This window comes from Microcaecilia unicolor, chromosome 4, assembly GCF_901765095.1.
Source record: "Microcaecilia unicolor chromosome 4, aMicUni1.1, whole genome shotgun sequence".
Classification (NCBI taxonomy): Eukaryota; Metazoa; Chordata; class Amphibia; order Gymnophiona; family Siphonopidae; genus Microcaecilia; species Microcaecilia unicolor.
In genome coordinates this window covers 53085503-53229681 of record NC_044034.1, presented here as the reverse complement: position 1 = coordinate 53229681, position 144179 = coordinate 53085503, and the positions used below count along the sequence as shown (strand labels likewise).

Below are 144179 nucleotides of genomic sequence, written 5' to 3'. Positions count from 1 at the left end.
AGCAGATGTAAATTTGGCACTGAAAAGCTAGGTGCAGGATCTGTGCGCAATGTTATTCTGTATAAGGCACTTGTCCTTTATAGAATAGTAGTAGCACTGAATTTTTTTAGTGGCCACTTTTATAGAATTCCCTCCACAGCGTGTAGTTTGAAGGTGGGCATACCTATAAGCGGAGCCTGGGTGGGATATGGGCAGGGTGCAAAGTTTCACAGGTAACATAGAATACCGTAAACTATGTGCATACCTCCAACAAACTTCCCTCTAAGGAGTGGCCTGGTGCGTGCACATTTTTTTTTGTGTGAGCAACAAGTTTTAAAAAACAACATTTTTTGAGCGCCAGTGTTAGCAATGTATTTCATGAGACAGGAAGTGACAAAGAAACAATGGCATAGACTTTCATATAATGCAGTTTGGCTTGAAACTCGTTTAAATTGGGTCAGTAATTGATTTAGTTTTATTAATTTTTATAGTTAAATGTTGTTTGAAAGTTGGGTTGGCATTTTTGTGAGCGACTACGTAAAATCTGTGAGCGATGCTCCTAAAATGTATGAGCAATCGCTCACCCACTCCGCTTAGAGGGAACATTGATCTCCAGTACACAGATGCCTACACTTACACCAGTCCTATGGCTAGTGTAAATGCTCGTACCTAAGTCATATGTGCATTTCTCACCTGTTACGTTAGTATTCACAGCAATTCACTTTGATACTAGAAGATTCTCAGTCAACAAGTCCAATATAGTCAGCAGAGCACTGTGTTTTTATCCAATAAGATTTATTTACCCTTGATGCAGGCGGATGCTGAATCCTAGCTGCTTTGGGTTAATGTGCTAATACATTTTATCCTGGTTGCCAAACTGCTATTGGTTGGTGTTTTTTTACTGCTGGACCTACTAAAGTTGTCACTTCAGGAGATATTTCTTTTGACTGTTTCTTTTGCTGCCTCTTCGACATCTCTTCTATTTAGGAGTCTGGGACAAACTCCAAAAGCCATAGGGCATGTCTAGGACTGAGAAAAATTGACATTTGGGGTTCAATTTGGAAATCATTTCAGGTTACAAAACTACTATGGGTACCGCCATGTTTCCAAGTTTATTCAAACCTTCCTATCCCGTCCTTTGGAGGACCATCAGGGCGGCTTACAATCTAGCACCATATAGGAGAGAGAGAGAAAAAGAAAAATGAGGACAGCATTAGAAAATGACAAATGAGAAAATACAGTGGGGTAGGAGGGAGGAACCGTAATAATTTCAATAGAAAAGGAGGTGGGGTAAGACAAGGGGGAAAGGACGGCTCACTCAGGAACCGCAGCATCAATTTCCAAAGGCATTTGCAAAAAGATATGTTTTAAGCTCAGTTTTAAAGGTTACAAGGGAGGATTGGGAGCGAAGAGAATTGTGCAGGGCAATCCAAAGGCACAGACCTTATACAGAGAAGATGGAATGTCTTGTATGTTCGTGAATGATCAGACGATAAGACGGGATGGCAAGCAAATTTTGGGAAGAGGATCTAAGAGTACAGGCTGGACTATAAGGGGTCAGAAGACAGGAGAGAAGGGGGGTTCACTGGATGAGAGCGTTTTAAAGACACCACTTTTGAAACTCGATTTAGGGAGCAAAAATGAATAGTGAGTCTCCACAAGACATCTGGTTTAACTATGGGTCAGACTGGCAATTTGCATGTTGAAGATATAGGTTTAATCAGACCGTACCCTTCAAGTCTCTTTACCATTGTAGTTACTGGAGCCACTGTCTGATGAGGTACTGGGTACTGTTTCAGTGGTGGAGGAGCTTCTTCATTCAACAGTATTTAACTTGTCTTATGCTGGAATATCAGAGACTTCTGACGAATTACACTCAGACCATACTCCTGATCTGTTGTTCAACCCTGAGCATCCAATTGCATGGGAATGACTTCATGCACTAAAATTTAGAAATGCCTGCACACTGCCACAGTTTAAGATTAATCATATCCACCACCAGATTTAATTGGTTGAGGATATCAATTCCAATTGTTTATTTTCTTACTATAAAGTAGTGTTATAGTGGGGATCATGGTTTCCAAAATTACATTGTCATGTTCACTGGGATAACCACACATTTGGAACCTGTGTCATTAATACCCTGATTTTCACACATTTTACTGGTGTGCAGTGGGAAGAGCTATTTGTAAAACTAATTCCAGCCCCTGTGTTAATTAAAGCTCATTTAGACTGACTCCCTATTTTGCTGTTAATGTTGGGGTGGCCACAAGTGTCCAATATTAATGGTGTCACAAACCCTACTCTGTAATCCAAAACTGTATTCTTCCCTTCATCCTGAAGCACTTGAACTAAATCCTCTAGTGAAAGAATAGAGCCAAGCTGAGCTGTGAAGGCTTGCATAGATGCCCCGCATAAGAAGCTTGCATCTCTGATATCTTGTATTTCCAGTTTCTGTTTTTCTAGTATTGTAACTGGGATGTGTAGTATTGCTGTACGTGCAGAGTCTGACTTCTTGAGGCTTCTATTTCAGCTTTTTGCCTTCATACCTCTATTAGTGATCTGTGGCCCCTTGACCGTATTTTTGTATGTGTGATCAAGGTATGGTATTTTGCTAGAATGTATGCTAGTTTCAATGTAGAGATCTTGTTGCAGATTTATTTGTTCTGTTTTCTAAGTCTGCTGTGTTCAAAAGAGCCCCCACTGTCCATTCACTAATGACATAAATGTTCACCCTAAGTTGTAGTTCTGCCCCAATCCCTCATCTCTTTCTCCCCTCTGTGATTCATCTCCAGCTAACACGAGAGTGGTACTACGAGCTGCCACTTCTAACTTTCACCCAAACCTCCTGCTCCTGGGCTCTGTATGAGTCAAATATTCAAAAAGATTGAACTAAATGGGCAAGTGGGAGGTGAGAGAAAGAGAGAGGTAGACTGACTGCAGGTTTCTATGAAGGTATGTGTCATCTATGAACTTTTTTCAATCTGCTTTAATTCAGTTGTCTCATTTCACTGCAGTGTTTCTGTCCTTTTCCCAAATATCCCTTTTTTTAAGCTCATCTCACTGAGTTTTCAAGTCAAGAAACAGAACACATCCTAAGAAATTTCTAAAACTACCTTTTGCCTTGATCTCTCCATCGTCCATGTCTTCTGTTTGTTTTCTCAGTGTTTTTTGTGTGTTGGAGTGATCCCTCAACTTGTCACTTCCCTGCTTCTGGCACTGTTAATATCTTTGATGGCTGAGTCTTCCCAACAGACCCAATATGAAGCTTTAAAGTGTCAAAAGGAGGATTATTGTGGCAGAGAAAGGGGGACAAGAACAAAATGTTGTGGAGGAAGGGATTCAGATTGGACTTAAGGAAGGAAAAATGGCTATGGGGGTGGGGTGAGAGCACAGGACTGAACAGCTGTGAAAAAGAGCAATCAGTTGAACTACGCAGTAAATAATAAAGATTTTGACAGGTGGAAATGAGAAATAAGAAAAGCAGAGACGGAACAGTCAGACAGAGTGCAAAGACACACACAAAGATGCAAAAGGAAAAAGAACGGAATAAGAGATACTACGCAGTTATTCATGCTGCACTAAAAAAGAGCCGAGAAAAGTGTGGACAGGAAGGGGGGGCTGTGGGCTGAGTGGTTAGAGAGAAAGCATAGTTCAGAAGACTGAAGGAACTGATTAGATAAGAGGAAAACAGCAGTTGGACGACGGTAAGCAGCTACAAAGCTGAACACCGTAATTACTGTTTCCAATAGGAAAAAAATGAGGAGGAATAATAAAAGGGACAGTCCCGAGACGTAAAAAGAATCTCGTGGATAACTGTCGCACACACAGAGTGAAGGCAATAGCAGATGTGAAAAGGTGGGGGCTGTCAGTTTTGAGGAGTGGTTATAAGAACAGAGAATTCAAAAGGATTTTAAGGGAGAGAGCAATTTGAAAGCGTGCTGTTCTCCTAGAGTAAAGGAAATTCCCTCGATACGGGAACATACAGAAGAGAAAAGAGCAGGATTAGACCCAGGGGACTAATAGGAGAGGTAGGTAGAAGAAGTTAGGATGAAGGAGAACAGGAAAAGGGATTGGGGAGGAAAATAAGGTCGACAGAAGAAGAAAGAACAGGATACATGATAAGAACAGGGGAACAGGGATTTGAAAAGGAGGGATTAAGACAGAACACAGGGTGGGATTGGAAGCAGAAAATGCGCAATCTCTAAGGATTGTTAAGCGAGAATTGCTAGCATAAAGACCAATCCAAAGATTTTGAACATTGAAATAAGCTTACAGCAAAACCCAAATCGCAGTCGCCTGGATTCGTTGTTATGCTTCATTCACACAACAAGCACACTCTTGCGCACATCACGCAAATCAAAGAGATGGACAGGATAGGAGAAAGAAAAGGGGGTGAGAAAGAACAGAACAGAATATTGAAAGACAGAAACGAAGGTTCGAACGCAGATAGAGATCAGCATAGACAAGGGCAGAGAAGAGTATGTAAGATAGGGGTCAAAAAAAGTGTGCAAGTTTAGTGCTAAAGAAGGGAACCTGCAAAGAACAAAGGGAGAAGACAGAAAAAATAGAAAGACAGGGGTAAGAACAAGAAAATTGGACAGAACAATAGTGCCCAATACCCCTAAAGTGGGCAGTGTCCGTGATAGGGAGAAGGAGAAAAAGGAAGAGGAACAAAATGAAGGAATAACAGCAGGGAAAGATAAGAGAAAGAAAACATAGAACCTTTGAACGCACAAAATTAAGTATCCCCTCTTGCGTTCAAAAGAAGATAAAGAAGGATAGCGAGTACTGTCAGCGTTCGGGGCTCACCACTGTTTTAATTCCCCCCCCTTATAGACCTCTTTCTGACTCCTTCCCACAGGGGACTAAAGGTACTTATTTCATATATTAGGTTCTGTATAGTTTCTCTAACCTCCATTGTCACCCAATCATAAGGGAGTGGCATTAGGAGCCGTAATTGAAAACTAATTCCCATAGCTACTGCTTTCTGTCCAAAACTGAGTGTCACTTGTATGTGATCTACCTTGTAGGCTAAATGTTAGGTAAAGAGAAGATAGAATCAATAAAAATAGAGACAGAGATAGGTTTAGATAGATAGGTACATTTTATTTCTTACCCAAACACAAGTCTTCAAGTTGATACAAATACAGACATCAGATTCTGGTTTCAGCCGCACAGGGCTTCGCCGTCTGACAGAAGCTTTGGAGAGGACTCTCAAACTGAGCCAAAATCTCTCCTCTTTTATACCCTATCTTCTCCATAGAAGTGAATGGTGAGATACCTTGCTCCTAATCTTTCTCACTTTCTGAGATCATACTTTCCCATGCGATCTGCTATCTGATGTGCCCACCTCCTTCCGTTCTCAGCTACTGCTAATTATCAACATGTTTTGGGAAGCGTTGAGATAACAGTTTCTCATCTTCCGGCTGCAATACTTTTCATACCTTTCTCATGAACTCTGTATTACCTCTGTATCATTGTATACCAAAACTAATAAGCTCCATTTTATTCATCTGATCTTTCATTACAGATGCTATATTTGATTTAAAAATTGTACCAATTTGTGTCAGAAGTCATTATTCAGACCTGCTCTTTGCAGATTCTCAAATATTAAATCATTTACTTGTTGTTTGGCCTAATCAGTACTTTTTCAGTTGTTTTCGGCTGCATAGCTTTGGCCATCACTATTCCAGTGGTAGCCTTAAAGCTAGGCCATATATTAACATTCCCCTCTTCACCCTATCCCATAGGGTGACACCAGGGTTAACGTACCTTGGCACCATCCATTCCAGAAGGTATTCTATGAGGCCATAAAATTATCTGAGTCTTAAGATCAACTGGTACAATTTGTTTAGTTTTCGGTTGAGACTTACTCAAACCTGTAGCGAGAAATGTTTTTATGAATGGGACTAATCCATGAGCTCATTTACAAAATCCCATGAAATATAGGTATGCGGGTAATAGCAATTTCAGGTGGATCATACTAATAGGCTGTTTAAGGTTGTAGGTATTCAGAATCCTTAAACAGGTCGGGATTCCTGGATCTTACTAGTACTCATCATTGGCATCCAATCATGAGCACTAATAAGTGGATAGCAAGTATGAGGTTGCCTCATACAGCAAAAATGGTCAATCCTAGGAAAATTTATATTAACCAAGGTCATGCATGGATCTTGACATATGCATAATGACCTGGAAGTATGGGAAGCATTGTATATATCCGTTACCCCTCTTGGAGCTTAGTCAAACCTACAGAAAGACATGCAGCTCAAGTAAGCCTGCACCAAAGTCAAACAATTGCATAACAGGTTGATACTAACAGAGTTTACATCTACATTATGATATCTTAGCCAGTATTAGGGTTTGATGTTACCCTTGTATCCGAGCAATATCGACTTCAATTTAAATTACATAAACAGAAATAACGGGGAAACTCGTGGAAAAACATTTAGAACAATAAAGGAAATAAAACCTTTTCAATATCTAGACAGGATTATTGCTAAACTGAAAATAAAACATAATATGAATCTATAATGTCCATAAACAGCAACAGTAGTTCTCAAATTAAGTATCAGTTCAAAAGTTTCTTTCATCGAACATGGTCGAGACGGTGGAAGCGTTGAAGAATCTGGACGGAGTTCTGGAAGATCCAACAGGGCTGGGTTTTCAGGCTGGCTTGCTGAAGGAAGTTGCCGGTCTTGAGATGGTTAGGCTCGTAACATCTGGTTCTGCGGCGGAGTAAACACGTATATCTTTCACATGGACCCAAGACTTGTGGTCCAGTAGTTTGCAAGGTGTAAAGGTCATTGCCACAACCTTGGGGGATCTAACATCATTTGGGCCAGGATAGATTTTGAAGACGTACTTGTGGTGTACAAAGTGGGATCTTTTCATGTCTTTATTCTAGGCATACACCATCATAATCAGTCCATCAAGAGCCAGAGGCTGGCAAAGGAATAAGCAAAATAACTGTATGCCTGAATGATACATTGCTATATTTTAGTGGGCATAATCAGTGTGAATTGAATAGACATGAAAGACAATGTCAACATGGAGAAAACAGTGCTAATTAAGTGCAAAAGCAAAAGGGAAACCAGAAGGGTTCAATAATGAAAACCCAATTTACATAAATAGCAATAGTATATATGAAATTATATCTCCTGATTGGTAGGGATCAGAGCTTCAACTGCAACCCTCTTAATACTAGGAATTGGGATTTGCATAATATATCCCCACTTCTGGCTTGCATAATGTGCAAGACAGATTGGTAATTATTACAAAGACATGATCAAATAACAATGGTAAAGTATATGGAACAAAAGAGAAGATTAAAAAAACAATTAGAATTTAGAGATGATGGTAAATGTTCAACTATTGATGTATGGAGGGCAATGCATCGCAATCTATCGCCAATAGATATGGAATCTTCACCTACGATGACTACCATTCACCAAGGGTTGGGCCCTCAGCTGCAGGAGGCCAGCAGGACTTATAAGTTAGATGATTCAAAAAGAAAGGTAGAGGCCAAATTTTCTTGCAACTCCAGTAAGTGGAGAGCCTGTCTCTTTTGTTCATGGACCAATTGATGCATCTGTTGAAACTCACGCTCAATAATGTCTCGTTTCTGAAACCAGGTAATGTTGGGGTCTGTGCATCTGTCTTTTAATTTAGCGATTCTTTGCTGCAACATAGCCTTCAGATCAGATACATTATCGGGTAGCTCTTCTGTGCTAGCAGTCGTCTCCTCGGTGAGGGACGTCAACGGAATTCCTGTATCCATCTGGGGAAAGGTAAACGTTAAACAGACCAGTAGTACAATTTATGTGGTAAACTTATTGAAAGAAATCAGAATGCTAAGAGGTGGGTTGTGGGTATAAATGGGGTCCAGGAAGGAGGCATGGAAAAAAACAAAGCATCGAGAATGGAAAAAAATTAAAAAAAAAAATTAAAAAAAGCACCCTGAAGGGTGTAAGATAAAAATAGGCTTAATAATAAAAAAACAAAATATGATACATCTGAATTGCAGCAAGGCATATTCAGAAGGCAATGCCAGAAAAAGGTTCCTTGAAAAAGACAAATGGAAAAAAACATTCAAAAGTGCAGACACCAGTGATTGACCTTCACATAGAGTTTAAGTAACCCTTTTCAATCAGACAAAGAAGTAGGAAGAAGCATATCGCTTCAAGACAAATCCACCACGCGGCAAGAGTTAGTTGAAGCAAGGTGTTAGTTAAATACACAAAGCATAAATTCCAGGACCGCTGCACACAAATAAAAAGAGTAATAGTTGCCATATTGTGATAACCTGTTTTAAATAGAAAGGAATCAGAAAGTGGAGTGTATAATTTTCCCAATTTATGTCTGAAGGCTTCACCAATTCTCTGTTCAAGAATACTACAAATTGTATGATCAGCGCAAAATGCTCCCCCAAATGGCCAGTTCAAGGGAATATTTCTCGCATTCATTCCATATAACAGATAATGGTTATTAAATATTTCTTCTTTCTTAGACAAGGAAATAATGAAAAGCTTTCAGATGTCACACATATCATAGAGAGATTTCAAAAATGAAGACTTATATTCATGGAAAAAACTAAAGAAGTAACGGTCAAATCAATTTAGACAGCGCAACAGTTAAAGCAGAAAACATTTTTAACAATGAGCAATACATAGCTTTTATTTAAAAGGGAACCCTTATAAAGTAAAATGGCATAAATAAGTCAGTTAAGGTTTATATAAAAAACATAAAATGAAAATCCTCTGGGGATCGCACACCCCTGCAGTTGATAAGAACTCCCCCCAGGGAAAGTATGCATAGAAACAAATAAATAACTTGCTGACTTAGTTAGGTCATTTGTATGGTACCATAAATATACACTTGCAATGAAATCTCGAAAAATATAAGATAAAGACATGTCACCTGCAATATAAACAGAAACATCACACCAATACATATACAGAGAAATGTTTTTATGGATACTAAATGAGGAGCTGAGTAGTATAAGTAACTGAGAGCAACAAAATCAAATCAGGTTCGGGGTAACGCCTAGTCATTATGGGGTGGGTAATATAGATTCTTAGGTCTGTGGTCACTGTAGACGGCGTTGATCCGGGTTCCACAAAGGGAAAGATTGCCGTTCTGGGGGATTTAGGCGGAGCTGTCTTGCAACTCTATGGGACGGCGGCTGAGAACACTGAGCTGCATAATGACCAAATTGTTGGCAACGATAACACTGAACATCTATATAACGATCAGGTCGTATATTAGTGATGGGTGGGCCTTTTTCAGGTTGAGACCGGCGGCCACGATTATCAGGGTAATCATTTCTACAGTCTTGGCGGCGTGGGTTATCTATCGAGGGGAGGTCACTCGGTCGCCTGCGGTCTCTCTGTGGCTGTCGTATCTGTAGCCGCGAGACATGTAGCGATGGGGAGTCTGAAGGAGGTTGACGGTTTTGTCTATGAGCAAAGTGCCAGCATGGACATTCCATGGCGCAATGTCCCAATTGGAAACAAAGGTTGCACTGTACTTCAGCTCGGTGGCTGGGAGTAGGCTGAGAGCGACAATCCCGGCACTGATTGTTAGCACTAGGACCATTGAATTTATGTGGAATGGGTGAATCGGCTCTTGCAGGGGGCCGTCTACTAGGTCGTGGATTAAGATTGACCTCACCAGGTATCAATAACGATGTCAGATCGACAGTGTCTGGGATCACGTAATCAGTGATAGTCGATACCCATCTACTGAGAATCTGATAGTGGAAATGACGGGTGGAATCGGGTGTGTATATGTAAATAAAATTTAATAACCTTTGCAAAGTTTTGGTATTAAAAGTGCCCTTACGGGGCCACGAGAGTCCAGGCTGAAACTTATTCCAGGAATGCCATATTTGGCAAAACTTTATAAGATTTATGTGGTCTCCTGGGAAGTGATTTATCACTCTCTCAAGAGGCAGCATAATGAATTGGGTACCAGAACTCTGGTATGGTAGAACACCGATATCTGTGTCAAATAATATTGGCAAATTTAGTCTTATAAAACACTTATATCACTACTATCTGTTACTATTATCTAAGCAACTGATCGACACCAGCTATAAGTATATCCAAGGGGGCCAGATATACCAGTTACGCGAAATCAAACACTTCATTAGAGGACACCTTAAAACAGGTGTATATTCCAAAATCTATATTTTTAGTTACTATCACCCCAACCACGGTTAACCTGCTTATGGCAGATATTAGTCCCAATATGGGGTGTTTTACCGAAATCCCAGCCAGTACCAGTAATTGTCAATTGTTCTAACGTATTGCAAGATAAAGATATAGAAATATAAAAGGTATAGAGTATAGGGAATTGGAGTAAAAATTTCCCAATTTTAAATTACAAAATGTAAACAAGGACCTGGCAATAATCTCCAGCCTGGAACAGCAGAGCTTGGCATCAAGTCTGTATATTTACGTATATGAGGGACGAACTGTAGGGCACCTTAAGGGCGGCAGCCGATTCTGACGACTTTAAAGATCCAGCTGCGAAATAAAAATAAAGTGTAAAGTGTACATATTATATGGTAAAAACTGGGCCTACCTAATTGGTAATGTAAGGCAGAAAATAAACTGTAAAGTTATGTTGGGAGTTGTGTATGGAAACAAAATGTAGATATTAAACAAGACAGGAAACTACAACATACTATAATAAGAGTAACAGGGGATAACCATATATGTTACTGACCTGTAACATGCTATAGAAAAATGAACTAGATTAATAATATATATATATTGATCAGACCTAGACCCTGGTACAAGGTTTGTGGTTCAAAAGGCAGCTTCAGGGATAACAGGGAGACCTAGAAATGATAATGTGCTAACAGTTTATAAAAACATGCGATGAATATCCTGATAGTAGAACATGCAGAGACATAACACACGCATCTGGTAATGTTCTCCAACATAGGGACCCAAAAATAAAAATTACTAATGGGCGGAAAGCTCAATGCTTTTGCCGCAGATTAAATTAACAGACAAATGACAGTCACAAAGAGGAAAGAAGAGTTTAAGAAAAATGTACAAAAAGTAAATGGTGTTATGTATCTATACTACTCTAATAAAAGAAAACTGTTCCCCAGGGTAGGCTTCTACAATTAGGATTCTGCTCTACTAGCTGCCAAGATGCAGCTCCATTGGCCATGATTCGCTCCAATGGTAGAACCCTCAAAGGAGGGGAGACTACTACCCCTGAAAGTGTTCAGGAAGCTGCGAAACTAGTTCCCTGAACTCGGAGAACAGACACCCTATGGATTTTCGCTGGTTAGGAAGATTCTGCTCTATTCAAATGAAGATTCTGCTCAATTCAACTACCCTCCATAGGATATTTTAATATACACCTAACAATTTTGAATGAAGAGTCTGCTCAATTCAACTGAAGATTCCGCTCTATTCATCAAACCGAAATACACGTAATAATTTAGAATTGCCCGAGTCAACCTGTATACAATCTCAACTAATGTCTTAGGCGTCCCTGTATTGCCACAGCGATCATCTATACAGGTAACCCATAGGTGGGCAATAATTCCGAAACCGCAGGCCACTCCGAAAATGGAATGGAAGTCTGCTCCTACAAATTGAGATACCGTCATCCATTGAAGGGTCACCTTCGATGGATGTAAGCCCCCAGGCATCGGTATCAAACCCAATAGTTATAACGTGACACTGGTATATAAGAAAACAATAAAAGTATAGTATGTCCCAGGAAAAAGCCCCTGAAAATTACTATAGAAGTGGTAGAAAAATAGAGAGAAAAACGAAATATTCCAAGGCAAAACAAAACAAATGTAAGCTCTTCGGGGAAGGCACAGTCATAAACAAGTCATTAGTTGGAACACATTACCAGACCTAAAAATGCCAAAGACATCACTTGTCATGCAGCAATGGAAAATAGAATTTTCTAGCCAACAAGCCAGTGAAAGGAAACACCGATTTCAACAAAAGGCAAGAAAATGTATATTAACAAAGACATTATAACATGTGTAGTCGGGAGTTATAGCCCTAGAATAAATGAAATAAAGTTAAATACATATTAAATGCTTTTGGGGCGGGTACCGGATAGGTTGGAAGTAGCATCTAAACGGGAAAACATAAGAGAAGCATGTAATTCAATAAATTGTCAAACAGGACGCCAAAATCGTGGTGCAAAGATGACAAGTTAATACCTATAAATATGACAAATTACACTCAGAAAAGGAACATAGTAAATAAAATAAACCCAAATGCAATGGCAGGAGGCTGTTGTGCTTAAACAGGTGAAAGGGAAAAGAAACAAATTAAAACATGTGATTCTTACACCAAGAACTTCTAATGATTCGGCATAAAACATACATACTAGTCAGTGACTGAAATGGTATGTCTAAATGATGACAAACAGAACAGCTGCAGCATTAGAAGGAAAGATAAGGCAGGGTTATAAAGAACCAACAGGAAATAACTGAAGAAGTGAAGTAACGCTGTATTATCATGGCACGCAGCCATCATCTTCTCAACCAAAAAGGTAAAACTTATTTTATATGCATATCTATTAAGGTAAAGTAAAGGAATGCTTCTATATAGTACATAATACTTCTACTATCATATAAGTTATACAAGGGATTATCTAGCTCTTAATGTAACAATAAACCACTGTAATTTTATGTGACTTTCTGTGTTGGATCCCGGTTTACAATGCTGTCGAGTAAAAACAGAAAATTTGTTATAAAGACTTACACAATTTAATTCATTATAGAACCATATTATTTAAAAATGATTGTCATTCTCAGGACGTGGAAATATTCATCAGGAAATGTTATAACATAGCTCATTATTACAAGTGTTTAAAATAAGCCAGGACGAAAATCACAATGCAAGCGAGGAAGTGTAGTATTTCTTGTAGATAACGTTATAATATAGTCCTTAAAATATCAGATCAAACGTATTGCAGTCCTTAGGAACTATTGTGTAAGGAACCAGGGAGTTAATGTTTGAGAAAGTATGACAATTCTAACTGCGTTATGTGTTCATATGAAAGCTGAAACTGTCAATTCTACACTTAATACGACAGCTCCTTTAAGGCAAAAATTTCTAATGTCTTCTACTGTGTTTTTTTAAAATAACGGCAATCTAAATTTCATTACTACCAGCATATCGCTTGATTCTGTTAAGTAAGGGTTAATTTTTAGTTTCCGGACTAAGGCTTCCTAGAAGCATTGTAATGTGATCACAGGAAACCACACTAGGACAAAGAAGGAGAAAGCTGGTTTTTTTAAAGGGGAAAGTCAAGTAATGTATGTTTGAAGGTGTGGCACGATAAGGTCTATCAAACTGTCACTTGCAGCACAAAAAGAAAGAAAAACCTGTCTCGGGGTTAAAATCACGGCTCAGAGACAGAATGAGAAAGCATTAGAGTCTCAGACGGTCTATTGTTTAAGGGAAATGAGATAAAAGAGAAAGAAACGCTCAAAAGTCAAAGCAATATGAGCAGAAAATTTTGGAAAGTGGGGGACAACGTCCTAATAAAATGACACAAAGAGGAGAAAAAAGTATGCCCTGATAAAAGGAGAATGCAGAGTAAGACTAAAATGCAGTGCCATAATTTTAAAAGTGAAAGCAAAAAATACATCCGTACAATCTTACATGCTCAGAGGTGCACGTATAACGGACTTGGCAGCATGAGGCATGAAAAGATAAGTCATTTTACAATTATGAGGGGAAACCGGAGTTGAAAGACATGAGAGAGAGTTAGTTAGACGGATTTTAGGAACAATACAGTTGACAGAGGGTTAAAAAGAATACCTGTGTAAATGACTGTTTAACTTGTACCACTTCAGCGTAGAACAGGGACAAAAAACGAACGGAAAAGGGGGAGAGGGAAAAAAAAAATCACTTTCTTAGCTTTTAAAAGTGAACTGTAGAGCCTCCTCTGCCAAAGCAGTGCTGGACTGATAAGGCAGCTAAAGTGGGCAAGCTTCCCAGATTCTCATGTCCTTGAGATAGTGAACTACAGCACTTGTTAGAGAAAACCTTTAAAAGCTACAGAAAGAAATGGCAGTTTCGGAAGCCTGGATAAGGATATTAAAAAATGTGAGAAAAAGGGGTTTAGAACTTACAATTCTTCGGGCAAGGTGAAATAGATTTACAAAGGCAGATTCGAAGCCCAAGAGGGAGTATATATTTAATAGTAATGTAATAAGCTTTGTTCCGGAAAGAGAATCAACCCTCACAGCACATGGGACTGAGAAAGAAAAAGAAAAGTTTTCTAGGGAATCAAAACAAAATATGATTTCTGGTTTGCACAAGAAGCCAAAAAGGTGTATGTAAGGTATTAAGTTACCCCAATTGGTACCTTATAAATTTTACACGGACCACAGACATATAGTGTAGGAGTCGGTAGAGCATCAGAGAGGAGGGCAGGGAGGATTATTGTGGCAGAGAAAGGGGGACAAGAACAAAATGTTGTGGAGGAAGGGATTCAGATTGGACTTAAGGAAGGAAAAATGGCTATGGGGGTGGGGTGAGAGCACAGGACTGAACAGCTGTGAAAAAGAGCAATCAGTTGAACTACGCAGTAAATAATAAAGATTTTGACAGGTGGAAATGAGAAATAAGAAAAGCAGAGACGGAACAGTCAGACAGAGTGCAAAGACACACACAAAGATGCAAAAGGAAAAAGAACGGAATAAGAGATACTACGCAGTTATTCATGCTGCACTAAAAAAGAGCCGAGAAAAGTGTGGACAGGAAGGGGGGGCTGTGGGCTGAGTGGTTAGAGAGAAAGCATAGTTCAGAAGACTGAAGGAACTGATTAGATAAGAGGAAAACAGCAGTTGGACGACGGTAAGCAGCTACAAAGCTGAACACCGTAATTACTGTTTCCAATAGGAAAAAATGAGGAGGAATAATAAAAGGGACAGTCCCGAGATGTAAAAAGAATCTCGTGGATAACTGTCGCACACACAGAGTGAAGGCAATAGCAGATGTGAAAAGGTGGGGGCTGTCAGTTTTGAGGAGTGGTTATAAGAACAGAGAATTCAAAAGGATTTTAAGGGAGAGAGCAATTTGAAAGCGTGCTGTTCTCCTAGAGTAAGGAAATTCCCTCGATACGGGAACATACAGAAGAGAAAAGAGCAGGATTAGACCCAGGGGACTAATAGGAGAGGTAGGTAGAAGAAGTTAGGATGAAGGAGAACAGGAAAAGGGATTGGGGAGGAAAATAAGGTCGACAGAAGAAGAAAGAACAGGATACATGATAAGAACAGGGGAACAGGGATTTGAAAAGGAGGGATTAAGACAGAACACAGGGTGGGATTGGAAGCAGAAAATGCGCAATCTCTAAGGATTGTTAAGCGAGAATTGCTAGCATAAAGACCAATCAAAGATTTTGAACATTGAAATAAGCTTACAGCAAAACCCAAATCGCAGTCGCCTGGATTCGTTGTTATGCTTCATTCACACAACAAGCACACTCTTGCGCACATCACGCAAATCAAAAGAGATGGACAGGATAGGAGAAAGAAAAGGGGGTGAGAAAGAACAGAACAGAATATTGAAAGACAGAAACGAAGGTTCGAACGCAGATAGAGATCAGCATAGACAAGGGCAGAGAAGAGTATGTAAGATAGGGGTCAAAAAAGTGTGCAAGTTTAGTGCTAAAGAAGGGAACCTGCAAAGAACAAAGGGAGAAGACAGAAAAAATAGAAAGACAGGGGTAAGAACAAGAAAATTGGACAGAACAATAGTGCCCAATACCCCTAAAGTGGGCAGTGTCCGTGATAGGGAGAAGGAGAAAAAGGAAGAGGAACAAAATGAAGGAATAACAGCAGGGAAAGATAAGAGAAAGAAAACATAGAACCTTTGAACGCACAAAATTAAGTATCCCCTCTTGCGTTCAAAAGAAGATAAAGAAGGATAGCGAGTACTGTCAGCGTTCGGGGCTCACCACTGTTTTAATTCCCCCCCCTTATAGACCTCTTTCTGACCCTTCCCACAGGGGACTAAAGGTACTTATTCATATATTAGGTTCTGTATAGTTTCTCTAACCTCCATTGTCACCCAATCATAAGGGAGTGGCATTAGGAGCCGTAATTGAAAACTAATTCCCATAGCTACTGCTTTCTGTCCAAAACTGAGTGTCACTTGTATGTGATCTACCTTGTAGGCTAAATGTTAGGTAAAGAGAAGATAGAATCAATAAAAATAGAGACAGAGATAGGTTTAGATAGATAGGTACATTTATTTCTTACCCAAACACAAGTCTTCAAGTTGATACAATACAGACATCAGATTCTGGTTTCAGCCGCACAGGGCTTCGCCGTCTGACAGAAGCTTTAGAGAGGACTCTCAAACTGAGCCAAAATCTCTCCTCTTTTATACCCTATCTTCTCCATAGAAGTGAATGGTGAGATACCTTGCTCCTAATCTTTCTCACTTTCTGAGATCATACTTTCCCATGCGATCTGCTATCTGATGTGCCCACCTCCTTCCGTTCTCAGCTACTGCTAATTATCAACATGTTTTGGGAAGCGTTGAGATAACAGTTTCTCATCTTCCGGCTGCAATACTTTTCATACCTTTCTCATGAACTCTGTATTACCTCTGTATCATTGTATACCAAAACTAATAAGCTCCATTTTATTCATCTGATCTTTCATTACAGATGCTATATTTGATTTAAAAATTGTACCAATTGTGTCAGAAGTCATTATTCAGACCTGCTCTTGCAGATTCTCAAATATTAAATCATTACTTGTTGTTTGGCCTAATCAGTACTTTTTCAGTTGTTTTCGGCTGCATAGCTTTGGCCATCACTATTCCAGTGGTAGCCTTAAAGCTAGGCCATATATTAACAAGGGTTTTCTAAAAAATAGCAGAAAGTGTTCAGTTATACCAAGGAGCAGCAACTCTAACAGAAGTGCGTTATGCTATCTCAGAGCATAATCATCTGTTTGGGGCCAGTACTCCTGCTCTTTAAGAACAGCCTTCAGCACCCACACTGCATACAAATTGTCCCAGTTAATCATTTGGCAGAGACAAATGGTTATAAATACTTGGTTTAGATCACAGTGAAATACTTGCTCTATATCTCTTTTTACCAATTGATATTGGTTACCGAGATAACCAAACTTATAATTGTCATCTCAGAACCAGGGAACTTACATGTCAAAGTCTGTATGTTTCCTCTTATATCTTCCTAGACCCTAGTGAATTAGTACATCAGTGGCCCATTTGCACCATTTATTTAAGATAAAAGATATAGGGCCAGCTAGATGGCAAATGAAACCAGGTTTTTCAGTTTTGGCTGAAATCAAATCTGTGGCCAAAATTCCCTGCATAGTTTCATCCACAATTGAAGCTGAATCCAAAACCCAAGTGGCATGGCACCCCTAACAGAAAGCGGGCCGCACGCCCCCCCAACAGAAAGTGGACCCCTCGGCCCCTGCTCCCCATGATAGAAAGCCACCCATTGTTCTCCCACCAGCCATAGACCCTTCCTGAGCCTACCTTAGAAGAACCTAGTGGCAGCCATTTTGAATGCGGAGCTGGCATGAGCAAGAGCGACTGGAGATCGATCCAGCTCCAAGTAGGCTACTGGACCAGTAGGACTTCTAAGGTAGGCTTGCAGAAGGCTTATGGTTGGTAGGAGGGGGCAGGTGGATTTATGGGGGGGGGGGGGGAGCCTGCTTTCTGTTGGTTGGTAGGAGGGTTGTGCTTTTGGTCAGGTTGGGGAGTTTTAGTTTCAGCCGAAAATGGATCAGTTTTTTTTGGCTGAAATCGAAACATAGCTGAATCCAGATTTCGGGCCTGTTTTGGTGCCAAAGCTGAAATGAAAACTGAAATTTCTTTGGCCTCTAGAGCCATCCTTCTCTATTATTTTTCCAATATCACTTTCTTTTAATGAGTCATGCAAAACTGCCTCTACTTCTGCTCTGGGTTCATCTCTGAATTCAGCCCTGAATCTAGTCAGAGCTCTGTACTTGCTGTTGAATTTTATTGAAAGAGCTTTCTTCCTATGTACCTGCCTATTTTCTCCTGATTCCCTTTGGTCTTTGTATTTCCTAGTCAGGATCTACATAGCTCTCCATATTTCTATTTCTCAATAAATTGCATGCATGACTTATAGGGTGTGTCAAACCCAGGAGGTGCTGAAGGGAAAATGGTAGCTGCTGGCCAGGGCACAGTTATTCTGTTTCTGTGAGGCCAATTAAAAGTGTCACAACTTCCTTAAGTGCTGCTAATTGCTCACGAACAGTAGAAAGTAGGTTGTGTAGCCTTTATCACTTGAGTTCTATGCAGTGTTAGGGGAATTTGAGCTTCTTCTAAATTTTAGCTAAACTGTGTACATTGGAGAGTTCATCATTTTCATTTATCATAAGAATAAGCCCTCTACAAATGTTCTATATAAAAAGGAATATCAGTTTATTTGTTTTCTTTTTGAATTCTTGGTTACGATTTACCATCTGCTTTTGAATGGCATACCATGAGACATCTGAAAACTGACCATTATATGGGCCACCCTGTTCCTTGATATTAGCACAAGCAATATCTTAAAAAAAATTTTAATAAAATATTTCCGTCTTTGAGGCTGCCAAGAGAACTGTAATTAGTACAGGGAGTTTTTATCATTTTTTTCTTTAGAGGTGTAACCTTGGATTTAGAAGTACTCTTTTTTATGAAGAAGAGAGATTGGAGGGATAGGAGAAAGTAAGAATACCTTTCTATAACGGAAGGAAGTTTACATTAGATTAGGTTCAGTTTCAAAGCAGGTAACAATATGAACAACTAGACAGTAACTAGGAAGTACATCAAAATAAAAATCATTATAAAATCAGTACTATGACAATTAAAAGACGTCAACTAGAACAATATCAGATATTCTAAGATCATTATAGGCCTAATACATATTTTCTAAACAAAAAAGCTTTCAATAGTTTTCTAAAGCAAAGATAATCTGTAGTTCCCCCAATAGATAAAGGAAGAACATTCCAGATTAGTGCTGCCTGGTAGCGTAATGAATTGATTGCCTAACAACTTTATCAGGTGTTATGAATTTTGGAGATGGAAATCAAACAGTAGTTTCTCTCTCATAATCCTTGAAGATAAACCTGACACCAGTTGGAAATGATGTATTTTTGAAGTGCCAGATTTGACACACGCTAGGAGTGGGTACTACCCCTGGGCTGCTGCGGTACCCCAGCGGTACTTCCCTAAGTGTCTCCTAGTCTTTGTACTTTTTGAAACAGTGACAAACCGATTCACTTCTACTTGTTCTACACCACTCAGGATTTTGTAGACCTTAATCATATCTCCACTCAGCCATCTCTTTTCCAAGCTGAAGAGCCCTAACCTCTTTAGCCTTTCCTCATATGAGAAGCATTCCATCCCCTTTATCATTTTGGTCACTTTCTTTGAATTCTTTTCTAATTCCGCTATATCTTTAGATATGGTGACCAGAATGGAACGCAGTACTCAAGGTGAGGTCGCACCATGGAAAAATACAGAGACATTATAATATTCTTGGTCTTATTTTGCAACCCTTTCCTAATAATTTCTAGCATCCTGCTTGCTTTTTTGGCCACCACCACACATTGGTCAAGAAGATTTCAACGTATTGTCTACAACACCTAGATCTTTTTCTTAGGTGCTGGCCTCCAAGGTGGACCCTAGCATCAGGAAACTATGATTTGGATTATTCTTCCCAATATGTATCACATTAAATTGCATCTGCCATTTGGATGCCCAATCTTCTAATTTCCTAATGTCTTCCTGCAATTTTTCACCGTCCGCATGTGTTTTAACAACCTTGAATAGTTTTGTGTCATCTGCAAATTTAATCACCTCACTCATCATTCCGATTTCCAGATCATTTATAAATATGCTAAATAGCACCAGTCCAGTGGTGTTGCTAAAGAAGGCCTTGGGGGCCTGGGCTCCCAAATTGGATTCGGGGCCCCTGGTTTGGCTGGTGGGGGTCCCCAACTCGAGCCAGCTGAAGACTTTCCCCAGCACTGTTCTCTGCGCTTTGCCTGCCCTGCTTCCTCTCACATCGCTTGCATGCTCGGTTTTAGTGAAACCAAGCATGCTCGCGACATGAGGGGAAGCAGGGCAGGCAATGTGCAGAGAACAGCGCTGGAGAAAGGCTTCAGCTGGGGAGGACTGGGGACCCCCGCCAACCAGGGGTTGCGGCAGGGAGGCAGGCCAAAACTGTGCCCCTCAACCTTGGGCTCCAGACCCCCCAAACGACGAGGTCCGGCTATGCCCCTGCACCAGTCCCAATATGGATCCCTGTGACACTCCACTATTCACCCTCTTCCTTTGAGAGAAATGGCCATTTACCGCTTTTCTGCTTTCTGTCTAATAACCAATTCTTATCCACAACAGAACATTACCTCCTATCCCATGACTCTTTAATTTCTCAGGAGTCTCTCATGGGGAACTTTGTGAAAAGATTTCTGAAAATCTAGATACACTACATCAACCGGCACACCTTTTCCACATGTTTATTCATGTCTTCAAAGACAGGAAGCAAATTGGCGAGGCAAGATTTTCCTTGGCTGAAACCATTCTGACTCTGCCCCATTAAACCATGTTTATGTGTACTGTAATTTTATTCTTTATAATAGTTTCCACTATTTTACCCGGCACTAATGTCAGGCTTACTGGTCTGTAATTTCCTGGATCACCCTGGAACCCTTTTTAAAAAATCGATATGGAAAGCCTAAACAAAATGAATATTTTGGCTTTCCACACTTTTACTCGCCAACTTTAGATGATACTGAATAAGTTTTAAACTTAGAAACAAATACCTATGTTGGCACTCCTTACTGTTCCTGTTTTTGTGGTTTAAGATGTTGCAGGGGAAGGGGAGACTAGGGCTGAAGGGAAGGGGCGATAGGTATAAAGAGTGGGAGAGCGCGATCTATTAGGGGAAATGGGGGTTGTGAGTGCGGGGGAGTTAGTGGTAGGGGGAAGGGATGTATTGGTTAAGGATTGTATGGATGGGAGTGTATGTTGGGAAGTTGGAATGCAATGGTTGGTGAGGGAAGGGAGGGTGGGAAGGGGGGGGAGTAAAGGGGAGGATAGCGACAGGGATGGGGGAGAAGGGAAGGTTCTGGCTATTAATTCCACACGTAACAGCATATTAGGGGACTGGAAGGCCATGACTGACAGGGGTGGAGGCTCCATAACTTTACAAATAGATGTTAAACAACAAGTCTGGACTGGAGGCCTAGCTGGGGGGGCCTCCGGACAGAGATATACAGAGTATTGGTGAGTTTAGATATTATCAACAGGTGGGCTGAATGCTATTTAAAAGTCGTGTCATTAAATGTAGATGGGGTGCACTCACCAATAAAGAGGGCAAAAGTACTGCAGGCACTCAAGAGGCAAAAGACCGATGTGGCACTGATACAGGAAACACACTTAAGTAAAGTGGAGCATCTTAAGATGAAGAGAGATTGGGTGGGAGACATATTTTTTGCATCATACAATGGTAGGCAAAGGGGAGTAGCCATACTAATACGGAAAACAATTGCATTTAGTATGCATAAGCTGTATCAAGACCCGGAAGGGCGCTTTGTAATAGTGACAGGATCCTTGCAAGGTATCAAAGTGGGACTGTGTAGTGTTTACGCACCAAATGTTTATTCTCATAAGTTTTTCACCGCTTTGATAGCTAAATTGGTAGCCTCTGATGAATATCACCTTATTGTAGGAGGGGACTTTAACGTCACAAGTGACCCCTCCTATAGACTGTAAACCCCAAAGAAGGTGGGGCGGGGGCATGAAGAAAGAGGGGTGAATTTACTTATGAATGAGCTGGGGATGGTGGATATTTGGGCGCCTCCAACACTTAGAAGATCATGATTATACTTTTTTTCACACCCGCATGGAGTCCACTCGCGTCTTGACTACCTGCTTGTGTCCCACTCAGTCAGCTCGATAGTAGAACAGACTGGAATTGGAGAGCCCGATGTTTCTGACCACGCCCCAGTGTGGGCTGAAATGCGGTGGGGGGAGAGGAAGAGACCGGCAAGATGGCGCATGAATCCAGCTCTGTACCAGAGTAGAGAATTTAAAACTTACCTGAGGCAGAGCTGGATGGATTACGTCGCTGAGAATGATGCCCAGTCGGTAAACCCGAGAATTTACTGGGAGGCTGCGAAGGCTGTACTCCGAGGCAAAATTATTTCTTATGTTGCCTCGCAGAATAAGCGGCGGAGCTCTCAAATTACAGAAGTGTCCGGGAGGTTGCGGGACGCCCGCAGAGCTCTTATCGTCTCTCCCACAGAACATAATAGACAGACATATGCAGAGTGTAGGAAGGCAATGCAAGATATATTGGATGCAGGAGTGTTATACAATATTAAGCTATACAAGTATAAGCTGCACCAATGGGGGAATAAAACAGGCAAGCTCCTAGCGGCTTTGGTGAGGCAGAGATCAGGGAAGCAATATATAGGTAAGATTCGAGGAATGGGGGGAAAGGTAACAACAGACCAAATGGCAGCAGAAAGGGAATTTGTGTGCTATTACACAGCACTTTATAAAGCGGGCCCTTTTTCAGAGGAAAAGTGTACAGAGTTCCTTAGGAATGTGAACCTGCCCTCACTAACTGAAAGTCAGAAAGAGATGCTGGACGCACCACTACAAGGGAAAGAGATGCAACGCGTAATTAAGCGCTTGCAGCTGACCAAAGCCCCAGGGCCAGATGGCCTAGGGACAAAATTTTATAAGATTCTGCAGGATCTGCTTATCGAACCCCTTATTCAAATGTGTAACGAGGTGAAGCAAACGGGCGATATGGGACCTGTACTGAACCATGCCCATATCACCTTTATCCCTAAGCCAGGGAAAGATAGGGAGCAGGTTGGGTCTTATAGACCCATTTCGCTACTTAACCAAGATCTCAAGTTGCTGGCGGCGGTGCTGGCGGATCGACTGAGTCAAGTGGTTCCCTGTCTAGTTCACCCCGACCAGGTGGGTTTTGTTAAGGGAAGATACGCGTCGGCCAATATCTTGAAAGTAAGTAGAGTGTTACTTGAAGGTAGGGGGAGAGCAGGAGATGCTATACTGGCCAGCCTGGATGCTGAGAAAGCATTCGACAAAGTAGTGTGGGAGTATTTATTTTGGGTCCTGAGGCGCTTTGGTATTCAGGGAGAGCTCTTACAATGGATCAGAGCTTTATATAGCAATCCAACCACGGAAATTATCATAAATGACTCCCTTACGGATGCTTTCCCCTTACAGGGTGGTACCCGGCAGGGGTGCCCGTTGTCGCCGTTACTTTTTATCCTGACACTGGAACCCCTGGCGGCTAGAATAGGGCAAGAACCTAGATTAACAGGATTACAAGTAGGGGGTGCAGAACATAGAATAAATTTGTTTGCCGACGACATGCTTTTGATGTTGGATAAGGCGTCTCAGACGCTACCTCTGGTGATGGATATTATTAAGGAATACGGGGAATTTTCAGGGCTTAGTATTAATTTTGGGAAATCAGAAGCGTAGCCCATCAGCGATCCCTGTACATGTAGGACACACGTGGCGTTCCCTCTGATGTGGGCCCAAAAGGGCATTAAATATTTAGGAGTGTTCTTAAGCGCGGATCAGAGATGGATATATAAGAAGAATGTGACGGATCGAGTGGAGGAAGTAAAACTACTTTGCGGCAAGTGGAAAGACTTGCCTATAAATTTTATGGGCCGGATTGCTTTGGTTAAGATGATAATGCTGCCTAAATTAATATACCCCTTACAAATGCTTCCTCTATGGGTACGGAGGAAGGAGGATAGTCTGTATAGGAGTGTGATAAGTACCTTTATTTGGCGGGCGAAACATCCACGGATCTCCTTTGTGAAACTCACTCATACTCGCAAACAGGGAGGTCTAAAGTTACCAGATTTAAGGACATATAATGTGGCTGCGCTACTGCGGTGGATTCATGAACTGCAGTCGGGAGAGGGTTTCTATGCCACTATGGGTTTCTGGGAGAGTTGGTGTGGTCAGAATGATCCGTTCACAGTATTAGAGTCGTGGGCAGTGAAAGGAGCCAAAAAGATAGTGAACAACCCATACGTGGCAGCGCTGCAGCTGGCCTGGAGATGGTGGAGAGGGCATGGTGGTACAGTGCGAGGAGCTAGCCCATTCCTGCCACTAAGGGGCAACATGGCCTTCCCGGCGGGTCAAGGAGTATCAGTATTTAGTGAATGGCGCGAAAAGGGCTGTAGATTCATAGGGCAATTTAGGAAATCGGGAGAGGAGGCTTTCCCAATGTTTGCCGAAGTTAGGGATGAATTACAACTACCTGGCTTGCAATTTTTTGCATACCTTCAAATTAGAGATTATGTGCTGAGTGTGGAACGCAGGAGTCGGGAACGGGTGTATTTCACGCAGTTAGACAAAACGTTTTTGCAAATTCCGCCAAAACTCAATAGACTGTCACAATGGTGCCAATTAATCCAGGAATCCCAGGATGCGCAACATATCCTGCAGTTAGCAGAGATTTGGAGTAGGGACACAGGCGAGGAGATATCCATGAAACGACTGGGCGCAGTCTTTGGGGGATTAGGCAAGATTACCCCAAATGCAGCCCTACAGGACATATAATATAGGATTTTATATAGGGTACACATCACTAAAGAGAGAGGCAAGATCATGGGGATGTGGGAGGATGATGCTTGCAATAAATGTGGGAAGAGTGTGGGAGCCTTTTTGCACTCATTTATGGAGTGCCCGAGCCTGCATAAGCTATGGGTTGGTGCGCTGGAAGTAATTGAAAAGACGTTGCAGCGCGAAATGAAGTATTCAGCTATTCTGATGGGCTGTGGGGAATCTCTTAGACAGCAAGGACTGGGTGCAGCTCAATGTAAGTTTGTTCTGTTGGCTGCATTATTAGTGAAGAAATGCATTTTACAAGCTTGGGTTGATACTTCGCCCCCATCTTTGGATCTGTGGAAGGCTTATATGAAGGAAATGGCCCAATGGGTGCATATGACACTAAAATTTACAACAGTGCTCAGCAATCGCCAGTATAAAGATATATGGGGGAGAGCGCGGGACCTGCTCTTGGCACCAGACCCTGATTTGCAAAGTAATGGATAGCCAGATAGGGGAGGAGGAGGGAGGGTAAACGGGGTAGGGGGATAGAGGGAGGGGGGAGTTTCATTTATAAGGGGAGGGGTTAATAAGGGGGGGAAAAACACATGAGGACCAAAGCATACATTTGTGGGTGCATAATCTATAATGTTTTTGTTGTAATGTACAGAGTGACGTTGAGCTGCAGGTGGCAGCAGATGTGTGTATATGTCTTCATGTTGCAATAAAGAAATTTTCAAAAAAAAAAAAAAAAGAAAGAAACAAATACCTAGCAAGATTCCAAAAGAGTAAAACGGATTTTATGTTGCTTATCGCAGGAATAAGCAGTGAATTTTCTTAAGTTCATCTTAATAATGCCTAATGGACTTTTCTATTAGGAACTTGTCTAAACCTTTTTTGAAACCTGCTAAGCTAAGTGCTTTTACCACAGTCTCTGGCAACGAATTCCACTTTCAATCAGCATCTTGCATCTGTCCAGTCATAGTCTACCTGCCTACTACTGAGGTTAAATTAGAGGCACTAGGAATTCAAGCAGGCATCTCTTACGGCTGAGTTGTCAAGGGCCCAACATATGTATTAAAGAGATGCTCCTGGGGAGAGCGATTGGAACAGACGGCACTCTTGCATGTATGCTTTTGTATTTCCAAATGTATGCATTTAAGTTTTCATGTGAAAAGTACCTGCATAAATATTAGGTACAGACTTGTACAAATATTTTCCTAGGTCAATTTTTGAAAGGAAATGTTTCCCTTTGAAAATTGATGTAAAGTGTTCAAATAAAAATTACCTGCAATCTTTACAGATATGAGCTTTGTTTGAAAGATGCCCCTATTAGGCCAATATAAAGGCATCATAGCCTACCTAAGAGTCTAGTTTTCTATGGAACCCATATGCTCCACGTGCGTGTTGCATGTTTTTCTCAATATTTGTGATTACAATGAATGTAGACTAAGAAAATTGTGTTTCTTTCCTTAGGCCACTGATGCGAATGGGAATTTTCCTCCATGAGTAATTATTATATCATGAACGATGATAATTAAAACAGAGGAAGATATTTCAGATCTCACGAAGACAGGGTCTTAAGATTTCAAAGGATACTGACTCAACAGTGACTATCTGCCTGTAATATATTTTCAACCAATAGATGTATGAATGCATAAATCTTGTGCAGAGAAGTAAAGCACCCCACCCCAGTTTACCATTGCTTATGACTTGCCTCCTAGCATAAAGCGTACATATTTCTTACTAATTAGTTATTCATTTCATTTTCAGATAACACACCCTAATGTAATCAAGTGAATCATCTCTCTAATAACCAATCTCTTTTCCAGCAGTAAATGCTGATTCATTTCAGTTTAACTCATGGCCTGGATCCACAAACAATAACTGTGCTACTGACACAGATTTCTTGAGGGTTTACTATCTTTACAGATTTATTGTCAATATAATTTTTTTTAATTAAAAAAAAAACTTTTTCAAATTTTTAAAAAAACATTTCCTCCACATTGTGGAACTCTCCTAAAACTAGCTTCCAAAACACTAATATTTAATAGTTACTTTTTCTACATTATGGGATAATTTACAAATGGGATTAATGCACACAGGAGTCAAAAGGGCCCTACAGCAGACATTAATCCTGAGTTTGACTACTAACATTGCCACTAAACAGTAATTAAAATTCTTTCCTCTCAGGCACTGTAAACACTGCCTCTGTTTGGCATGTAAAGCAGATTTCTGGCCTGAGATCCGAATCCAGGTCCTCCACATGGCAGGAAGGGAAATGAAAGGAACCTCAAATACAAGTAGGAAGGGGTACAGCACAGCAACCAAGTACATCAGTAGAGAAGACCCAGAAGTGTTGAGTGAGCTAGGTCCACAGAAGGTTCCCTACAGGATGTAGAACTCCAGATCCACAGGGAAGATAGAACAAAGTAGAGGCAAAATCCAACACACAAACTGCAGATAGAATGTAGCGTTGGATATCAACCACAGGAAACAGCAGTATGATAACGGTCTCTTTATTTGAGTGGAGCTTACTTACTTGATGTACAAAAAGCCCACTCATGGAGCTTACCTACATGATGTACAAAAAGCCCACTCAAATAAAGAGACCACTACCATACTGCTATTTCCTGTGGTTGATATCCAACTTTATGCTCTACCAGAGGAAGATAGGGTGGAATCTTTTGCCTGTAGTGACCACCTTCCCATAGGGATGCTGGTTGCCACGAAGTCTTTGCTGCCTGAACACAAAACCCAAGGAGAAGTGGAAAGCAGAGGAACTGCAAACAGAGACACAAACACAAGACATACAGATGAGAAGCAAAGTAGGAGTAAGGCTGAGGTCCAGCAGGGACTGGAGCAAGATCAAGAAGAATTTAAAAAGAGGAAAATGATTCAGTGAGAAGAAGATAGCCACAGCACAAGACAATACCAAGTAGTGAAAACCAAGCTCTGGCAAGGAAACCAAATGATAATTAGGTTTATATAGGAGTCCAGACAGATGGCTTTTGGCAGGAAACACAGCCATGGCATGGACAGACATGGCCAGCCTGCCTGGTGAGAAACACTGACACCAAATGGTAGGAGATTAGACTTCACCTAGTGAAACTCTCACAGGAAGCTGCATCCCCTGCAGGCTGGTGGTAGAACCTCACACTGCCACTGAGTCAAGAATTTCAGCACCTGGAGGACAGTAGTAAGCCTGTTGAACCTTTCTACTTTGGTCAAGGCTTGCTCAAATGAGAAAATTAAGCCACATGGTTCAGAGGCATCATTGTGTTTAAATATTGCTGCTTTCTTTCTGTCCTCTCACTAGGACATCAGGCTACTGTTAGTGATATGCAATTTATCCTTAAAATCGAGTGTGGTACCGGAAGATCGGAGGGTGGCCAATGTAACGCCGATTTTTAAAAAAGGTTCCAGGGGAGATCTGAGAAATTATAGACCGGTGAGTCTCACGTCTGTGCCAGGGAAAATGGTAGAGGCTATTATTAAAAACAAAATTACAGAGCACATACAAGGACATGGATTACTGAGACCAAGTCAGCACGGCTTTAGTGTGGGGAAATCTTGTCTGACCAATTTACTTCAATTCTTTGAAGGCGTAAACAAACATGTGGACAAAGGGGAGCCAGTTGACATTGTGTATCTGGAGTTTCAAAAGGCGTTTGACAAGGTACCTCATGAAAGGCTACAGAGGAAATTGGAGGGTCATGGGATAGAAGGAAATGTCCTATTGTGGATTAAAAACTGGTTGAAGGATAGGAAACAGAGAGTAGGGTTAAATGGGCAGTATTCACAATGGAGAAGGGTAGTTAGTGGGGTTCCTCAGGGGTCAGTGCTAAGACTGCTGCTTTTTAACATATTTATAAATGATTTAGAGATGGGAGTAACCAGCGAGGTAATTAAATTTGCTGATGACACAAAGTTATTCAAAGTCATTAACTCGAGACAGGATTGTGAAAAATTACAGAAGGACCTTACGAGACTGGGAGACTGGGCGGCTAAATGGCAGATGACGTTTAATGTGAACAAGTGCAAAGTGATGCATGTGGGAAAAAAGAACCTGAATTATAGCTACGTCATGCAAGGTTCCACATTGGGAGTTACGGACCAAGAAAGGGATCTGGGTGTCGTTGTCGATAATACACTGAAACCTTCTGCTCACTGTGCTACTGCGGCTAGGAAAGCGAATAGAATGTTGGGTATTATTAGGAAAGGTATGGAGAACAGGTGTGAGGATGTTATAATGCAGTTGTATCGCTCCATGGTGCAACCGCACCTTGAGTATTGTGTTCAATTCTGGTCACCGCATCTCAAGAAAGATATAGTAGATTGGAAAAGGTGTAGCGAAGGGCAACGAAAATGATAGCGGGGATGGGACAACTTCCCTATGAAGAAAGACTAAGGAGGCTAGGGCTTTTCAGCTTGGAGAAAAGGCGGCTGAGGGGAGAAATGATAGAGGTAAATAAAATAATGAGTGGAGTGGAACAGGTGGATGTGAAGCGTCTGTTCACGCTTTCCAAAAATACTAGGACTAGGGGGCATGTGATGAAACTACAGTGTAGTAAATTTAAAACAAATAGGAGAAAATCTTTCTTCACCCAATGCGTAATTAAACTCTGGAATTCGTTGCCAGAGAACGTAGTGAAAGCGGTTAGCTTGGCAGAGTTTAAAAAGGGGTTGGACGGTTTCCTAAAGGACGTCCATAGACCGCTATTAAATGGACTTGGGAAAAATCCACAATTTCGGGAATAACATGTATAAAATGTTTGTACATTTGGGTAGTTTGCGTGGTGCCCTTGACCTGGATTGACCGCTGTCGGGGACAGGATGCTGGGCTCGATGGACCTTTGGTCTTTTCCCAGTATGGCATTACTTATGTACTTATGAGGGATGGGGTATTGGGTCATTTGGAAAGAAAGATGGAGGAACACTCTACAAAAAGAAATGAGGAGATTGGGTTACATCAGGCTAGAGTCAGAGAACAACTTTGGAGGAAAGAAAGAGAGAAGGGGCAATACAGGAACCTAGGGTGTAGGATGGGGGAATAGAGAATTAGAGGAAGAAGGAACAAAAATCTGTAGAAGGTGGTGAGTAAACTAATGAAAACGCTTCTAAAGTGGAGAATTGTGAGGATTCTCGAATTGAATAAAATGCAGGACCCGAGGCAGCACGGCTTCATTTGAGGCAGGTCATGTCAGGCGAATCTGATTGATATTTTTCGACTGGGTGACCAAACTGTTGGACATGGAGGGTGTATTTGGATTTCAGCAAGGCCTTTGACACTGTTCCGCACAGGCGACTCATAAATAAACTGAGTTCTCTTGGTATGGCACCTAGAGTAACTGACTGGGTTAAAAATTGGTTGAATGGAAGGAGACAGAGAGTAGTGGTAAGTGGAGCTTGCTCTGAAAATAAGGATGTTATCAGTGGAGTACCACAGGGATCAGTCCTTGGGCTGGCTCTTTTTAACATCTTTGTGAGTGATATTGCGGAAAGGCTGTCTGTTAAGGTTTGTCTGTTTGTGGATGATACCAAACTGTGCAATAGGGTGGACACCCCAGAGAGTGTGAATGACATGAGGAAAGACATAGCGAAGCTTGAGGAATGGTCTGATATTTGGCCATGAAGATTTAATGCTAAAAAATGCAGGGTCATGCACTTGGGTCACAAGAATCCGAGGGAACGGTACAATATAGGGGGTGAAGTGCTTCTGTGTACAGAGGAAGAGTGGGAATTGGGGGTGATTGTGTCTGATGACCTTAAAGCGGCCAAACAGGTAGAAAATGCAACAGTCAAAGCCAGAAGGATGCTTGGGTGCATAAGGAGAGGGATGACCAGCAGGAAGAAAGAGGTGATGGTGCCCTTGTATAACTCACTGGTGAGGCCCCATTTAGAGTACTGTGTGCAGTTCTGGAGAACGCACCTACGGAAAGATATAAACAGGATGGAATTGGTCCAGAAGGTGGCTACAAAATTGGTAAGCAAGCAGTCTACATATAAGGACAGACTTATGAACCTCAACATCTATACGCTGGAAGAGTAGAGGGAAAGAGGAGATATGATAGAGACGCTTAAATATCTCAGAGGCATTAATGTACAGGAACAGAGCCTTTTTCAAATGAAGGAAAACTCTGGAATGAGGGGGCATATGATGAAGTTAAGAGGAAACAGGCTTAATCTAAGGAAATATTCATTTACGAAAAAGGTGGTGGAAGCGTGGAATGAGGTTGTGGAGACGAGGACTATGTCAGAGTTTAAGAAAGCATGGGACAAGCATGTTGGATCCCTTAGGAAAAGGAGGAGTTAAGGGTTATGGAGGATGGGCAGACTGGATGGGCCATTTGGCCTTTTATCTGCCGTCATATTTCTATGTTTCTATGAACTGACCTCTGCAGGGAAAATAGCATGTATAATTAACTTGGGGCCTGTGTTGCCAAGATTTTATCTCCATAGACTCAGAATGAGAGAACAGCATTAATAAATCAAGCCATTAATAAATTTTGCATGGAAAACAGATAAAATAGGAAGCATCTTGGAGTGGCCTAGTGGTTAGGGTGGTGGACTTTGGTCTTGAAAAGCTGAGTTCAAGTCCCAGCACATGCAGCTCCTCTTGACCTGGGCAAGTCACTTAATCCTCCATTGCCTGCTATGAGTGGAAAAGTGTGGGGTACTATAAATGTAACAAAAATAAAATCTTACTTATATTACACACACTGCAATTTTTTTTTCATGATGTCAATTCTTATAATGTCCATCAGAGGGCACTATTATCCTAAAAAATTAAGAACATAATAGAGATCTTGAGAAACAGAAGTGCTCAGGCAGTAGACCAGCTCTTTTGCACATGTAATATTTGGTTCTATGAACTAGACATGCCCTACAATTAGCAAACATATTAAGGTGATTAAACAGTCATAACAGGCATGTATAAAGACCATAACAGCGCAAAAATAATAATTTTTAACATAATGGTAGATGTAATAAAATGCAGTGTTCCTAATTTTGCTAAGTGGCTGATATTCAGTCAGTCTAATTTCTTTTTTATTAAAATCTGTCCAGGCTAGTGGCCATCACAAGTTAAAACTGTCATTGTAAAAGCTAGTTTTGAATTGTGCCTTAGCTGTTTCATAGCTATGTTAAGAAACACACTAGCAGCAGGCAGTGTGAATCAGAGGCAGAGGAATCTGGAACCTCAATTTCTTATTGCAGCTTCCCTTCCTCTTTGGTCACCATACGTGTTACTTATTGTTATAGGGACATGAGGTGGAGAACGTGCAGACATAACCAACAGCTTCTCTCTGCTTAAGGAAGTGCAGAATTGTGGACTGTCTGTCATGAAAGAGCAGAGGCACTGGCAGTCACAGCACCAGATAGGTGGTGAATGATGTGAGAAAATAGGGGAAGAGCGCAGTACTGAAAATCAGGGCCGGCCCTGCCACTGGGTAGATTAAGCATTTGCCAAGGGAGGCAGGATGGCAGTGCTGTTCTGATGCAGAAGAAGAGCAGCACATTAAAGGTGCTGTCAGCACGCAGCAGGTCCTTTAAACACAGGACCACACCCAAAGCATTTCAGGGTTCTGTCTTCTTTGGCAAGAAGTCCAGCAGGGCTTGAGTGTGGACTTGCACAATGCTGACTTTCATTGCAAGGCAAAGGCGTAGCCAGACTCGGTATTTTGGATGGGCCCAGAGGTAAATTGGATGGGCCCTTCCACACACACATGCCCCCTCCTCCCCAACCACACACCACAAATGTTTTCCTGGAGATATTTTTTAAGAATATAAGAGGGGTTTTTTTCACCTACCCCACCTCTTCTCCCTCTCCTCTGCGGCGTCCCGGCATCTGTGCTTCTGTCTCTGAACTCCATCCCTCCCCGATGTCGGTAAAGGCATCCTTGGCACCTGCAGCGATTCAGTCTCGCTGCTTGTGCCGGCCCCGCAGGCCTCCATCTGCCATGTCCCACCCTTGCTGACGTCATTGCCTGTTTTCTGTCTGGTGGAAAGTGGCAGATGGAAGCCTGCGGGGCTGGTGCAAGCAGCAAGAATGAATTGCTGCAGGCACCTAGGACACCTGTACCAACACTAGGGAGGGAAGGGGTTCAGAGACTGGAGTGCAGATGCTGGGATGCCGCAGAGGAGAGAGGGGAAGAGTGCAGTGTGATGCTGCAGCTGGGTGGGCCTGAGCCAAGATTGGGCGGGCCTGTGCCCACCCAGGCCCACCTGTAGCTACGCCACTGCCTGACTTACTGGCACATACATATGGCGACCTCTCAGCACACAGTGCCAGCGAATCACAGACAAGTCTTACATGTGCACACCACAGGGTTCCAATTTCCAACTTCTCTTCCTTCCTTTCCTGCAGTGCTGCGGTTCGAACCCAGAGAGAGACTGAGAGAGCTGACAAGAATTTTATTTTTAGGTACCATTAAATTCTTGTGGGAATGGGTGGGGATGGGTTAAATTCTTGTGGGGATGGGTGGGGACGAGTAAGATTCCAGTGGGGACAGGTTAGATTTCTATCCCTGTGCAACTCTCTAGTGCTGAATACCACTGGTGCATGCACAACATCTAGGTCCAACCCAAATCTATCCCTTGACCAATTTGCCTCTACCTGGATTGTGCCAGGGCTGCCAGAGTTAGTATTCATAGAGGGGCATAATCGAACGGTGCCGGCCAAATCGATGGGCGGCCATCTTCGGGGCCGGCTCCGCGAATGGGCAGAGCCAAGTGTATTTTTGAAATATGCTTGGCGCCGGCCAAATCGTTCGCTGGGGTTAGATGAGATGGCCGACTCTGATTTTCAGCCATAATGGAAACCGGAGCCGGCCATCTCAAATCTGGCGAAATGTAAGGCATTTGGGCACGGGAGGAGCCAGCATTTCTAGTGCACTGGCCCCCCTGACATGCCAGGACACCAACCGGGCACCCTAGGAGGCACTTTAAAAAATTAATAAAAAAAAAATTAGCTTCCAAGTGCATAGCACCCATCCCTTGTGTGCTGAGCAGTGGTGTAGCCAAGGGTGTGCTTGGGTGGGCCCATGCCCACTCACTTTGGGTTCAGGCCCACCCAGTAACAGCATACCTATGATGTGGCTGGCAGGGATCCCCAAGCCCCACCAGCCGAAAACTCCCAACAAGTGACCCTCCTGCATACCTTGTAAACAGCAGATCTTTGCCTGCAGTGAGCAGTGACATACATACTGTTCGCACCGGCCCCACAGCCTTCCCTCTGATGTATTTCTGCCTAGGTGGAAACAGGAAGTTGCATCAGAGGGAAGGGTGTGGGGCCAACATGAGCAGTGTGTATTAGCTGCTGCTCACTGTTGGTGAAAATATGCTATTTAAAAGGTATACGGGAGAGGGGGGATGTTTGAGAGATCATATGGCATGCAGGCAAGAGAAGGAGAGACCAAATCACCTGTGTGACGGGGCGAGGTTCTTCTGCCCACCCATCTTGGGCCGAGGCCCACCCAAAATTGGGTGCCTGGCTACGCCCCTGAAGTCAGGTGACCTCTGATGTTCATGCCTGTGTCAGAGCTGAGGCCTGCGTATGAGCCTGGAGCAGAGAAGATTAATGGAAGATGTTTCTCCTCTGCAATGTTAAAGCAAGGAGGAGGAGGAGAAGGAGGAGGCACTCAAAGAACTTTAGTAAGTGTGAGGCTGGTGCAGGTGCAGCTTACACTTCCATGGGAACCCTGTAAGAACTGCTTCAGTCCCCACGGGAACCCCACAAGAACTGCTTCCATCCCTGCAGGGACCTCACAGCCCCAGAGGGGATTCTCGTGAACCCCCACTCCCATGCAGGTCTCTATTCAGCACCGGTGCCTGCATAGGACCTGGATATCGCCTGGCATTGGATATCTGGATCTAATTCAGTCCTCAGTTGTCAGTGGCTTTAAAACTGTTGACTGCTGGCAGGTGAATAACCAAAAAGAAAAAGTAGGGATGGATGAATGGCCTGCCAATAAGGTTCAGAGGCTGTACTTGAAAGTAGATGTATAAACTTTGATTCGTAGCAACAACTGTATCTAGACTCCACTTGCATCAAAGAAAAACTAACGGACTCGATATGGACCTGTGTTTTCGCACACAGCACCTGTATCAGGAGTCATGCAATCTGACAGGAGTTCTGTTGCGTCAGTGTTCATGAGAACGTCACCTTACAGCAAAGGAAAATGTAAATACATATGGTGAGAGCCTCCAAGCATGGATTGAAATCTTGGCCTCTCATCCTAGACATTTAGGTATCACGAAATGTTCTTCTCCGCACACCGGTTCCTCACTCCAAGCTACCACTGCTAGTTAAGCAATTCAAAATGAATAACACCTGGACTAGTTAGTGATAATAAAGTGAGAAAGGAGGGTAAAATATTTGGTGAAAGTAGGATTCTAGAGAAATGCTTTGGGATAATACTTTATTCTCCTCTCTATTAATGAATTTGCATTGCTTGCTGTAAGGGCAAAAATATATATTTTCTCTCATGTGCTGCCTGTTCTGTCGCCAGCCTAAAACCAGGAGTTGGTGTCACTTGATTCTACATTGAAAAGCACAATTATTTAGATTCTGATTTTGGGGTGCTCATTTTATTCTTTTATAGATACAGTTAAGAGAGTTCAGATTGATATGCTAGAAAGCAACCTTTTTCAAACAGACATCTCATCTGCTTTTAGTTCCCATTATGCCTGGTTAAGGCACCGTATCACAGATAAAAATTTTACTCCACATGGACTGTTTATTTATTTATTGCATTTGTATCCCACATTTTCCCACCTCTTTGCAGGCTCAATGTGGCTTACAATACATCATGAATGGTGGAATTATATTAGAAAATAGACATTTGGTATTACAAAAGGATCTTGGGTTACATGATAATGAGAAAACATGATAGTAATATAACAAGCAGATATTGTAAGACAGTTCTGAATATATGTGGAGGAGTTGTGTGTGTTCACATTTGTTGATCTTTGTGGTATGCTTTATTGAAGAGGTATGTCTTCAGTAGTTTGCGGAAGTTAGTTAGTTCGTAGATTGTTTTTAAGTTGCGCGGCAATGCATTCCATAACTGTGTGCTCAAGTAGGTGAAGTTTGACGCGTGCATTAGTTTGTATTTTAGACCTTTTCAGTTGGGGAAGTGTAGATTAAGGAATGTGCGGGATGATCTTTTAGCATTTCTGGGTGGTAAGTCTATCAGGTCTGACATGTAGGCTGGGGCATCTCCTTGAATGATTTTGTGAATTAGGGAGCATATTTTGAACGTGATGCGTTCCTTAAGTAGGAGCCAGTGTAGTTTTTCTCGTAGGGGTTTGGCACTTTCATATTTTGTTTTACCGAATATGAGTCTGGCTGCAGTGTTCCGGGCTGTCTGAAGTTTCTTGATTATTTGCTCTTTACAGCCGGCGTAGAGTGCGTTGCAGTAGTCTAGATGACTGAGCACAATTGATTGTACCAGGTTACGGTAAACAGTCCTTGGGAAGAAAGGTCTTACTCTTTTTAATTTCCACATTGAGTGGAACATCTTCTTTGTAGTGTTTTTCGCGTGACTTTCAAGTGTTAGGTGTCGATCGATGTTAACTCCAAGAATTTTTAGGGTGTCCGAGATTGGAAGGTTTAGATTTGGTGTGTTGATGGTGGTAAATTTGTTCTTATTATGTTGAGAGGTGAGTATTAGGCATTGGGTTTTTTCTGCATTAAGTTTCAGCCGAAATGCATCCGCCCATGAATGCATGATATACAAACTTTTGTTGATGTCATTGGAAATTTCCTTTAGATCTTGTTTACTTAAAATAAGCCATATTTTTCTTTCACCCTAGGAAGGCATTTAAAAGTAAGGAGCTCTTTGTGTTTGGTGTGTTTACCTCTAATATATAACTTCTCTACTGCCTCTGGATTTTGACTTTAGGGGACAGGACTGTAATGACCCCTTTGGTAACCAGCACTTCTTCATAATACACAGTTAGGATGTTAAGAATAGCGTGATGCTGAAGAGCTCTGTATACTGAAAATTATAGCATGAACTACTGTAGGAAGCTTTGGGAGCATCCCTTACTATATCTTCTGCACAGCTAGAGTGTCTTCTGACCATTTCAGTGCAGGGGTAGAACTATTCTTCTTTCCCTCATAGACAGAGGTGATTTTCAGAAAGAAAATCTGATCGCCTGTAATCCTGGAGTTCTGGGATCCTCAAATTTTTATTCTTGATACAGGTTAATAGTAAAAAGATCTCTCCTGTACTTCTTGCAGTATTTTAGCCTTAAAGTAATTCTGTGCAAGTTAGGTCTGACCTGCATCACTATATGAGTAGTGTGGGGACAACAATACAGATGAGGATCCATGTCGGTACTTAAAAACATAGACATTGGTATTTACAGCTTCCCCTCCCCAAAGCAATGTTTTAATACCCTGCTATAAGGGGCAGCTGTAAATCCTGATGCCTGAGACACTCCCTGATCATCCACTCCTGACATTTGCTCTCTCACGATCATCCCTCTGACATCCAATCCCCCCCCCCTGCACCCTAAGGTAGCCACCCCCTGACTGCAGATTACCCTCAATGGCATCCGCCCTCTATAGCAGCCTCCTGATGCTGGGCTCTCCACAGACAGAAGTACCCCACGTATGAACAACTACCCAACATGTGGTAACCTCCCCACAGGTCCAACCCCCCCCCCCCCCAGGAGTTGAAAGTAGGAAGATGGTGCCCCCCTCAGCAGACCACCCGACCACAGCCTACTCCCTGGGCTGAACGGGGGTCCCTGAGGGTCCAGTTGGATGGAAGCAATGTTCACTCATTCCCACTTTGATGATCAGGCTATCTAAAATGGCTGCCAAGACTTTAGTGGTAATATCACAGTATTACTACTAGGAGTCAGGCTTCTACATATGGCACAGTAGGCTGCAATAGGGGGGAGGGTGGATGGCATTGGGGGGGCTGGCATCCAAGGATGGCACAGATGCTGGGATCAAGGCACCTGTGCCGCACCTAAAGTTAGGCACGATTAATGGGCATAAGCGCTATTCTATAAACTGTGCCTAATTTTAAGCACAGTTTATAGAATAATGCTTTTTTTTTCATCGATTTTAGGTGTCATATATAGAATCTAGCCCTATATGCTTTTTGAGATGGGGCAATCAGAACTGCACAGTACACACAACACTCAAAAAGTGATCACACCTTGGGCCTACACAGAGTCATAAGGATATTCCCAGTTTTGTTTTGCATTCTTTTTCTAATAATCCTTGTGATAATGTGGTCAAGAGTGTGGCTTGGAGGGGAAATATTTTCTTGTTTCACTCAACATGTGCGCCCCTGTTACTTCACAGGTTTTAGTCCAGCACAATTACAGTCTCTGATTTCTTTCTGGTTTCTCCGATATCACTGTCAGCACTCCCTCTTTGGGGCTGGCTCCCAGCCTAGCCTAACACAGTATCCATTAACCCTTTCCTGAGTTCCCTCTGGACATGCATCAAAACAAGTAGTTTCTACCTAGAATTCAAGGTTCTCTCCTAACTTGATAGTCTTCCCACATACACTCTGGAGGGTTAAGCTTGAGCCACACTGCTTCCCTGATCCTCTCCTATGGTACTGCAGCTTAATTTAAAGTGGAGTCCTCTCCTGGAAACCTCTGTATCAAGGCCTTCCTAAACTGTGCAGCCTCAGGGTTTTTACCTTCTTGGCCTGAGCCCTATTCCTGTGACTCAGGCTCAGCCTAGCACCACCTGCCAAAAGTTGGCTGAACTAGCGCCATCTGCTGAATGGGGGCTGAACTGCACCAGTGAGGGAGTCTTTCCTGCCCTTACGTCACTCACTCCCTCACAATCCTTAACATTATATTGGCTTTTTTGGCAGCTGTAGCACACTGGACTTCAATCTATTGCTCATAATGTCTCTGATATCTTTTTCTACAGCGGTGATTCCTAACTCAAAACCCAGCATTTAGTATCTGCAGCTGGGATTATTTTCCCCTTTGTGCATCACTTTGTACTTGTCCATATTAAATGTTAACTGCCAGTTAGATAGCCAGTCTCCTAGTCTCACTAGCTCCGTTCAGAATTCTTCACATCCTCTGCTGTTTTTAACAGCTTTGAATAAATTTGTGTCACATGCACCTAAAATATTTTGTGTAATTTTGGTCACCACATCTCAAAAAAGATGTGTGGTGAAATTAGAAAAAGGTACAGAGAATGATGATGAAATACTTCTTCAAGGAAAGGCTGGTGAATTCATGAAAAGCCCTCTCAGTGGAGGTGGTGGAGATGAAAACTGTATCTGAATTCAAGAAATCTTGGTACAAGTACATAGGATCTGTAAGGGAGAGGAAGGGGTAGTAGATGACATTGATGGGCAGACTCACTGGATAGGCCATATTTTCTTTATCTGCCTTCATTTTTCTAGGTTTTTATGTTGATAAAGGGGATAGGACAATTTCCCTAAGAGGAAAGGCTAAAGAGGCTAGGGCTCTTCATCTTGAAAAAGAGATGGCTGAAGGGAGATATATAATAGAGGTCTATAAAATACCGTGGAGTGGAATGGTAGACTTCAATCATTTGTTTACTCTTTCCAAAAATTCAAGGTTAAGGGGGCATACAATGAAACTACAAAGTAGTACATTTAAAACAAATCAGAGAAAATATTTCTTCACTCAATATATAATTAAACTCAAATTTGTTGCCAGAGAATGTGGTAAAAAGCAGTCAACTTAGCAGGGTTTAGAAAAGGTTGGATAAGTTCCTAACAGAAAAATCCATAAGCCTGAATATTGACTTAACTAACTAGTGCCGAAGCCCAGACATGGCCTGGCACTAAATATCTGGGAATAATGCCAGTCGCAGTCAGGAAAACGCTCACCGTTACAAGCTGAATATTTACCCCGTTTATAAATGTGGTCCGACATGCCCAGACTGCATATCGCCGGTGCTTGGATAACTTCAGAGACCGCTCTGACTTTTGCCAATAGGCCATTCTGGCACTAGCCTGAAAGTGGCAGTTTGTGCCGATTTTCAGCAGCATTACTTGGTTAAGTGCTGCTGAATATCAGTGGCAGAGCTCTCACAGGGATTTAACCAGGTAGGAGACTTCCCAGTTGGTTAACCCCTGCTAAATTTTGACCCAACAGTGAAGGCCAAGATCCTTGGGGTCCTCTACCAGTGAGCTTTTTCTGTTTGAAAAACTGACAATTTAGGCCACCTCTTTGTAGGCCACACAGGTCTGGTGTGGAGGAGTAGCCTTGTGGTTAGAGCACCAGCCTTACTATCCAGCAGTAACCAGTTCAAATCCCACTGCTGCTCCTTGTGTTCTTAGGCAAGTCACTTAACCCTCCATTGCCTCAAGTACAAATTTAGATAATGAGCCCTCCAGGGACAGGAAAATACCCAGTGTAACTCACCTTGTACTACTACTGAAAAGCATGTGAGCAAATAAATTTTAGCCAGTTTCCAATCTATAATATGGCATTGTTGCCTATGTAATAACTTTTTAGTTTTCCCAAGGAATCTTGCCAAATTCTTTTGGAAAATCCAAATATACTACATCAACTGGCTTACCCTTATCCACATTTGTTCACACCTTCAAAAAAAAAAAAAAAAAGAAATCTAGCAAATTAGTAAAACATGACCTATTTTTGCTAACCCTGGCTGACTTAATCCTGTTAATCTATGTTTATTTATATGGTCTATCTATGTGACCTTACACAGGTTTTTCCCACAAACAAAAGCCATTTTTACCACAGCCATTTAATAGCCAATTTTCAATTTTTTGTAATAATGGTCATATGCTAATGTTTCCATTAGGAAGCAGCCATTAAAAAAAAAACTACCATGTGAGCCTTTACTGCCATCCATTTTGTAGGCAGTAAGGACTCGTGGTATTCCTGTGTGCTAACCAGGTAGTACGCACTAATTTGGGTGACTTAACTTTTTACTACAACTACTACTACTTATCATTACTAAAGCGCTACTAGACATACACAGCGCTGTACACTTGAACATGAAGAGACAGTCCCTGCTCGACAGAGCTTACAATCTAATTAGGACAGACAAACAGGACAAACAAGAGATAAGGGAATATTAAATTGAGGATGATAAAATAAGGGTTCTGAACAAGTAAATAAGGGTTAGGAGTTAAAAGCAGCATCAAAAAGGTGGGCTTTTAGCTTAGATTTGAAGATGGCCAGAGATGGAGCTTGACCTATCGGCTCAGGAAGTCTATTCCAGGTATATGGTGCAGCAAGATAAAAGGAACGGAGTCTGGAGTTAGCGGTGGAGGAGAAGGGTGCAGATAAGAGAGATTTACCCAGTGAACAGAGTTCCCAGGGAGGAATGTAGGGAGAGTGGAGAGGTACTGAGGAGCTGCAAGAATGTCCACTCTCTGCCCCTTGACATGCCCCCTCCCAAAATAATGCAAATATTTTTTAAGTGTGCAGGTTAGCGTGCTCTAATTTGGTAGTTACCTGAGAAGAGTGTGTCCTACAGTTTGCCATTTTAAGCTGCATTAGGTGTACATTAGCTCCTAACACAGCTTGGTAAAAGGGATCCTAAGTTGTTTAAAAAAAAAAAACTAGCTTCTATCGTGTGCAGCAGGCACAAATCTAGCACCTAATTTATAGTCAAACAAAAAAGGTTGCTCATGTGTTGCCAGATTTAACCTACTCTTGTTAACTCTGTCTCTATATGTTCTATCTTTGCTTACAGCCTATGCTGTTTATTAAAATGTTTTATTATTTATTGTGTTGACATTGTAATGTAGCATACCACGTCATACTTTGTATTGTTGTTTGAATCGGAGAAAATGTTTCTTCACTCAACGCGTAATTAAACTCTGGAATTCGTTGCCAGAGAATGTTGTAAAGGCGGTTAGCTTAGCGGAGTTTTAAAAAGGTTTGGATGGCTTCCTAAAGAAAAAGTCCATAGACCATTATTAAATGGACTTGTGGAGAATCCACTATTTCTGGGATAAGCAGTATAAAATGTTTTGTACTTTTTTGGGACCTTGCCAGGTATTTGTGACCTGGATTGGCCACTGTTGGAAACAGGATGCTGGGCTTGATGGACCTTTGGTCTTTCCCAGTGTGGCAATACTTATGTACTTATATGTACTTTTGAATATTTTTACTGCTGTAATTCCCTATTGCTTATGTTTGAATTATTCTTGCTGTACACCACCTTGAGTGAATTGCTTCAAAAAGGTGGTAAATAAATAAATACATACATACATACAAAAGGCTCTAATCTCATTTTTGTTCTTGTTTTGATTCTGATTGTAAAGGTTTCTGCTTTAAAATCAAAACAAGAATAAAAAATGAGATTGGAGCCTTTTGTATGTATTTAGGTTAAACCTGATAACACATGAGCAACCTTTTTTGTTAGTACTTCATACTGGTGTAAGCGCATGTGTGTAGTTGCACATTGGCTTTGGTGGTTGACCTAATTTACTGTATAGTGTCAAGTTACAGAACTGCCCCCTGGGTGTTGCATGTTAGCATGTGGTAGCCATTAGTACAAACCAGCACTAACAGTTACGGCATACTAAAATGAGCCAGCATGGTCAAAATCCCACACTAGCTGATTAGTGTGGGTAGAAATGGGATCTAAGTGGGGAATGGGTGGAGATGGAGTGTGCTAAATAATACTATTAGAAGGACAGATACCCAAACGCCATAGTCTGCACAATATAAAGTATAGAGGGTTCTATTTTACAACGTTTGTAAGCACTGGGAGTGTTCCAGGAGGAAAAGCCTAGAGAAGCTCCTAGACTTACTATACAGTCTTACAGGAGCAGGGCTTCATCATCATCGGCAAAAACCTCCTAAATTGCCATCGCAGCACACAAATCAAATTATAGAACTTAGCTTTGGCTGCCGGGTCTCATTTCTTTCCTTCCTAGGATCTTTTCAAACCAACCGTGAGCTAAGTTCAATGATTTGATCTGTGGGCTGTTTTGAAAAGAGACCCGGCAGCCAAAGCTAAGTTCTATAATTTGTCTTATCTAGGAGTATCCCTGGCCATCTATGGATGGGGCAGGAGCAGTCTCCCTTTGCTCCTAATCCTTTGCTGTATGAGTTGAAAGTGGTGGCTATCCAGCTTATTTTCGAAAGAGAAAAACGCCTATAGTGCGACCTAAATCGGGAGATAGACGTTTGTCTCGCAAAGGCGCCTAAATCGGTATAATCGAAAGCCGATTTTGGGCGTTTCCAACTGCACTCCGTCGCAGAAACTAATAAAGTTGATGGGGGCGTGTTGGAGGCGGAACTGGGGCGTGGTTATCAGCCGAGGAGAGATGGGCGTCTTTAGCTGATAATCGAAAAAAAAGGCGTTTTTACCGCGATTTTGGGTCACTTTTTTGGACCCTTTTTTTTCACGAACAAGTCACAAAAAAGTGCTCCAACTGCCCAGATGACCACTGGAGGGAATTGGGGATGACCTCCCCGGACTCCCCCAGTGGTCACTAACCCCCTCCCACCAAAAAAACCCCACTTTAAAAACTTTTTTTCCAGCCTCTATGCCAGCCTCAAATGCCGTACCCACCTCCATGACAGCAGAATGTGTTCTATCCTGTGACAGTCTTTCCCTGGATCAGATGTGGCTCTCGGGTGCAGTACAGGGTCACATCAGCATTGCATTGTGGTGGGTGTAGGGTATTGGGCTCCGTGATTTCATTAGCTTGTGTTACAGTCTCACTATGTTGGTAGTTGGTAGGCTCTTCTCCCATGGTGCTTTTCCCCCTGCCTACTGGGTCAGAGTGTGCCCTGTTGTGTTTCCTGTTGTAGTCCATGCGGTAGTGGCCATTTCTGTAAGCCAGTTTTAGTTCCCTTTCCTGTGTTAGCCACGTTAGACAACTTAGTTCTTTCCTTGAATGTGGCTAAAAGAGGGCATTGTACAGCATTCTGCCAGCACTGACCTACTGCTCATCTCAGTACCAGGGAGACTCATTGCCAGTGGGGCACAACCTCTGATCTGCAGTTAACTGTGAATAAAGGCGATTATTCCAATAAAGGACGTTTTCGGAGAGATTAGTCTTCAGGTGTCAACTGGTGTGCCAATGTTATATAGCAGCAACCAGTCCTAGAGGCCTGCATGTATGCAGGTCTCTGGAGCACTTTTAGTGGGTACCGCAGTGCACTTCAGCCAGGTGGACCCAGGCCCATCCCCCCCCCCACCTGCAACACTTGTGCTGGTAAATGGGAGGCCTCCAAAACCCACTATACCCACATGTAGGTGCCCCCTTCACCCCTAAGAGCTATGGTAGTGTTGTACATTTGTGGGTAGTGGGTTTTGGGGGAGGGAGGTTGGGAGCTCAGCACCCTTGGTAAGGGAGCTATGCATGTGGGAGCTTTTTCTGAAGTCCACCGCACTGACCTAGGGTGCCCAGTTGGTGTCCTGGCATATCAGGGGGGCCAGTGTACTACGAATCGTGGCATCTCCCACGACCAAATGGCTCGGATTAGGACATTTTTGAGCTGGGCGTTTTTAGTTTCCATTATCGCTAAAAAAAACAAACGCCCAGCTCAAAAACGTCCATTTTTTCGAAAATACGGTTCGGCCTGCCCCTTCACGGACCCGTTCTTGGAGATAAACGCCCATGGAGATAGGCGTTTCCGTTCGATTATGCCCCTCCATGACTCCTACAGATTGTATCACAGTACTATTGCTAGGAGTTAATCTACCAAATAAGGACAATTGCTCCTCATTTGGCAGATCAACACCTATCAGTTTTGTGAGACTACCACTTGGAGTCATAGCAGCCATTTTGAACCTTGACAGCAAAAGGGCAGGAACATAGGAGACGCGCTCAAGCCCCATCCACTAGATGACCAAGGATACCCTACTACTGCTCGTGCATGCCTTCCCCTCCCCTCCCCCAACTGATCTCTGGACTCTTTCCAGATGGAAGGAGGTTCCTTCACATATCAAACAAGTGGTTGAGAGTGTGGGGATATATATCTGCCTGGAGATGCATGTTTCTGCCATCCTTTCTCCTCACCTCTTTTCTCTTAGATTCAAGCACTCAGCATATTTAGTTTGTGAGATGCATACATGTTTATCATTCCCTCCTTTGTCCACACCTCTTTTCTCTTAAAGAACTTAGCTTAATTTCTTTTACTCCAGTCTTAGGGCCATCCAAAATATTCTCTTACCCTTCTCCAAATACAATTCCATTTGTTACTTTACATTTATTCTTTTTTGTTTGTTTTAGTTTTATTGCATTTGGTATACCAGCCTTCATACTCTGGACACCTTGGCAGTTTACGATATATTTTGTTAAGAATTGCAGGCATAGTGTTCAATCCACAGACATATGAAACAGTGAACATAAAAAATCCATCACACATAAAAGCATAGCAGAGATACAGAAGTTACAATTCTTTAAGCAGAGAATTTCTAACTTCCTTTGTAAAAGGGCCCCTCGGCGAGTCCTATGTAAGATGTCGGAGGTGTTTGGAGGGTGGGTTATTTGGAGCTGTGGCAATGCTGTGACCCTGGGATAAAAGTTTGTTCTGTGTGATAATTGCATGGGCAGATGCTAACCCAGCCCCCAACAGATACTGCTTAAAAGGGCCCCTACAAATCAGGAGCATTTAGGGGGTCTTTTAATAAGCCATAGTAGTGTTTTTAGCTCACATTAGAAATCAGCTGGTGGTAAACGCTGAGATGCCCATTATGGGCATCTCGGCGTTTACCACCAGCGGATTTCTACCGTGAGCTAAGAATGCGATCACGGCTTAGTTAAAGACCCTCGCCCCCTTAGGAAAGCAAATAACAGTCAAATTCTGCCATACCAAATTAGAAATTATATTGTTATATTCTTTTAATAAAGCACAATGCAGCTTTTTAAAAAAACTTAAACAACTATCATACTTTCAATTATCTTAGATTTAATTTTTATTACGTATCCTCTTCATCCACCATAAGTACTTTTGTAAAATTCTGTGCTAATTTTGCAAATGACCATCAATCCCTAGCTCTCCCCCCTCCCCCTGTAAAGAGTAAACTGTTGCCTGGTGATAAAATCATTGGATGCATATATGAAAAAAAAATAATTTATAACATCATTATCAACGTAACGGTTTGTTCCATTCAAGCAGAATGTTAGTTCAGCTTCAAGAGAAGAGTTTACTATGACCTCAGTATAAGGTCAACTAGAAGAAAAGGTACAGGCTATGGACAAGATAACACAGAGGCTTTAAAAACTGGTTGAGGATCCTTGGGACATGGTGCATGACTGGACTTGAGTTAGGATAACAAACATCTCAAGTTGTAATTACATAATCCGAAATGATCTGGTGCAAGAGTTTTACTGCTCCATCTTGTACTTTAAATCCTTATAATCCTAAAACTGCAAATTACGATGGAAATAAAAAAGTAAACATTTGAGTCCTAAAAGACAAAACTAAGCATATACAGATTATAGTGCTGATTTCAGTTATTCATCTTGTGATACCTGTACCTTCATAAGGCCAAAGCCACTACTTTGCTGGCATCTGTGTCTGTAAATAGTAATACAGAACTTCTGCCCTTGCTTTTGAATGGCTGCAACCTGCCATTCCACCTCATTGCCAGGGGCAGGTTACCCTATCAGGTAATCAGGCATCCCTTTGTGAGCAACTGGGTTGCTGAGCAGCAGCCATGCTGGCTAGTGCTATGCTAGAGGCAAGGCAATCTGAGTCTGCATCTTAAAGATGATGGGATTTGAGGACTGGCAGCATTGGAACTGCTGCTGACCAATGCGCCTCTATTGCTTTGGTTACCATATGGCTCCAGAAAAAGGAGGACACGTTGATCCAGTCCGGGTTTTGCTTCCATTGAAAGCAATGGAAGTAAAACCTAGACTGGCTCAATCCGTGTGTTTTGGGCGCACGTCAAAAATGGAATTACCACCTGGGGCTCGCGGTAGCCAGGCGGTAGTGCCAATTTGAGGCACATTGGACGCATAAGTACATAAGTATTGCCATAATGGGAAAGACCAAAGGTCCATCAAGCCAAGCATCCTGTTTCCAACAGTGGCCAATCCAGATCACAAATACCTGGCAAGATCCCAAAAAGTACAAAACATTTTATACTGCTTATCCCAGAAATAGTGGATTTTCCCCAAGTCCATTTAATAACGGTCTATGGACTTTTCCTTTAGGAAGCCGTCCAAACCTTTTTTAAATTCCCCTAAGCTAACCGCCTTTTCCACATTCTCTGGCAACGAATTCCAGAGTTTAATTACACGTTGAGTGAAGAAATATTTTCTCAGATTCGTTTTAAATTTACTACATTGTAGCTTCATCGCATGCCCCCTAGTCCTAGTATTTTTGGAAAGCGCCTCTTAGTGCTGGGGCAGTCCTTGGGAGGAACTTGGGAGAAACTTGGGCGGAGCCAGTACTTAACTGGTTAGCAGTGATATTCAGACTGCTAACCAGTTAGGTAAGTGGATGAAGTTAGGACAGCAAAAAGGCTGCACTGATCTGACTATTGACTGCTTAAAAACCGCTGACCACTGAGGACTGCATATTAACCCCATAATGATTAGTGTCCACACACATTGAGGGGAAAATTCTATATATGTCTCCTAAAAAATCAGCGCGGAAATCAATGCTGACTAAGTGTATTCTATAAGTGACACCTAGATTTAGGCGCAGTATATAGAATACACTTAGGCGATATCTCAACGCCTAAAACTACGCACCTCCATGTACACCAATGAAAATGTGACGTAAATCCTGACATGTAGATTTAGGCGCACTGAGTCATATTCTATAATTGTGCATGTAAATTTCAGAACATCCATGAAATGCCCATTTCCCCACTCATAATCACACCCCATTTTGTCTGTGCGCATTAGAAGTTAAGCACACTGCATTACAGAATGCACTTAGCAAGTTATTGTGTAAATTCTAATTATTGCCAATTAGTGCTCATTATTGCTTGTTAAGAGCTGTTATCAACGCTAATTAGCTTCTTAAGTCAATTGTTACGCACGCTGTTATAGAATACGCTTGGATTTCAGCGTGGACCTCTAGGTGCGCTATATAGAATCTGGAGGTAAATATTTTTGCTTACACATTTAGGAAGTAAAATGCACAAAAATAATCATATCAAAAGCAGCATTAAAATAAATAAACGGATATAAAATCTTAAGATATAAGCTGGGTAATTACAGGCTCTGACATTTCCAGGTAGAGGAGTAGCCCTGACTCCCTGCCAATATGTTTCAAGAATATTCAGACTATTGTAGCATTCTTCTGCAATAATTCTATCAATTTTATGAAAATGGAGAAATGTGTGTTAGTATTTTAATATTTCAGTACAGTTTTTAAAAATCTATGCATCAAAAGTCCTGTATTTCCTCCTCCCCCATTTCTCCCAGTTTTATAGCTTTATATAGAGTAAATGTGAATATATTTTAATGACAACTCACTAGGCAGTTTGTATTCACTTTGGGGCCCTTTCACAAAGCGGTGGTAAGCCCAACGCGGGCTTACCGCACACTAAAAGGGAAGTACCACTGGGCTACCGCAGCAGCCCAGCGGTATTTCCCACCTCCAGCATGTGCCATTTCTGGCACTACAAAAAATTTTTATTTTTGTAGTGCTAGCGTGCACCTGGCGGTAATTCGCGAAACGGGGGCTCCCTGTTGGGTCATGAAGTGAGAAATGTCGCCCGGAGAAGGACACTTTAGCGATAACATTGAGCTAAGTGGTTTTGGGTGACTTCTTCTTGAAAGACTTGTTAGATTTGCATTCAATAGAATGCAACAGGATTTGGGTCGCTTTAAGAGTTTTCACTAAGAGGATACATTGATAGAAGTTATAGTGGACACCCAAAGTAGACAGCAGATCACATAATAGAATTGGTGATTGTCATTTAGTATATGTAGATTTTTTTTGAAGCTATATGATGGCATGCCGAGCTCATGCCTTATAGTCCGCTGCAGGGGCGTAGCCAGACACCCAATTTTGGGTGGGCCTGGGCCCAAGATGGGTGGGCAGAACTCTGCCCTATCCCACAAGTGTTTTGGTCTCTCCCTCTCTCGCCTTTATACCATATGGTCTCTCAGACATCCCCCTAACCTTTTAAATAGACTTTCACCAGCAGTGAGCAGCAACTAATACACACTGCTCATGTTGGTCCCACAGCCTTCCCTCTAATGCAACTTCCTGTTTCCACATAGGTGGGGATACATCGGAAGGAAGGCTGTGGGGCCGGTGTGAGCAGTATGTATCAATTGCTGCTCGCTGCAGGCGAAGATCTGCTATTTGCAAGGTATGCAGGAGGGATAGTTGGGAGTTTTTGGCTGGTGGGGCTTAGGGATCCCTGCCAGCCAGATCATAGGTGTGCTGCTACTGGGTGGGCCTAAGCCCAAAGTGGGTGGGCCTGGGCCCACCCGGGCCCACCCTTGGCTACGCCACTGGTCCGCTGAGGTTGACTGGCTGGGCGGCGACTCTAACGCTTTTTTTCTCCACATTTAAATTATTTGATTAAGCTGCTGACTGGGTGGGAGTTCCACGATACATTCACACAGGGAGTGTGAGCCTGTTTTAGGAATTTCATTTATTGATATAGCTTGAGTGTATTATTTTTCGGTAATTGGTCAATGCCACACGCTGCCTGGTTACCACTGGGGTAACGCAGGAGCCCTTACCATCACCTCAATAGATGGCGGTAAATGCTCCCACCCGAAATGGGCACGCGCCAAGTGCTTCACTTGCCGCACGTCCATTTCTTTTTTTTTTTAAAAACCCTGCCTTTTACCCGTTGCGGTAAAAGGGGGCCTCAGTGCGTCTCAAAAACACGTGCATACACCAGTGCAGGCCCCCTTTTGACGCAGCTTCGTAAAAGGACCCCTCTGTAGCAAGGATACACTGACTAATACTTTGCAACCCCACAGTGTGGAGCTCATGTACATTTGATCCCTACAGTAGCTCTCCTGCTGGATTTCATTTATCTAAACAGTGGGAACTTTCATTTTATAATCTTTGAGGATTACAAAAAAACATGGTTATTGACTAAAGCATAATATTTGAAAATGTGCGTGTGTGTGTGTTGTTTCTTTTCTGCTGGTGTAGTAATTTTACTGGAGCGGTACAGTAAAACTACACTGCCATACCAGGCAAATATTCTGAAATTATAGCATGCAGCATAGACGGCATTATGTCTGCTCTGTAATTGTTTGGGTAGAAGCCTGGAAAATAAACTTTGGTGATAGTGTCTACAGCCCTAATGCTGCGTAGAACAAATTTCTTAGGAAGTTAATGCAGATGATTGTAGAGTTTCCCTCACTGCTTGGGAGCATGGACGGAGACAGGAATTCCTGCTGCAAATCAGTGACCAAAAAAAAAAAATTGTCCCCAAAGCACTCTTATTCACATCAGAAAATAGAAGAAGAAAATAACCAAAGACTCTATGGATTGCATTTATAATGTTCAAACAAAAACTATGAACAATAGCAATTATTTACTGAAATATCCTCAAAATCATATTTATTATTTTAAATGCTTTACTTTTTGTCTATTAGATTGTAAGCTCTTTGAGCAGGGACTGTCTTTCTTCTGTGTTTGTACAGCGCTGCGTACACTTTGTAGCGCTCTAGAAATGTTAAATAGTAGTAGTAGTATTTTGGGCCCCTTTTACCAAGCTACGGCAAAAGGTGGTATGTTTTTGATGTATGTTGAGGCCCCCTTTTTCTGCAGCGAGTAAAATGGTAGGTCTTTATTTTCGGCAGGAAATGGCTATATGGCAAGTAAATCACTTGCCGTGTGGCCATTTCGGGGGGGGGGGCCCTTACCACCACCCATTGAGATGGCGGCAAGGGCTCCCATGCTAGCCAGGTGGTGACCAGGCCGCTCTTGCACTGCCCAATTACAGCTGGGTACACATCGGCACCTCAAAAATAAATATAATTTTGTAGTGCCAGATATGATGGCGCGCTGGGGGGTGGGAGTACCTCCGGGCTGCTGCAGTAAAAGGGGCCCTTTATGTACAGCTATGATTCATTTTTAATATAATAAACCATATTCTAAGACCATAAGTAGATGCACATTGCAGAGAAACTACCTTGCAACAAAAAGCCTCAGGTTATTCTGCTCTGGCCCTTAATGGACCAATATCTCATCATCACCTCCAGTGGCGTAGCCAGAAGGCAAATTTTGGGTGGGCCAACAGGTTGGATGGGTGGGCACTAGAGTTGCCAACTTTTTTGAAAAAGAAAAAAACAGCAAGCCTGATGCACCCATGCTCTGTCCCTACCCCACTCCCCATAACTTCAATGAGGGTTGCAGTGCAGGTTTCAGTGGCTGCAGGCCAATTGAGAGCTAAGGGAAGTACAATAGACTGCACTATTCAGCCCCACTGAGCCATGGTCCTCCAACACATATATGGTATTGAAGCCAAACACATTCTGCATCCAGAGAACCTCCTGGTTGTCCACCAACAATGGATACAGAGCACAGCAAGGACAATTCTCCATAAAACTCATCATATAAAGAAATTTTGTTTTCTAGTGTAATCTCAATTACAGACATATTATAAATTAACTTTAAAAAAATCTAAAAAGCAAAAGTCACTCAGAACCTAGAGCAAATCTACCATGCCAACACTAACTTCCAAAAACAAAGATCCTACCTATGAAAAAGAAGTGCCTTAAATATTATAGTAGGGCCCTAAAATACAAATACATTTATCAGGAAAGCTGAACAAGCCAAATTACTACAGAATGCTACATAGAAACTTCATGCTAACAGAATACCTCAGTCACACATACAAGACACAAATGCCAAATACAGAATAAGTGACCACAAACTCTAGAAATATAAATTAAACGGAAACCCCAAGAAACTAGACCTTGCATGTAGTACACCACCAGAGAAACAAGAAAGAAAGGCATTTGCTCCTGTGCAAAATATAAAGATGGCACATGCCAGGGATGGTGTTAGGGGATGCAACTAGGGCAATTGTGCTTGGTTCCTTGGTCAGAGAAAGCCTGCATGCTGGAAGCTGAAGGCGCAGCCTGGTAATGGACTTTGGGGTCCTTTCCTAGATTTCTGTCCTGGACCCCAGCCATGTTTACCATCAACTCTGGCAAGATGTACATTCCAAATCCAACATATTATATTCACAACATTGAAAATAAAATATTTTTTTTATACCTTTTTGTTGTCTGGTCATTTTTTCTCAAATCATATTGGTCCCAGTCTCTGGTTTCTGCTTCCCTCTGTCTTCTCTTAACTCACTTGCCAGGGTCTCCTATTTGACATTTCTTCTTTCTTCGTGTCCATCATCCATCTCCCATCTCTGTTTTCCTATATTTCCTTGTTCAGTATCTCCCCTGTGTTCATATCCCCTCATCCATCATCATTCCTCTGTGCACCTATGCACCCCATGCCCAGCATATCCCTTCTGCGTTCCTATTCTCTCCCTTGTCTGGTATCTCTCCGCCCCCCCCCCCCCCCGTGTCCATATACCCCCTCTCCAGTGTCCAGCATTTTATCTCTATTCCATATCCCCGTTCCCCCCCCCCCCCCTTGGTCAGGCATTACCCCTCTGTGCCCATGTGCCATCTCCATACAGCATCTCACATTTGTGTCCCTGTCCCCATGCTCCCACTTAATGCCCATCATCTCCCTTCTGTATACTTCCCTATGTCCCCTTTCTCCCTCCTCCACACCAATGTGTCCCTCTCCTCTCTGATCCCACCCCCCAACCAACTTCTCTTCCTCTCTTTCCTTCCCCTTATGCATCTGGCTCTTTCTCCCTGCATCTCTCTCCCTTCCTTCTGCATATCATCATCTGCATATTCAGCACCTCTCCTTCAGCCCTCTCCCCCCACACGTCCAGCATCTGTCTCCCTTTCATCCAGCCCCCCCTACAAGTTCAGCACCTCTTTCCCTTTCATCCAGCCCCATACAAGTCCAGGACCTCTCCCCTTCACTTCAACCCTCTGCATATCCAGCACTTCTCCCCTTTCCCTCCACCCCCCCCCCCTGCATATCCAGCACCTCCCGCCTTCCTTCCACCTCCCTATATATCCAAAACCTCTCCCCTTCCTTCCAACCTCTCCCCTTCCAATCCCAAAACCTCTCTCCTTCCTTCCAACCTCCCCTCTGCAAATTCCAAAACCTCTTCCCTTCCTTCCAATCTCCCCTCTGCAAATCCCAAAACCTCTCCCCTTCCTTCCAACCTCCCCTCTGCAAATCCCAAAACCTCTCTCCCTTTCCTCCAACCCTCTGCCCCTGGCAAGTCCAGCACCCTTCTGTTCCCTCCCCTCCCCCACCTCCCCTTACTTCTGAGCCAGCAGGCAGCACCCCACTGACTTCCTCACCCTCTCCCACCCCTGCCGCAGCGCTTCATTTAATGTTGTCGGCACTGCTGTTACAGTTTTCCACCCCGCGGCGGTGCTTTACACTTTACCTGGCAGCAACGCTACAGATGCAGTGCTGACGTCCGACGTCCTGCTCCGGGGCCTTCCGCGTCCCGCCTCCGTAACAGGAAGTTACATCAGCGTGGAAGGCCCCGGAGCAGGACATCGGACGTCAGCGCTGCATCTGTAGCGTGGCTGCCAGGTAAAGTGTAAAGCACCGCCGCGGGGGTGGGAAACTGTAACAGCAGCGCCAACAACATTAAATGAAGCGCTGCGGCAGGGGTGGGAGACGGTCACGGTAAGCATCTGCTTCTGGGCGGTCCTGAGGCTAAACTGGGTGGGCCTGGGCCCATCCAGGACCACCCGTAGCTACGCCCCTGATCACCTCTATCAAAAAGAATTCAGTTTCTGTCGTCTTTTATTTCTATTTATTTATTTTTGTTTTTATTCATCAAAACGTTTCATACAATCATTCAAAATATACACTTGAAAAAAGAAATCAAGTTGTCAGACAAATTTATACATAATACTCTTATTAAAAAATAAAAGAAAATAACCTGAAGTCCTCTATATATAGGGAAGTAACGAGATCAAACCATAAAAGAACATAAAAAGTATAGAGAAAATTTACCTTAAAGGAAGACCATAGAAACTAAGGGCTCCTTTTACAAAGCCACTCTGGCACAGCAAATGTGATGAAGCCCATTCATTTCCCATGGGGTTCATCACATAGTAACATTGTAAGATATTAGATGACGGCAGAAAAAGACCTTCACGGTCCATCCAGTCTGCCTAACAAGATAAACTCATATGTGCTACTTTTTGTGTATACCCTACCTTGATTTGTACCTGTCCTCTTCAGATCACAGACCATATAAGTCTGCCCAGCACTATCCCCGCCTCCCAACCACCAGCCCCGCCTCCCACCACTGGCTCTGGCACAAACCATATAAGTCTGCCCAGCACTATCCCCACCTCCCAACCACCAGTCCCGCCTCCCACCACCGGCTCCATTTGCCATGCTGGAATCGCTAGCACGTCTTTGTAAAAGGAGCCTACTACTACTACTACTACTATTTAGCATTTCTATAGCGCTACAAGGCATACGCAGCGCTGCACAAACATAGAGCCCTAAGTTTTTCGAGTCTAAGCATTATTGGTTTAGCCTAATGGTGTATCTCCCATCCAGGATGAGTCTATACAGGCCTCAGCAACCACTTTACTAACTGCAAAACAGAAATGAGGATGTTATAATGCCTTTGTATTGCTCCATGGTGCGACCGCACCTCTAATATTGTGTTCAATTCTGGTTGCCGAATCTCAAAATAGTGGAATTAGAAAAGGTACAGAGAAGGGTGACGAAAATGATAAAGGGGATGGGAAGATTTCCCTATGAGGAAAGGCTGAAGCACTAGGACTGTTTAGTTTGGAGAAAAGATGGCTGAGGGGAGATATGATAGAGGTCTATAAAATATTAAGTGGAGTGGAATGGGTAGACGTGAATCACTTGTTTACTCTTTCCAAAAATACTAGGACTAGAGGGTACGCGATAAAGCTACAAAGTAGTAAATTTAAAACAAATCAGACAAAATATTTCTTCACTCGTGTAATTAAACTCTTCATTGTCAGAGAATATAGTAAAAGTAGTTAGCTTAGCGGGGTTTTAAAAAGGTTTGGATGGCTTCCTAAAGGAAAAGTGCATAGACCGTTATTGAAATGGACTTGGGGAAAAATCCACTGCTTATTTCTAGGATAAGCAGCATAACATGTTTTGTACTTTTTTGAGATCTTGTCAGGAACTGGTGACCTGAATTGGCCACTATTGGAAATGGGATGCTGGGCTTGATGGACCTTCGGTCTGTCCCAGTATGGCAATACTTATGTACTTATATTCTTATGTAGATGAATCAAAAAAACCATATGTAGAATTTTCATACTTAATTACACATAATGTGTCCAAAGCTACAACTCTGGGCCACATTAACAAGAACTGCTTGTGCTTCTTCTTAGTTGCTTTAGCACAGGGGTGGGCAATCACAATCCTTGAGGGCCACAACCCAGTCGGGTTTTAAAGATTTCCACAATGAATATGCATGAGATTGATCTGCCTGTGCTGTTTCCATTGTTTGCAATTAGATCTCATCATATTCATTATGGAAATCTTGAAAACCTGACTGGGTTGTGGCCCGCCAGGACTGTGGTTGCCTACCCCTGCTTTAGCAACATCAGGAAAAACACAAACTTTTAAAGAACAAAAAGAAGAATTCCTGTCTGTAAAATAAAATTTCAGTAGCCAGTCTCGGTCATAGTTCGATGCCATTGTCACCAGTAGCCACTGCATTTTTCAAGGATTCCAAAAAAGCTGTAAGATTTAAACTATCCTCCAAAATTGGGGAGAGGTTGTCAAAGCCATCCTCCTCCACTTTCTTTCTAAATGGTGGCAGATTAAAAAAAAACAACTTATCAATAGAAATCAAACAAAATAAAACATGGAAAAGAAAATATGATGATACCTTTTTTATTGGACATAACTTAATACATTTCTTGATTAGCTTTCGAAGGTTGCCCTTCTTCGTCAGATCGGAAATAAGCAAATTTGCTAGCTGACAGTGTATTTGCTTATTTCCGATCTGACGAAGAAGGGCAACCTTCGAAAGCTAATCAAGAAATGTATTAAGTTATGTCCAATAAAAAAGGTATCATCTTATTTTCTTTTCCATGTTTTATTTTGTTTGATTTCTATTGATAACCTTAAGAGTAGACTAACACGGCTACCACACTCCTCTACTTAAAAAAAAACTTGAAACTGTAATGATACACGAAGAATCTCAGTCACCGTATTATCCCCCCCCCCCCCCCTGTTTATAAAGCTGTGCAGCAATGCTGACACAGTCCATTCTAAGTGAGTGGGCTGTGTCAGCATTACCTAACCGGCAGCCGCTAGCACGGCTTTGTAAATGGGGGGAGCGTTATGTTTTCTAGTGGCCTTTTTACTAAGCTGCAGTGGCTGTTTTGCCGCTCTCCAGGGCCCCTTTTACCACAGTGGGTAAAAAGGCTGAAAAGAAAGAAATGGCCATGCAGTAAGTTCGCACTTGCTGTGTGGCCATTTTTTGGGGGAGCTCTTACCACCACCAATGGGGGGGGGGGGGGAATTAGGGGGCTCCTGCCCTACCCTAGTGGCAACCGGGCAGTGCATGATGCTGCCTGATTACCACCAGGTAACCCCCTGCAGAAATATTTTTTAAATATTTCCACTAGCACCAGAAATGGCATGAGCTGGGGGGGGGGGGGGGGTGGGGGTGGGGGTGGGGGTGGAACTACTGCCGACACCTGCATTGGGCCAGCACTAGTTCCAGGTTGCCGCATGGGCATGGCAATCCTTTAGTAAAAGGGCCCTTAAGTTCTTACACTTTAAAACCAAATGTGAATGACCTTTAGCTTTATAATCAGACAGCTTTTCCAGCTTATCAAACACAGTTTTCAGTTTTTCCACACTAGTCTGCAGTACTGCCAATCAGGTCTCTTGTTTAATCAACCTTTGCACCAGATTGGAAAATTTTCCCAAGCTCTGAAACAATTGCATAGACAAATTCTGACCAAGGGCAGCTACCACATTCCATCTCTTCTAAAGTAAAAACCACTGATTTCATCAGATCAAAGATCTCAATTTCTACCGCTGGTGCACCAACTATCTCTGGACCTGCTATCATAGCCCCGCCAGACTCTTTCAAAATTCCTGCTATATTCTCCCCAGCCCCGCACAGGCTGCTCATGTGTCTGAGAACAGCCACAATACTGTCCAAGCCAGTCACAGAGGGAGTGCTGATGTCATCACCCTGTGCTGAATCAAGCTTTGTGCAGTTCACCCAAACATTGGTTGGATTCTCTGGCAGTATTTGTTCCTTGAGAGGTCTGTGATACACTGCTTTCCCTGAGTGCCAAAATGACCACCTCTCCTTCGGTCACTTGAAGTGGAACATCCCCGATTGATGTCTGGCACATTGCAAAGGAATCCATTATTGTGTGGCCTAGTGGTTAGGGTGGTGGACCTTGGTCCTGGGGAGCTGAGGAACTGAGTTTGATTCCCACTTCAGGCACAGGCAGCTCCTTGTGACTCTGGGCAAGTCACTTAACTCTCCATTGCCCCATGTAAGCTGCATTGAGCCTGCCATGAGTGGGAAAGTGCTGGGTACAAATGTAACAAAAATAAAAAATATGCAAATAAAAACTGGAGCCATCATAGTAATCAGCAAAAAATGTTCTTCAGTTCTTCCTGCTGCAACCCACAGTTGGGCAATGTCTTCTTAGTGTCTAGGGCAGGGTGATGGGATCAGTTTTCTCATTCAGCATCTCAGGGTAAATGATATGTAGTGTATCTTGTACCTACAAGCAGAGATGCTCTTATAATTTGGCAAATTTGGTAGGATTGATGGACATCTTACTCACTCTCTTTCCCATCTTCATCCCATGGTTATTGCAGTCAATATTTCTCAAACTTTGCCTACAGGGAAATATGGATCTTCTTGTTAGATAATGAAGACTTTGACTTGGAAATATCAGGGACCTCTGCATAAACATTCAATGGATGCAACGTCATCAGTTACACTGAATAATTTTTTTCAGGGCTTGATACAACTATAAGCTTCAAAAAGAAAGATACCACAGAAAATACCCTCCATTAAAAATGCTGATTCAAAAGTTTAAATTACCCCATAATTTGGTAAATAGTCTCTGTAGAACAACATTTTGACAGTCTACCATTTGGTTGGAATGTGCTATGAGCACTTTTGAAGTTCCATACGCAGAGCACTCTGTAATTGTAAAAAATCTCTCACTGACTTCCAAAATACAGTTCACTATAGTAAAGTAAATTGCACTTAGCATAATTGATAGTGATAGAATTGTATTGCAACCTTTCAGATTCTAGAACGCTGAAGTAAACATGTTGAAGGTTTATGTTATTCCCGATCACAAAGGTACAGCATCTTGTTCTCTACTATATGAGCCCAATGCAGACTTTTAAGACTTTCCTCCAATTACATATATTTGTCTAGTTCAGTACTCTGTGCATTGGGTTGGATTCAGTAAATGGCACACCAAGATAGGTGTTGAAAATATTTGTGATAAATTAGTATTCTGCAAAGCACCTGTTGCAGAACACTAGCTTAGCAAGGATCTCGCGACTAATGTTGGGTGCTAGATTTACACCTGCTGAAACCTGGTGTGATACCAGCACCAACTGAGGCGCAGATATGACTCTACACTATACCATCGTGCCTAACTTCTGGGCACACCCTCTGATCCACTTATACTCCTCCCATAGCTACACCCCTTTCGAGTTTACATATCGACTAGGGCAATCCAAATTGTTGCCAATTAACTTTAATTATTGATTTTTCATGCCGCGTTAACTAATTTGTGTGTGCATCTTTCCTGGGCACCCAAATTTGGGTGACCTATATACAATCTGGGGGATTATGTCTAGGCTTCTAATTCTGTTGGTAAATACATTTTAAATTTAGGTGTTTATTTTGAAGCCCATTAGGGGCTGTCAGAGTATATTAGAATTCTCTGTATATTGGTATTTTCATTCCATTAAATTACATTTTAGGCACATTTTTAGGTCTAGTTCAAATTTTATGCAATTTTATTGTCAATCATACAAATTTAGGGCCCTGTTTACTAAGGTGCACTAGCGTTTTTAGAATGCGCTAAAATTAACATGCTAAATTTTATTTATTTATTTTTTTAGTTGTAGCATTTGTATCCCACATTTTCCCACCAATTTGCAGGCTCAATGTGGCTTACATTTGCCATAATGGCGGTTGCCATTTCCGGGTAGCGGCATTACAAATGGTATTGCGTTAAGATGCATACATGGAACATAACATATATGGAACAGTTCATGTTATATATATGCATCATGTACATACATGCATGTTAAAGAAGAATACATTATGGTTCTGCATGAAGGTTCCTAAGTAATAAATTGGATTATAACATCAATTAGGTCATCGACTACAGAGAAATCCTATTTGGTATTTAAGGTGGTAGTGCTTGATCTTTAATAGCAGAGAGGTTAGTCAGTCATGTGATAACATTTCGTTTTTGTATAGATCGTGTATAGTGTTATTATTAGTGTTTACGATGGATGTTTATGGTATGCCTTCTTGAAAAGGTCTGTTTTCATTAGCCTTCGGAAGATGGTTAGGTCTTGCGTTGTGTTTAAAGCCTTCGGTAGTGCGTTCCATAGCTGCGTGCAGATGTATGAGAAGTTGGTTGCGTATGTGGATTTATATTTTAGCCCTTTACAGTTAGACTAGTGGAGATTGAGGAATGTGCGTGATGATCTTTTTGCGTTCCTAGTAGGCAAGTCTATAAGGTCTGACATGTAGGTCGGGGCTTCCCCATAAATGATTTTGTGGACCAAGGTGCAGACTTTGAACGCAATTCATTATTTTAACGGGAGCCAATGTAGTTTTTCTCTTAGGGGCTTAGCGCTTTCGTATTTCGCTTTCCCAAGTATGAGTCTGGCTGCTGTGTTTTGAGCTGTTTGAAGCTTCTTGATGATTTGCTCTTTGCATCCGGCATAAATGGCATTGCAGTAGTCTAGATGACTTAGCACCATTGATTGTACTAGGTTGCGGAATACTTCCCTTGGGAAGAAAGGTTTGATTCTGTTAAGTTTCCACATTGAGTAGAACATTTTCTTTGCTGTATTTTTCGCATGGTCTTCGAGTGTAAGGTTTCGGTCAATTGTGACTCCCAGAATTTTCAGGCTATCTGAGACCAGAAGGATGTAGTCTGGGGTGTTTATGGTGCCGGGTTTATTTGTGTTGTATTGTGAGGACAGGATGAGACATTTTGTTTTTTCTGCGTTTAATTTAAGTTGGAATGCGTCCGCCCATGAGTTCATTGTTTGGAGGCTGTGTGTGATTTCATTTGTGATTTCGGTTATGTCCTGTTTGAACGGGATGTATATCGTGACGTCGTCTGCATATATGTATGGGTTGAGTCCTTGGTTGGATAGCGATTTGGCTAAAGGTGTCATCATTAAGTTAAAAAGGGTTGGTGAAAGTGGTGATCCTTGTGGTACTCCGCATTCAGGTTTCCATGGTGTTGACATTTTTGCTTTAGAGGTCACTTGATAAGTTCTTGTTGTTAAGAAGCCCTTAACCATCTTAGTACGTTTCCTCCAATCCCGAAGTAGTCTAGGATGTTCAAGAGTATTTGGTGGCTGACCATGTCGAACGCGGTGGACATGTCGAATTGTAGGAGTAACACATTGTTTCCAGTTGCAATTAGTTGCTTAAATTTGGTTATGAGAGTGGTTAGCACTGTTTCGGTGCTATGGTTGGATCGAAATCCTGACTGTGATTCATTTAGTATTGTAAATTTGTTTAGATAGTTGGTGAGTTGTTTGGTTACCATACCCATGGGTGTCTCTAGTATTTAGCAATTGCTAATTTTTAGTGTGCAGTAGAAATGTTAGCGCACCTATAGCATGGCTTAGTAAACAGGCCCTTAGTGTACCCTCTCTCAAATTCCCTTATTGTTCTTAGCAGTCACACTCTCTACTTGACCTCTCTCATTCATTCTACCCTATTATCATCCTCCTACACAATCCCCAGCAGTCTCCCTTTCTCTATCCTTCATATCATGTCTTTCCCTCTCTCATTCGCATTACCCCATCCTTAGAGGTCTCCTTCTGTCTTAAAAATCCATGAAAAAGGCTGTATAACATTTTACATCAAAAAGCTAGAAATTTCCTAGTTAGGGAAAGGGAAATGGGACTTGATATACCGCCTTTCTGAGGTTTTTGCAACTACATTCAAAGCGGTTTACATATATTCAGGTACTTATTTTGTACCAGGGGCAATGGAGGGTTAAGTGACTTGCCCAGAGTCACAAGGAGCTGCAGTGGGAATTGAACTCAGTTCCCCAGGATCATAGTCCACTGCACTAACCACAAGGGATGGGTAATCATGGAGCCTGGCCAGTAAAACTAAATCCAAATCAATTATAAATTCTTTATCCTAACCGGATACAGGTTAAGTACTGGAGAATGTCATTCTATAGCTCTCTGCTCCCCTCCCCCCCCCCGATATTTGTGTGCATAAATATTATTATTATTATTATCTGTTACATTTGTATCCTACATTTTCCCACCTTTTTGCAGGCTCAATGTGGCTTACATAGTACCGTAGAGGCGTTCGCCATCTCCGGCAGAGAAACAAATACAAAGAGTTATTGTGGTCGAAGAAGGTTCACATGTTATAGAAACCTTGTGGATTCGTAGAGAGGAAGAGTTATGCAATGTCTGTTTCAGGCTTTAGTTTTGTTGTGTAGCCCAGTTTAGGCATTTAGGTGGGGTCGAATGGGTATGCCTTTTTGAACAGGTTGGTTTTTAGTGATTTCCAGAAGTTTAGGTGGTCGTACGTTTTTATTTATTGCATTTGTATCCCACATTATCCCACCTCTTTGCAGGCTTTTGGTAGTGTGTTCCACAGTTGTGTGCTGATGTAGGAGAAGCTGGATGTGTAAGTTAATTTGTATTTGAGTCCTTTGCAGCTTGGGTAGTGGAGATTTAGGTATGTTCATGCTGATCTGATTGTATTTCTTGTTGGTAGGTCTATGAGGTCTCTCATGTAGCCCAGGGCTTCTCCGTAGATAATTTTATGGACCAGGGTGCAGATTTTGAAAGCAATACGTTCTTTGATTGGTAGCCAATGTAGTTTTTCTTAGAGGGGTTTGGCGCTTTCGAAGATAGAAAGATAAATAGATAAAGGCCCCTCTTGACAAGAAAGTACAAGAATTGCTCACCCAAGGACTGCATTTCTTGCTCCAACATTAGGAAAGCCTTACACCTATACTAAGTCTATTTAGAGACATCAGGAAATATCCAGCCATGATGACTCAAAAAAAAAAACCCAGTTTGCTGTTGACAAAAAAAGTCTCAAACTTGAGTACTTATCAAACTCAAGCATAAAAGATACAAGTAAAGTTGTTTTCTCCAGAATGTCCACTATTAACTTTTCCAAAAAAGTTGGCAAGTTTAAACTATCCAGGTTGACTCCATCATTTTCATCCCTTAATCCTGATCTTCTACCCTCCATCAATAGGTATAGTGAAACACTTTTTGTAGAGGAGAAACAGCCCTCTACTGGTATCCAAAGATTTTCCTGAAGAAGTTTCTTGAAAGCGCCTTAAGGGATTTGGAGGGAGTCTGTAGGAAATTCAAACCCCTTAAATTCAAACTCCTTGTCTTATTCTCAAAGATCTCCAATCTACTGCATAGCAACAAAGTGTCTTTATTTATCCTCACCTTAATCTATTGGATAAATGTGATCTGTGAATTTAAATCTCTTGGTTAGCTTGCTCTGAAACATTTCCTTCTAGGGTATTACATCAATCTATAAGTCACTCTAGGGCACCCTCTATACTAGAGACTTTGCTATTTACAGTTTTCACCACTGCTACCAAGGTAGATTGAATCACATCCAGTGTATACTGCAGGTTTAGCCATCTCCAATAAACTCTGACCACTGGAGGTTCAAGCAAATTATATGGGAAACTGCAACAGCTTCTAGGATCAGGTGAAGCAAGATTAATCACAGAAACTATTTCCCCCCTTGCTTGTCTTCCTATATAGTGCAGAATATAAAGATTACAGATATAAATTCACAAAAATGGCATATTTCAATCATTAAACTGACAATAAAAACATTTTTCTAACCTTTCTTATGTAGTGATTTTATTTTTCTAATCATGTTCTTCATATTCCTTGGTTCTGCTCCCCTATGCCTGTACTCTGTTTCCAAGGCCTCCTGTCCGTTTCAATTTGCTATTTCTTTTCTCTCCTCTTTTCTTCTTCATATTTTGGCACTGTTTCATGTTAAACTTTCTCCTGTTTTTCTGCCTCCTCGAACACATCTAGTTTTCCATCTCCTTCCTTTCTCTCCATTCATATGCAACATTTTCTCCCTCTCTCTTCCCTTCCCTTCTATCCATATACAACATTTCCTCCATCTCTCTTCTCTTCCAATCCACGTACAGTATTTCCTTCCTTCCTTCCTTCCTTCTTTCTTTCCTTTCCTTCCCCTCCATCCATATGCACTTCCCCTCTCTCGTCCTTCCCCCTCCCCTTCATTAATGTCCAGCATCTCCTGTCTTCTATCCCCTATATATGGCATTTCTTTCTCTCTCTCGTCTCTGCTCCCCCCCCCCCCCCCCAAGGTTCAGCATCTCTCCCTCTCTGTTGGTTCAGCATCTCTCCTTCTTACCCCCCCCCCCCACTCCACTGGTCCAGTCTCTCTCTCTCTCTCTCTCTCTCTCTCTCTCTCTCTCCTTTCTGTTCCCCTTCCTTCCCCCCATGGGTCCAGCACATCTTCCTTCTCCACTCCCTGGTCTTCCAAACTTGCATATCATCACTGAAAGAGGCAGCAATTAAACCAGGCTGACTCTGGCCAGTCTAAGGACCTTTTTTCTGCCATCTCCCACACACATGACAACAGAAATTTGCTACAGAGGGAAGGTCCTCAGGGCCTGCCAGGGTTGAGGAGAAGGCTGCACAAATGTTAATTTTATTTAATGTACTAATATTTTAACACATGAAGGGGCCCTATTACTAAAGCTTAGCATGCATTAACGGAACTGGCACGTGCTAAATGCTAAGAAGCCTGCTTTTGACTCCTAACCACTACTCACTTGCCTTGTCCTTTTATCCTCACCTCTTTATTCCCTTACCCTTAATTGTTCTGTTTGTTTACCTGTCTTATATAGATTGTAAGCTCTTTGAGCAGGGACTGTCTTTTTTGTGTATGATGTACAGCGCTGCGTATGCCTTGTAGTGCTATAGAAACGATAAGTAGTAGTAGTAGGTATAAAATGGGCTACTTAGCATTTAGCACATGCTGATTTCATTAGCGCTCACTAAGCTTTAGTAAAAGAACCCCTATTTGTGTTAATAATGCATGAATATCTATGTTCATTGACTGTTCTAATGCATGCTTATTAGGTGTTTCATTAGTATTATGCTAACATTGTATTATATCTCTGGTATTTGAATTCCAGTGCTGTTAAATGTGCATATTTTTTATACTGTTTCACGGTAGTTCTATTATTAGGTTTCAATTTACTGTTTTCAAGCTTACCACATTTATTGTATTTAGTTTATTCTTGGTTATTTTACTATTGTTATGCAGTTAACAAAGTTGTAAGTTTTATGTTAAACTGTACCTGCTGTACACCGCCTTGGGTGAATCTCCTCATAAAGGTGTTTAATAAATCCCAATAAATAAATGTGCAGCCCTAATTAATGCACATTAATATGTATTAATTTGAGTTAACTAAAATGACAAAAAAAAGGGTGTGGAATAGTACCTTTGTGAGAATAATACAACAAAAAGACATACCAGGCACTGGGAGTTAGACGTGCTGTTAATGCGCAGTAGCCCCGATTACCAGGACCCTGAAGCAGCAAAGTGAAACGCTGGCCATCGACGGCCTGGGGGCGAGTGGAGAATGAGCAGCTCAAGTTCTATAAGTGCCTACTAAGATACGTGTTCGATTGAATAAGTGTATATATTTTTGCTTTCATGATAAGCTGAAAAACACAAAAAAAGTACTAAAAAAGCAATAAGCCAAAAGGGATAATTTTGAGGTGAAGGTTTTTTGTTGCTGCTGAAGAGAAGATCGTTTGATCCTGTCAGCTCTGTAAATCTATAAGAATTGAGCTCTTTGAGGCTTTTTCCTTCACTTTAAGAATATTTGCAAGTAAAAATGTTTGAGTTAATCCATAATTAGTAAGTAGACTTCATAGAGAACAATGGGTTTGTTTTATTTAGGGGTCCTGTTACCAAGCTGCAGTAAAAGGGACCCTGAGCTAGTGGCAGTAGCCCTTTTTGCCGTGCGCCGAGTCCCTTTCTCCAAAAAAAGAAATGGCCATTCGGTAAGTTTGCACTTGCCGTGCAGCCATTTCCTGGGGATCATTTTCTGTCACCCATTGAGGTGGTGGTAATGGCTCCCATACTAACTCGGAGGTAACCAGGCAGTGATTACCAGCAGGATAATCCTGACACTATAAAATCAGACCTGCTTTTCTGTAGCACCGGAAATGGCACACACTGGAGGTGGAACTGGCACCGGTGCCCACCTTAGGCCTACGGTTGACATGCGGCAAGCTCATTGTCGCATGCCAACCCTTTAGTAAAAGGGACCCTTAATATATTAAATTGCATTAATATGCTAACACATTAATGCAAGTTAGTAAATCAGGGCTAAATTTGTACCTGAGGTAGCAGAAGGTACACAAATACACAAGTAATGCCACACTGGGAAAAGACCAAAGGTCAATCGAGCCTAGCATCCTGTCCACGACAGCGGCCAATCCAGGCCAAGGGCACCTGGCGAGCTTCCCAAACGTGCAAACATTCTATACATGTTGTTCCTGGAATTGTGGATTTTTCCCAAGTCCATTTAGTAGTGGTTTATGGACTTGTCCTTTAGGAAACTGACTAACCCCTTTTTAAACTCTGCTAAGCTAACCGCCTTCACCACGTTCTCCAGCAACGAATTCCAGAGTTTAATTATGCGTTGCATGAAGAAATATTTTCTCCGATTTGTTTTAAATTTACTACATTGTAGTTTCATCGCATGCCCCCTAGTCCTAGTATTTTTGGAAAGCGTGAACAGACGCTTCATATCCACCTGTTCCACTCCACTCAATATTTTATATCTCTATCATGTCTCCCCTTAGCCGTCTCTTCTCCAAGCTGAAAAGCCCTAGCCTCCTTAGTCTTTCTTCATAGGGAAGTCGTCCCATCCCCGCTATCATTTTCGTCGCCCTTCGCTGCACCTTTTCCAATTTTGCTATATCTTTCTTGAGATGCGGCGGCCAGAATTGAACACAGTACTCAAGGTGCGGTCGCACCATGAAGTGATACAACGGCATTATAAAATCCTCACACCTGTTTTCCATACCTTTCCTAATAATACCCAACATTCTATTCGCTTTCCTAGCCGCAGCAGCACACTGAGCAAAAGGTTTCAGTGTATTATCAACGACGACACCCAGATCCCTTTCTTGGTCCATAACTCCTAACATGGAACCTTGCATGACGTAGCTATAATTTGGGTTCTTTTTTCCCCACATGCATCACCTTGCACTTGCTCACATTAAACGTCATCTGCCATTTAGCCGCCCAGTCTCCCAGTCTCGTAAGGTCCTCTTGTAATTTTTCACAATCCTGTCGCGAGTTAACGACTTTGAATAACTTTATGTCATCAGCAAATTTAATTACCTCGCTAGTTACTCCCATCTCTAAATCATTTATAAATATGTTAAAAAGCAGCGGTCCTAGCACAGACTCCCGAGGAACCCCACTAACTACCCTTCTCCATTGTGAATACTGCCCATTTAACCCCACTCTCTGTTTCCTATCCTTCAACCAGTTTTTAATCCACAATAGGACATTTCCTCCTATCCCGTGACCCTCCAGTTTCCTCTGTAGCCTTTCATGAGGTACCTTGTCAAACGCCTTTTGAAAATCCAGATATACAATATCAACCAGCTCCCCTTTATCCACATGTTTGTTTACTCCTTCAAAGAATTGAAGTAAATTGGTCAGGCAAGATTTCCCCACACAAAAGCCGTGCTGACTTGGTCTCAGTAATCCATGTCCTCGGATGTGCTCTGTAATTTTGTTTTTGATAATAGTCTCTACCATTTTCTCCGGCACCGACGTCAGACTCACCGGTCTATAATTTCCCGGATCTCCCCTGGAACCTTTTTAAAAAATTGGCGTTACATTAGCCACCCTTCAATCTTCCTGTACCACGCTCGATTTTAAGGATAAATTACATATCACTAACAGTAGCTCCACAAGCTCATTTTTCAGTTCAGAAAGCTGATCAGCAGGATTGGATCCCCGACATCAATTTGAAAATACACTATGATAGATGGCACTTTGTTGGTCCTTTAAAAGGTGTAACAATATACAGGAAACAATGAGTAAAATGAATCTAGAATCAGAAGGAATAATGCATTTCCTTTGTAATTCAGATGTTTCCAAACATAAGCTGAACTTGTTTCTTGCTTCTTGCTGTAAATTCTGAGCAGTTGGCTCGGAGAAGCATTCATGTGAGATTATTTAATTATAGTACACATATATGTTTTCATACTTCTTTCCTGTTTCTCTCTGCATATCAAGGTCAAAATTGGAAGTAGCTTAGAGAGGTCAGAGGAATGTTTAGTTGTATGTAATGGGTGAGGGTAGGGAAGAAAAACAAATCACGGGCAAAGATGTTTGAATTTATATTTAGGAAAATATGTGCATGGGTTCTGAGCTCTGGGAGAACAGTTCTCCCAGAGCCCATGCACCATTGCATGATTTATTATTAATTTAGATTTTGCTCACACCTTTTTCAGTAGTAGCTCTAGGTGAGTTACATTGGATATTTCTCTGTCCCAGGAGGGTTCACAATCTAAGTTTGTACCTGAGGCAATGGAAGTTTAAGTGACTTGCCCAAGATCACAAGCAGTAGTGGTGGGATTTGAACCAGCCACCCCTGGATTGCAAAACAGGTGTTCTAACCACTAGGCCACTCCTCCACTCCATGATGATGTCACCCACTTGTGTGCCTAATGTACTACTACTACTTATCATTTCTATAGCATTACTAGACGTACACAGCTCTGTTCTGTTCTTATAGTTGGAGAGATGGCAACCAATTTAAATAAGAGTATTAGTATCACTGTAATACAAGGACTGTGAAAGCCAAATTTATTTGAGCAAACAAATCATGCCTTGGCTCCTCCATGGTCAAATTGTGAGCTCCTTTAATATACACCTGATAATCCAGACGTTATGTCTGTAGAAACAGTGACCAATTTATCTCAATATTAAAGGGTATAATTATCAAAGGGCTTCTTTTACAAAACCGCACTACCGATTCTCGGTGTGGCAAATGAAAGAATGCCCATTCAATTCCTATGGGTTTCCTCTCATTTGCTGCATGGGAATTGCTAGCACGGCTTGGTAAAAGAAGCTCAAAGTGAGTTACAATTGAGAAAGTATTATTTGACTGTTAACCCCAGTTATCAGTAACCAGGTCTCATTCTATAAAATGGGACCTTTGCTAAAATCGCATTGATTTCTATTAAAAATCTTTGTTTTAGAACAATTTTTGAAAATGGGGAACTCTATGCATTTGTTTATGCACTGTTTGAGGGGTTTATGCATGTTTTCCGTATTATCTGACTTTTCAGTTATCCGACAGTGGGTTGGTCCTGTTTAGGTCAGATAATATTAATTTATATAAATGTATATAAATATTTTTTCTCAAGTGATTTCGATTCAACACAAAGAGATGATGAACAAATTTATCATGAGACTGTTTATTTCACCAAATCAAGTGAGACAAGCTGGGTTTGGGGGGGGGGGGGGAGGAAACTGTCCAAAATATGGGAAAGAACGAGCACGCCTTACATAAGTACATAAGTAATGCCACACTGGGAAAAGACCAAGGGTCCATCGAGCCCAGCATCCTGTCCACGACAGCGGCCAATCCAGGCCAAGGGCACCTGGCAAGCTTCCTAAACGTACAAACATTCCACACATGTTATTCCTGGAATCTTGGATCTTTCCAAGTCCGTTTAGTAGCGGTTTATGGACTTGTCCTTTAGGAAACCGTCCAACCCCTTTTTAAACTCTGCTAAGCTAACCGCCTTCACCACGTTCTCCGGCAACGAATTCCAGAGTTTAATTACACGTTGGGTGAAGAAAAATTTTCTCCGATTTGTTTTAAATTTACTACACTGTAGTTTCATCGCATGCCCCCTAGTCCTAGTATTTTTGGAAAGTGTGAACAGAAGCTTCACATCCACCTGTTCCACTCCACTCATTATTTTATATACCTCTATCATGTCTCCCCTCAGCCGTCTCTTCTCCAAGCTGTATAGCCCTAGCCTCCTTAGTCTTTCTTCATAGGGAAGTCGTCCCATCCCCGCTATCATTTTAGTCGCCCTTCGCTGCACCTTTTCCAATTCTACTATATCTTTCTTGAGATGCGGCGACCAGAATTGAACACAATACTCAAGGTGCGGTCGCTCCATGGAGCGATACAACGGCATTATAACATCCTCACACCTGTTTTCCATACCTTTCCTAATAATACCCAACATTCTATTCGCTTTCTTAGCCGCAGCAGCACACTGAGCAGAAGGTTTCAGTGTGTTATCGACGACGACACCCAGATCCCTGTCTTGGTCCGTAACTCCTAACGTGGAACCTTGCATGACGTAGCTATAATTCGGGTTCTTTTTTCCCACATGCATCACCTTGCACTTGCTCACATTAAACATCATCTGCCATTTAGCCGCCCAGTCTCCCAGTCTCGTAAGGTCCTCTTGTAATTTTTCACAATCCTGTCGTGATTTAACGACTTTGAATAACTTTGTGTCATCAGCAAATTTAATTACCTCGCTAGTTACTCCCATCTCTAAATCATTTATAAATATATTAAAAAGCAGCGGTCCTAGCACGGACCCCTGAGGAACCCCACTAACTACCCTTCTCCATTGTGAATACTGCCCATTTAACCCCACTCTCTGTTTCCTATCCTTCAACCAGTTTTTAATCCACAATAGGACATTTCCTCCTATCCCATGACCCTCCAATTTCCTCTGTAGCCTTTCATGAGGTACCTTGTCAAACGCCTTTTGAAAATCCAGATACACAATATCAACCGACTCCCCTTTGTCCACATGTTTGTTCACTCCTTCAAAGAATTGAAGTAAATTGGTCAGGCAAGATTTCCCCACACAAAAGCCATGCTGACTTGGTCTCAGTAATCCATGTCCTTGGATGTGCTCTGTAATTTTGTTTTTAATAATAGCCTCTACCATTTTCCCAGGCACCGACGTCAGACTCACCGGTCTATAATTTCCCGGATCTCCCCTGGAGCCTGGGCACATGTTTTGGCATTGCAAGTCCGTTTGGATCTTCCGGGACTCCTTAATAAAAATGATATCGAGGTGGTGGAACCAAAAAATGGAGGTCACCTCAGTGTTGCTATTCGGGCACTGGGAGGAGGGGGGGGATCCATTAGTGGAGGATTTTGCTCTTTTCTAAGATATTCAGTGACATTTGGCCTTAAGTCTATACTATGTGTTTGGCTCCAGTCCTCCCCTCCCATCTTGCAGCATTGGAAAATGTACATGATGGAACAGTTGAGGGTGGACAGACTGGGTATCTCTGCTTTAGATAGCAAATAGGTGGGAAATGTGGGGTACAAATGTAAGAAATAAATAAAAGGCCGCAGGCTTATAGCAACATGGGAGCCATTTTGGTTGACATTAACTCACCAGGCACGTAGCCGATTGTTAAATTAAGAATTGTTTATAGTTAATACAAGAAATGTTTTGATATCCCCCTCTCAGTTTTTTTTTTCAGCATAAGGGAAGTTCAGAAGGGAGGGAGGGTTGGTCAGGGTTACTGGTACTCGATCTCCTTGTGAAGTAACTTTAATTACTGCTTTTCTGCAGGGCCGTGCCTAGGGTCTCTGGCGCCCCCCTGCAGACTATCAGTTGGCGGCGGCGGCCCTCCCCCCCCCCCCCCTCCCCGTGAAAATGATCGCTCACCACTTGCCACACTGACAGGAATTGTCAGCAATATTCTTAGAAACAAATTGCTATACATTGCAAAATAAGATAGCAGATGTAAATTCTCAAAGTGGACATATTCCAAACACTAAAATGAAAATAAAATGATTTTTTTCTACCTTTGTTGTCTGATGACTTTCTTTTTCTGATCATGCTGGCCCAGTATCTGATTCTGCTGCTATCTGTCCTCTTAACTCCGTTTCCAGGGCTTCCTTTCCATTTATTTCTTTCCTTTCCTCCTTTCTTCTTCATTTCTGGTCCTCAGCTTCTGCCTATTTTCTTCATCCATGTGCAGTTTTTCTCCTCTCTTCCTTTTCCCTCATTTCATCTCCTTCATCTCTCTTCCCTCCCCTCTATGTCCAGCAATTTCTCCTCTCTCCCTGAGCCCTGCCATCCCAATCCATGCCCATCCATGCTCCTCTGTCCCCTGCCCCCTCCATTCATCCCTATCCAGCAATTCCCCTCTCTCACTGAGCCCTGCCCTCCCAATCCATGCCCACCCATGCTCCTCTGTCCCCTGCCCCCTCCATTCATCCCTTTCCAGCAATTCCCCTCTCTCCCTGAGCCCTGCCCGCCCAATCCATGCCCATCCATGCTCCTCTGACCCCTGCCCCCTCCATTCATCCTTTTCCAGCAATTCCCCTCTCTCCCTGAGCTCTGCCCCCCCATCCATGCTCCTCTGTCACCCTCCATTAATCCCTATCCAGCAATTCCCCTCTCTCCCTTCCATGACCCCCCCTCGCATCCATGCTCCTCTCTCTCCTCTCGCTCCCATGTCCCATCATGTCCCAGTTGGCCTGGCCTGGCCCGCCCTCTTCTCCCCTCCCCCTTCGCATCCATGCTCTAGTCTCTCCCCTGCCCTCCCGCTCCCATTGTTCAACTGCCCGCCCTCTTCTCTCCCCCCAACATCCCTTTTCTTTTTTTTTCTTTTTAAATTTACCTCCGTGGCGGTTCCGGCAGCGCAGCGTCAGTGAAGGAGGTGGTGCTCCCGACGTCGCTAGCCTTCCCTTTGCTGTGTTCCGCCTTCTTCTGACGTCAAGGAAATGACGAGCACTTGGACGACTTTACCTGGTCCTGTTTTTCTTACAACCAAGCCCTCAAAAAACATCTTTAAAAATATTTTGTGCCAGTCTCTATGCCAGCCTCAAATATCATACTCAGGTCCATCACAGCAGTATGCAGGTCCCTGGAGCAGTTTTAGTGGGTGCAGTGCACTTCAGGCAGGCGGACCCAGGCCCATCTCCCCTACCTGTTACACTTGTGGTGGTAAATTTGAGCCCTCCAAAACCCACCAGAAACCCACTGTACCCACATCTAGGTGCTCCCCTTCATCCCTAAGGGCTATGGTAGTGGTGTACAGTTGTGGGTAGTGGGGTTGGGGGGGGTTGGGGGGGCTCAGCACACAAGGTAAGGGAGCTATGTACCTGGGAGCAATTTCTGAAGTCCACTGCAGTGCCCCCTAGGGTGCCCGGTTGGTGACCTGGCATGTCAGGGGGACCAGTGCACTACAAATGTTGGCTCCTCCCATGACCAAAGGGCTTGCGTTTGGTCATTTCTGAGATGGGCGTCCTTGGTTTCCATTATTGCCGAAAATCAGAAACGACCAAGTCTAGGGATGACCATTTCTAAGGATGACCTAAATGTCAAGATTTGGGCATCCCCGATCGTATTATCGAAACACCCCACCCCTCCACCGGGACGTTTTGCGAGGACATCCTCAGCAAAACTTGGGTATCCCTTTCGATTATGCCCCTCTTTGTGAATTTTAAGGCCTTTGGGGCTTTCATAATAGTACATCCTCTACTTTCTGTTCAAATATTGCAGATCCAAGGAAGCATTCCATGAATTATTCCCCCAGCCTTACCCCATTCCAGCTGTGTACCACAGAAATGACATCAACAATGAGATAGTTGAATACAGAATGTAAGTCCATGTCTTTGGTAATAACTCATCACCTGCAAGTGACTACCTACAGACTTAGGAGAACTGCACATGTTATTTTTGGGCAATGCATGGTAGGTGAGAACAACATAATACACATAAATTTGAAATAACATTAATCATGTTTGCATTATTTTGCTGCAAAACAAGTCCCCTTTCTTTGATGTATTAATTACTGAAATAATACATATTATATAATTTGAAAATGCACATTATTTATTTTACATCTTAGTTTATTTATTAACTTTCAATAAACAAACAAGAACAACAACAGTAAAGATACAAGAACAGCTTGAGGATTCCCAGGAATACAAATAACGTCACTAGAAGACAACATAATGATACACAAGGAGATGCCAGGATTTTTCAAAAAATCTAATAGGGGAGGACAATTTTTTTCATGGAATTATCAAGAATCTTTGACCATCTGGAAAGATGTCAAGCAAACTAAATTCCACCATGAATTGCCTTTAGCCTGTTCTAAGGAGTTCCATGAAGCAAAAACCACTGTAAGTGCAACAGCAAGAAGTGAGTTGAGTAATAAACAATCACAATCATCCAGGTAACACCTGGCAGTAAAAATTACAGCTAATTTCCGGGAGCATCGGAAATTGTGTGCACTGGGGGCGTCATTATTGCTGGCACTGGCTTAAGACCAGTAGAGCTGGATTGCTGTGCATCAATGCTTTAGTAAAAGGGCACCTAGGTCTCTAATTTTGCCCAATTTAATCATAACTCTGGCTTTGCCTACTTCATAGGAACCTAAATTTAGGTACCTAAGTTTCATGGTCAAAAAGTGGCCTTGTATTTTGCATCTGCTTTTGGGCTGGTATTTGAGCAGAGATAAAATAGCAAGCATATATTTGAAAATAGAATGCAAGCACACTGTTTTATTCCTCTTGTATGAAGGCCTTATGATTACAGTGCACTCCATTTAAGTACACGTCAGATAAGCGCATGCTCTGTTTAACTGCATGCCGTACTTCGGTCCTGTTTTTGGCGCCATCAATTTCTATGGGGACAAACTTCGGTTTAGCGCACCACTGATAAGTGCAAGATTTGCTTATATGCATGGTTTAAACCCGCTCTTCTGCATAAGCATGCGCACGGAATATGGAAGCCGATTGGCATGTGACAACCAGTGCTTTTTTTGTGCCGGTACGCAACGGTACGGCGTACCGGCACCTTTTTTTTTTTGCTCCCCCCGCCCCGTGAGTCCATGTCCCGCACGCAGTGCCAGCCCCCATTTCCGGCCGCTGCTGCTTCTCCTGTTGAGCAGCAGCGGCCGCTACACAAAGAAAAAGATTTTTTTTTTAAAACTTCAAACCTGGCTGAAACGCGGCACCCCGGCACTGTAGACAGCCATTAGGCATTGGCTGTTGCCCCGCAGCCGCTCCTCCTCTTGCCTCTACATCACTGCGCTCCTCCGGGGTCTTCCTCCAGGGGCAGTGACGTAGAGGCAAGAGGAGGAGCGGCTGCGGGGCAACAGCCAATGCCTAATGGCTGTCTACAGTGCCGGGGTGCCGCATTTCAGCCAGGTTTCAATTTTTTTTTTAATCTTCTTTTTCTTTGTGTAGCGGCTGCTGCTGCTCAACAGGAGAAGCAGCAGCGGCCGGAAATAGGGGCTGGTGCCGCGTGCGTCGCGACTTCGCGCCGTTCGCGGGAAACTTGGCAGGGAGAGGGAATCCAACAGAGGGAAGGATTGGGGAGAGAGAGAAAGAGGGAAAATAACAGAGGGAAGGATTGGGGAGAGAGAGAAAGAGGGAAACCAACACAGGGAAGGATTGGGGAGAGAGAGAGAAAACAACAGAGGGAAGGATTGGGGAGAGAGAGAAAGAGGGAAAACAACAGAGGGAAGGATTGGGGAGAGAGAGGGAAAACAACAGAGGGAAGGATTGGGGGGAGAGAGAAAGAGGGAAAACAACAGAGGGAAGGATTGGGGAGAGAGAGGGAAAACAACAGAGGGAAGGATTGGGGAGAGAGAGAAAGAGGGAAAACAGATGGAAGGATGGGGAGGACAGAGGGAAAAACAGATGGAAGGATTGGGGAGGACAGAGGGAAAAACAGATGGAAGGATTGGGGAGAGAGGGGAAAAACAGATGGAAGGATGGGGAGAGAGAGAAAGAGGGAAAACAACAGAGGGAATGATTGGGGAGAGAGAGAGAAAAACAGATGGAAGGATTGGGGAGAGAGGGGAAAAACAGATGGAAGGATGGGGAGAGAGAGGGAAAAACACAGATGGAAGGATTGGGGAGAGAGGGAAAAACAGATGGAAGGATGGGAAAGAGAGAGAAAACAGATGGAAGGATGGGGAGAGAGAGAGAGGGAAAAACAGATGGAAGGATGGGGAGAGAGAGAGAGGGAAAAACAGATGGAAGGATGGGGAGAGAGAGAGAGGGAAAAACGGAAGGATGGGGAGAGAGAGAGGGAAAACGGAAGGATAGGGAGAGAAAGAGGGAAGACGCTGGATGGAAGAATGCAGAAAGAAATAGGGGAGACACTGGAAGGATGGGGAGAGAAAGCAGAGCTGCTGGATGGAAAAGGGGAATAGAGAAAGACTGGAGAATAAGAGGAAGGGGCATGGGGAGAACAAGGGTGAGGAAAAGATGAAAAGCCACAGGTAGATGAAGGAAATTAAAGAATGGATAGTAAGAATGAATTAAATCTGGACAGAGAGAGAGCCTGAAAAATATTGAAGAAAGCAAAGAAAAAGGAGACAAAAATGACAAATGGCATAGAAGAGTTAAGCGAAAACAAAGGAAAGGAGAATCACAGACTGGGACCAATATGGAAAGAAAAACAGTCACCAGACAACAAAGGTAGAAAAAAATCATTTTATTTTCATTTTAATGTTTGTAATATGTCCAATTTGAGAATTTACATTGGCTGGCTTATTTTGCACTGGGTATACTGGAGCTGTAAGAGCTTACAGAGATTATTTATAATGAAAAAAAATCACGTTATTTTTTTTCTCCTACAGTACTGTAATATTTTCAATGATGTCTGTTTATATGCGCCATGGCTGGTATAGGGGGTGTGGTTAATGTGGGAGTGGCTATCATAGGGGTGGAGCCATATGTGGTGACCCCGCCCATAATGAGTACCGGCACCTTTTTTTCTACAAAAAAAGCACTGGTGACAACCAACGAGATTTCAAATTTACCGCCCCTTTAACTGCCACAGGCAGAATAAGCAAAAGAATGTTGTTAGAGTGTACACTGTAGTCGTCGTCGTCGCGCAATTGTAAGACTTTAACACTGGCTGAACGAATAGAAGTTCTTAAAAAATTAGAAAACAAACAAAGTCAAACATCTATTGCTAAAGAATATGGTGTCAATCTCAGTCAAATTTCACGTATCTTGAAGCAGAAAGACCAGCTTCTGGAAGACTGGCAAAACAATACAAATCCACACCGGAAACGAAAACGGGCGGGGAAAGCTGAGGAGGTAGAAGTTGCTCTTCTTCAGTGGTTTTCTCAAGTCAGGAGCAGACAGTTTCCTGTCAGTGGTCCACTGCTTATGGAGAAAGCTAATCAGCTAGCTGAAAGTCTTGGACTAACTAAATTCAAAGCCACTGTTGGATGGAAAGATGGAAGGAGGGGAACAACATAAAATTCAAGAAACAACATGGTGAAAAACAAGACGATGATGACTTTGGTGCTGAAAATTGGGTTGTTTCAGTTCTTCCTACCATCTTGAACGAGTTTGCACCTCTTGACATTTTCAATGCTGACAAAAACGATCTCTACTGGCAAGCGATTCCTGATGGAACACTTGCATTCAAACAAGCCGAAACTACAGGAGGTAAAACGTTGAAGGACCGACTGACGATCCTCCTTTGCTGCAATATAGATGGGAGTGAGAAGTTGGAACCACTCATTATTGGAAAGAGCAAACAGCCCCGTTGCTTCAAGAATGTTAAGCGATTTCCTGTGTCATACGAGGCTAACACAAATTCATGGATGATTGGGGAAATTTGGAAGCAGTGGCTAAAGAAGTTAGACACTAGAATGTGGGCACAAAAGCATCAGATTTTGTTGCTTTGTGATAATTGTGCTGCACACAGTGATGATGTCAAGGTGGTCTTCCTGCCACCAAACACTACCTCTCTGATCCAACCTATGGATCAGGGCATAATAGCCAATTTCAAACAACATTATCGGGCTCTTGTGCTACGTCGTCTGTTGAGTGTTATGGATGACCAGACTGGCAAGGATAAATGTGCTGTTGAACTGGCTCATAATCTATTACTGTTGGATTCCCTATATATGCAGAAAGAACCCTGGAATCATGTTACACAGGCAACCACTGTGAACTGCTACAAGCGGGCAAGATTTGTTAGGGATGTGGAGAGGGACGAAACAGATGCAGCAGTTGCAAACGCGTCAGACGAACAGGCTATTGACATCCCAGCCGGTGTTACTGAAGAAGAGTTTCATCACTACATAGCTGTTGATTACGATCTACAAACAGCTGATGACAGCACTGATATCGAGATATGCGCCTACACGCAGGCAACGGCTGATTATGAAACAGATGATGAAATGAGCAGCGAGGCACATGCTGACGAAATTCAACAACCTCCTGTCACTTTTGCAAGAGCGCTGGAGAGTCTCAACACCGTGCGGGCCTATCTGGAGGCCACTGGATGTCAGTGCTATGACAGTTTTTACCATTTGGCAGACGTAGTCCATGGAACTCACAGACATAAGAGTGTACAGAGGACTATGACTGATTATTTCAAGTAAGCCTAACGTCAGTTAACGGAGACTGTATAACGTCAGTTAACGGAGACTGTATACTGTACGTATAATAAACAGTACTGTACATATGTTTATCAGATGTCAAGCTTCTTTGGGTCACAACGGTAAAGTGCATGCTCCGGTTAACTGCATGTATTTCTTTGGTCCCAGACCCTTGCACTTAAGCGGATTGCACTGTACTTCTTTTTTTTTTTAATATGGCTAAAAGAATGCACACATAGGGTGAATTCTATAAATCATGCCTAAAAAAATCATTGCCAAAAACCCCACAAGTGCTATTTCTATAAACCATGCCTAAAGTTAGAAGCAGTTTATAGAATAGTGCTTAAGTCCTGGGGGTCACATGTAAATTTAGGCACATCCGTTTGCACCAACAAAAATGTGGTTCAAATGCCCCCATCTAAATTTACACGCAAACCCCCTTATTCTTTTACAAAGCCAAGCTAGCGTTTTTAGCTTGCTGTAAAAATCAGCTGGTGGTAAATGCTGAGACACCCATTATATTCCTATGGGCATTCTGTGTTTACCATGAGCTAAAAACACTACTGTAGCTCAGTAAAAAAAAACTCCTAATTGCATGCATAACCTAAAACCACACCCATGATTCACCCCAAACCGCCCATGAACCTCCCATTTCCATGCCCCCTTTTTCAGTTACATCGTAACTGAACCCAATTACAGCCAATAATTGCTTGTTTAAAAGCCCTTAGCTTGTTATTCAATTAAATTGCATGCACAAATTGGGTATGTGCCCAAATATGCGTGCGCAATTTTTGGCAACGTTTATAGAATTAGGGGAATAATACTGACCCATCAGGTTCTTTATTCTGAGTGCACATTTACTTTTAGTCAGGCAGGGAAGACAATTTTCAAACAGGACAACTTACCCAGGTATATAACTCTGAATAGTGCCCTTCAATCTAATTTATTGTGCTGCAATATATTACTACAAACCTATTTCCTGCCCTAGAGTACAACCTACTGGTATAAATGATGCATTAAATGTGAATACAATTTTAAAGCTTGTGGTTTACTATATTATAGGTTATAAAATTTTTGGAAGATTGTATGAATGCCTAAACTACAACCACTATTAATTATTCAGTTTTATTAAGACCGTTGTGCACCTTTCTCTCTCTCTTTTGGTGAGCTGTAAGTTTTCTGAGTAAAAATGCATTCAACTGCTCCTAACATTTATATACACCATTGTCTTAACCCTTCATCAACAAATTCAGCTGTATAATTACATTCTGAGACATGAATCATCTTGGCTCTAATTTCATAGACATGCTTTGCTCTATAAAACGAAGAGCAGGCTCTGGTTCACTTGATACCTACCGTTGCTCTGACTGGCTTTACACGAACGGCATTCTTTGGAAGGAGAAATGAAATTGCTTCATGCTTTTTGGCTTCCTTTTCTTTTGGACCAGGTTCTGAATTTTTGCTCAGGTGCACCAGCAATCTTTGCAATTGCAGGAAGAGCAAACTGGAATGAATTCTATGCGGCACAGGTTGGTAAAGATTTAGTCGTTCACTGGGGGATAAAATGAGAGGGTGAACTGAAGATAAGGTTGTGAATTTAAAGGAAATATAAAGAGCATACATGTGGATTAGCAGTTACTTTATTACATTTCAAGTCCTTAGTAGCTGCCTGGGGATTAATTGACATGTGCTTGTCTATGAAGCGTTTGCTACCCACTTGCCAATATACATTTGCAGTAGTATTGTAAAGATTTATGAGAATGGAGCTACAGCGAATCTTACTCCATAAGAGAACTTAACTGTGTAGGATACTTGGCATCTTGTATGACCCACTGGATATTTTCTATTGGACAGTTTTTTTTTTACCAGCATATTCAAAGGGCACAGGTAAAAGCTGTGGAACCATATCGCTTGCCCACTGACAGCACAGTCTGGGTCAATGAGATAATTATTGGACCTGATAGAGTTGCAATGTACCTTCTGGCAGAAAACTGTACTGCTGAATTGTACAATAACGCTTCCAGTTTTTCAGAATTACTTTACTTAATAGCTCATTATTTACATATATGGACACTTTTCTGGCAATGTGGAATCAAAGAATAAGAAGGCTTTGTATGACATCTTCTACCCAAGACGGAGTCCCCCCATGCTTCAGAAACATCCATTTAGTAACCTCTATAATAACCTAGCATCATATCAAGAATATGAGTGGTATTAACAATATAGATTGAACAATGTACAGAAATCAGAAATGAAGTGAAATACTGTAAGCATCAAATCTTCTTGAGTCCTATTGAGAAATATCGTGGGGAATTTGAGTTTTGCCAAATTGCCACTGTTATAAATGGGTGTATTCAGGAATCTTGATGAACAAATATAAATTGGGAATAACTTTAAAAAGAAGTTTTGGGTGCTCTGGAGACTATGGGGTCCTTTTACTAAGGTGCGCTGAAAAATGGCCTGCGGTAGTGTAGACTTGTGTTTTGGGCGTGTGCAGAATCATTTTCAGCGCACCTGCAAAAAAATGCCTCTTTTTTATTTTTGCCAAAAATGAATGTGCGACAAATGAAAATTGTTGTGTGTCCATTTTGAGTCTGAGATTTTACCGCCAGCCATTGACCTAGCAGTGAAGTCTCACACAGTAACCAGACGGTAATGACCTACATGCGTCAAATGCCACTTGGTGCATGCCCAATACGTGCGCCAAAAATGAAGCTACCACAAGAGCCACGTGGTAGCCAGGCGGTAACTCCATTTTGGCACACGTTGGGCACGCATGGAGGGGCATAATCGAATGGGGCGCCCAAGTTTTCCTGAGGACATCCTCGCAGGACATCCCAGTGAAGGGGAGGGGAAACCCGTATTATCGAAAGGAGATGGGCATCCATCTTTCGTTTCAATAATACGGTCGGGGATGCCCAAATCTCAACATTTAGGTCGTCCTTAGAGATGTTCGCCTCTGGTTTTCAGCGATAATGGAAACCGAGGACGTCCATCTCAGAAACAACCAAATCCAAGCCCTTTGGGGAATTGGGTTTGATTCCCACTACATCTCCTTGTATCCCTAGGCAAGTCACTTAACTCTCCTTTGCCCCCATACAAAATATATACCTATATATAATATGTAAACCACTTTGATTGTAACCACGGAAAGGCAATATATCAAGTCTCTTCCCCTTTCCCTTATATTCTTTTCATTATAATGTAATAGTTACAGTATAGATTTTTCTAGTCTTATTATTTGATATTGCTTTACCCTTAGACTGGTTGGTGGTATTTTTTTTTTTGTGAAATTTAACTTAGCCACATATCGTTGATTAGATAAAAGATGACTAAGAGGGCAATTAGGGCCCCTTTTACCAAGCTGCGGCAAAAGGGTGCCTGCGGTGGCATCAGTATGTGTTTTTTGACATGTGCTGAGGCCCCCTTTTACCGCAGCGGTAAAGAAATGGTAGTGCGGCTGGGAAAAAGGCTATTTTTAATGGGCTGAGAAATGGGCCTGTGCTAATATTAAAACTAGTGCACACCTATTTATGGCCTGGCCTGAGCCCTTACCACCACCCATTGACCTAGCGGTAAGAGCTCACATGCTACCCACATGGTAACCATGCAGCGTGTGCCAGCATGGGTGTGCTGCCGGTTTATGCCCCCTGCAGTAGAAAATTATTTTCTACCACGGGATTCAGCACGCGCCAAAGTCCAAATTACCACTGGGTACACGTGCTATCCTGGCAGTACTGCCAATTGGGCATGCTACCCACACCTTTGTAAAAGGGCCCCACGGTAAGCAAGGGTTAGATTTTTTAAAAGAATATGATAAGCTATTGGAAGCCAAAGTTCTTGTGATAACAGAGGTATAACACGGTCAAATTTCTTAGCCACATATATTAACTGATGCATTCTGTAGTAGCTGAAGTTTTCTGATTTGAGATTGCTTAGACTCTTGAAGTAATGAGTTAGCGTTGCCAAGGTATAAAATGAGAAGTGGGTAAGTAGATACAGGGCTGGCCTGTCCATGATAGAGTGGAAAGAACAAAGTTAAGTAAAGTGAAAAAAGGATTTTTTTTAACCAGATTGGAGATGTGAAAATCAGAAGTTAGGTGTTTCAAAGAAAAAAAAGACATTTTTCTGGTTTGAAAATGGTCTTTTTCACTACTTGAGTTTTGGACGTTTTCAGCGAAACCTCCAAAGTCGGATTTAGAAGTCATATAAAAAATGACCTTCCATGTAAAATATGCATATATTTACAGAATAGTGTTTAGGCAGAATTTGAGCATATAAGTACGTAAGTACTCACATACATGCCTATATGCCATCAACCAAAGTAGCTCAGCTAGGGGCTTGATGTATAAGCCTTTATTCTGATGCAAACTATTTTTGGTTTGACCAATATACAGGGCATTACAGAGGCCACTATTATGGCATGGACCATGGTGATCAGATATCTTCTCAGAATATGGAGAGAGATTTCATAATTGCTGCTCTGATAGAGGCAGCTTGTAAAGGTTGTTTGCAGTGCAGGATCAAAGTTAAGCGATGAGTCTAGCGATATCCCAAAATTTCATTCATACTTCCCAAATGATATTTTGAAATCAGGTACCTGTCCATTTGTGTTACGATCCCACAGAATCTCTGTTCTACTTGGGTTCAGGCCAAGTTTGCAGTTTGTTGCACATTCCTAAGTTGCTGTCAGATAGTTTACTCAAAGCTGTGGATAGATCTGGTTCAGTGGGTATGAGTGGCTGCACATCACTGGCATATATAGAGAGGCTGATTTTCAGACTGCAGTAGGTAGCCGAGCTACCTCCCACTGCCGGCGCTGAGCACAGATATTCAATGAGGGGCCATTTCCAGTGATAGACATTAAATATCCAGTTTATTTTTGGCCAATTTCAACTTAACCAGCCAAGTCAATACTGAGTCCTGGCTGGTTAAGTTGAAACTGGCCAAAGATAGGACTGTTATTTCGGTGGCTTAATTTGGCCGCCAAACTTAGCCAGTGATGTGCTGAATATTAGTGGATACCCGGTTATATCTTGTGATATAATTGGTTATCTGCTATGGCTAACTGGCAATGTTCAGTGGGGATATAGCCAGCTATCTTCCGCTGAATATTGCCAGGTAGCCTGTTAAGTGCCATTTAACCGTCCAGGAGCCATTCCTAGTCAGTTAAATGGTTTTAATTATCTAGTGGATAGAATTTTGTAGTCATCAATCAAAGCAGCTCAGCTAGAGGCTTGATGTGTGTATCAGGGGCGTAGCTATGGGTGGGCCTGGGTGGGCCCAGGCCCGCCCAATCTTGGCTCAGGCCCGCCCGCCCGCCTGCCTGCCAAGTCTCCCACATTCAGCGGGAGACTCCCGCTTTGGCAGGTCATCTTCAGCACTCCCGCCAAAGCGGGAAAATCTCCCACTGCCACTGCAATGATCCTCCGCCGCCGCTGCTTCTCTGTGAGCAGCCTCAGCAAAAGAAGAAAATGAAGCGCAGGACCACAGCAGCCTTCAGGCATGCGCTGTCGGCTCTGCCATCCTCTGCTCCCGCTGACGTCAATTTCCTGTTCCGACGAGGGCTGAGGACCAGCAGACCGACAGCGCATGCCTGAAGGCTGCTGCGGCCCCGTGCTTCATTTTCTTCTTTTGTTGAGGCTGCTCACAGTGGCAGCGTGTAGAAGGGATGCAGTTGAGCTGATCTCAGCAGCCATTTGGGTGCCTGGGGAACTAAGGTACGTGGGTGCTGGAGTGGAGGAAAAATATTTTGTTTGGAAGGGGAGGAGGAAGATAGTGTGTCAGGGTGTATGTTGCATGGGGGGGGGGGGGAGAGAGAGAGATCAAAGATGTTGGATGGGGACAGAAAAAGGGGAAACACTGGATGAAAGGAGGAAGAGAGAGGAGATGGATGAAAGGAGGGAGACACTGGACAGAAGGTGGAGAGCGAGAGAAGATGTTGGTGGAAGGGAGAGAGAGAAAGGGGACATGCTGGATGGAAAGAAAGAGTTGGGATGCTGGATAGAAGAAGGGTACAGAGAGAAAGATGAATGGAAAGAGGGGACATGGAAAAGGGCAGGGGAGAGACAAGCTGTTGGGGAGAAGGAAGGGGAGCAAGGGGGAGACCTTGGTTGGTCAGATGGAGAAAGAAACAGGAGAAATGCTGGATGAAAGGAGGGAGGGAGAGAGAGGAAAAATGCTAGAAGTAGGGCGCACTACTCATGCCTATATATATATATATATATTAGTGCCCATCCATATTAGCTCTGGGCCCAGCCAAAATGCCAGTTCTGGCTACTCCACTGGTGTGTATATATATATATATATATATATATATATATATATATATATATATATATATATATATATATATATATATATATAAAATAAAATAGGATGAGAGCATTGATTCCACAACTTCAATAATCCTATTACTTCAAACTGTATGAATTTTACCACTCCAGTTATAATTAAGTGTACTTCTACCCTTGTCCTACTCTGTATTGCTCACTAGAAGCTGTAGTCCCATCCGCGGAGAGGGAGGGGGCCTGGCATACGGGCTCAGGGAGTTTGTTCCAAGCATGGGAACCTTATCAGCTTCCTTGCACCTACTGTTACTCTATTTTCCACTCTGTGTAGATTCCCGGAGTTGGCACTCTTCGGAACCTGTAAGTCAGATTGAGCCTACTGCTATGCGGGAAAATGTGGGATACAAATGTAATAAATAAATAATTCCTAAGGTGATGATGTGCTGTTGCTAATCAGAACTGATTGTTGTCTGTCTGATAGATAGGATTTGAACTATTCAAACACTATGCCAGTGTTAACTGTTTCTGCCAGCCATGGAAGCATGATACTATGATCCACGGTGCCGAAGGCTGCTGAGAAATCCAGCAACACTAGTATTGAGGCAGATTACCTTTCACAGTTTCTGTGGAGATCATCAAGCAAGGATACATGAACTGTCTTTGTCCATGCCTAGGTCTGAAGTCAGCAGTGCATTTTGTCTAGCAAAAAAGGTGCCGGTACTCAAATGCTAGGCCACCCTTCAGGGGTGGAGTGATCATTGAGGGACTCACCCCACAATAGCCAGGACCCCTGCTACCAGTCATAGAATCTATGACAAGGCAGAATTTGTATGTAGAACCTGAGCTCTTTCATTAAAATATGAGAACCATGGGTCAAGTTTAGCAGACAGTGGGAAAGGTGCCGGTACTCAGTACCCCCAAGTACCCCCTCAAAAAAAGCCCTGGAAGTCAGACTGACATGTGTCCAGCCAGTTTTTTTCATTTATCAGTTCACTGAGTTGAATATAAATTGTTCTATAATTTTTCCCAGAAAAGGGATGTAAGATACTTACCAGTAGTTTTCCAGCTTGTCCTGATCACGGGAGCTCTTTTTTCAGTAGGGAATGCATCACATCCCTTTTTAGTGTTGTTGGAACTTTCACAAGAAGAGAGAGTTCACTATTTTAATGTCCCTGTCAATGAGGCCTCTGCTTGATAGCTGCAGTATTTTTGCTGAGCAGAGTTCAAGGGGCAAGATATAGGCCATAAATCTTTGAAGATATTTTCAAGAGCCCCCTCTATTATCTGGTTGAATAAGTTCCAGATGGCTATGCATGGTGGGGAGAAAAAGGTATTGTTCTCATTAGTTGGTGGGAGAATCAGTGGAACAGCATGTGAGAGACATTTAATTTTGCTGGGAAAGCATGTGGCAAATTTTTGTTGATCAGTTGTGACTGGGAAGCTTGGTTTTGTTGTGAGGGTTCCATTAGACTATTTACTATTTTGGATAATTGCTTGGCTGAACTTATAGTCTGTTTAAATGTGTTTTGAGAAATATATATATATATATTTTTTTTTTTTTGGGGGGGGGGGGGGGGTTACAACTGTTATGGCCTGGTGATATATTGCCTTCTGTTTCCTAAAGTTGAACCTGTCTTTTTCAATGCAAAATTTATGGCATTTTCTTTCCACCTTACATCCTTTATGACTCAGGCCCCTTAGTTCTGGGGAGAACCAAAGAGAGCATTTGTGCATAGAGCATATGGCCTTCTTTTTTGAGGCCATTTTCCTAACACTATCACTAAGGGACTCTTTTACTAAAGCCTGGCACACTCTAATGTCCATTAGTGTGCACTAAGTACCATGTGACCCATAGGTATAAAATAGGATTCACAGTATTTAGTGCATGCTACTATCCATTAGCTCATGCTAAGCTGTAGTAAAAGGGCCCCTAACATTTCAGATGTCAACTGCTTCTGACACTATACTCACCTTTTCATCCTCATTGGTAGGACCTGACCTCCAGGAAACTCTCAGCAGTCAGATTTCTCATGTTTCAAATGTTCTTCCAAACACTGGTTAGGTTCTTCTGTTTTAGGCTGTTCTTTATAGAAAAGTTTATTAGAAAATGGTTTGCTTATGATAGGGGTGTTATCTTAATCCTACCAGCCTTATGTTAAAGATGGTTACTCCTTCGCAGATCATCAAGTCTAGCATGTCACCCTTTTCATGGGTTGGAGATTTTATCACCCATGTGAATCCTAGAGCTGCCATCATATCTAGGTTGGTTGTGAGCATCAGATGGGCTACACAAATATATTTTAATTGGACTGGTTGAGGGCAGAGCAAGAGCTAGAAAGTCAACTGGCACAGAATCCACTCACTCCTCTCAGTCAATAAAGTAGTCCACAGTCAGATATATTCCAAACTGTGAACAGTTTACTTGAACTTGGCTAGCCAATGAGGGTAATATCTTCAGCAACTATATACATGCCCTTGCATATTCCAGAAACATTTCTCAAGATAGAAATAAAGTTGCAATTTCATAATTAGGGCCCTGTTTACTAAGCCACTAATGTTTTTAGCATGCGCTAATGCTAGAGACACCCATAGGAATACATGGGTATCTCTAGCGTTAGCACGTGCTAATTTTTAATGCATGCTAAAAACGCTAATGCACCTTAGTAAACAGGGCCCTAAGTCTTCTTCTAAATTCTCCTTACTTAGTTGCAGTTCTTAAAACAAAGTTGTTACTCTCCTCAGAGGGACATCTGGTATGGAAGGCTTTACTTTGGTTGTAATGTACAGTAGCTCCAGCTGGATTATGTAGCATATCCTCTTTCTGCTCCATGCAGGTGGTGGTCAAGACCAGGTCCCTGTACCTGTGCTCCATAAACAGTCCAGCAGTTTTTAGGCTCTAAGGCTGAATCCCAGTTTTCCTGAAACTTTATGGCTTGTGCTAGTCAAAGTCCTTCCCTTTAGGAATTAAGAATATATTGCAGCTTGTTGATTGAAAGCTGTTTTAGTCCCCTTGCATCTATGTTGGGGGGATGCCCAGGGAGTCTGCTACCTCTGGTCCTCTTCAATGGATGGTGCTCTGGTCAGGGAGCTGAACCAAAGACAATGACCTGGGCTGGGAAGGAATAGATAGCCCCTGATCTGGAAGTTGTAGGTGTTAGTGAAAGGTCAGAACTGCTGCTATTCTGTTATAGTGTTGAAGGCTCTGGTACTACTGCATAGGCAGAATGTTAGCCATCTCTACACAAGAAAAGCAGCAGCGGCAGTATCTGGAGTTTCAATATGTAAGTTAAAGACTCCCACAATCACTAACTTAGGGAAGCTCAGGGACACCTCTGTCTCCAGATCCAGGATGAGATGTTGCACAGATGACATGATATCGCATGGTGGTCAGTAAATCATAAGTAGCCATGATGTTTCTTTACTTTCTAGCTGGATTAAGAGGCATTCTAACTCAGACAGGTTAGAAATAATGACTGCAGTTTTATTGTCTCGCCCCTCAACCCTACTTCCCTGGTCTTGGTTGATGCTGGATGGTGAATCCTGTTGGGTATAGTCCAGTATGTCACACTAATTTGTGTGATGGCACACAGTATCCTTGAACTGTGCTAAAATTACTGGGGTTTCTATACCAATGTAGGTGATGTATGTGATAAGCAAACTCCTTGGGTCCTGGTAGGGATGCGCATTCATTTGAAACAACATAGAGGGATGTGATTTGATATACCGCCCTTCTGTGGTTACAGTCAAAGTGGTTTACATATTAGGGCTCATTTTCAAAACAAAAAAATGTCCAAAAAATGTCATAATGTGGTAGAAGGATGTTTTTTCCTCTCAAAAACATCCAGGTTGCAATTTTTCACACCCCGATTTTAGATGTTTTGCTCCATAGTTTGTCCAAATTTCAAGGGAGTGTATTTTGGGCAGAACCTGGATGACACCAACAGACAGATGTTTTTCTCAATTATAGAACAAAATGAAAAGGTCTAGGGCCAAAATTAAAACATTTTGTCTAGACTTGTTTCAATCATGACTAAGTGACCAAATGACCACTGAAGGGATGAAGGCATAACCCCCCCTACTCCCCCATTGGTCAGTGACCCCATAAGATATGACAGTGACAGTACATACCAGGCTCTATGACAGCTTCAGATATGATGGCCATTCCTATTACAGCAGCAAGCAGGTCCCAACAGTAGCTTAGTGGTCAGTGCAGTGGACTGTAGAGAAGGGGACTCAGGCCCATATTCCACTCTAACTGATACACTCCAAAAAACACCAAATACCTACTGTACCTATATATCTAGCTGTTCATCGGAAGATATTCCTAATTGTTTCCAGATGAGTGTCGTTACAATTCCAATTCTGCACCAAGTTATTTTGGATTCCTCATTGAGTATGAAAATTCGAGGGCCCTGTTTACTAAGCCATGCTGTAGGCGCGCAAACATTTTAGCGCACTCTAAAAATTAGTGTGCACTAACACTAGAGACGCCCATAGGAATATAATGGGTGTCTCTATCGTTAGCACGTGCTAATTTTTAGTGCATGTTAAAAAGTTAGCAAACCTACAGCGCAGCTTAGTAAACAGGGCCCCAAGTTTTAAGCATAATACAGACAGTTTTCCATAAATTGAGGAGAGAATTGTCATCAGTCTCGAATTTCCGAACTGTGGTTCAGAGTTGGATAACCCCTCATTTTGACTATTGTAATGGATAGTTAGTAGAGTTGTCAAAATATACTTTGCGGGCATTACAAGTGGCAGAAAATTCAGTGGCTAGAGTGATTGTAGGTTGCTCACATTATGAACATATTTCACCGGTTTATAGCAGTTACATTGGTTGCTTGTTGAGCATAGAATTATGTATAAGGTACTTTTACTTGTGTTTAAGGCTATTTCTAACTTAGTTTCACCCCAGATATCTACTATACTGAAAATCCATAATCCAGTGAGGAATTTAAGATCATCCTACTGTACGTGGACACTCCTACTATACATGAAGTAAGGCTAGAGGAATATTGTATAAAAGGTTTTAGAGTTATGGGTCCAACTTGGTTGAACTGCTTGCCTGTATCTTTAAAATCGGTTCAGGGTGTAGCCCTTTTAAAGATAGCACTTAAGTCATTTTTAGTTTGACAATCTTTTAATCAGTAATGTTTAGTAACTCCTAACTATTTATTTCATAGGGTTATTGGGTGATATTTAATTAAGGTTGATTTTGCTTACTTATGTCATATGCTTTATTATTTGTGTTTTTTACTATGTATGTTACTATTATAAGCCACCAAGAACTTTCTGGATTGTGTGGGGTAGGAAATAATTTAAATAAATAAATATAGGTGACACCTGCAAGCTTAAGAGCTATTATAGTGGTGTACAGTGAATACAGTAGGCATTTTTCTGCTCCTGGAAGGCTCACCATACAATATATGGGGGTTATGATGAGATGTATATCTGAGACCTTTTATGTGAAGTCCACTGCAGTGCCCCCTAGGCTGCCCCACTGCTCTGCTGGGATGTCTGTATGGCCAGTCTACTAAGAATGATGGCCCCTAGACATCCCAGTGGTTGGTTTTGGGTCAATTTTCTCTTCAACGTTTCAAAATGGTCCCAAAAGAAAAATGCACTGAGAAAAAGACGTTTTTTGAGCCAAAAAGATAGATGTTTTTCAGTTTCGAAAATGGCTATGTTCCACCACTCAATTTTTGGATGTTTTTAGCAAAATGTCCAAAATCAGACTTAGATGTTTTATTTAAAATGCCCCTCGTAACATACAGGCAACTTATTTTGTACCTGGGCAATGGAGGGTTAAGTGACTTGCTCAGAGTCACAAGAAGCTGCAGTGGGAATTGAACCCAGTTCCCAGGCTACTGCACAAACCACTCCTCCAATCCAGGAGGACATGTGAACAATAGAACCCATGTTGTTTCACATTGTTACAAAATGAAAATAAGCAGAAGCAAACATGAAATTTTGTGGATTTTGCTTATCATCAGTAGTGCACACTCTTTTGAGAGGGAATGCCGTTTTTGCAAAGAATGAGCGCTATTTGCAAAACGGATGCAATCTTTCAGATAGATTGTGCCCTGTTTCCCAATGCTTTGTGTGTGTGCAAACCACCACACATGCATGAACGATCTGGAAGAGGGTTCACTCACAATAGTTCATGCTCTTTTCAAAAGAGCTCAAATTCTTAAAGACAGGGGGGACTCCACAACATAATGAACATTTCTGGAAATGTCATGGGAAATGACACCAAACAAAAATTGTCTGGCTGCACATCCCCAGATCCTGGTAGAAGTGACATTTAATCACAACCCCTTGGGCAACTGAATGAATACTGGAGATGCCTTGCTCACAGTTCTATATACAACTGGAGCTCTAATGTGTGGCAGATGAGGTTTCACTGTTCACTGCCACTAATTTTGCTGTCTTGCATTGATTTGTACATTGCTGTTGCGAGGCCATATAAAGTTGTAGAGGTTATATAAACAGTGGTCTGTGCATGATGAAGTGTCAGTGCTGTATGAAAATGGACAAGATAGAAATCATTTAATGAAGGAAACAGTACATGGTGTACAGTAGACAGGAAAAATATTCCTCCAATATTTCTACAAATGCTGTCTTATTGGGGTTAATAAAGAGCAGACAGATTAAACAGTTCAAAAGCATGCAAGCAGAGATTTTATATGGGGCAAGCAGATCAGTCGCAGAAACTTAACTTGCAGGAAGAGAAGGGACTGCTCAAATCTCCCGCAGTGTTTGATGTCAGGGGCAATTGGGCGGAACAAACTCCCACGCCCAACCAGATGCCAGTACTGTAGTTAAGAAGTTAAGTCCCCAAACGCCAGGTTAATAAAGAGCAGGCAGATTAAACAGTTCAAAAGCATGCAAGCAGAGATGTTGCTGATTGAAGCAAGAATTTTATTTAAAATTTTAACTGGAGACTCTCCAAAATACTTGCAAGAGCAAGTGAAATTTATAGATATTAGGAAAAGTAGAAGATCAATCATACTATTCTACTCCTTTTGTAGTTCCTTTTCCTAGGGGCATAAAAAGATTTGGAGTCCCCAATATTCGGAACTCATTTGCTTTAAAATTGGAGTTTTTGAATAGTTATGATAGTTTTTGGAAACTTCTGAAGACTATTCTTTTTAAAAGATTTGTTAGTTAATTTCTTTTATCTAATTTTAGCCACAATATATTAATACTGGGTTAACCAAATACTCAATAACTGTACTAAATATTATAAATATCAACAATTACACAGTTATACTGAACTTTTGTATTAATTCTATATGCCTTGTACCAATCAATATTTCACAACATAAAATTACAAAAACCTACATTCATACCACTCATTCATTCACATACATACCATCTCCTCCGTAGAGACTGCTGACTACCCCACCACAAACCTCATATAAATGATAGTCCATGTGCTCCTGCCCAAAAACAGGTGGCAACTCTACCAGTCAATTATGTCCACATGGTTAACATGTAACCGAGCAGCGTAACTCAAATGGTCCACTCACAACAAGGTTTAAACCAATCCAGGATCCAAGTTCACAAATTGCTGTTCCTTAAGTTAATTACATCTGCCCGCTGGTGTCATTCCACCGTGTTTGTGGTTCAGGGCTTGATGATAGAATCACAAACACCAACTTTAAGCCAATATCCACGTAATCCTCAGGCCACAATCCATCTGCTGTAAATCACCCCACACTCTATACAGACTGTGTTTCGCTACTCGAGCGCCTTCAGGAGTCGGGTTCCTAAATAAATCAATACAGTCATAAAAATGGTTTGTGATTGAAGGAGGCTGCCTCACACTCTACACTACTCAAATATCCAACTACTTACACTTGTTCATTATACAGTTTTCTTGGATACAAGACGGCAGGAAACTCAACCACCCACAGGCATATAGAATTAATAAAAAGTTAAGTATAACTGTGTAATTGTTGATATTTATCTAATTTTATGGTACAATTGTAATCCCCGAGGTTTTGTCTTGTCTTTTGGCTCTATATTTTAATGTTAACCGCCAAGAAACTTATGGGTCAGACAGTCTAGAAGTCCAATGTAATGTAATATAGGATGCTTTGCAGATTCAGGTCTTTTTATGCTGTAAAAGAGCTCTTTTAAAATTACCTCAAGGGTTACACACATAAAAGTACACACGGTGATACGAAGGCACGTGCTTTTATGTGAAATGAGTGGCATGTTCAGGAATGTGTTTTGCATGGAGCACTAGTAGAATTTCCATTAACATGCTATGGGGCCCTTTCTTTAAGCAGTGGTAGGGCTACCCAGGCACCCATTGGTAGTTTTGCTTTTTCTGAGCTCTATTTCACGCACAATAAAATAATTTTGTATTTTCTAGAGCAGGGGGAGGGGAGTAGGTATGCCCAGCAGAAGTCAGGCAGTGCCATACACTGCCCGATTACCACTGGGTTAGCACATGAGCCCTTACTGCCCTCTAAATAAGAGGCAGTAAGAGCTCAGACAGTAAATGGCCGCACACAAATTTTTTTATTAGTGCACGGCCATGTATGATCCCTATATTAAAAATACATTTTTTACTGCCGCAGTAGTAAGTGGCCTCAGAGCATAGAAATTCCGCGTGCCCACACTACTGCAGATCACTTCCTACTGCAGCTTAGTAAAAGGGCTGCTTAGTTTATAAAAACACCCACATTAATGAGTAATTTACCCACAAACATTTATGCCTAATCCCAAATAAGCATCAATATCCACAGCATCAATCTAGATATGATTTCTGGGCTTTTGCTCTAGTATTTTATAAAGATGCATAGATTCCTGTATGTCTTTATAAATTAAGGGGGGAATGCTATATATGGCGCCTAAAAATTTGGCCCTGATAAGCATATTCTATAATCGGTACCTAGATTTAGGCGCCGATTATAAAATAGGCTTAGTTGATATTTCAGCGCCTAAATCTACACACATCCATTTACATCAACAAAAATGTGGCGTAAATCCCAGCACATAGGTTTAGGCACACTGGGTCATATTTAATAACTAAGTGCGTAAATTTCGGAACACCTATTTCCCTGCCTGTAACCATGCCCCTTTTTGCTTGCACACATTAGAAGTTTGGTGCACATTGTTACAGAATACGCTTAGTGAGTTGTGCACCTAAATTCTAAACAGTGCTCATTATTGTTTGTTAGGTGCTGTTATCAGCACTCATTGGCTTGTTAAGCTCGTTAAATTATATAAATTGTTATAGAATCTGCGCCGATTTCGGCACCAATCTCTAGGCACACTGTATAGAATCAGCTATGTAGTGCCTACTCTGCCTTTAAACACAGGCAGAAGAGATGGGCAGTCGTTAACAACAGAAGAAACATCAAGGTGTCATTTCCTCTGTCATTGGCAAACAAAAATCTCAGATGTTGTTTCACATCAAAAGAGTGATTTTCTATATCTAGAGAAGAATAGTGAGCCTCATGTATTTCATAGCAAAGTGGATAATGCATTCTGCATCTCAGAGAAGGTTTTACATAAAATCCCTCATAATACACTCATTTGTACATGTAAGATCTCTACCTGACTCTTTCGTTATGGTCCTTGGCATAACCAAAGACAGCAGATGAATCAGGACCTGATATAGCTTAAAGAGTAAACTTTATTATCAGAACGATAGAAAGCACAAAGAACACACTAACTGCTTCCTCTCTCCCTGGCCCAATGTGAATTAGATTTGTGGTCCTGGTCCTGGGTGGATACATTTCTGACTTTTGCACTTGGTGACATCACCTTTTGTTAGCACTTTCTCCAGGTTCCTGAATTTTCTTAAAGGGGAAAACCAAGCCTTCTGGCCAGCATTGAAATAAATAAATTGAACTCTTTATCCTTAACAAACTATTAAAGACCTGAGAGAATAAACATGCCTTGGTTATCAAGAACACTGAAGGAAGATTAATATCCCTTCCCCATATGCTCTACAAAGATCTGAAATGCAATCAAAAAAGATAAGGTCTAGAGTGGTCTGTAGCTGAACTGCTATTTATTTTCAGGAATGCGTTTTAATTAATTAAAAATAATAACGGGTGGGTATCTACTGACAGTTGATGCCCCATTTGGAGCATTTAAAATCCCAAAGTCAAGCTAAGTTAAGAACAGGAGAATGAACATTTCGTATTGTTTTAGTCTGTACACATAATAATTGTTGTTATTCATGGCATGATGTCATATTTTTTTAGAAGGTATGTACACATTAGAAGGTGCTTAGCTTGCGATGTCTGCTGGTCTACAGATACAGTAGTAGTTATTAACTTTTTAAAGATCTAGTAAAACCCATCAAACTCTTGAAAAACAACTTTGTATAGATTAAAGGATTAGGTAAATGGATGCTGAGTACAAATTCTTTGGAGCCAGGCTAATTGCATGATTGAATATGAACTAAACAATGCCCAACCCATGCATCCTTCTCAGTTATTGTCAGTGCTTTTTTTGTAGAAAAAAAGGTGCTGGTACTCATTGTGGGTGGGGTCACCACATATGACTCCACCTCTTTATAGCCACACCCACACTAGCCGCACCCCTTATACCAGCCATGTCGCATATAAACAGGCATCCTTGAAAATATTATACTAGTATAGGAGAAAAAAATAACATGATTTTTTTTCATTATAAGTAATTTCTGTAAGTTGTTACAGCTCCAGTATACCCAGTGAAAAATAAGACAACAGATGTAAATTCTCAAATTGGACATATTCCAAACACTAAAATAAAAATAAAATGATTTTTTTTCTACCTTTGTTGCCTGGTGACTTTGTTTTTCTATCCATATTGGTCCCAGTCTCTGATTCTGCTGCTCTCTATCTGTTCTCTTAACTCCGTTTCCAGGGCTTCCTTTCCATTTATTTCTTTACTTTCCTCCTTTCTTCTTCATTTTTTGCCATACATCCATAAGTAAAAGCTGGGTCCTCCTCCGTGGAATTGACTGGAGGAGGTATAACGTGGATCCAGCTTTTGCCTATTTTCTCCATCCATGTGCAGTTTTTCTCCTCTCTTCCCTTTTCCTCATCTCCATCCATGTGCATCTTCTTCTTTTTTCTTTCCTCCCCTCCATCCATGTCCAGCATTTCTCCTCTCTCTTCCCTCCCCTGTATCCATCTAAAGCAATAATTCTCTCTCCCTTCTCCTCCATCCAAGTCCAGCATTTCTCCTCTCTCCCTGCCAACTCCTCCATCCATGTCCAGCAATTCTCTATCTCCTGCTCTCCTCTCCATCCATTTCCAGCATTTCTCCTCTCTCCCCTGCCCTCCCCTCCTATCCATGTGCATCTCCTTCCTGTCTTCCCTCCCCTCCATCCATGTCCAGCATGTCTCTTCTCCCCCCTGCCTTCCCCTTCCATGTCCAGCGATTCTCCTGTCTCCCCTGCCCTCCCCTTCCATGTCCAGAGAATCTCTCTTCGCTGACCTACCCTCACATCCATGTGCAGCGATTCTCCTCTGCCCCGTCCTCCCCTGCCATCCATGTCCAGCGATTCTCCTCTCATCTCCCCTGCCCTCCCCTCCCATCCATGTCCAGTGATTCTCCTCTCCCCCCCCCTCCCATCCCATCCATGTCCAGCGATTCTCCTCTCTCCCCTGCCCTCCCCTGTCCATGTCCAGCAATCCTTTCTTCCCTGCCCTCCCCTATCATCCATGCCCAGCGATTCTCCTCTCTCCCCTGCCCATATCCAGCAATTCTCTCTTCCCTGCCCTCCTCTCCTCTCCCCTCCATGTCCAGCATGTCTCCTCTCTCCCCTGCCCTCCCCTCTCATCCATGCCCAGTGATTCTCCTCTCTCCCCATGTCCTTCCTTGCCTATGTCCAGCAATTCTCTCTTCCCTGCCCTCCTCTCCCCTCCATGTCCAGCATGTCTCCTATCTCCCCTGCTCTCCCCTTTCATCCATGTCCAGCAATTCTCTCTCCCCTCCCCTCCATGACCAGCATGTCTTCTCTCTCCCCTGCCCTCCCCTCTCATCCATGCCCAGCAATTCTCCTCTCGCCCCTGCCCATGTCCAGAAATTCTCTCTTCCCTGCCCTCCCCTCTCATCCATGTCCAGCAATTCTCTTTCCCCTGCCCTCCCCTATCCATGCCCAGCGATTCTCCTCTCGCCCCTGCCTATGTCCAGAAATTCTCTCTTCCTGCCCTCCTCTCCCCTCCCCTCCATGTCCAGCAATTCTCTCTCCCCTTCCCTGCCCTCCCCCGCCTTCCATGTCCAGCATATCGCCTCTCTCCCCTGCCCTCCCCTCTCATCCAAGTCGCGGCAAATTGGCAGTGAAGGCAGCAGTGCTCACTGAGGCAGGCACGCAGGCAGGTTTGTCTCCTCTCGCTTCGCTTCCCTCTCAGTGCGTCCCGCCCTCGAAGGCGGGAAGCGCTGAGAGGGAAGCAATGCGAGAGGAGACGAACCTGCCTGCGTGCCTGCCTCAGTGAGCACTGCTGCCTTCACTTCCAGTTCGCTGCGACTTGGAGAGGGGAGGGCAGGGGAGGGCAGGGGAGAGAGGCGACATGCTGGACATGGAGGGCAGGGGAGGGCAGGGGAGGGGAGAGAGAATTGCTGGACATGGAGGGGAGGGCAGGGGAGAGAGGAGAATTGTGACTTCAGGTAATGAAAAGATTTTGGAGCGCGGGAGCAGTTACAGAAGGGAGCGGGCACATGAGGGCCCTCAGGAAAAAGGTACCGGTACGGCGTACCGGCACAAAAAAAGCACTGGTTATTGTAATGGCCACATTAATTATACCAGCAGTTTCAAAGTCTAAACTGTAAACATTGTAAAAGAGAACAACTATGTTTTCAAATCCTAAATTTAGTTTGTATATTTAAATTAAATAAACTGTTCAATATTATCAATATACAAGATAAACCACCCTAATTTTAGGATGCTATTCCTGATGATGCCCTTGAGGGTGTACAAAGGGAAGGAAAAGATATTATAAGGGGCCCTTTTACTAAGGCACGAAGGTGCCTTTGCGCATCTAACGCGCATCAATTTGGAACTACCGCCCAGCTATGCGAGCCACGGGCGACAATTCCATTTTTTACGTGCGCCCAATACACGTAGGAGAAAATATTTTTTATTTTCTGCTGTGTGGCACTAACCAAGTGATAATCAACAGTGTACGTGCACTGACAATTACTGCCCGGTTAATGCATGAGAACTTACCGCTAAGTCAATGGGTGGTGGTAAGGTCTCAGGCCCAAAATGGACGCGCGCCAATTTTTATTTTGACGCACGTCTATTTTCAGCTAAAAAAAAGAGGCCTTTTTTGCAGGTGTGCTGAAAAATGGACCTGCACGCATCCAATACATGCATCTAAACCAGCGCAGGCCATTTTTCAGCGCACCTTAATAAAAGAACCCCAAAGCTAGTTACACAATGAAGATCTGTATACTAATTTTTTATTAATAGGCATACCTAGCCAATCAGGTTTTCAGAGTAGCCACAATGAATATGCATGAAATAGATTCCAATATGTGACCTGATGGGGTTACAAATAAGAGATAAAGGCTATAAAAATTTGGAGGGGTAAATTTGGGCAGAATTCATTTTTTAATGTTTTGTGTACTATAGGGTCAGTAGAATGGGACTGTGCAATTTTTTTTTTCACAGCTTTGATGTTTTTTTATGTTCTACAGGCTAAACACTTCAAGTGCCTAACAGGTACCTAAAGTGGGGTATGTGATTTTTAGAGTTAATTACTTTTTATTGATACATGTTTCTCATTTTTAAAAGACGTAAATAGGCCATACCAGAGGCTGAAATTTGGCAGGATCATACATTTGCTTTCTTGTGATATGAATAAGTCACATACCCCACTTCTGGTACCTTTTCACTCAGTGGGTCACATATATAGAAGACCCATTGTATGCAGATTTTATCTCATGCATATTCGCTGTGGTAATCCTAAAATCCTACTGGCTAGTGTACCCCCAGAAGAGGACTGAGAAGCACTGCTCTAGGTGGGAAATGATAGACACAGTCAAATGCTAAAGAATCTACTATAATAAAACTCACCCTCAACGTTCTGAAGACAACGTTCTGAAGTCACTCAGTCACTCCCTGAAGGGTTCATGGAATCATGGTAGTGAAGCTACAACACTGACCATGTCTCTCTGCCCCGCCCTGGCATGACGGACCAATCAGAAAAAACACCCTCAACATTCTGAAACACAAAGGACCATCACAACACCGTTCCCAGGCAACACTAGGCAACGTAAGACGGACCAATCAGAGGAAACTATGTGACAATAAGGGAGGAGCATTCCCCAGCAGAATGGCTCATTATCTGTGCAGCACGGAGAGCACAGAACCACCGCTGGAACGAGAGAAGACTATTCCTGCTGTGGGTATGTGCAAAAATAGACCGGGGGGGGAGAAATTTTTAAATGCCTAATGCCAGTACTGAAGAGTGCCAGAGGGCCTATAGCAAAGACTATATTTGGGATCGCTTGACATGGAGTCGGAGGAGCAGGAAAACAACGTGCCCGTCACCATCTGGGACGTGGGCGAACAGGACAAGCTGCGGCCCAGCTGGAAGGATTACCCGCGACCCAGCCAGCAGCAAACAGCGACCAAGGAAGGGGGAGGAGTACTCCTTCCCTGCCTAGGAATCGCTGGAGACTGGCTGCCAAACTAACGAAACAACCGCACACCGACGCACCACCTCCATCATTCGAAAGGCATCCACTCTTTCTTCAACAGAAATGCAAACTAATAATACAAAACAAACAAAGAATACATGGTTTCTCAGGCGGCTGCAGGTAACTCCCCACCCCCTTCCTGTTCCCCTTTTGCCGAAGTGGCCAAGGACATGCCCAACCATCCCCAGTCTCAGGCAAGCTGTCTCCCACCTCGGGGATTCCCCGAGCACCCAGAAAAAGATGGCGCTGATTCCCCTGCAGCCGGCCTGAAATGGACCAAACATACCGGATCACACCCCGACGGCCCGAGACCATGCTCTTCTAACTTCCGCCAACTTAAAACAACGATCCCTGTCCTCAGGCAAGCCGTCACCCACCTCCAGGATACCCAGAACCCCAGCCCAATGGAAAAAGATGGCGCTGCTTCCAACAGCACATTTCTCTTCCAGCGTTCCCCTACAGCAGCCCTGAAACGGCCAAAAAATACCAACAGACTAAGAACGTGCTCCTCTATCTTCCACCCATCTAAAACAACACTGCTGCCTCAGCACAACAACAAAAAAAAGCATGGAAAAAAAAAACAACACTCAACAAAGGCTGACCCCCCTACAACCACATTTACATTTCACCAACAGAAAGACCCCCTCCACAAACCTCCTTGACAGACAAAACCACAGACACACAATGCAACAGAAACACCCTCAAAGCCACACACCAATTCAACCCACTTTGCCAGCACAGCACAGCACAGCACATCCCCCAACCCCCAAGCAAAAAACAAAACAAAAAAAGACACACATCAACAACCTGCACACACACAGCACACTCACACACACACAAAATAACTCTGTGACACATATACACACACACAAAAAAAACCACATGCTAGCGCCCGTTTCATTGGTTTCGGAAACAGGCCTTTTTTACTAGTTATAAATAAAACAAAAGGAGCATGCTGTAGAACAAGAGCCATTGTCTGAGGCTCCAAGGGAGTAGACAGGATTGATATCAGAACATATTTCTTCACTGAAAGGGTGATGGAAATGTCCAATGACCTTCTCTTGGGGGTGGTCGAATCAAAAATAGTAACAGAACTTAAGAAAGTATGGTGGAAAAAAAGAGATGATCAATAATTGCAAAGAAGTGAGGGGAAAGCCAGGGGTTGGTTGGACTTTGGACCATGAATCAAACTGGAAAAACTAGACAAGCTTAATAGTCCTTTTATGTTTTAATAGTTTTTTTGTGCTTGTCTCATGCCTTCTTGGATTCCAATGGTAATTTTTGTTCTTATCACCTCCATTAGGATGCAGTTCCTTGTTTCCACCTCATTTTCTGTGAAAAAAAGCTTCCTTTAGTTTCTCCCAACTCTAAGCATCTCTGATTTCTTATGTATATTTACATTTGATTATTATATGTTAATAAAATGCTGTGTATGAAGAGGGAAGCCAAACCAAATGATATAGTTTGTTATCATTATTCACCTCACAGGCCTACCTTGACAAATATTATACTAAGAAAGAAAGGCTGCAGATTGGTGAAATGGTAGCTGGTAGCACACCTCTTGCAGGTAAGATCAAAGAAATGCAGGCGTTCTTTGGTCTTCAGGTTACTGGAAAACTGGATTATTCAACAATGGAAGTAATGAAGAGGCCGCGCTGTGGTGTTCCTGATGTAGCAAATTATCGCCTATTTCCAGGAGAACCCAAATGGTCAAAAAGTACTTTGACATACAGGTAATTAGATCAATTCTTTCTACGTTCCATAGTAAACCTCTGTAAAACCTCTGTGGGCACCAAAATTGGCTCGGATTCTATAACACCTTGTGTAACTTCATTGGTTTAACAAGCTAATGATCACTAATATAAGCACTTAACAAGCAATAATAAGCACTAATTGGCACTGATTAGATTTTAGGTGCACAACTCATTAAGCATATTCTGTAAAGATGTATGCCGAATATGGCCTAGTGCACCTAAATCTGCATGCAGGAATTTACACCAAGTTTTCACTGGTATAAATTGATGTGCGCAGATTTAGGCGTGGAAATATCAACTAAGCATATTCTATAATCGGCACCTAAATCTAAGTGCCGATTATAGAATGCACTTAGTCAGCACTGATTTTAGCGCCAATTTTTTAGGTGCCATATATAGAATCTCCTCCTAAATGCTAATACTCAGTCGAGATAGCCAGATAGTGTTTAATATGAGCATTATGGTCAGGGTTAATGAGATACAAAAGAGGTGTATGTTAAGACAGGTATTAATGTCCACATGTTAAAGTAAATGCTTTGATGTGGGCATCATCTCAAAAAGTTAACTACACTTCTCTAAGGTGTCATTAAGGGCTTGATAGTCAAAGCGATTTAACTGTGCAGGAAAGGCTCCTTTTGAAGATGTCTCCTTTTGACTCCATACAATAGGAGTTGTTCAGGCCTTTTGTGTGTTTTGCAGGCATTATTGTAGCTACGCTTCCTTAGACTCCTGACACAGGTGGCAACGCCAAAACATGGCACTGTGTCGAGTCATAGAGGTGATCTCTATTTGGACTGCATGCCTTCTTGATTCTGTGTTGGAAGTGCCATCAGATACTGTACTCTTCCTTTCTTTCCCTGTATTTATAGAATAGCATGTTGGCACATTATAGCATTTACGTGAGTATGAGTTTGCATATACTCATACACGTTGGTATTCTAAACTTTTCATGCATATCAGGCTTGTATTATCACCTATTTTATAGAACTGCCGCCTTCAACAGGATAATTTTGTAACTGGCGCCCACTATAGGTGCTGGTTATAGTTTATGCTACAATGAAAAGTAGGCACCAAATGATTAAAATGCACACACATTAAGGTGTGATCACTTACACCTACCCTATAACCAGTGTAAATGCACACACCTAGATCTTACCACCTACATATATAAATGATAGCATTCTATCATTTATACTCATCTATTTGATCCAATCATGCTTTCTCCAAACTCTGCTCATGCACAATCCCACTGACAAAGAACATAAGAATAGCCATAATGGATCAGACCGATGTATCCTGTTTCCAACAGTGGCCAACCCAGGTCACAAATACCTGGAAGAAACCCAAATAGTAGCAACATTCTATGCTATCAACCCCAGGGGTAAGTAATGGCTTCTCTGTGTCTATCTTTATAACAGACTATGGACTATCAAATCATGGCGCTTACTTTTCTGCTAGTTGGTATGCTATAAGAGGTCATTTATGTGCATAAGTGCTCAATAAATAGCATCATTTGTGCACATTCCATCTAAAACTAGGTAGCCTCTTATAGAATTACCCCCTCATTGCACATTTTATCAGAATACAATAAAGCTGTTGTTTTTTCTGCATATTTGTAACATTTAATTTAAAAGAATATGAAAACCAGTATTTTTGAAAATACGAATATTTATTAATATGTGCACTCTTTTCTAGAGTTGCAAAATATACTTCCAGTTTGAGTCGTCCTGAAGTGGATAAAGCTGTGGAGATGGGTTTAAAAGCCTGGAGTGAGGCTGCCCCATTGAATTTTGTCAGATCAGAACAAGGAGAAGCTGATATTGTGATATCCTTTGAAACCGGAGGTACATTGTTTAATCCATATGCATCGTGTTAGACTAAACATTTCTTCAGAGTAATTCTTAATGAAATGTTCTTTGTTTCTCAGATCATGGTGATTCTTACCCGTTTGATGGCCCAAGGGGAACATTAGCTCATGCTTTTGCTCCAGGTGAAGGACTAGGAGGAGACACTCACTTCGACAATGCTGAAAAATGGACTATGGGCGTGAATGGTACATATTCATTTATTAGAATATATATTATGAGTCAATCAAAACGTTTAATGGTAAAATTAAAAGATGATCCATTTAATATTCAGACTGTCACCAGCTAAGTTAGACTTGGATATTCAATGCCAGGCCAAGTCTAGGCACAGGCACTGAATATTCAGGTCTGATCGGACTGCTACTGGCTGCTGAATTTATGTAGCTCTGGATAGATATTCAGCCAGAATCCCTATAAGATACCGGCTGAATATCAGCTGGGACCCACATAAGAGTATCGGTCAGTTTCTTCTTCTCCCTCCCAACCCAGATGATTCCAATCTTCCTTTGGTTCCCCCCCCCCCCCCCCCATTAACAGTATCCCCTGTCTTGGGGCCTACCTTACTTCCCTGGTGGTCCAGTGGAGTATCTAAGGCAGGAGCAACTCCACTTGCTCCTGCTCCTAGTGGATTCAGTGGCTAAAATGGCTGCCATGGGTTGTAGTGTTAGTCTCAAGGTACTACCACTGGAGGTCATCTTGGCGGCCTGATGCTCCAAGGTGGTGAAAACCGCCCAGTTTTTAGCTAGCGTTATTTTATCGGCCATACAGTGGTTTGCAGTGTGCACCTGGAACACCTCGCGACTTAACTGACACTGCGTAAGGGCAGGACAACCTGTGTTAATGATCTTTAAGTCATGTTAAAGGGCAAATAACATGGGTTAGTGCACTAACACAGCTTGAAAACTTTTTCCCTATTTGTTTTAATGTAATTTTATTTATTTATGGCACTTCCGTTCTACTTATCCCCTATACAGAAGTTGAAGGCTGATTACAATCAAAATAAAACAATATGAAGCTCAACTCACAATATACAATAGTAACTGAGAAAAATTCAAATCATAAAAATTATATATATATATACCAACCATTCATCTCAACTCCAACTATTACCAGACCAGATCCTACTCCAAAAAAAACAATTGTGCATATAAAATTTCTTAAACAATCAGATCTTCAAGCCTCAACAACAAATAAATAAATAAATAAGACCCTGTTTTACAGAGGTAACAAATTCCAAAGGCTAGTTGGTTCAGCTGCAATCATTCCGTAAAACATAAATAAATAAACAGGTGATGCTGTCTTACCTATTTCCAAATCCTAGGATCCTAATCTCTAATCGCTCCATTCAAACTAGTCTTTCAGGGGCCCTTTTATTAAACCATGTTAAGCACTAAAGCAAGCTTAATACTGGATAAAGGGGGCAGAGAATGGGTGTGGAAGCTCTAATTAGGTAGCGCACACATCACCACGTGCTAACTGAATAATACAGGGTTAATGCAGGAGCCCTTAGTGCTTCCTAAAGAGGAGGTGGTAAGCTCTCCTGCGATAGCACAAGTTCCCGTGCGCTAACACTAGCACATGGCCTGAAAATAAAATAATTGAAATGCCGAATTTATGGATGGGCTTAGCGTGGGGGAAAATCCCCCAAAAAAGGGCCTCTAAGTGAACCAGTTTGGAGGAGTGAATTGTACAGTCTAAAAACATCCATAGATCATAAATTCTGTATTCAGCTGCACATATAATCTGTCATGAGACCATTTAAGATCTCTTTTTTTCTTCCTGCTGGCTTGCAAATGCTATACAATTGAACTTTCTAGCAGGGAACTGCTTGCCAGTGGAAAGGGGAGAAGTAGCAGAACTGGAACATTCCAGCTGAAGAGCTCAGAGAACAGAGCAGAAAACTGAAATGACTGAGAGGCTGATATTCAGAAGGATATGACCTATAAAACGTTACTTTGGTGGCTATCCGGCGATTGGATAGCCAGCTAACCAGCGCTGAATATTGCCAGTTAGCGGCTTAAAGATAGCTGGTTACATCGTGCAATATAACCAGTTATCCACCGATTTTAAAAGTCAAAGTGGCCAAGTTTGGTGGCCAAATTTAGCCACCACAATAGATGGAATTTTTATTTATTATTTATTTATTTATTTATTTGTAGCATTTGTATCCCACATTTTCCCACCAATTTGCAGGCTCAATGTGGCTTACATTTGCCATAATGGCAGTTGCCATTTCCGGGTAACAGAATTACAAATGGTACTGCGTTAAGGTGCATACATACATGGTAACATACATGGGACATAATATATATGGAACTGATCATGGTATATATATATACCGTGTGCATACATACATGGTAAAGAAGAGTACATTATGGTAATGCATGAAGGTTCCTGAGTAATATATTGGATTGTAACATACATTAACTTTGGCCGGTCTGAATATCAGTTTAGATGGTTAAAATTAGAACGGCCAAAGTTAAACCAAATATTCAATGCCAGTCACTGGAAACGGCCTGGTACTGAATATCTGGGTTCAGTGCGGACTGCGGGAGACAGGCCGGCTATCTCTCGTGGTCTGAAAATTGGGTGGTGAGTATTTAGAACGGGTTTGAGGACTGTAAGGCGGAGACTCAGAGAGGAATCTGACCAACATATCTTAAAAGGGAACCAGCATCTGACCATTTTCCTCCTCTATGACCACCTTGTATTGTAGATACTATAGTAACTACCACACAGTCTGCAACTGCTTCAGAGTTCACAGACACAAGATCTCCTCTCAAACAAAAAAATGAGTAGTTGGCTCCAAAAGGCTCTTGAATAAACTAAACTCCATTTTAAGGTCGGCTGAGGCACATGGTTTGGGAGTAAAAGGGCAGAGGCTGATGGCTTTTTGATTGTGTGCAGAAACTTTTATGCTCGGCTACTTGGAAGGGTAGAGAACCAAACAAGAAGACTTGGATAAGGAGAAATACTATATATATATATATATATATATATATATATATATATATATATATATATATATATATATATATATATATTCTACAAACAGTGGCTAACCACTAAGATATGTCCTCAGCAATGTGGACCACTGTTCCCTCTAAGCTGAGCAGGAATCCTCCACCTACAGTCCTGCCAGTGGGAGGTGCTGTTTCACTATCACATTTTCAGTAGACAGGCAAGCTCTGCAGGACTCCAGGGAACCTGCCTGTCCTTAGCAATTGAAAACCCAATACCAAAGTCCTCCCTTCCCCTACTGGCAGCAGTGCCGTTGGAGGAATCCTTCTCAGCTTAAAGCAGTGGTTCTCGACCGGTGTGTCTCGACACACTAGTGTGTTGTGAGCACCCAGGAAGTGTGCTGCAGTTCTGGCACACAGAGCAGCACTTCACCCTCATCCTTCCCGCCCCCTCAGCACCACCACCATCTATGTAATCTCACCTCTTCGTCGGCAGTGGCAGCCATAACAGGCTGCTGAAGCTGACCAAGAACCTTACCTCTGCCATAACCCTGCCCTCTGCTGCAACTTCCTGTGTATGCAAGAGCAAGGATGTGGCAGAAGAAAGGCTCAGGGTCAGCCTAGGCAGCCTGCTATGGCTACTGCTGCCGGTAAAGAGGTGAGGTTTCACGGACCAAAGTGAGAGCTGAGGGAAAAGGAGAAAGAGGTGCTGTACCTGTGGGAGGGGGGAAGAGAAGGGGATTGAGGAAGGAAGAAGAAGTGCTGGACTCACGGGGCTGAGGAAAAAGAAGAGGGAGAGGTGATAGACTCTTGAGGGGGGCTGAGGGAAGAAGAGGGAAGATAACGGACTTGTCGGGGGGGGGGGATTAAGAGAAGAAAAGGAGGAGATGCTACTCCTGTAGTGGAGCTGAAGGAGGAAGAGAGAGAGAGAGAGAGAGATGCTGCACTTGGGAGGGGGCTAAGGAGGAGAGGGAGAGGTTGTAGACCTGCAGGGCAAGTGGTAGAGGAGAGGTGCTGGACCTGCAGGGTGAGTAGGAGAGGTGCTAAACTTGCAGGTGGAGAGGGACAGGACCGATGCTGGACCTGCAAGGAGAGGGAGACAGTAATCATGCTGGATTTGTAGGGGCGGGATACAGGATAGAGAGGGGGAAATGCCAGACTAGGGGGTTGGGGAGGGGGAGATGCCAGACTATGGAGGGAGGGAGGGAGGAAGAAAGTACAAAAGATCCTTGGACTGCGGAGGATGGAGAAAAGAGAAGGAGAGAGATACTGGGACCAACAGGAGATGTGGCTACACAAAGCCTGATGGTGTTCTCCTTTCCAGGTTATGTAGGTGGTAAACCACACTTAGCAGGCTTTCAGTTCTGGTATGCAGTTTGCAACTTACACAACCCAGGAAGGAGTACAGCATCATCTCCTGCAACCAGGCTGGGTTTCCTGTGGTCTCCCTCCCCTCCAAACCGCTGCCCTGCTGAACACTGAAGCTGGACATTTTTAGAGGAGGGGTAGAGAGAGAGAGGGGGGACAGATTTCTGTTGGACCATAAAGGGGAAGGGTGCAGATAGAGGACAGGGAGTTACTGGACCATAGAGATGGAGGGGAAGGGAGAGGGGATAGGGAGTTGCTGGACCACAAGAGTGGAGGGGAACAGAGAGGGGGGACAGGGAGAAGGAGATGAGTTGATAGGTAAGTGAAACAGAGATGGAGGACTGAAAAGTGACAGGGTGAAATTTGAGTGGACAGACAGAAAAGAGAGTAAGAGGAAGTAAGTCAGAGGTGGATAAAGTGAGGGAATGAAAAAAGAAAGGAGGACAGTAGAGAAAGGACAAATAGACAGCATCCATTGGAAAGACAGCAGAAGACAAACAGGAAATCAGAAAAGAGAACCTGGGACCAACATGCTTGGAAAAAAAATACCCAAACAACAAAAGTAGAAATAAAGTGCTTTGTTTTGAATTTTTTAGGTGGAATATATTAGCTTGAGAAATGTGCATCACTGATATCTTTCCCCACCGATATTCAGCACTATTTAACTAGCCATGAACGTCTCCTGGCCAGTTAAATAGCGCTTAAATGGCTATCTGTGAATATTCAGTGGGAGATTACCAGTTATCTCCCGCTGAATATTCTCAGTCAGTGTTTAGTGGCTAACCAGTTTTATCGCATGATATAACTGGCTATCTGCTAATATTCAGTGTATCATCAACTAAGTTTGGTGGCCAAATCAGGCCACTGATATAGCAGGCCTATCTTTGGCAGGTTTAAACCTAACCGGCCAGTACTGAATATTGGCTTGGTTGGTTATACCAGCCAAGATTAAACTGGATATTCAATGCCAGTCATCGGAAATGTCCCAGAATTGAATATCCGGTCTCACCGCTGACTTCAGGAGTTAGCTAGGCTGCCTCCCATGGTCTGAATAGCGTCCCTCTTGTGTTTTATTCAGTACAAAAGGCAATGCATTTCTGTTTTTATTTCTCCTATATTGTGGTGCATGCCTAGGTTGAATTCTTGGGGTTTCCACTCAATTTTTTCTTTAGATTTCTATTTCTAGTTTGTGATCCCTTGTTCTGTATTTGGTGAGGGTTTGTCTGTTTTTGCATGTAATTAAGGAATGGTATTCTCTTTGCATGTAGTTTCTGCATAGATCTCTATAGCAGTCCCATTTATTTGTCTTACAAGTCATAGGCGCCGACTCTGTGGGTGCTGTTGGTGCTCGAGGACCCCCAATATTTGACCCGCCGAAAGTCCCGGAACGGAAGTTCCTAGCCCCTTTCCCTCCCTCTCCTCTGAGTGCTAGCCCGACCTGCACTGCCCGCCCTCTTCTCCCAGTCCTCCGCTTGCCCCATGCTTTCCTGCGTGCCGCCCAGAATTTAAAAGTTCTTACCTTGGGGTCCGGCAGCAGCAGTGAAAGGCGAGCAGGCACGGTGCTTCAGCCTGCCTTCCCTTCTCTCTCAGCTCTGCCTTTGGTCCTGCCCTCATTTCCTGTTTCCGCAAGGGCAGAGCTGAGAGAAAAGAGAAGGCAGGCTGAAGCACCGAGCGGCACGCAGGAAGGTGAGGGGCAGGCAGAGGACTGGGAGAAGAGGGCGGGCAGCGCAGGTTGGGCTAGCACTTGGAGGAGAGGGAGAGAGGGGGGCCTGGAACTCAAAGGAGAGGAAGGGAGGGAGGGAGCCTGGAACTCGGAGGAGAGGGGGGCCTGGAACTCGGAGGAGAGGGAGGGGGTCTGGAACTCGGAGAGGGAGGGGGCCTGGAATTCGGAGGAGAGGGGGGCCTGGAACTCGGAGGAGAGGGAGAGGGGGAGGAGGGGGGGAGGGGTGGAGGGGGGAATGCACCACCTGTAAAAAAAAAAACTTTCAGCACACCCAATCATTTTGAAAAGTTGGCTCCTATGTTACAAGTAGTAGGTGTATTGGTGTTCTAGGGCCCTGTGTACTATTTGTAGTGGTAGGGTTCATGTCGTTTGAATCATAGGAATTAGTGCTACTGGTGTATGGTAACTTGCTATGAGTATGTTGTTTAGTATTTTTCAGGTTCTGTATTAATTCACAGTGTGCCTTGTAGTGGAGAGATTTATGTTGCTCTTATTCAGAAAAAATGGAGAAAGGTTCTCTATTGGACAAAAAGCCAAATCACATAAAAAGAATAGGGAAGGACCATGGACTTCCAATAAAAATAGGGATCCCAAAGTTGAAAATATAAAAAGTTTATTGAGAGGTCAATGGTGTGAGACTAAAAAACGCCTTGTAAAAACATAAGAGTATCCATACTGGGTAAGACCAATGGTCCATCTAACCCAATATCCTGTTTCCAACAGAGGCAAGGCCAGGTCACAAGTACGTGGCAGAAACCCAGTACCTGGCAGAAACTGTGTGTCAGCAATACAATGCCTGCTTCAGGAGTCAATATCTATAAATGTACAAACAAAAAACATTGTGTTAAAAATTCAAGTAAAAATACACAGATAATACAACCCTATTAGAATATACAATTTAAAATAAGAACTTATAAAAACACTCTGTTAAGACAAATAACATACAGAAAATCAGTATATTAATAATCTGGTTTAACATCAATTTGGAAAATCAAAACAAAAAAAATCACATGTTTATAAAAAAATATCAAATTAGTGAAACATGTTTTCAATGATTATAAAATCTTAACATTAAATTGTCAGATATGATCAAATCTCAGTTAATAAAAATATCGGACATATTGGAGATATACTACTATAACAGATACAAACTCTAAAAGTCAATATTGGGAAATGTATCTCATATGGTGTGGATGAGTAACCTAGTGGCTAGTGTAATGGACTTTGATCCTGGCAAACTGGGTTCAATTCCCACTGTTTCTTGTTACTTTGGGCAAGTCACTTAACCCTCTATGGCCCCAGGTACAAATAAGTACCTGTATATACCATGTAAACCACTTTGAATATAGTTTCCCAAAAAACACAGAAAGGCAATATATTTATTACATTTGTACCCCGCTCTTTCCCACATACAGCAGGTCCAGTGCGGCTTACGTGGTAAAAGAAAGCATCTTACATGGTAAAAACAAGGAAATGTAGGAACAGTATTATAAATTGTGATGATCATAACTACTTACATTATGAAAGGCATTACAAAGGACATGTGAAAAGAACGTAATGAACTAGAATAGGGAAGGTAGACAAGGATATGATAGGTGAAAGGGAAGGAGAATGGGAGGGAAATGGTAAAGGATGGAGGGAAGAAGATGAGGGATTGAGTATAACATTGGGGTCAGAGTAAGCGTCGAGGTCTTAGCAGGAGTATCGTAGGTGATTTGGTGGAATTAAGCTGGTCCCCCTTCCCCTATATTTGTTAATAAAAGAACAGTTGGTATTGTGGCATTTAGTAATCCATACACTATAAGTAAAAAAAATTAAGTTAAATAATGCCAATGAATTCCAATTATATGGTAGTATGATAAAGTTATTTTATAGTTTGCCAGGCAGATGGAGAATATATAATCTGCATATTAAAACTCTATAAAATAACTGTAAATGGTATATGTAAACCGACCTGATAAGCACTGTATCCTTAAATATGTACAGCCTCTTTGAGCGTAGATATCACTTAGGTGAAACTATAGAAAACAGGAAAGATAAAGCGATAATAATAATCATAATAAAAGATGACAGTGCACTAAGGTATTATATTTCATACTGATGGGATAAAACACAATTAAGCAAATTAGCTAGCCCTATCAAAAACAAAATACATTATTGCATATAATACTTGAAAACTATCACGAACATAAAAGTATGTATCAATTTATATTTATAGAGTGATCAAAAGAAAAAGTACTTCAGTCCATTTGTACTATTCATAAAATGTTAAGATGTGTGGTTTATTAAGGGTTATATGGAAAAGAGTGAATGTGTAAGAATAAGGTTTGCGTGAGAAAGGAAATGTGGAGAATGAGGAATTTTATTCAGTTTAGGAAAAAAATTTGTATTTGATATAAATTTGATTAATAAAGAATTTTGATAATTTGTTAACAGTATATCTATGTTTGTTACAGTAAGTATTTAATAATTGTAACTGTACTGGAATTAGAGGTACCCAGAATAATTTATCGTAGTTCACACATATATATTCATTGGAGATATCTGAAAATCAGACTGGCTAGATATGTCCTGAGGATTGCATTGAGAACCCTTGCTCGAAACTAACAACGGGCTCAACGTAGCAAAAGAAAAGTGTATGTTGATATTTCAGAACATATGTATGTTTGTGGAGAATATACATGTATGTATCAGCCATTTTAATATTAACACAGGTCTATGCTTTCCAATGATGTCAGAACACCCAATATTCTTTGCCAGTATTGATTTTGGGAGGAACAAAAAACACTGTAGGATTAAGGGGATGACCACCCTTAATCCCTTCAGTGGAGTGCTGCACAAAATTAGAAACTTAAGGGTCCTTTTACAGAGCAGCGGTCTGCCCAACGTGGGCTTACCGCACGCTAATCTGGAAGCTACCGCCGGTGCAGCGTGGAAACTGGTGGTAGTTCCAGCCCCTGCACGTGCTATTTGCCACACTAGGGGAAATAGCTAGCTATTTTCTAGTATGGCACTAACGGTAATCGGGCAATGCCACGCGCTACCCAGTTACCACCGGGTTAGCGCGGGAGCCCTTAACACTACCACAATGAACGGCGTTAAGTGCTCTCCCTGCATGACCACACGGTAGATGAAATCTTAGTGCACGGCCATGCCATTTTTTGGACTTTTTACCCACTGCGTTTAAAAGGGCCTTAGGGTGTGGCAAAAATGGCCCCCGCTGCTAGTGCAGGGCCCTTTTTACCGCAGCTTGGTAAAAGGACCCCTTACTCATTTTATTATAAGTTTCCTGCACATTGCACAACTTTCCTGATCCCTCCACTCTTCTCTGGAAAGGCAGGAAGCCAGAAAGTTCACACAGAGGACACCTCTTGCCTGATACAAGGCTGCCTTACTGCTGATGATGTCAGACAGAGAGTTTTGTGCTGTTGGTGAACTACCTTAGCAGCGCTGAACATTATATTGAAAGCACTGAGAACACTACTAATGCATGATGATCATGATAACAGCACCGAGAATTTAGACAGTCATCGCTGCTGAATTCCTTGTGATGCTAACACATCTATTCTGTCTACTAAAGAAGAACAGAGAAAATACTATGGCAATAAACCTATTGGTAATCCAAGGTATGTAATGACATCACCTCTACACAAAGTACTATGGTATGATGTTTTGGTGAAATATTGTGATAGGTCAAGAGCAAAGTCCTTTGGATTTGGATTTTAGATTTAATTGGTCACTTTTTCCAAATCCAAGGTCAAGTAATGAAAATAAAATGTTTAAAATGTATATATTTTGTATTCTAGGATTTAACCTATTTACTGTTGCTGCTCATGAGTTTGGGCATGCACTTGGTCTTGCACATTCTACTGATCCAACTGCTTTGATGTACCCAACCTATAGATACCAACATCCCTATGGATTCCGTCTTCCAAAGGATGATGTAAAGGGCATCCAGGCTCTGTATGGTATGTCATAAACTATTTATTATTTGGGCTGCAATAATTAAAGTAACCCTAAGGAGTCTGATGAGCTGTGAGGCAGACTTTCAAAATATGCTAGCCATCTAACTATAAGGTAAGGCAGATAGATCAAAGGCTTTGAAATTTACTGCTGGGTAGTTAAATATATCGGCAAGTATAGATAGGTGGCTATATTTATTGAATTTTAAAAATAGGCATTTTGGAGACATGTTTGGATTAGGAACAGAGAAAAACTTAGCTAGTTTAAAAAAAATTAAGTACTACTACTGCTACTGCTGCTACTTACCATTTCTATAGCTCTACTAGATGTATGCAGCTATACTTGAATGTAAAGTACCAGCTAAAAGCATATGAATTGCCATTCTGGGTCAGATGAAAGGTCCATCAAGTCTAGTATCCTGATTCCAGCAGTGCCCTATCCAGATCACAAATGCTTGCAGGATCTAAAAAAATTAGACATATTGCTTACCCACAGGGATAAGCAGTGGCTTTCCCCAAATCTACCTGATTTATAACAGTTTATGGCTAGAATCTGCAGCTATCTCTGGGGGCAGAAATAGCAGGATTAGAATTAGCTGGCAACAACCCACCCCTTCCTAACCTACAAATGTCAAGCACCCTCATGATTCTCCTTCTCCATTCCTAGATCATTTTCTTATTCACCTTCCCCAAATTCCAAGTTCTTCAACTACCTGTTATTCCCTGATCAGGCTCCTAATCTCCTAAACCTTGGATATCTAGATTTAATTATTCAATTTTCCATTTACGTCTTCGCTAGAGGGCATACACTCTAAGCTGGCACCCGAGGCAACAGAGAGTGAAGTGGCTTATCCAAAAGTCTCAAAGCGCATCAGTGGAAGAAGCAGGAGTTGAATCCTGGCTTTCTTGGTACTCATCCTAACCAGTAGGCTCTAACCAGTAGGCTATTCCTCTACTTGAGCAAGAGCCTCTTCAGAATCCCCTCCTTCCTCATCCATCCTTAACCCCTCACACCCACAAGCACACATCCCCCTATTATAACATTATATTTACAAAAAGGAAGCATGCTTATCTCCTGCCTGTTTCAGTGCGACTGATTCAAATGAGACCAATAGGTATTAAAATCATGGATCTGTAACTAAGAGACTGCATTAATTGACATTAAAAAAAACTTGTTCACATAGATTATTGTTCTTCAAAACGAAACTATATCTGTTTTTATTACATTTTTCAAAAAGTGTCAAACATGAAATGTCAAAACAGTTGAATGTCCTATTGTCCAAACAATGGGCCTGCTTTAAATATACCTGTGAATTTAGGTGGTGATAAATAAAATAAACATTGATATTTTATATAAAAATTATAGTGAATTTGGGCAGTGAATTTGTGAGTTATCTATACAGATGGCGTAGAGCTTAACAATAATTGGAAGACTTGATAGGCCATATGATATTTATTTGACATGGTGGCAGTTCTATAAAGTGTCATGCTTAGCACCAATGTTCGAACAGCTTCATGGTGGACATAAGCTGTTATAGGATAGTAACATAAATCTACCTAGGAGCATCTAATGGTAGGCAAAGTCACTTACGCTATTCAATGGCCGGCATTGGCAGCCCTACCATTAGGCCAACTGAGGCGAGGGCCTCAGGCAGCACTCTTCCTGGAGTGGCATCTCCCCCTTACCTCCTCCACCCATTTTCCCAAGTTTACCTTCTTTTTCCATTTTCCAAAAGGCAGTAGTGGCAGTGATTTCCATACACTGCTCCGCTGCCGACACCAGCCTCTTCTCTTTACTGTGGCCTGCCTCTCTGATGTAACTTCCTGTTTCCTCAGAGGCGGGCCACAATAAAGAAGAGGCCGGTGCCATCGGCAGGGCAGTGTATAGGAATCACTGCCACCACCGCCTTTTGGAAAATAGAAAAAGAAGGTAAACTTGGGGAAGGAAGTGGAGGAAGAAAGGGGGAGATGCCAGACCATGGCCCAGGGGGAGGGGGCAGCATCTCAGCCCTGCTTCAGGTGACATCTTACCTTGGGCTGCCCCTGATGGCAGGTATAGGTAGGCATACCTATATGCACCTTGCAATGCGTGCAACTGATAGCATTCTATAAGTTGCACACATCGATAGCTAACAAGCCTATGATATACCCATGCTCCTCCCATGTTAACAGCCCCCTGTGCGCTAAGTACCAGATTCTACATATGCAACCTGGATTCATTTGCCAAAATTTGGGCATGCTCCTGAGATGCATTGTTTAGCTAAATGTCAAGTGAAATTTAATGTGGACAAATGCAAAGTGATGCACATTGGGAAGAATAATCCAAATCATAGTTACCTGATGCTAGGGTCCACCTTGGGGGTCAGCACTCAAGAAAAAAAATCTAGGTATCATTATAGACAAAACACTGAAATCTTCTGCCCAGTGTGCAGCAGCAGCCAAAAAAGCAAACAGGATGCTAGGAATTATTAAGGAAGGGATGCAAAATAAGAACAAGAATATTATAAAGCCTCTGTATCTCTCCATGGTGCAACTTCACCTTGAGTACTGAATTCAGTTCTGGTCACCGTACCTCATTAAGTACATAACTGTTGCCATACTGGGACAGACCAAAGGTCCATCAAGCCAAGCATCGTGTTTCCAAAAGTAGCTAATCCAGGTTACAAGTACCTGACAAGATCCCAAAATAGTACAACACACATTTTATGCAGCTTATGCTAGAAATAAGCAGTGGAGTTTCCTCAAATCCATCTTAATAATGGCTTTTGAACTTTTCTTTTAGGAAGCTAGCCAAATATTTTTAAACCCCGCTAAACTAACTGCTTTTACAACATTCTCTGGCAACAAATTCCTGAGTTTAATTACACGTTGAGTTAAGAAATATTTTCTCCAATTTGTTTTACATTTACTACTTTTTAGCTTTATTGCGTGCCCTCTAGTCCTAGTATTTTTGGAAAGAGTAAACAAGAGATTCACATCAAAAAAGATATAGCGGAATTAGAAAAGGTTCAAAGAAGAGTGACCAAAATGATAAAGAGAATGGAACTCTTCTTATATGAGGAAAGGCTAAAGAGGTTAGGGCTCTTCAGCTTGAGACAGTTCAGAGGGGATATGACTGAGGTTTATAAAATCCTGAGTGGTGTAGAATGAGTAGATGTGAATCGATTTTTCACTCTTTCAAAAAATATAAAGACCAGAGGACACTCAATGAAATTACATGGCAATACTTTTAAAACAAATAGGAGGAAATATTTTTTCACTGAAAGAATAGTTAAGTTCTGGAACTTGCTGCCAGAGGATGTGGTAACAGCGGTTAGCATATCTGGGTTTAAAAAAGGTTTGGAGAAGTTCCTGGAGGAAAAGTCCATGGTCTGTTATTGAGATGGACATGGGGGGAAGCCACAGCTTGACCTGGGCTTGGTAGCATGGAATGTTGCTTCTAATTGGGATTCTGTCAGGTACTTGTGGCCTGGATTGGCCACTGTTGTAAGCAGGATCCTGGCCTAGATGGACCATTGGTCCGACCCAGAATGGCTATTCTTATGTTATTATGCAATTGGATAATGACCCAATTATTGTCAATAATTGGATGCTAACAACCAAGTCAATTGACACCCATTAAAATTTGCATGCGTATCTGGCTTCACACTATTCTATAAGGCATGGTGCCTAACTCTACTGGCATGTAACTCATGGGCATGTCAGGGATATTCTGAAAAGTTGCACACATAGTTACAGAATACTGCCTCAGCGCACCTAACTGGGGCACCAGTATTTATACCAGGTTTCAGCAGGCATAAGTCTGGATCCCAAAGTTAAAAGTGGGAATCGGCGCTAAACATGATTCTGTAAAGGGCATGCGTCCTTTATAGAATCATGCTTAGTGCCGATTTTTTTCAGCTCTGAATTTTGAGTGCCATTTATAGAATTCCCCTTATGTGACATAAGTGCACCATTTATGGAATAATGCCTAGCACCTATGCACATAAATGCCAATTAGTGATGTTGTTTACACACATAGGTGCACCTGTTCTACAAATAAGTGCATGTAAATGGTGCCTAAGTTCACTCACCCCTTAAAGAATAGCTCTTCATGTTTTGTCTTGGTGAAAATTCTTAGACTACCCCAGCACTAATTCTATGGATAACCAGTGATATTCAGCTGCTGTTTATATAGCTATGCAGATAGATTTTGAACAGCAAAGAAATTGTCCTAATTTAACTGCTCTGCTACCTGGATAGTGACTGAATATCACCAGTATCCTTAGAGCCAGCAGTGGATACCAGTCTGTATATGAATTCAGCTCCACTGAAAATTTGCATCGGTTTTCCCTGTGGGTACTTTTTCCATGGAAAATGACAATGTATTTTTAAAAATGGAAAACTACACGCCCATCTACGTTTTCTCTGGTTAAAATACATGTGCAATTGATCCCCACAGGTATTTTTGCCATTGTAAAGACTGGGAATTTTCAACCAGCCAATTTATTTGAAAATTGTCTCCACATATTGCACTGCCAGATGAGAAAGGAGTCCATTTCAACTGCAACTGGTCCATCAGCTCTTATTGGACTGATAGCCACAACCCTGAGTGGTGTGGGCCACATTAACCCTGGATATTCAATGCCAGGCCATATCTGAGCATCAGCATGGAATATCCGGGGCAAATTCAAAATAAACTGGCCATCGGAGCTTATGCGTGTTCGGGCTGATATTCTGTCACAAAAGAGAGGGAATACAGCATACAAAAGCAACCAAACAAACAAACAAACAAAGCAAACACTGGGCCTTCAGGATTGAGAAAAACGTAATTCTTTATTTTTCTCAATCCTGAAGGCCCAGTGTTTGCTTTGTTTGTTTGTCGGGCTGATATTCTGCCAGGTCTAACATAAGACACTTATGCAGGCCTCGAATGTGTATCAGCTGGGATCTGCACAAGTAAAAAGGTGCTCTGGCCCCACTGATCCCCCCTCCTCACGGTTCTAATTTCTCTCCCCTCCCCTTAGGACTACCGGGCCTACCTGGAATCACCTGGTGGTCTAGGGCATAGAAGTCAACTCTGTGGGTGCTGTGGGTGCTTGAGCACCCCCAATATTGAGAATATTCCTTGTATGTCTCCAAGGAAGGGTTACTTCCACTGGGTTTAGCACCCCCAATAATTTTGAAAAATTGGCTTCTGTAATCCGTTGGGTTGGTCGTGAGCCCTTGGGCCCTGGCCGAGGCCAGCAGGGCGCCGACCCAGGCCAAGGGGAGACCGACCCACCACCGCACACCCCAGCTACACAATACCCCCTAAGCTACCCCTCCCCACAGTCCCTCAGGAAGAAGGGAAATAGGCATACAGGCGGGCCTCGCGGCCGAACCGGAACCCACGCAGACAGAGCCACTCGTGCGAGCCTCACGGCTGAACTGGAACCCAATCACACACAGGGAGGGGTGAAAGAACCCAGAGGGCCCCAAGAGGCCAGACACGCGCTGAAAACTAGCAATAGGGCAGAGGGGGAAACAAAGGACCAGAGCGGGCCACGCCCACGCAGGGGACTAGCGCAGGACAGGGAAACTAACACAGCAACCCCCCCCCCCCCCCCCCACCAGGGTAGGAGCCCCAGGCAGAAACCAGAGGAACCAAACACAAAAGGAAGGCAGAAAGCCTTTGCCTCAACCCCACTGTAGACAGAGGCACCCAGAACACAAAGGGTTAAGCTTGAAGCCAGCAGAGAGAGAGTGCCATAAATCAACAAACAATCAGAGGGAGTGAGGCCCATCCAAACAAACACATAGGCAGAGGCAGGAATACAATACACACAGTACACAAAGGGTTAAACTCACTGAGCCAGCAGGCCGGGACACTGGGAAGAGAAATCTTTAAAACAAACAAACAAAGGAGAACGCAGCTGACCCTGATTACAGAGCTACGCGCACACACACACACACACAGCAGCAGCTAACCCAGAGGGAAGGAAAAGAATACTCTAAATCAACACAGATCCCTGTCAGAACCTAGAGCACATTCTGAGAGAAACCTATCAGGCTTTCCTGTTACCACCAAATAAGTAACGCAAAAGCAGAGAAACTCTTCAGCTGCAGGCTAAAGTACTATCCCCTGACGTCAGCACAACTCCTGGCAGCCAATCAGAAGAGACGTCCCCCCTCCCCCTCAGCCAAACCGGCAGAATCATAACATCACCCCCCCTTCAAGGGCCCCCCCTACCCCGTCCACGAGGTTTAGGTTTGTGAGGGAAAAGGCGATGGAACCGTCTGACTAGGACTGGCGCGTGGACATGAGTAGCGTCCTCCCAGGAGTTGTCTGCCGGTCCATATCCCTTCCATGCAATGAGATACTGAAGATGTCCCCGGAAGCGCCTTGCATCCAAGACATCCCGGACTTCGTATTCCCCCTGGGAGGCTGAGATGGCTGGACTAGCAGGCAACGCGGGCAAAGCCCCTTTTCTCAGAATCACAGGCTTCAGCAAGGACACATGAAAGGTGTTATGTACCCGTAATGTAGGTGGTAACTTTAGCTGATAACAGACCCGATTCACTTGCCTCACAATGGGATACGGGCCCACAAATCGAGGTGCAAAGCGGGAGGAGGGAATCTTCAGACGAAGATTACGCGTGGACAACCACACCAAGTCGCCAGGCTGGAAGTGCGGTTCCACTCTGCGAGACCGATCCGCTTGGCGTTTCATACGAGCGGAGGTCACTCGCAGCGCTTTCTGAACTGATGACCAAATTGCTTGGAGCGAGGTCACCGCATCGGCCGCTGCTGGGACATCCAAGTTGGTTTTCAAGGGGGCTGGTATCCGCGGGTGTCGTCCATATACGATGTAAAAGGGCGAAGCGCCCGTGGCCGAGCTCACTCGGTTGTTATGAGCGAATTCTGCCCAAGGCAGCAGCTGACTCCAGTTGTTGTGGTGCTCATTGACATACATCCGTAGGAACTGCTTCAAGCATTGGTTCACTCGTTCGGTTTGGCCATTGGATTGTGGGTGATATCCCGACGAAAAGTTCAGCTTTACTTCAAGGGCCCGATTCAGGGCTCTCCAGAACTTTGAGACAAACTGTACTCCTCGATCAGAGGTAATAGATTCTGGCAGACCATGGAGACGAAAAATAGAGCTGATGAAATACTGTGCCAGCTTCACCGCCGAAGGAAGGGTAGGCATGGGTATGAAGTGGGCCATTTTAGAAAACCGGTCCACCACTACCAAGACAACTGTGTGCCCTTCAGAGTTAGGCAGATCCGTAACAAAGTCCATGGCAATGTGGGTCCACGGTCTCTCAGGTACCGGTAAAGGCATCAGCAACCCCTGGGGTCTCCGACGGTCAGCCTTATGCTGGGCGCACTCAGGACACGCAGCCACAAACTCCTGCACATCCCGATCAAGTGAAGGCCACCAATACTGCTGGGAGATGAACCGCTTGGTTCCCAGGATCCCGGGATGTCCTGCCATTCGAGAGGCATGCCCCCATTGGAGTGTCTTTTCTCTCAGCCGGGGTGGCACAAAGGTCATACCTGCAGGTACTGCTAGCGTCATCGCGGGCACAATGACATCAGGTTTAATTACATACTGCAGGGGTTCTTCCTCCAGGTCAGCCTCCATGGACCTGGAGAGGGCATCTGCCTTGATGTTCTTCTCCGCTGGACGATAGGTCAGAATGAAATCAAAGCGGGAGAAGAATAGTGCCCACCGGGCCTGGCGAGGATTCAGCCTTCTCGCTTCTCGTAAATAAGTCAGGTTTTTATGGTCCGTGAACACCGTGAAGGGCTCCTGCGCCCCTTCCAGCAGATGACGCCATTCTTCCAGGGCCAATTTAATGGCTAATAGCTCCTGATCCCCGATGGCATAATTCTTCTCGGCAGGGGTATACTTCTTAGAGAAGAATGCACATGGGAGAAGTTTCCCACTGGGGTGGGCCTGGGACAGCACTGCTCCTACGCCAACCGATGATGCATCCACTTCCACGAAAAATTTATTTGTCGGGTTGGGATGGCGCAACACTGGAGCTCCAACAAATGCCTGTTTCAGATTCTCAAAGGCCTGACACGCCTCAGGCGACCAGTTGCGAGCGTCAGCGTTCTTCTTAGTCAAGGCAGTAAGAGGGGCAGTCAGGGACGAGTAATTCCAAATAAACTGCCTATAGTAGTTTGCAAAACCTAAGAAGCGCTGTAGAGCCTTACGCCCCATAGGTTGCTGCCAGTGCAGGATGGCTGTCAGCTTACTGGGGTCCATACGCAGCCCGTGGTTAGAAATGATGTACCCCAGGAAGAGCAGTTCGGAGCGATGGAATTCACATTTTTCCAATTTCACATAGAGGTGGTTCTCCCTCAACCGCTGCAATATGGTCTTCAGGTGCTCCTGGTGCTCTTCCTCAGCCCTTGAAAAAATCAAAATATCGTCCAAGTAGACCATCACAAACTTATACAGGAGATCCCTGAAGATGTCATTCATGAAGGCTTGGAAGACGGCTGGAGCATTAGCAAGTCCAAAGGGCATTACCAGATATTCATAATGCCCGTCGCGGGTGTTGAACGCCGTCTTCCACTCATCCCCCTCCTTGATCCGCACAAGTTTGTAGGCCCCCCTGAGATCGAGCTTGGAGAAGATCTGGGCCCCCTGGAGGCGGTCAAACATCTCAGAAATCAAGGGAAGGGGGTATTTGTCCTTCCGCGTGATGGCATTGAGTCCCCTGTAGTCAATACAGGGGCGCAACCCCCCATCCTTCTTCTCCACGAAGAAGAATCCAGCCCCCGCGGGTGATTTAGAGGGCCGGATGAAGCCTCGAGCTAGGTTCTCTCGAATATACTGGGACATGGCTTCCGTCTCTGGCCGGGATAGGGGGTATACGCGGCCACGGGGAGGTTCAGTGCCAGGTAGTAGCTCTATGGCACAGTCATAGGAGCGATGAGGAGGCAGAATCTCTGCTTGCTGTTTGGAAAAAACATCTCCAAAGGATCTGTAGGGCCCCGGTAACATAACATTGGCTCGATCCAAAGGAAGCGTCACTGGGGCTGGCGAGACCTTATCCAAACAGACCTTCTGGCAGCCCGGGCCCCACGCCGTCAATTCACCCCGGGCCCAATCAATGCAAGGGTTATGCAGGCGAAGCCAGGGTAATCCCAGGATTATGGCCTCAGTGGCCGACGGAAGGACGTAGAAGGAGATAACTTCTTTGTGTAAGACTCCTACCCGTATGGTCATAGGCACGGTTCTGGAGCGGAGAACTCCCCGAACCAGTCCCCAAGCCGCTGAGACAGTGATGGACTGAGGTAACTCCATGGTAGGAATTTGATGAACCCGCACCAGGTCCGCGCTGATAAAGTTGCCTCCCGCCCCCGAGTCAACTAGCGCCTCAAAACAAGGGGTATCCTTAATCGCCAGTAGAACTGGCACCAAAACCTGCATCCAAGGGGAGAAGGACTTTGGCCCTGACCCGGTCTCCCTAGCCGGTATCAGGGCTGCTGGTTTCCCGACTTCTTTCTCTTCGGGCACTCACGGACAAAGTGCCCCTTCACTCCACAATGCAGGCACAGCCCCTTAGAGCGTCTCCGCTGTCTCTCCTGGGCCGCCCGGTCAACCTGCATAGGTTCCGACCCATCGGGCACACCCAGCGACGGGGAAGCAGGGCTCTTGTGCGAGCTCCTCGAGTTAGCCCCTGCAACCTGCTGACCAGCGCGACGTTCACAGGCCCGCTCCCTGAACCGGATGTCCACCTGGATGCAGAGACGGATGAGGTCATTCAGATCTGAGGGCAGCTCCCGGCCTGTGAGTTCGTCCTTAATGTTGGCCGAGACCCCATGCCAAAATACCGCAGTCAGGCTTGGGTTATCCCAACCTAGCTCCGCGGCCAAGGTCCGAAACTGGATGGCGTACTCACCCAGAGAGAGTCGCCCCTGATGTAGGTTCAACAGCTGAGTTGCCGCCGAGGAGGACTTCCCGGGTTCCTCAAAGATGAGCCGAAATTGTTTCAAGAACTCTGCCAAATTATCCAGGAGGGGATCCTTCTTCTCCCATAAGGGCGAGGCCCAGGCCAGAGTGGGGCCTGCCAGTAGAGAGATAATATAAGCCACCTTCGCCTGATCCGAAGGAAAATCCCGGGCCTGCAACTCGAAGACAATTTGGCATTGATTGAGGAACCCCCGGCAGGTCTTACTGTCGCCCTCGTATTTCGGGGGCGTAGCCACCCGAATCCCTCGGCCGCATGCGTGGGAACTTGGCGGAGTAGCTGCTGGCGGGACCTCCGCAGCCCCCGTGACAGTCAGCGTGTCTACCCGTTGAGACAGTGCGTTCACGACTCCCGATACCTGTTGTAGCTGAGCATGCAATTGCTGGAGCAGTTGCATGGGGGATGGATCGGTCGAGCTCATGGCTTTTGCGTTCTGTAATCCGTTGGGTTGGTCGTGAGCCCTTGGGCCCTGGCCGAGGCCAGCAGGGCGCCGACCCAGGCCAAGGGGAGACCGACCCACCACCGCACACCCCAGCTACACAATACCCCCTAAGCTACCCCTCCCCACAGTCCCTCAGGAAGAAGGGAAATAGGCATACAGGCGGGCCTCGCGGCCGAACCGGAACCCACGCAGACAGAGCCACTCGTGCGAGCCTCACGGCTGAACTGGAACCCAATCACACACAGGGAGGGGTGAAAGAACCCAGAGGGCCCCAAGAGGCCAGACACGCGCTGAAAACTAGCAATAGGGCAGAGGGGGAAACAAAGGACCAGAGCGGGCCACGCCCACGCAGGGGACTAGCGCAGGACAGGGAAACTAACACAGCAACCCCCCCCCCCCCCCACCAGGGTAGGAGCCCCAGGCAGAAACCAGAGGAACCAAACACAAAAGGAAGGCAGAAAGCCTTTGCCTCAACCCCACTGTAGACAGAGGCACCCAGAACACAAAGGGTTAAGCTTGAAGCCAGCAGAGAGAGAGTGCCATAAATCAACAAACAATCAGAGGGAGTGAGGCCCATCCAAACAAACACATAGGCAGAGGCAGGAATACAATACACACAGTACACAAAGGGTTAAACTCACTGAGCCAGCAGGCCGGGACACTGGGAAGAGAAATCTTTAAAACAAACAAACAAAGGAGAACGCTCTCACTCAGCCCAGAGCCCTGGAGGCTGAGCAATGCCCAGCCCCCACTAAACAAACGAGCAGCTGACCCTGATTACAGAGCTACGCACACACACACACAAACACAGCAGCAGCTAACCCAGAGGGAAGGAAAAGAATACTCTAAATCAACACAGATCCCTGTCAGAACCTAGAGCACGTTCTGAGAGAAACCTATCAGGCTTTCCTGTTACCACCAAATAAGTAACGCAAAAGCAGAGAAACTCTTCAGCTGCAGGCTAAAGTACTATCCCCTGACGTCAGCACAACTCCTGGCAGCCAATCAGAAGAGACGTCCCCCCTCCCCCTCAGCCAAACCGGCAGAATCATAACAGCTCCTATGGTCTAGGAGGGGGTCATATGGGCAGGAATTTATTTATTTACAAGTACTTGATATACAGCAGATCACACACAAAAGAGAAGAAAAACAGTTTGCAAAGTTAAAAGTTCCAGAAGGGCAAAAAAAAACAAAAAAAAAAGAAGAAAGAGAGTACAGTGTGTTCCTTAAGCACTTTATTTGATTGAAAAGCCAAGTTTTCAGTTGTTTTTTTTTTTAAAACAGCATAAAATGATTCCATTTTTATTTCCATGAGAAGAGTGTTGCCTACTTGTTCCTGCCCATCTTGGGTCTGGTCTCAAAATGGCCACCAAGACCCCTAGCATCAGTCTCGCTGTACTCATCCGTGCAGGTGGGGAGGTGAAGGATGAGGCTGAGGCTACCTTTTGTCTTTGGGGTGAGGGAGGAGGGATCAAGTTGGGGCACCTAAAACTCCTTTTGCCACTATCCAGAACCCAACTGGGCACCAGCCAGTATTCAGACCTGGGTCGCTTCACGGCTAAAGTTAGGTAGCCTTTTTGCCGTCCTAACTTTAGTTGCTTACTTAACTGGTTAGTGGTCTGAATATCACTGCTAACCAGTTAACTACCAGCTCCTCCCAGGCTCCACTCAAACTCCGCCCACAGACCATCCAAAAAGTAAAATAGCATAACTTAAATTTCATGCTTCTGTTAAAATGTTTTGGTATTTCTAGGAGCTCGTCAAGGTATAAAAGAGAGGCCTTTTGTTCCAAACCGCCCTCCGCATATCCCACAGAAACAACCTAATTCAGAACAGTGTGACTCTAACTTATCATTCGATGCGGTCACAGTACTAGGGAAAGAACTTCTGTTCTTCAAAGACAGGTACAGTTTCACAATATTACTTCTTTCTTTCCTTATTAATTTATTGCGATTCATTAACCACCTTATGAACAGATTCACCCAAGGCAGTATACGGTGAGTGAGCACACTTGGCATAAAACTTACAATTTTTTAACATCATTAATCTGCAAACAAACCTTTTCTGGAGATGGGAAGGTGGTAGAACTAGAGGACATGAATTGAAGTTGAAGGGGGGCAGACTCAGGAGTAATGTCAGGAAGTATTTTTTCACAGAGAGGGTGGTGGATACATGGAATGCCCTCCCGCGAGAGGTGGTGGAGATGAAAATTGTAATCGAATTCAAACGTGCGTGGGATAAACTCAAAGGAATTCTGTTTCGAAGGAATGGATCCACGGAATCTTAATGGAGATTGGGTGGAGACGCTGGTAATTGGGAAGCAAAGCCGGTGCTGGGCAGACTTCTATGGTCTATGCCCTGATCGTGACTGAATAGATAGGGATAGGCTTGAGTATAAATTTTAAGGGGCTTCAATGTTAGCTTCAGAACTTTAGTACAAGAAGAGTGCTGGGCAGACTTATATGGTCTGTGCCCTGAGAATGGCGAGGACAAATCAAACTCGGGTATATATATATATATATATATATATATATATATATATATATATGAGTGCTGGGAAGACTTATACGGTCTGTGCCCTGAGAATGCAAGGGCAAATCAAACTCGGGTATATATATAAAGTATCGCATATCAAGTAAATTGAGTTTGGCAGACTGGGCAGACTGGATGGACCGTACAGGTCTTTATCTGCCGTCACTTACTATGTTACACGTTATAAGAACATGAGTCAAATGTGATAGTCCCGCTGAATATGATAATGAAGAACATGATGCAGTTAAATCAATCAGGAAAAAAAGCACAACTGGGTCTTCAAGACTGAGACAACAGGAGTCCATTATTGAGATAAGACCCAACATGGGCCGTGTTTCGGCGTACACAACACCTGCCTCAGGGGTCCAAGTTCAATATCAAGGTAGGGAGCTCCATAGGAGCAGATTTTTAGTTTAATTTATAATTCCCCACCAAGGCAAATGCAGAGGCTCCTGTAGAATGCCGCCCTTCTTTAAGCAAACTGCTGCTATGGCGAAAGTGAAAGCTGTGATGTGCTATGCTAATTAAGGGGCCCTTTTACAAAGCAGTGGTAAGCCCAGCCCGGGTTTACCATGTTCCAATCTGGACCTTCTGCCAGATCAACGCGGGCACCGGTGGTAGCTCCAGCCCCAGCACGCACCATTTCCTGCACTAGGGAAAATAGGTCCTTAATTTTTTAGCGCAGCAGTTACCTGGCAGTAATCGGGCAGCGCCACATGCTACCCGGTTACCACCAGGTTAGCATGGGAGCTCTTACCGCCACCTCAATGGATGGCATTAAGTGCTCCCCCCCAGATGACGATGTGGTAAGTGAAATCTTACCACATGGTGTGACAGAAGTGTGTTTTAAACCTGTAAAATTGATTTTCTCTAGTTTGGCCAGCAGGTGGTGTGCAAGTATTATGTTAGAGCTATTATAGAAAAATGCATGCCCTTTAGAGCCCCTTGTACTAATCCTGGTGTTACTTCCCACCCCTAGCGCGCGTCAAAAACCGATGCCAGCGCAGGTAAAAGGGACCCTACAGGCACTTTAGACATCCTAGCTTGGATGTCTAAATTCTGATTTGAATGTTCTTTCTAAAATGCCACTCTAAACATAAGTCCAAATATCAGAGACATTGAGAATTCGCTGGGCAGGTTAAATTTTCCAATTCTAGCTAGCATTCTTCTTTAAGTTAGCGGGGTTCAAAATTGAATAAGTACAAGAGGTGCACTGCAGCATGTAACTTCTCAAAGCTTATTGTATTTGTTGTATGTTTTAAAATAAAAATGATGGTCTTTTTTGTTCCCCTTTCTCTTTAGGTCATTTTGGAGAAGACAGGCTCAGCTGAAGGATGTTAGACCAAGCTCAATTACCAGTTCATTCCCACTGCTCATGTCAAATGTTGATGCTGCGTATGAGGTCACAGATAAAGGAACAGCTTACTTCTTCAAAGGTATTAAATAAATCATTGTTTTATGCAGGGCATATTTAATTTTCTGAGAGGATATGTTCAATTATCAAGGGAAAAAAACTCATATTCATTCATCCAAGAAGAAAATGTTTATCTTAACTTAAATGCAGCCCGAGTTCTTAGTTTTTATAGGGCAGCGTATGAAACAATCCTGAATAAGGCAATCAAAGATCATATTCCATCTTACTGTAGTGCATATCACATTTCCTCTTTTTCAGGCCCTCATTACTGGGCAACTAGAGGATTTCAAATGCAAGGCTCTCCCCGGACTATTTCTGACTTTGGGTTTGCAAGTAAGGTGCAGAAAATAGATGCGGCTGTCTACCTAAAGGATTCTAAAAAGACACTTTTCTTTGTGGGGAATGAATATTACAGGTACATTGACTGAAATTATTTTTTAAAACACAGTGTTGAACTTTCAGAAAAATCCTCTGATTTTTCTGATGAAGAAAAGCAATGCTAGGCACTATAAGGCAAGCTTATATTTCTCGACATTGTTTAATTTTCTGTATAGTATTCCCAAGATTCTATATATGGTGCTCAAAATTGTACATGCAAAATTGGGTACATGCGCAATTTGCATGCACAATTTGAGTAACCAATTAGATTGGATAATTGGGTGCTAATTGGCAATAATTAGAATTTACACATGCATCTTGCTAGGTGCTATTCTATAAAGATGTGTGCGTAAATTCTTATGTGCGGCACCCCAACATAATAGACCATGACAAAAAAAACCCAAGACAAAATAGACTCTACACAAAACAGGGCAGGGAAACCTCCTTAATCAAGCTAGATTATCTTGTCAAGCAGATTTATGATTCTCACTAGATACCAAGTGTGGATAGTGAAGTCAAGCCGTAGGCAGGTGCCAGGACTTTCAAGTGACAAGCTGAGGACTTTCTCAGTAAATCTATTTCATCAGGCCCTTTTGTCAGGAGTCTATTTTGTCAGGGACTTTTATGTCGGGAACTTTTTTTGTTTGGAACTTTTTTGTCTGGTTTCTTTTGACCGGTTTCTTTTGACAGGGTGCCCTTATGTGCAGATCTGAAAAGGGAGCATGGCCATGAGCAGGGCATAGCTGGGTCCAAGAATCTGCATGCAGTGTTATAGAATACAGCAGATCCATGCCTAATTTAGGGACCCTTTTACTAAGGAGCGTAGGCGCCTACACGCATCCAGTGCACGTCAATTTGGAAGTACTGCCTAGCTACCATGAGCCCGGGGTGCTAATTCCATTTTTTACGCATGTCCGATACGCGTGTCTGAAAATATTTTTCATTTTCTACCATGTGGCGCTAACCGGTCAGTAATCGGCAGTGTACACCTGCTGACGATTACCACCCGGTTAACGCGTGAGACCTTACCACTAAGTCAATGGGTGGCGGTAAAGTCTCAAGCCCAATTTTTATTTTGCCGCACGTCCATTTTCGACCAAAAAAAGGCCTTTTTTGCAGGCGCTCCTGAAAATGAACCTTCACACATCTAATATAGGCACCTACAACAGCGCAGGCCATTTTTCGGCACACCTTAGTAAAAGGACCCCTTAGGCTGGTATAAATCCTCAGGTGCGGATGCCAGTGGTATCGCTTGGAATGGTACCCAACTTGGAATGCTGTTTAAAGAATAGTGCTTAATGCTTATTTTTTTCGGTGTCATATATAGAATTTGGTCCCATATGTTTATTGTGTGCTCCATTTATTATAGTATCTAACAGCAGACATAAGGAGTGGTGTGCTCCAGTTCCATCTATTTAAGAGAACTGTCTTCTGCACCATGTTGTCCAAATTTACTCACAAAAGGGGATGTCAGTGTTCAGCTGAATATTTTACTTTGGTGCCTGCTTGATTACCTGGGTAAAATCATTTGAAAACTGACCCCATATAGCTTCTGAAAAGAAATACCATGCTATAAGATACATTATTTATGGTTTTATATGTTTGCAATTCATGGATCTCAGCATCTGCAATATGTACACAAAAAAGAGTGTCCTGGAGAGAAGCAAGAGATAGTGAAGTAACAGATAATTGTTAGCTGAAAACCTAACACAAGGGCTTACAAATAATTACTTTTCAATGTTTGTTAGCATTGAATTCCAGAAACAAATCAGCAACAGCAACATATGTCTGAACCGGCAAAAGCTTAAAACTGGAAATAAACAGTAGTTACACAACAGAGGAATAGTTTTTGCAACTATTTACTGACTTGCAAGATCCCTAAACAGATGCATTATCAAATTGCTCATTGATTTTCAAGCTTGTTTATCCAATCAGTATTTTATTAACCTTGCAATGTATTCTGACTCAGTAGACTTTAACCATCTTAGGGGTTAGGCATGGGACAAGACTTGATGACCAAACGTAAAGCCAGAGAACCACTGAAAGCCTCACCAGAGCCTGTAAGAAATCAGAGAAGGAAGGGAAAGAGAAAGACTTGCTCTGTGTAATGTGTGCGCTACAAAAAAACAGGGTCTGGCTACCCATGCTCTACGTATTGTCTCTTTATTCCCATACCCCAGGGCTCCTACTGAATCTAGGAAGGAGAGGGGCATGTGTAACTACATAGCTACTCAGACAGAAAGAAGCTCCAGCATTTTTTAGGAGTCACACCAATCTCTCTTGTTGCTGTGAGGGTGCTCAGAGCAGACCCATATACTAGTCTGGACCTCAGCATTAGAAAATAGTGACTATTTTCCATAGCACACCTTATCAGGCTTGAAGGCACAACAGTGTGCTATAATACACAGGTTGGGAAACATTGTACTAAAAAATACTATGAGGTTCGTTTTCAAAAGAGAAAAATGTCGAAAAAGTGGCATAAACCTGCATTTGGACGTTTTTCTCACAAGAACGTCCAAATTGGTATTCTTGAAACCAATTTTTAGACCTTTTTCTATGACATCTGTCAGAAGTGTGTTCAGACCACAAGGTAGCATGTCAGGGGCGTGTTAAGGGCAGGATCTGGCCATTCCTAACTGTTGGACGTTTTTCAGCCATAATAGAACAAAACAAAACCGTCCAGGACTAAAACTAAGACGTTTTGAGCTAGACCTGTTTTTATAATGAATAAGGCACAAAAAGGTGCCCTAAATGACCACTGGAGGGACTCAGGGACAACCTCCCCTTACTCTCCCAGTGGTCGCTGACCCCCTCCAACCCCCCAAAAATGTAATTAAAAATGTTTCTTACCAGCCTCTATGCCAGCCTCAGATGTAATAATCAGGTCCATTAGAGCAGCATGCAGGTCCCTGGAGTAGTCTAGTAGTGGGTGCAGTGCACTACAGACAGGTGGACCCAGGCCCATACCTCTCCCTACCTGTTACACTTGTGGTGGAAACTGTGAACCCTCCAAAACTCACCAGAAACCCACTGTACCCACATATAGGTGCCCCCTTCACCCATAAAGGCTATTGCAGTGGTGTACAGTTGGGGGTAGTGGGGTTTGGGTGGCTCAGCAGACAAGATAAGGGAGCAATGGTGAGATGTGTACCTGGGAACTTTTATTTGAAGTGCAGTGCCCCCTAGGGTGCCCCATTGCTCTCCTGGGATGTCTATGTGGCCAGACTACTGAGAATGCTGGCTCTTCCTACATCCCAATGGCTTGATTTTGTGCATTTTTCATTTGGATGTGTTTTTTTTCGAAAATGGACCAAAAGGATAAACACACAGAGCACAAAAACATCTAGCAAATAGCCATTTAAAAATAAAGATAGACATTTTTCTGTTTTGAAAATGGCTATATTCCCCACTTGAATTTTGGATGTTTTGAGCAAAATGTCCAAAGTTGGACTTAGACATCATATCGAAAATGCCACTCCATATAACCAGTTGGAGAGATTGTGCAGAAAACTCTAATTAATATGCATGAGATAGTTTGAATGCACTGCCTACAGTTGGAAGCCCTCAAGAAATGGAGTGCCAATCCCTGACATAGCTAATATAGATTCCCCACTGTACCTGAGATCTACTGTTTGATTTTCAATTCTCTAATTCTTTCGAACATAAAATTACAAATGAGAGAAAGAACTCTCAAGCCACAATTAAGCCATAAGGAATGAACTAGAAGATAAACTGTTACCAAACATCGAGGCTCATACTCTAAGACATTAGAGAAGCAATAAAGAAAAGATCCTACTCACTCAAAAATTCACAGACACTATTAGAGCTGTCTCACTGATATTTATCTATTTATTTTATTATTAGGATTTATTTACCGCCTTTTTGAAGGAATTCACTCAAGGCGGTGTACAGTAAACTGATATGAAATTTAAAAAAAAACAACTTCAGCAACCTCCCATAGGAGAGCTGTAGCAAAGATAGTCCTATTTTAATTTACACAGCACAGTACGGTGTCTCTATTAGGACACTCTTCTATGTAATGTAATGCCCCTTTACTTCTAGGTCTGGGGTCCGAGTGGGCTGGAGACTCCGTCGGGCCCTCACTCACTCATTCACTTGATGCATGGTGCCTCCACCTGATGAACAAAGTGTTAGCGGGTGAGATGATCCTCTTCTTCCCCAGGAAACTCAAAGTCAAGGTCCAAATCTCTGTGGGAAACAAGGCTAGTAGTTAAGGTAGGCTACCTGTGGGGAGGCAGCAATACACCTTATAATTCAAATGACCGCTCCACAGACAGCAGCTTAAACTTCAAACCACAGGAACATCAAACTGTATGAACTCTTCATTAAATAGTACAATCCTTAAGTAAATCTTCCTCTGGTATTCCCCCAATGGAACTCCTGTATTCTCCTCCTAATGGAGTATATGTTACAAGGCACTCTTAAACAGAATTAGTTACACTTTATACAGCTCCAGTCCATGCCTATCTCCAAAGATAGTGTCCCAAACGATTGGCTCCTTTCTGTATCTCAAGTCCAGATCCTCATGTCTGACCTCCACCTAGGGTGGCCTCTGTGTTGGCTCATCCTGACTACAGGATGGACACTTCCTGGCTCTAATCCCGCCAGTGGCGTTCTGATGGGCGCTGACACCTGGGGCGGATTGCCGATGCGCCCCGCCCCCCTGGGTGCAGCGCCCCACCCCCGGTGAAGGGACACCCCCACCCCGGCGAAAGAACCCCCGGGTGCACGCCGCTGGGGGGGGGGGGGGGCAGCGCGCCGGTCAGTGTCATTGGTTTCCATGCTCCCTCAGCCCCCACCCTTGGTACGCCACTGAATCCCGCTCTCCTTGGCTGGATCTCCCCACTTCCCACCCAGAGCTCTCCATCAAAGTTACTGTTTTACTTAGCAGCAACTCCCTTTTTTTCTTAACCAATGGATTCACTTTTTTTAAATGGGATCCCTCTTCTCCTTCTTTGGGTCACTTGGCAGGGGCTTGCAGGCAACCAAAGACCCACAGCAGAAAACCAAACCTCCCTCCTTGTCACTCTTCCTCTCTCAGCATTATCTCTCTGCATTTTATTTCAGAACACTGTCCTTGGGCTGAGCTTCTTCCCACCAGGCGACCTCTCAGTCAATCCCTCCAGTGACTCTTCACAGGGTCTTACTCTCTTAGTAATCCCAAACTAATAGGGGATTGCAGTAAAGATCCCAAGCAAGCTTTCATGTGTGTCTATCTCCGTTAATGGCCTTTCAAATTATAATTCAAGAGTACAAGATTATACTGCTGATGGAAGCCTCTACATATTTAACCATATAATTGTTTTGCAGTTATAGCAGTAAAACCTCTGTTAACTGCTGGTGCCATTTCCAGCACTTAGGGTAAGGTAGCCATACAGCCAGTACACGTGGTTGCTACTATCCACTAACAGCATGACAGCAAATTCGTACTCAAGTTAACTGCAAATCTGGCAATGTCGTCAACTGTGCCACATTATCTAATTTAATCCAATCTAATCTGAACATTTATATTCCACTTAAACTCAAAAGTGGATCAAGGTGGATAACAATAAGAGATGGAAGTAAATGGGCAATAATTCCAATAGTATAATTTGCGAGTGTAATAGTAAAAGAAGAAAAAAAAAGTTACAATTAAACCTTAGAGAAATACTGGTCAAATATATAAGTTTTCAAATATCATCTGAAAATAGAATGATTATATATTTCTCTAAGGGTTCGTGGAAGCTTATTCCATAGTTCCGGTCCTCTGCCTGCTGTTGATCTCATTCTAGTAGTTTTCTGATGCAACAAGTTAGAGGAATTCTTAAGCAAATTTCCTGAGATGAATGTAGAGATTTAATTGAGGAATACATAGAAATGGATAAACAGAGGTAATCCTGAGCGAAACCATACAAAATGTTATGAACGATGATAAAAGCTTGAACTCGATTCTAGTTTTTATAGGGAGCCAGTTCACCTTTTCAAGGAATGGAGAAGCACGATCTGTTGGTTTACCTCCAAAAATCAATTTAGCTGATATTCTGCACATTCTGCTGCATAAGCCATTAATGCTTGATAATGACCCACACATTAATTGCCAGGTGTACTTCCTCCCTCTTACCTGTCCCTTTCCCATCTAGTAATATAACTTTCACATAAGTAGTAGATGCAGCATTTAACACGTGCTGTTAATGTGCAATGTTAACTGTCTTTTTTGGCTTCATGTGAACTGCTAACACACATTAAACCCCCATAAATCATCTAACAAACTTTAGTAAATAGACCCTTAAAGGCTCATTTTTGAAACAGAAAAACGTCCAAAAAGCGGCACAAAGCAACAAACAGACTTTTTTTTTTGCCAAAACGTCCAAATCGCTATTTTTGAAACCCATTGTTAAGACATTTTTTCTATGCAGTTCATGTGCAGTGCATCCAAATTACAAGGGGGCATGTTGGGGACGGGATTTGTGCATTCCCAAAACGTGAATGTTTTTCTGCCATAATGGAACAAAGCAAAAATGTCCAAGCCTAAAAGATGTTTTGGTCTAGACTTGTTTCAATCATGACTAAGTTACAAAAAGGTGCCCTAAATGACCACTGGAGGGATTAAAGGCATGACCCCTCCTTACTGCCCCAATGGTTACTTACACTCTTTCACCCCCCAGAGATGTGAAACAAACAATACCAGCCTCTTTGACAGCTTTAGATGTTGTGGCCAGGCCTATAAGAGCAGCAAGCAGGTCCCTGGAGTAGCGGTGCACTACAGAGAAGGGAACCCAGGTCCATATCCATCTCTAACTGTTTCACTTGTGGTGGAAAGTGTTAGCTATCCAAACTCCATCAAAATCCTACTGTACCCACATATATTTATTTATTTATTTATTAGGATTTATTTACCGCCTTTTTGAAGGAATTCACTCAAGGCGGTATAAACACTAAGAATAAATCAAACATGAGCAATAGACAATTACAGCAGTAAAAATATTCAAATGACAATGCAAAGTATAGAGTAAGAGGAGTTAGAAAATAAAGTGACTAGTTAAGAAAGGTACACATGAGGTCAGAGAGATGGTTAAATATTATCTCAGCTAGAGTAGGAGTAGATAAACATGTCCTGCTGCAATTATGTGCAGCCTGTGTCACTCCTTGTGCGTGTGAGTGAGTGAGACTAACAAGTTAGTTACTTCTTCCATTAAAGGCCTGGTTGAAGAGCCAAGTTTTCACCTGCTTCCTGAAGTACAGATAGTCTTGGGTTAAGTGGAGCCTTTCAGGCAATGCATTCCAGAGTGTGGGGGCTACTCCGGAGAAGGCTCGCTTACAAGTATCACATTGTGTAATGTCTTTGGAGAGGGTGTGGTTAGTGATAGCCCTTGAGAGGACCTATAGATGACACCTGCAGCCATAAGGACTATTGTAGTGGTGTACAACTAGGTACAGTAGGTTTTTGATGGGTTTTGGAGGGCTCACCATACAGTATAAGGTGGTAACGGTGAGATGTGTACCTGGGACCTTTTATGTGAAGTCCACTGCAGTGTCCCCTAGGGTGCCCCAGTACTCTGCTGGGATGTCTGTGTAGCCAGTCTAATACGAATGCTGCCCCCCTCCCCATACATCCCAATGGCTTTTGTGTGTGTTTTTCCCTTGGATGTTTTTTTTTTTTCCAAAAATGGTCCAAAAAGATAGACACACTGAGCACAAAAACATGTAGCTAATGGCCATTTTTGAAACAAAGACGTTTTTCTGGTTTGAAAATTGCTATGTTCGCCACTTGACTTTTGGACATTTTTCAACAAAACATCCAAAATCAGATTTAGATGTCATATCAAAAATACTCCTCCGTATCTACTTTGGAGTGTTGCCCAATTACTATAGTTTTTGCCCTGGATGAGACATTTTGCATAATGTTTTTATTACATATTTCCTTAAGATGAAACCGATGAGTCATTTTACCATTTAAGCCTCAAGAATTGATAAAGGAATCTTCTGCCTAGTCTTAGAATATACCTTAAGTATGTGATAACTGTGTATGAGACTAAGAGCTTGATGATTCAGCTACCCATCAGGTGTTGTTATTGTCAAGTAAAAGCACACTTAATTCATTTTTAATGTGTTGTAACTAAAAATGTTGTAACCATTTAATTCATTAGCTCTATAGAGCTGCTTAAAACAACTGAAATCACAAGAAACCCAAGGATTTTCAGTTACTGTAGATTTATTAGCAAGACCTACATTTATGGTTATTTGTATAAGAAAACGTAGCATGTGTCATTTTTAGAACAGTCTTTTCAGTTGCTGAAATAACACTGCAACAATGAATTTTCAAGTTATTTTAATTATGAAAATATTAGGGGCCCTTTTACCAAACTGTAGTAAAAAGTGTCCTTAGTGCATCCTTATGTGGGTCTTTCCCACATGCTAGGACATTTTTACAACATCAGTATTAATGGCCATGCGCTATATTTCCCATGAGTGCGTGAGCCCTTACCACCACCTATTTTTTGGCAGTATGGGCTCACGTGCTAATCAAGTGCTAATCAAGCGCTAATCGGTTAGGGACCCTTTTATTAAGCAGTGGTAGGGCTAACATGCAGGTAGCACGCACCATATCAACACTACCATTGGGGTAGCACAGGTGCCCGGTGGTAATTTCAAAGTTGGCGCACTCTGTTTCCCACAGTAGCAAATATTTTTCCATTTTCTACTGCGGATGGTGTTCCCGGCAGTAATTGGCAGTGCTCCAGTGCTGGTGCACGCTGCATGATTACCGTGCGAGTAGCAAGTAAGTCCTTACCGCTAGGTCAATGGGTGGCGGTAAGGGTTCAGGTGGTAAATAGCCACATGCTACTTTTAGTTTTAGCACATGGCCATTTACTGCCCCATTGAAAAATGCCTTTTTTCCCAGCCATGGTAAAAAATGACCCAGCGAGCGCCAAAAGCATGTGCCCACACTACCGCAGGCCACTTTTTACTGCTGCTTAGTAAAAGAGACCCTTAGTGCGCAATAGTATAGTTGCACTAACTGATTAGTGCAGACATGCCTACTCTTTGTCCCTGACATGCACCCTCCACAAGAATGCCCTATATAATAATTTGCACCTCCCAACATTCCATGTCTGGCTGCCTGGGTTCGTAACATCTCCTGACGTCAGCCAGCCTCCAACATTCCAGTCCCCCTCACTGTCCCGCCCTCGCGTCAAGACGTAATGATGTCAGAGGGTGGAACAGTGAGAGGGAAGGGTAACGCTGGAGGCAAGCTGATGTCAGGAGGGATGTTACGAACGGAACGGAAGCCAGTGCCAGCCAGCCAGAGAACGTTCAGGTACAAATCAAGGGGAGGAGAGAATCGCGGGACAACGAGGGGAGGGAGGGAGGAAGGGGAGGGGAGGGCAGGGCAGAGTAGAATTGATGGACATGGATGGGATGGGAGGACAGTAGAGGAGAGAATCACAGGACACGGATGGGAGGGCAGGGAAGAATTGCTGGATATGGAGGGGAGGACAGGGAAGAGAGAAAAATAAAAGCTTACATGACAACCTTCCTAGGGCCCGTTTCATTGTTGAGGAAACGGGCATGGTTCCACTAGTTTTTTTTATATATTTTATCATGCAGTTTGCGTGCACACATTCAAAAATTACTGTGGGATGCCTCAGCACACCCCATGCTACACCCTTTTAAACTGCAGTGGGCATGCATTAGTGCTTACCACAGCTTAGTAAAAGGACCCCTTATTGACTTTTTAGGTGGTAAATCAAGGCTTTTATAATAAAGACGTATGACATCAAATGGGGACAGTGTAACCATTAAGCAGACTAGATGGTCACCTAGAGAAGCAGCTTGGGCAGGGGGAAGAAAGAGCAGCTGCAGCCAAAGCAAAATCATAGATCCCGATAGCCACATGAAATCAAAGAAACAGTGCATATTTTTACCTGCAGGAAAGGTGGACCGTTTTCAAAACCTCATTTATTTTAAAAGACCATTTTGGAAGCACAGAAAAATATGCTCTATTCACTTAAAAATGTGAAAAGAGGATTTAATGGTGGCCAGCATGGTGTAACTGGTGAGATGGAAAGGATATCTTTAAAAAAGTGAAAAGCAAACCCTAATGACAAAAATAGAGGTGAGCACAAGTTCTGGTATATTAGACGTAAAACAGTAATAAGGGAGGCCAAGATAGATTGGGATCCTTTTACTGAGCTACAGCTAAACGTGACCTTAGCGTGCCCTTTCCATGCACTAAGGCTATTTTTACTGCAACCAGAAAATGGCCATGTGGTGTTTTCTAGTAAGATTCGTGACTTGAAAATTTTGGTCTTGCAAAATCTGTGTTTCATTACTGTGATTTGCTTTTTGTGAGTGTAGGCTCAATTGGTTGATCCCTGATGCAGGCGCTTGATACCGAAACATGTTCTGTTTTGGGTCCATCAATAAATTCCATGTTTATCCCAGACTTGATGGCCCTTGGTACTCTTCTGTTGTGTGTGATGTATGCTTCGACCCTCTCTTTGTTGCTATTAGCGCACGGCCATTAACAAAAACTTGAGCATGTGAGCCCTTACTCATTTTATAGGTGGTAAGGGCTCACATGCTAATTCCACGCTAATCAGTTAGTTCGTGATAATGTGACTGCACTAACTGATTTGCACTGTCATGTCTTTTCTACTCTTTGCCCCAGACGTGCCCCTTCCAAGAAAAATTCTGGTACACCACTTCAGTAGCCTTCAGGCTTGTAGGTGGATTACATATTTAGCTATAGTAGGTATTTCTCTGTTTCTGGAGGGCTCATAATAAAAAAAAAAAGTAAAAGTGGAATCCGAATCTGGGTCCCTTGGTTTACAGTCCACTGCACTAACCTCTAGGGTACTCCTCAGCTTTGCTGCTTACTATGCTAAGAATGCCCAAAATACCTGAAGCTGGTATCCCTGTTCAGTTTCACTTTCAGGCAGTGGCGTAGCTATGTGGGGCCTGGGGGGGCCTAGGCCCCCTGCTGATGACCCTCTCGACCCCCCCCCCCCCCGCCGTCGCCTGCCTTTGCTGGCAGGGGACCCCAACCCCCACCAGCAGAGATCCTCTTCTTTCCGCAAAAGGCTTCCTTCTGTTTCTGACATCAGAAACAGAAGGAAGCCTTTTGTGGAAAGAAGAGGACCTCAGCTGGCGGGGGTTGGGTTCCCCTGCCAGCAAAGGTAGGCGACGGTGGGTTGGCTGAGGGACGGAGGGTCGAGAGGGTCGTTGGCGGAGGGGGGGGCAAAGTTGGTAGTGGAGGCGGGGTCGGCAATGGCGGGGGGGGGGGGGGTCTGCGGCACCAGGGGGGCTAATGTGCCCCCTCACCTCGGGCTCTGGACCCCCCTCCCGCCGAAGTCTGGCTACGCCCCTGCTTTCAGGAGAGAGGAAGGGAGGCTGCATGCCTTAATCACTCCAGTGATCAGCCGCTCAATCAGAGCACCTTTTTGTACCCTAGATGTGACTGAAACAGGTCTAATTTAGGATGTCCTGTTTAGTCGTGGACATTTCATCCTGTTCGGAAATCACTGTTGGACGTCCTGATTTTGGGCCCTCCCTAGTCCTGCCCAAAACATGCCCACAACATGCTATTTGGACATACTGCAGTGTTGGACGTCCCTTTTCTGCCTTTGTAAAATGGGGATTTGAACATTTCAAGCACATGGACATCTATTTGGGTATTTTGAGATGTCCATATGCTTTGAAAATAAGCACCATAGCAAAGCAGTTTAGATCAGCACAAGCAGCAAGCAATCTCTATGTGTATTCAGCGCCACTGCCTATCTGAATAGCAGAGCTAAATATATGATTTGGTTTTTTTAACGCAGTGGCCAGCATTTATAGAAACACACTCGCTACCAGGTTTAAATAGTGATTCAATTAAAGCTAACATAATCAAATATCTATATTGCCTCTATGTTTAGTCATTGTGAAATTCTAAAAACAAAGTTTCTTTTTCTAAGCTATGATGAATCAAAGAGAAAGATGGAAAAGGAATACCCAAAGAATATTGAAGAAGAATTCTCTGGAATAGGAGACAAAGTAGATGCAGCAGTAGAAGTGAATGGTGAGTATTATGTTTTAAACACCTACAGTATTTGCTTATATAATGCTAGAAAACTTCACATTAGAAGGGTAATTTTATAGAGTGTCACAAGTTAAAAACAGAGGGGTCTTTTAACAAAGCTGCAGTAAAAAGTGGATTCTAAAGTGGCAACAAAGAGCATCTAAAAGATGAATAAATCAGGAGTACAGCAGGCAGGCAAAACACAAGGCAACACCAAGTAGTGCAGACCACTCTGGCACACAGGAAGTGGCAGAAGTAAAACCAAGGAGGTTAGATTGAGAACAGGAAACTGTATGAGGCTATCTAGCCCATTATTGGGCTCATTTTCGAAAGAGAGGGGCGCCCATCTTTCGACACAAATCGGGAGATGGGCATCCTTCTCCCAGGGTAATCCAAATCGGCATAATCGAAAGCTGATTTTGGGTGCCCTCAACTGCTTTCTGTCGCGGGGCTGCCGAGAGGGGGGGGACAGGGGGACAAAATTCCCGGGGCCCGGGCCTCCAAGGGGGGCCTGCGCCGCAGTCCCACCCGCCACCGGGCCCCTTCCACCCGAACCCCCGCCAGCAGAAGTGCTGTCTTCTGACTCTGGCGTGCTCGGTCCACACAAATGCGCTCCTCTCAGCTGATCTTCGCTGTACGCTGCAGGGCTTCTGTGCGTTGCAGGGCTTCTGTGCATCTGACATCCTGATTAGTAGTAGTAGTAGTAGTTTCAATGTTTCCTGCCAAAAATGTTTTTCTCTGTTCTTGAGTCGATTTGGTGTCCCTGATTTGATAGCCTTGGGCCTGATATTCATAAAATGCTAAACTCTTAAATTTATGTTCCTAAGTTAGGATCGTACGTTTGTGCTCTATTTTCAGCCAAAATTATGAACCTAAATTCTCAACTGAAAACTTACCTTAATTTAGGAGCAAAGGTCATGCTTATTAATTTAGGCTTTCCATTCATTTGCCTAGATTTACGACCCTAACTTATGAGCCTAGTGCTGAAAATCAGTGCTAAGCTCCTAACTTTTTTCCCACCCAAACTCTGCCCCTGTTGTTACCCAATTGTTTATGCTCCTCAATTTAGGAATATAGAAGTCCTTTTACTAAGCTGTGGTAAAAGGGGGCTTGCACTAGCATCAGCACGTGTTTTTGATGCGCGCTGAAGGTCCCTTATACCACAGTGGGTAAAAGGCTCTCCATTTTTGAGAAAAAGAAATGGCCATGCGGCCATTTCAGTGGGGAGCCCTTATTGCCACCCACTGAGATGGTGGTAAGGGCTACCACGCTAAACCAGTGGTGATTACCACTGGTTAAGTTCCGGTGCTACAAAAATAGGACATTTTTATAGCATTGGAAATGGTACATGCTAGGGGTGGGAACTACCACCGGGTTCCTAATGTAGCCCGATGGTATTTCTGGATTAGCACGTGGTAGGCCCGTGATGGCAACAGGCAGCCTAAGTAGCACCTCAGTCTCTCTTTCTGGTCATGTTAGGCAGACACTCCAGACACAGAATGAAAGCTAGTTTAAATGACTGACATCATATTTTGTTTTGTATTTCAGGATTCATTTATTTCTTTTCTGGGCCCAAAGCCTACAAATATGATACTGAAAAAGAAGATGTAGTTCACGTTGTAAAATCCAGCTCCTGGATTGGATGCTGAAACGGTGCTGCTTTTCAGCAGATAAACATATGGATCCTGCTAGAAAACTGAAAGAGGAAAGGAATATGGACACTAAAATCAGTGACTTCTTTTGGTTTGTGTTCTACGAACTGTTAACCCTTTGCAAACTAACAACTGATGTCTCATATAAATGGTGACTTCCATAGAATGATCAAAACAGCTTTGGGGACTACAGACAAGATGCCTCTGGTAGCATTCCTAAAGTTCACACATATCATTTTGTTTTACTAATAAGTATAATTTGTCAATTGTTTAAAATTTGTAAGGTTTAAACAACTTTACTATGAGTGACCACGTTTTGAATGATGTCACAAATAGCACTATGAACTCACCTTTTCTTGGGTCAACATCTATCTTTTATTCTGGTTCCATCAACTAGAAAGTTCCGTGAAGATGTAGATGTGTGTGGCTGTGGAACACCCACTAGTAACTATCTGACTGTAAAGAGAGCCATCCACAGGCTCTCTGTACTCAATCATAAGTACATAAGTATTGCCATACTGGGACAGACCGAAGACCCATCAAGCCCAGCATCCTGTTTCCAACAGTAGCCAATCCAGGTCACAAGTACCTTTCAAGATCCCAAAACAGTACAATACATTTTATGCTACTTATTCTAGAAATAAGCAGTGGATTTTCCCCAAGTTCATTTTAATAATGGTCTATGGACTTTTCTTTTAGGAAGCCATCCAAACCTTTTTTAAACCCTAAGCTAACTGATTTTACTACATTCTCTGGCAACAAAGTCCACGTTGAGTGAAGAAATATTTTCTCCGATTCGTTTTAAATTTACTACTTTCTAGCTTCATTGCGTGCCCTCTAGTCCTAGTATTTTTGGAAAGAGTAAATCATATTCCACTGCAAATCTACAGCTTTTTATAATGGGTGCCACACATATTTTATTGGATATTCACAAAATGTCCTTTTCAGATGATGTGCTTTTTGTGCTCCCCCCCCCCCCCCCCCCCCCCACCGAAAAAAGCAAGTGCGGAAAAATATTATTTTACTCTTTATTTACAGTATATTTTTGTAGTGGTGATACATATAAGGCAGGTTAAAAGGTGAATAATCTTCAGAGATATCCTCATGATGGGTACTTGCTGCTCTCTATGTCAGCTATCCTCACACCTACAACTGGACTTGCTTGAAAGTTACAAGGACTCTAGTTCATGATAAATAATGTTCACAAGGTGCCTGGCTTCCTGAGCTGCTGGGACAAAGGCCGCTCAGAGAAATTAATAAAACAACCACTAAACCTCAATGTATTTGTGTGATTTTATCCTAGATCATGAACTGAGTTTTTCATATATATAATAATCTCCTAGACTTTATCTAACCATTGTACAGGCCACACATGGATGGTCTGCATTTGTTTGTGTCCCAGGTATAAGTCTTCTTGCCAAGATCAACAAAGGAGTTATCAATTTCAACCTGCAGGAATATACCTTCTTAATGAGGAGAATGTAGTGAAACTTTGGATTCAAGAGGAAGTACAATTTCCAAAGACTCTGCTAGGGAGTTAGCTGAATATAGTCCTGAGGCTAAAAATTGTACCCCCACCATCCCAAGTGGCTAAAACTAGCTGCCTATACTTAAATCAGGTGCAAAGGCTAAAGATGGTTTTAAATCCATGGATCTTGTCAAAAGTAACTTTTAAAGAGCTGGTTAGACTCCTGGATTGAATCTCTTTGAAAATTAATGTAGTCAGTCCTTCCAATCAGTGGAGACAAGGGTGATCCCACAGGTGGGTACACATGATAAGTTTGATGTCTGTAGCTAAAACGTCCCATGCACACAGAACAAAAATGGGTCCCTGGAAGCCAGCTTTATTGTCTCTGTACAGTCTCTGGAAATGCACATGCAATCCACAAGTGGAAAAACACTCGAGAAAGCTGGTAGAGATATGTATAAAATTACCAGGGTCAGTCAGTATTGGAGCTGGCGGCATTCAGCAGTGTTTAAAAGTCACTGACCACCATGGGCAGAACTGAGCCCAGATATCCAATCCTGGACCATCCAGCATTGAATATCCAGGTATCTGCGGTCATCCAAAAGTTGATATTGACCAATATTTAGACTGGTTCCTGGTTACCTTGGTAGATATAAAGTTATGATAGCCTTTTTACTGTTCTAACCTTATCCTCTTACTTAGCCATTTAGGGGACTGAATATTGCCGTTAAGTAGCAGCCACACCCAAACGCTTCCCCTGGACCACCCCTAATCTAGTCGATTTGCACTTGGCTGGTTAGAGTCAAATTAATATTCAGAAGCGCTGAATATCAGAAGCCAACTAGCTCTTCAGGGTTTAACTGGACCGGAGCCACTCCTGCCCAGTTAAACCACTTTGAATATTGACCCAAACCATTTTTGACCCTCCCCAGATAAACTAAAATGTACATAGGCAGGACAATAAAAAATCATAAGACATACAGGGGTCCTTTTACTAAAGGGTTGGTGCTCAGAAATGGGTTTGCTGTGCGCCAATCCGGAACTACCGCCTGGCTACTGCGGGAGCCCAGTAATAGTTCCCACCCCCAGCAAGCATCATTTCTGGCACTACAAAAAAATTTCTGTTTTTGTAGCACTGGTGCTTACTCGGCCGTAATTGCGGTTACCGCCAAGTTTACGCTGGAGTCCTTACCACCTCCTCAATAGATGGCGGTAAGTGCTTCCTCCACAAAAAAATGGCCAAATGGTTCACTTACCGCATGGCCATTTCTTTTTGGAGAAAAAAGACAGCCTTTTACCCACTGTGTTAAAAGGGGGCTTCAGCGCACATCAAAAACATGTGCTGACACTAACGCAGGCCCCCTTTTTCCGCAGCTTAGTAAAAGGACTCCACAGTCCATAAAAATAAAGTAAGGTGATGCTCCTCTTAAGTGCCTCTCAGTAGCCAGGGAGTTTGGAAGCCTCTGCCCTTCTCCTGTTTAGATTCTCAGTGCTTTTACAGATAGACCTCCTCTTGTGCTCCTTGTCCACTCTATCTTTCTGTGCAGCTTCTTCTATATGCCAGACAAATTTCTTCTCCCTTTTGTCCTGGGGTCGGTTTTCCTTTCAGTTCATCATATGCATGATCTCACTGAACTAAGGCAAGCAGGATGTAACCAGGACTCAGATCCTCTCAGATCGGTCATTCTTGGATTCCAATTCCTTTTCCACCTGTTAAATGTGGAACCAGGAATGGCTTCACACTCTTAACTTTGTATGGGATCCTCCCTTCACTCTTTTGGGTTTTTTTGGATTTGGATTTTGGTCACACCTTTTTCAGTAGTAGCTCAAGGTGAGTTACATTCAGGTACATTGGATATTTCTCTGTCCCAGGAGGGCTCACAATCTAAGTTTGTACCTGAGACAATGGAGGGTTAAGTGACTTGCCCAAGATCACAAGGAGTAGCAATGGGATTTGAACCAGCCACCTCTGGATTTCAAGACTGGTGCTCTAACCACTAGGCCACCTCTCCACTCTCTGCTCAAGCTTAACCCCCCTTTCCCCCCCCCCCCCCACATTCTGTTTAGATGGGAAACAGGCTCCATTCCTGACCCTTCCCTTCTTTTCCTCTCTCTAGGTCTCTGAGGTAGGGGCAATGGTGTAGCAAGGGCGGGGCGGTGGGGGCGGTCCACCCCGGGTGTCAATGGGTGGGGGGGTGCTCCGCCCCCCCACCGGTGTGGCACGGCACCCCCCTGGCGTGGACCCCCCCCCCCGGCGCAGCGCTTCTCACTCCCCCCCCATCTGACAGTCTCCACCTGCCTATCAGCTGAGCTCCGTGCACCCGGCACCTCGAATCTGCAGCGCTGCTGACTGTAAAAGAAGAAAATTGTCTCATCGTTGGCCCTTCCCTCACTGTGTCCCGCCCTCGA

General features: G+C 42.9%; 1 protein-coding gene across 1 annotated transcript; it reads left to right on the top strand.

Annotated features, from left to right (window-relative positions):
- Positions 1 to 27315: 27315 nt before the first annotated feature.
- On the top strand, positions 27316 to 140299 carry LOC115469591 (matrix metalloproteinase-20-like). Its single transcript, XM_030202385.1, has 11 exons — positions 27316 to 27500; positions 72426 to 72524; positions 99701 to 99970; positions 101687 to 101835; positions 101919 to 102044; positions 111714 to 111875; positions 124016 to 124166; positions 126097 to 126230; positions 126467 to 126623; positions 138547 to 138650; positions 140199 to 140299. The coding sequence occupies exons 1-11, from the start codon at positions 27316 to 27318 to the stop codon at positions 140297 to 140299; spliced, it is 1638 nt and encodes a 545-aa protein (XP_030058245.1).
- Positions 140300 to 144179: the final 3880 nt, after the last annotated feature.

What these genes read in the sequence shown, in the direction of transcription:
- LOC115469591 (XM_030202385.1), top strand. Translation starts at nt 27,316, where the DNA reads ATGCTGGTTGCCACGAAGTCTTTGCTGCCTGAACACAAAACCCAAGGA. An exon ending in AAAAAGAGGAAAATGATTCA is followed by an intron (nt 27,501 to 72,425) that starts GTGAGAAGAAGA and finishes CAAATATTGCAG; the next exon opens with ATCCAAGGAAGCATTCCATG. An exon ending in GATATCCTTTGAAACCGGAG is followed by an intron (nt 101,836 to 101,918) that starts GTACATTGTTTA and finishes TTTGTTTCTCAG; the next exon opens with ATCATGGTGATTCTTACCCG.